General features: G+C 42.0%; 12 protein-coding genes across 15 annotated transcripts; 3 read left to right on the top strand and 9 right to left on the bottom strand.

Moving 5' to 3' along the window:
* The first annotated feature begins 20,979 nt into the window (after nt 1-20,979).
* cuedc2 (CUE domain containing 2) lies at nt 20,980-25,769 on the top strand. 2 transcript variants are annotated; one of them, XM_080482010.1, is made up of 9 exons: nt 20,980-21,122; nt 21,737-21,822; nt 21,916-22,059; nt 22,420-22,481; nt 22,605-22,738; nt 22,843-23,010; nt 23,093-23,157; nt 23,243-23,303; nt 23,401-25,769. In XM_080482010.1, the coding sequence occupies exons 1-9, from the start codon at nt 21,027-21,029 to the stop codon at nt 23,545-23,547; spliced, it is 963 nt and encodes a 320-aa protein (XP_080338136.1). In that variant the 5' UTR covers nt 20,980-21,026; the 3' UTR covers nt 23,548-25,769. The 2 variants fall into 2 exon arrangements, with proteins under 2 accessions (XP_080338136.1, XP_080338137.1); XM_080482011.1 differs by having other exon boundaries at nt 21,031-21,122; nt 21,732-21,822.
* Nucleotides 25,770-25,843: 74 nt separating this feature from the next.
* Nucleotides 25,844-35,856, bottom strand: hif1an (hypoxia inducible factor 1 subunit alpha inhibitor). Its single transcript, XM_080481657.1, has 8 exons — nt 35,356-35,856; nt 32,241-32,491; nt 31,620-31,768; nt 31,356-31,501; nt 28,888-28,994; nt 28,247-28,310; nt 28,049-28,159; nt 25,844-27,768 (listed from the first exon to the last, which is right to left on the bottom strand). Exons 1-8 carry the CDS (start codon nt 35,533-35,535, stop codon nt 27,697-27,699), a joined length of 1,080 nt encoding a protein of 359 aa, XP_080337783.1. The 5' UTR covers nt 35,536-35,856; the 3' UTR covers nt 25,844-27,696.
* A 7,602-nt stretch (nt 35,857-43,458) lies between these two features.
* On the bottom strand, nt 43,459-47,586 carry wnt8b (wingless-type MMTV integration site family, member 8b). The gene is made up of 4 exons (XM_080482301.1): nt 47,109-47,586; nt 46,477-46,602; nt 46,237-46,379; nt 43,459-44,717 (listed from the first exon to the last, which is right to left on the bottom strand). The coding sequence occupies exons 2-4, from the start codon at nt 46,553-46,555 to the stop codon at nt 44,148-44,150; spliced, it is 792 nt and encodes a 263-aa protein (XP_080338427.1). The 5' UTR covers nt 46,556-46,602; nt 47,109-47,586; the 3' UTR covers nt 43,459-44,147.
* A 4,991-nt stretch (nt 47,587-52,577) lies between these two features.
* Nucleotides 52,578-63,269, bottom strand: scdb (stearoyl-CoA desaturase b). Of its 2 annotated transcripts, XM_080481490.1 has the most exons (6): nt 63,118-63,269; nt 60,326-60,615; nt 58,296-58,426; nt 57,733-57,938; nt 56,528-56,760; nt 52,578-54,299 (listed from the first exon to the last, which is right to left on the bottom strand). In XM_080481490.1, the coding sequence occupies exons 2-6, from the start codon at nt 60,558-60,560 to the stop codon at nt 54,100-54,102; spliced, it is 1,005 nt and encodes a 334-aa protein (XP_080337616.1). In that variant the 5' UTR covers nt 60,561-60,615; nt 63,118-63,269; the 3' UTR covers nt 52,578-54,099. The 2 variants fall into 2 exon arrangements, with proteins under 2 accessions (XP_080337616.1, XP_080337615.1); XM_080481489.1 differs by lacking the exon at nt 63,118-63,269 and having other exon boundaries at nt 60,326-60,968.
* A 2,644-nt stretch (nt 63,270-65,913) lies between these two features.
* On the bottom strand, nt 65,914-68,602 carry trmt2b (tRNA methyltransferase 2 homolog B). The gene is made up of 2 exons (XM_080481336.1): nt 67,641-68,602; nt 65,914-67,017 (listed from the first exon to the last, which is right to left on the bottom strand). Exons 1-2 carry the CDS (start codon nt 68,496-68,498, stop codon nt 66,418-66,420), a joined length of 1,458 nt encoding a protein of 485 aa, XP_080337462.1. The 5' UTR covers nt 68,499-68,602; the 3' UTR covers nt 65,914-66,417.
* dnajb12a (DnaJ heat shock protein family (Hsp40) member B12a) lies at nt 67,971-75,188 on the top strand. Its single transcript, XM_080481337.1, has 9 exons — nt 67,971-68,806; nt 69,151-69,319; nt 70,612-70,757; nt 70,865-71,035; nt 71,914-71,993; nt 72,079-72,188; nt 72,264-72,436; nt 72,805-72,951; nt 74,058-75,188. Exons 1-8 carry the CDS (start codon nt 68,632-68,634, stop codon nt 72,924-72,926), a joined length of 1,146 nt encoding a protein of 381 aa, XP_080337463.1. The 5' UTR covers nt 67,971-68,631; the 3' UTR covers nt 72,927-72,951; nt 74,058-75,188.
* LOC308120412 (dynein regulatory complex protein 11) lies at nt 74,353-81,082 on the bottom strand (the record flags this gene model as incomplete). Its single annotated transcript, XM_080481017.1, has 19 exons — nt 74,353-75,297; nt 75,548-75,786; nt 75,879-76,056; nt 76,144-76,230; nt 76,506-76,705; nt 76,799-76,906; nt 77,388-77,470; nt 77,595-77,656; nt 77,744-77,830; nt 77,967-78,073; nt 78,211-78,286; nt 78,382-78,492; nt 78,577-78,661; nt 78,781-78,986; nt 79,224-79,295; nt 79,388-79,561; nt 79,695-79,814; nt 80,067-80,413; nt 80,899-81,082. 19 exons carry the CDS (start codon nt 81,080-81,082, stop codon nt 75,187-75,189), a joined length of 2,637 nt encoding a protein of 878 aa, XP_080337143.1. The 3' UTR covers nt 74,353-75,186.
* Nucleotides 81,083-81,547: 465 nt separating this feature from the next.
* On the bottom strand, nt 81,548-82,730 carry LOC308121117 (DNA damage-inducible transcript 4 protein-like). Its single transcript, XM_080482196.1, has 2 exons — nt 82,507-82,730; nt 81,548-82,389 (listed from the first exon to the last, which is right to left on the bottom strand). The coding sequence occupies exons 1-2, from the start codon at nt 82,670-82,672 to the stop codon at nt 81,896-81,898; spliced, it is 660 nt and encodes a 219-aa protein (XP_080338322.1). The 5' UTR covers nt 82,673-82,730; the 3' UTR covers nt 81,548-81,895.
* Nucleotides 82,731-92,289: 9,559 nt separating this feature from the next.
* spock2 (SPARC (osteonectin), cwcv and kazal like domains proteoglycan 2) lies at nt 92,290-123,700 on the top strand. The gene is made up of 10 exons (XM_080482333.1): nt 92,290-92,530; nt 106,233-106,278; nt 115,689-115,803; nt 116,267-116,372; nt 118,457-118,565; nt 118,759-118,893; nt 120,293-120,511; nt 120,996-121,058; nt 121,899-122,030; nt 122,594-123,700. Exons 1-10 carry the CDS (start codon nt 92,342-92,344, stop codon nt 122,737-122,739), a joined length of 1,260 nt encoding a protein of 419 aa, XP_080338459.1. The 5' UTR covers nt 92,290-92,341; the 3' UTR covers nt 122,740-123,700.
* Nucleotides 123,701-125,325: 1,625 nt separating this feature from the next.
* On the bottom strand, nt 125,326-128,840 carry tysnd1 (trypsin like peroxisomal matrix peptidase 1). Its single transcript, XM_080482299.1, has 5 exons — nt 128,759-128,840; nt 127,555-128,673; nt 126,477-126,607; nt 126,177-126,362; nt 125,326-125,991 (listed from the first exon to the last, which is right to left on the bottom strand). The coding sequence occupies exons 2-5, from the start codon at nt 128,628-128,630 to the stop codon at nt 125,789-125,791; spliced, it is 1,596 nt and encodes a 531-aa protein (XP_080338425.1). The 5' UTR covers nt 128,631-128,673; nt 128,759-128,840; the 3' UTR covers nt 125,326-125,788.
* A 1,017-nt stretch (nt 128,841-129,857) lies between these two features.
* sar1ab (secretion associated, Ras related GTPase 1Ab) lies at nt 129,858-134,652 on the bottom strand. Of its 2 annotated transcripts, none has more exons than XM_080482089.1 (7): nt 134,546-134,616; nt 133,179-133,249; nt 132,371-132,490; nt 132,191-132,256; nt 131,999-132,102; nt 131,757-131,888; nt 129,858-131,217 (listed from the first exon to the last, which is right to left on the bottom strand). In XM_080482089.1, the coding sequence occupies exons 2-7, from the start codon at nt 133,234-133,236 to the stop codon at nt 131,101-131,103; spliced, it is 597 nt and encodes a 198-aa protein (XP_080338215.1). In that variant the 5' UTR covers nt 133,237-133,249; nt 134,546-134,616; the 3' UTR covers nt 129,858-131,100. The 2 variants fall into 2 exon arrangements, with proteins under 2 accessions (XP_080338215.1, XP_080338216.1); XM_080482090.1 differs by having other exon boundaries at nt 129,868-131,217; nt 131,999-132,036; nt 134,546-134,652.
* Nucleotides 134,653-135,792: 1,140 nt separating this feature from the next.
* Nucleotides 135,793-139,392, bottom strand: ppa1b (inorganic pyrophosphatase 1b). Its single transcript, XM_080481191.1, has 11 exons — nt 139,244-139,392; nt 138,253-138,317; nt 137,904-137,957; nt 137,672-137,791; nt 137,494-137,580; nt 137,221-137,347; nt 137,003-137,130; nt 136,553-136,638; nt 136,377-136,452; nt 136,249-136,288; nt 135,793-136,169 (listed from the first exon to the last, which is right to left on the bottom strand). Exons 1-11 carry the CDS (start codon nt 139,302-139,304, stop codon nt 136,138-136,140), a joined length of 876 nt encoding a protein of 291 aa, XP_080337317.1. The 5' UTR covers nt 139,305-139,392; the 3' UTR covers nt 135,793-136,137.
* Nucleotides 139,393-140,204: the final 812 nt, after the last annotated feature.

Here is a 140,204-nt window from a genome sequence, read left to right as displayed (position 1 = left end):
CACCCGACTCCGCTAAACGAATCTGACTTAATGACATCACACTGGAGCGGAAAACGACCACACTTGCCAGTGATCCTCGCTTGCATTTTCTAGCCTGAAAACCTTTTTATGCCACAGGTTTTCTTGCCCAAGGCGAAGAAGAGAGCAGTGCAGTCAGCAGGAGGTTAAATCTATACACATCTCCTGAGATCTCATCCCGCTGATCAGTGTAAGAACTCATATAATCCCGCTAATGTCTGGGTGCATATCAATAGAAACTCTCACCGAGACAAAAGTGCCCTAATTAGATAGCGAAAGTGCAAACACACTTCATCTCGGCATCCGTGTGTGTGACGGGGTGAGCGTCAGGAAGAGGGGGGGAAAAACAGGAGATGATGGAAAAGCTAGTTAGATGAAAACAACAGTGGAACACGCACTTCAGTGAATTTGCATGAGTGTATTGTCTATTTGTAATTTTCATAATTAGCAGTATACCTTTCGCATCCACAAACGCCTTCTTCATATCCCCCCTGCCATTTCTCCCAAATGGTATCCTCCCCCTTAAAGATTAATTGAAGCTGGGATAAAACAAAATGGTTCCCAGGGGGTGGCCCACTGTTTGTTATTCATGTGGGTCTGAAAACAGCAACAGTAAATCCTCTAAGTTGTTGTTAAGCTGGGGATATTACCATATGTGTGCCATTTCCATAGACTGACAGCTCCCTCTGGATCAACTGGGGACTATTGATCTTGCAGCACTCCATTTCAAGTTAATTGTGCTTGAAATGAGGTCCACACTCCCAGGCATACCTTTGTTTGAAAGGTGGATATTCATTTTTATTTGGCAGGATGTTGATATCAGAGACACAGGATATATTCCAGATTTCGTTTATGTTTATCCTGCAGAAGCCGTTTCTCTTGCAATGATTGGTCAAACAGTCAAACACTGATAATAGGCTAAGAGTGCCTGTGCTCAGTTTTAGCCATGTATTCCTCGGTTGTGATTGGACAGAATTATTGCTCCTCCTCCCCTGCCAGAGAGAGCAATAGAAAAGAGTAAGACTATAGTTCTGTCATCCCATAGAAAATATGGGGTATTTACATGAAACAAAGCAGTTTTATTAACCAAGTTTGAAGAAAATATGTAGAGAGCACAGATTTTTTTTTTGTTTTTGTTTCAAGAATGAACTATGGTTTAATCAAGTGAAATGTTTTATCTCTGGGTTTCAGACACAACACAATAATAAAACATGTACGTACAGCCGATAGGTTTTCATGTAAGAGAGACTGCACTGTGGATTTCTCAGTTTTATCATTTTCAGAACAACAAATGCAATAGAGGTATTTATTAAGGTTATATTCCTGACTGTGAACGGAGCCGTTTTCATTGCACTTCCTGATACAGATGAACAGATTTCCAACTACTCACGGCGCTTTGTGTAAAGAAGGTACTTTCCCACCAACTGGCTGGAGCACAAACAAATACCTGAGCCAGAATTTCATCTACTCACTCCCCATGATTATTCAAGTAAAAGCCTAAACGGGGAACTTCGAAAGCTACTTATGCACAAGCTCTTAGGATTTCTTTTTTTTTTTTTTTTTTTCCCTTCTCTGTGCCTTGTCTAGTTTTTAAATCCTAATCACAGTGAAATTGTCTACCCTGCACACTTGCTCCAGATTCACAGAAAGGTGAACTTTGCTGCTGGAAAACCCCACAGGGAACACTGAAAGTTTCACAGCTCTGTGGCTACTGTACGTACAGTGTAATCCCCGTCATGATTAAGTGCAAATCGGATTAGCATATGTGACATATGTGTGTTTTTGCAGCTACTTTTGACAGCTCGACAGAAACGGAGTGCGAGAGGTAGACTTCCAAGGAATGAAGCAAAGTACAATCTCATTAAGACAAAAGAGAAAACGGCGGGGTAAGCTCTGTTGCAGCCCAAATACTGCCACTCTCGCTGATTAAACCTCTCAGTCTCAACTGCATCATAATCCTGCCTGGAACTCATGGAGGTGGATTCCTTGAGAGAAGAGAAAAAAAAAAAAAAAACATCTGAAGACGCCAAACGAGTGTCAGTCCCAATCTGCGTACAATCTTTGAATATTCCCACTGCTCGTTCCTGGGAGGGAAAGACCACTTTGCCTGGATGAGGAAAAGAAATTTCTATCTTCCACAGTAATCATCCCTGCTCATCTGCAGCCCCTGACTGTTGCTGTTTGCAATAAGAGACAACAACAACAAATAAAAGGTGTGTGATGGAGGACATTAGAGGGGCCAGTGCATAGAGGCAGGATTTAATTTGCATGGCAGATTAGCCTTGTAGTCCCACTCGTGGGGCCACAGCCTCCAGCGCTAAGTAACTCCTTTTCTCCTTTCTTCCCAATCACATTTATTCCTTTATTAATAGGCTCTCGTCTTTTCAAATCCATTAAATCAATTGGGCAGGCCCCATACATAATCTGATTTCAAATCTAGCATGAAAATGTTTAACCAGTGGCTCCGGCTTCCTGCTGGTTTCTCCTTCTGGAAAGTCCAGCGTGGAGAAAAGCAGATGACAAAAAGACTTATACTAAGGATATACACATCTCTGCCCACTACACGCATGCAAGGAAATAAACCATTACTTAAAATGCCTAATGTCATCAAGAAAATGGAATGTGTCACACAGTTTTTTTTTTGTTGGAGGATATTACAATACATTGCATCAGCATTTTACACAAAGTTAAAAAAAATTAAATAAATAAAAAAAATCCCTGAATGTTGTATACACAATAAATACATGTTACATCTTCCAGGCTACCTATTTCCAAATCCCAGTGGAAGGGAAAAAGACTGAAAGAGAAATAGAGAGATAGGGAGAAAGCACGGCTGGAGGCTTTTTGGTCTCTGCCCTCTGCGCACTGGCCTGACTGGGGCCAAGCTACGCCTCAGTGCCCCAGCGAGCCTCGGCTTTACACAGGCAAAACACACACACACACACACACACACACACACACACACACACACACACACACACACACACACACACACACACACACACACACACACACACACACACACACACACACACACACACACACACACACACACACACACACACACACACACACACACACACACACACACAGCTGGGGTTACCAGTTATTAGACAGCAAGAGGAAAGAGCCAACTACACACTTTAAAAAAAAAAAAAAATCATGCATTCATAAATACATTTACACATCCTAAACTCTTCTGTCTACAACATATAACTGAGTGACATGAGCAGCTTGACAGCTCAAAATGCGGCATAAAAGGCACTGAGATTACAAATACAGAGGCTTTGTGTTGAAGAGGATGGGCTTTCTGTTAGTGAATGTGTTTAGTTTATGAAAGTGTTTCTATAAAGTCTGTTTTGGTAAATAGTGGAATGAAAAATCTCATCTTAAAAAAAAAAAGACCTTTTATTTGAGCAGCTTAATGCAAATTCAACCGTGTTGTCTGTTGACTTTGAACGTTCACCAAAAAGTCTGCGAAATTCATAACATCCGTCATTGAAGATGCTTTATGAATCTTGGGACGTCAACCTTGAATTGCATCTGCGCACCTGCTACAGCCCCCCCCCCCCCCCCCCCCACCCCCCACCCCAATCCACGTCTTATTAACATAGAAGGAAACAGCAGCAGCAACAATGTTTTGCTAACAGTTCATGCATTACTACTCAGGGGAGGGTTAGCACCATGCATCCCTGCATCTCAAACACACACGCGTTCCCCTGTGTGATCCAGTGGGGGGAAAAAAAAAATAAGACAACGCTGCTGATCAGAGCTGCTCAACCTACTTGCTCTGCACTCGGGGCCCCTGACAGAAGCAGTGATGTTTGAGATGCAGGGAGCCCTGAGTTTGTCCATCACTGATTAGTAAAAACTCCACTTCTCTCTGCCCTGCTGCAGCCGATATGCTCGTCCGTGGATCTTGACACAAGGTCTGAACGAGCTCTATTTTATTTTTTATTTTTTTGCAATAGGATGTAAGTGGACACACACACACACACACACACACACACACACACACACACACACACACACACACACACACACACACACACACACACACACACACACACACACACACACACACACACACACACACACACACACACACACACACACACACACACACACACGCACACGCACACGTAAACAAAGACACGCAAACCTACGTGAACGCACAAACAAATGTTCTGCACATGCAGGAGCTGTTGTTTAATTTGTAAAACACTGCTCAGCAAAGCTGAAGCAAAGCAGGCAATTAGAGGCTCTTCTTCCTCAGCACTTGACTGTATCCCTTTAACCTTTACACAATGATTTATGTCAAAAGATTTGTCACCTTCACAGTGGGGCCTTTGCACAGAGCCTTTCAAAACACACAATAGGGAAAAAGGAGGGGGAAAAAAACTTAAAATCCTCCTGCGAGGATTTGGGAACTTATATAACTCCCAATTATCAAAACTTCTTCTTGCAGCCTTTGCAGGCCTCCCCTCTGTTTGTAAGACTCACAAAATATCTACAGTGCCACTGAAGAGTGTATAATGCCTGTGTGCCCACATGACTGGCGAAAACACTCCTGCTCTTTCTGCCCCGCTGAGTCCCGCTGCATAATGGGGGTCTTGAAGGCTCTGGGCTCAGAGCAGGCCTGCCTAACAAAGCCTTGGTGGCTTGCAGCAGACAGGAGAGTGTGTTTGCGAGCTGGTTGCCAAAAACTAATTTTCAGGAGGTTTTCTGTGGGATGCAGTGGCAGCGGCATGACAGTGTGAGGTTTAGATATCCTGGTGTGGGGGGGGAGGGCTGGGGCTGAGTTGTGTAGGTCTTTTGTAGAGGTCCAGAGAGTTGGTTCAAGAAGTGGAAGTTCATAAATTGGTGGTACAGAATACATTTCAAAAACTAAGCAGGGTTTGCTAGTTTTTACTTCTTTGATTCACTGCAGGGTTTTTTTTCTTGACCGCTTGTTGAGCGAATTTTAGAATTAATACCACATCACCCAGACTGAAATACCTTTTAACGACCTGTCAGTGTCCACTGTCCTCGCCTTTCATGAGCATTTCTATCCTCTATATCACCACCACTCACATTCCCTTTTTTTTGCTCCACAGTAATGTACCTGTTTACCTGTTGGGTGGTCTTGAGCTAGGCTAAACTAAAGCCCCAGTCTCTGCAATGTAAGTGTAGAGTAGCTACTAATCCGATTTCAGGAAACAGCCAAGCCCCCACCTTCCTACCCTCAAACTCCCACCTCCTGCCCCCATCCCCTCCTCCGCCTTTCTCCATCTCAGCTCACCCCGTCTCCTTAGACAAGGAGGAAAATAAGACAACAATAGACAAGTAACACCAAGCAGTTTGTAGAGAGAAAAATTCAAATTAGGAATTTTGGTTATTTGAGAACAATTCAGCCAGTACTTTAATACTAAAAGTCCGCAACGCCGGGCCTCCTATATGTATCTGCCCCTTTAATAAGGTGTGACTCAGAGGACATATTACCTGCTCACTGGCTGGTCTCTCCTCCGAGTCCACTCTGCCCTCTCTGGGACGTTACCGAGGCCAAACATAAAGCCGTGTTTCATGGTGCGGAGGCTTATCTGGACTCTGAAAGTATGTGAGACATGCCAGGAAACAAAGGAGCGTCTCTGCACACACTAGCAGGATGAGCGTATCCCTTTCACAGGCCACACATCTCTGTGGCTTTACTTATTTGACAGGTTCATGGTAGGTTTTAAGTCGAGGCGGTGGAAAGAGGCTAACCAGCTTTCCATGTGGACCATTACGACTGGATGAGAGGCAGATGTCAGGCTCAATTATCAGTCTCGGCTCTATTGGTAGTGCTAATCTATGCAGTGCAACCCAGTTTATTTGAGCCTTTAGTAAAGTTGCACAAAAATACCTCTTCTCTAAAACATAATTTGCAAAATATATATTTGACTTATCGAAATGGTTAAACAGATGGAGACTGTTCAAATGTGTTCAGTTACATTCAAAGGTAATATGCTGACAGTTATTCAGAAAGAGTAGAAACTGAGCTGTTTTTCCTAAAGTCACAAACTGTATAAACATCACGACCACTCAGGCTTGGTGTCACAATTTAAGTATTCTCACATTTGTAAAAGTAAAAAAAAAAAAAAGTACCACATGCCGATTGTAAATTATTAATGTACTAAGCAGCAGTAACAATATCAAAGTGCATGTTATTTCCTGTCCTGCATGTAAAACAATATATAATCAGCAACGAAAAATAAGTGTAAATGCAGTAAAAGAAGAAAAGTCTTGAAAAATGTCCACTGCTGCTGAGGGTTCATTTATTACAAATCAATTAGGAAAATGCCTCGTTCTCTCCATACATGACCCATATACCCAGCATGACGATGAGGAAAGATGTGGGCCAGTGTGATGGTATATACACCGAGGGAGAAAACACACCGCGCTCACCCTGAGGAAAGCATGGCCTCAACTGGCCAAACATGAGCAGTACAACCTGCAGTCGCTGCCAGCGTTCCCAGAGTTTGTACAGAGAACGAGCGTATAATACAAAGACATGCAAACAGCACTGTCAGTATTGTTTTCTAAGTACAAGTTATTTGTACAATTATCCATATATGTTTGTGTTTGAGGCCCAAAAAAAAAAAAAAAGATCATGGAAGATCTTGTTTGAGAAAACCCTCTGCCCTGTGGACAAGGCATGAATACATTTGCAGTAGTATATCTGAAGCAAGCACAGTCACACACTTACACAAACAGTGGTGTTAGAGTAGCATTGTGTGTGACATGAGGGGATCGGTGTCAACGTGTCACAGATGATCCCTGGTGTACTGTCTGACAGCAGACACCCTCAGGGCCCTCCGTTACTGCTGAGAATACAACCGTCCATACGGCATCTGTCGTGAAACACAAGCGGGCGCGAGAGAGAGGGTGTGTGTTTGAATGTGTGTTTGGTTTTTTTTAGACGGGGTCTTGATGCGTCCGCCCGTGAGCGCACGCCTGTGAGCCCCTCTGCATTTTCATGCTGCAGTGGTAAAATTCACTCAAACATACAGGAGCTGCTATTATCTCGCCCTGCACCTGCCCCACACACATGTCTTTTCCTGATAATCCCACCCCGCCAGCTACCTGCCACTGTGACTACCTACCGGGATTAGCCCCATTCTCCAGAGTCCCTCCTGTGTTTATTTGGCACGTCTTTAACGACAGGTCACTCTCGCTTCAGCCACTAATGACCTTGGTCCACCACTCCTGCCACAGTAGGATTGGTCCATAAATGGTCAGTAAAGACTGAGTGTCTGAGGGTTAACGGCCCCCACTGTCACAAACAAAGGTAAGTAACAGTGACTTGGTGAGATTGTGGTAGGGCTTCAGCTCCCCCTGATGCAATACTTTGTGCAGGCTCTTTTCAGAGAGAGAGTAAGGCTTCACCGACTGCTTTATAAGGGTGGTAAACCAGCCCTCTAATATCAACATTTTGCTCAGTCTTCAGGTTATGAAGCAGGTCGATCATCGCGGAGTAGAAAGGGAGGAATTTGCTCCATTTATTTTCAATTCTATGAGTCACAACCTTCTCTTCCAACCAACATCATCAGGTCACAACTTTGGTGCTATTAAAATTGAATACAGAACGTGCACTTAAATGGATTAAAAAGCATCTCACGTTGCAATACACAAAAGTAAAATCTGCTTTACATCAAAAACAACTGCATGTCAGGAAAATTCATCACATGAGCCTTACAGGAAATTAGGCATTAGTAGGTAGGTCTATTTAAAGATTATGGTTTTGTGGAGTTTTAGCCTACATCAAATGTATTCACTGAACATTCAACAATGCAGCTTGATGTTGGCCTTCTTCAATCCACATTGTTACAATTTATTGATAATCTTGCAATTTCTTATGGAATTAGTCTTCGTGTTGCATATTTTACGGATGTTTTCATTAACATTGACGTCTTTTTTTTCTCATTGCGATTAAATGATTATAGATTATCTACGTAACTTGTAAGTAGCAGTTATAATTTATTCTATTCCGAGAGAGATTTTAATTTCTGCACGAGAAAAACATTTAGAGGAATGTTTGTAATGTGCATATTCCATGTTAAGAAAGGAACAATTGTTACAATAATCGTACCTCTATGCCCTCTGTGACCATTTCTCAGGTAAATGTTCTTCTTTGGAATAACTTAGTTTGTCATGTGCCATACTATTTTGTCAAACGTTGCCGACAAGCACGAACCAAACAAATTGAACACACTGGTATATATATATATATATATTTGTTCCTATATACTATTCAGCTTGAGATGCAGCCTTAATCTTTCCTAAAAAAATACTCAATTCATTAGATTTTCTTCATTGCCTCGGCTGTACTGTTTGTAACACATTTGTTTGTTACCAAATGAACCTATACCTAATAAAATGACCATGGTAGCCTTGCTGTTGTTGAATCCTCACAGAGCTGGACACGTAGCGCTATATTCTTCAGAAATATTACAATATTAAGACCGTAGTGAAGGCGATGAAACATTTCGCAATAAATATGAACTATGCCATACACAGTAAGGTTTGTCCATACCATTTTAGAGCTTTCAAACTCAATAAACAAAGAGCAGAAAGGCTAAACACTTAGTTGTTCAACCACTGTGACTTTATCGGAGCAACTAAAGAAAAGTGCTGATCTAACACTTCTATAGTTGTTGAGAAGAGAAGCCTCTTGAAAAGGCACCAAGGAGCTGGGTCCACTCCCCGGGTAGACACAGACAGACTGCTGCAGATTAACTGGTTTTCTTAATGTCTCCTCTCTGGCAAACTTTCTTTCAGAGGGTTGAGAGGCAAACAGGTCCCGGTGAAAGACTCACTCCCCATTAGTGGAGGTAAATGGCTCTTCTGTGAGCAACCAGTTAAAGCAGGGTGAGATAAAGGGCCTCTCCACACACGTCTTCAGCCAGATTAGAGAGGTGACTCTTGTCTCGAGGATGTAAAATGTTTATATGCACACAGGGAGCGCTCTACCGTAAGAACCTCAGCAGTGTCACTATTACGTTTATCATCAGGAATTCACGAGGCTCTTGTCGTCAGCAGAGAAGGAACTCATGATGGTGCCTTTAAAACTCGCCTTCGAGTGGTGAGCGGTTGTGTTTTTCCAGACGCCAGACCTTAAATCCTGATTTCATGTTTATTAAAGTAATTGCTTTATTATCAACATCATATTACTGAAACTCATATTCTGTTTCTAATTTAAAGGCGCCACGTCAAGAAAAGAAAAAAGACACTGAAGATTGTCTGTCTTTTTTTTTTTTTTTTTTTTTTTTTTTTTAATCTTTTCCTCGCTGTACAACTTTTTCCTTCTTCAATTTAAAACTGTAAGATACCAAATTATTTGCATTTTTCTCTCAGTCAAACTTCCTTACTTCTTGCGAGGTGGGACGGGGAGGAGGGGGGGACTGTACCTAATCGCAGGCTCATTGCTTCCTTGCCAGCTACCAGTCCCTGATTGCATTTCAGCCGAGAAGTAAATACTACATGCTCAGTTACCAGGTGAAATCAAGCAGGCAGATGTGTCTGCAGCCTCAGTAGATACTCGCTGGACCCTGCTTCTGTCTACCTGTGCCACAGACTTTCTCGCCAAGTCAGCTGCTGCTCATCCATGTTGCTGAGTGGGTATGGGCGAGCGTGTGTGAGAGCGAAAGGGGAATAAAAAAAAAAAAAACTAGGTAAAAGTGTGAATACCTTCAAGCTGAATTTTAGGAGAATAAACATTATATTCTCAGATGAAAACTAACTTTCATGAAGATAAGTAAAGCAAGTAGAAGCACTTCCTTTTTAACTCTTATCAATAAGACTTCAAATGAGGAAAAAACATCTCCAAGTAACACAGGTAGCTTCAGATTTCAGGTCACATTAGGTCTGTTTGTTATGAGGAGTATACAAAAGGAAAGAGAGCAGCACAGGCATGTTTGCCAGAGAAGGGGTGAGAATACAATAGCCCTCCTTCCAAGGGTCTGTAACCATAGACTCTAATAAAGTCACTGCCTGCAAATAAAGAGGCAGTGTGCGGCTCGCGTTACAACAACAAGGACGGCATTATACACCTGGGCTTTGTTTTGAAGTACACCAGCAAATGTTAAAGAGCAACACACACAGCACAATGCACATTATCTAATATTGATGCCCTCTGTAATATGCTTTTTATTCTCAATTGTAGAACAGCTGATAATGACTTTATATTATTGATGCGACTGTCAGACATTGAATAGTTTGACGTGATATCGTATAAGGTCCCCTCCGTCAGGGACGCTGCCTGAGCCGGTGAAAAACAAAAGTTGAATTCTGAACATTTATGCACACATAGCACCAGATTTGAACCAAGAAACACAATTGTATTTGATGAATCTATTTGACTTGTTGTTTTTCTTAATTTCCTAAACAATTAGTCAAATAAGTACCTGCCCTACAATTGCAAGTTTGTAATTTTCTTAACTGATTGATTCATCTGTATTGTAACAAATTGGGAAATTGAGAACCACAACCATTAAAAGCCAATAAAACTCAAAGCAGGCCATTATTAACACTTGTGTGTGTATAGTTAAAAAGACCAAATTAATACTGCATTGAATGTAAACTTAGCAGTCCAAAGCTGATTGACAATGTAAAGTGACTAGTTTGAGGTATAACTAAAATCCAAGGCAAAGACATTTTTATAATGATAGCCTTCCTTCATAAATGTTATTGTTTACTGAGGCAACAGTTTCATCCAGTCAAAGTTTGAGGGAGTTTCCGTGTAATTTCCAGGCCTCCCTGTTGCTAAAGGTTGCGACCCTGCTTTTTATTTTTCCCGGGGCTGTTGGGTTAATGAAGTAACAACAAACTGGGCCTGCGGCTAATTTGGAGTGGCACTTCCTGGCCCCTCCTGTCTCTGCGAAGACGTATTTCATTTTCTCTTATCTCTGCGTCGGTCATGTGGCTTTCCGCATGGACGCCCTTGTCTCCCCCAGTTGCTCGAATAATGGAAACTTCGTTAATGTCATTAATCTGCAGACCAGGCCATGAACCAAACACGTTTAACCTTTCTGGGCTTGCCTCCACCACGCAGCTGGAGCAACCCTAGTAGTGTGTGTGTGTGTGTGTGTGTGTGTGTGTGTGTGTGTGTGTGTGTGTGTGTGTGTGTGTGTGTGTGTGTGTGTGTGTGTGTGTGTGTGTGTGTGTGTGTGTGTGTGTGTGTGTGTGGACAGTTAAAGCTCATTGTGAGGTGTAAGAATACAAGCCTCTTGCCCACCACAGCTTCAGCCTTTAAAGTCATCAACATGGCAGCATTATTTAACACCGCAGATGTTCAGTTTATGTTTTCTAAGAGAACATTTGGATGTCTAACTTTTAAGCCGCTCATCTTTTCTAATCAGCCTCAGTTGAGTGAATGGGCATTTTTAGATGACAGCACTCTCACCTCCATCGCGCACATTCAGACAAAGCTAATGTCAAAAAGCTTTCTTAATGACTAATCAGGTGGCTGTGATTCAAACCTCATTCAAAACCCCTAATTCACACATTCCTCCGGCTCCATGAATGGACACCCAAGACCACATGTCATATACTTTCATTCACAAGAAAACAGGCGGGGGGGGGGGGGGGGGGGGGGGGGTGATGCTGGAAAAAAAAAAAAAAAAAAGGAGTCTCTCTGGTAGGATGGGTAACCCAGGGGACATTTTCTTTTGTGTGGCGCTCAGCTTATGAGGCCAAATGCCAGCAGGCTTACCTCCACACTGTCTGTCTGTGTGTGTCCCCCTTTCCTTTGCACACAGTAATTAGGAGGATCTTAATGGAGAGGGGGTTTATTAGTGTCTGAGGAAGGCTTTAAACGTCACTTTAATTAAGGGGGATTCGACAGACAGCTTGTGTGGCGATGTCACCCATTTTATAAAATCCTTGTTTGGGCACAACAGGAAAACAGAAGTGGGTCTTTAAAAGGAAGGGGCAAAAAGGCTTTGCGGACGGAGGCCGTCTAGACCGGTGGTCAGAGAGAGAATAGATAGCCCGACCCTGCCCGAGCATTAAGATGACGATCATTATCGGACAAGGAATTCAACACGTGTGCATGCGGGGAGCAAAACACCATCCTATAATAAATAGGGCAAAGAAATCCACCTGGCTCTTTTAGACTGTTTCGTTCAAAAGATAGCCTCACTGCTAAAATTTTGGAGGGGGGATTAATTTATTCTCAGCATATCCTATGGCCATTCATGCAGGATATAAAATCCTAGATTATTTCCTGCTTGGTTAAACCGCATCCGGCCAGTCCCTCTCACAAAGCCATTCTAATGTTGCCATTAGTTATGCTCCTCTGGTGGCCAAAAGATTGATCCCAGAGACTTGGAAAACCAATAAATGTGTACATGAATGGCAGGGGAAGATAACGTGCTTCCCACAGATAGCAGGGGGGGCCGATCACGACTGAAACATGATTGGAAAAAGATGATTGGTGATATAGTATGTGAAAATAGTGTAATGACAATGACATTAAATTCAACATTAAATACTGAGACAAGCTTTTCCATTTCGTTTCTTAGATATGTTCAGTGCAATATTTACACTTATCTGAAGTTCAACTTGCGTAATAAACTTAAAAAAAAATAGTGCATTTATTATATTTGACTTTTACTTTTCAGGAAAGAGAAATTGTGGCAGAAAAAGAAATCCTGACCAGACTTTGATGTTAAGAAAATAAAAAAATAAAAAAATAAAAACTTTGAGGGAAGTTTCACGGACAAACAAAAAAGGGGAACTCGCATCCTCACAACTCGTAGCCAACATGTACTCACTCATAAAACGCAGTGTTGTCGGAGACGTCATGAGGCTGTAAAAGTGGCGTCGTCCACAAGAACTGTAGAAGAGCCCGTGGAGGGGATCTGATAATGGGCCTGAGGGGAAACGACAAGGTGCTCAGGGAGCAGGGATTGTCTGCAAGACAGATAAGAAGACAGAAGAACAGGTTATCAGCTAGTTTATGAGGTGTCACCCTCCTCAAACACTCACCTGTTCTGCCGGGAAATCAGACAGACACAAACAGGCGTCCCATTAATTCACACAGGGATCTCACTGTTATGAATAATTTAAAATGAAGACGCTTTCACACATTTAAAACCGAGTCTCAAAAGGTTTAGCTGGTTGAATGCAGAATTATATTTGCATGCTCAGTGTGATTTGATTTAATTTTGTTCGTAAAGTAATGGTATGTATGATGAAATAACATGTTTAATCAATAACTACACTAAAACACATGACTGAGTTTATAGGATAAGACAGTAAAATTGTGCTGTGTTTTGATTTTAGTGTATAAACTTTTGGAGACAGAAAAAACGTTTATATGGGACACTGTGAAGAAATACTTCTTTTTTAATTATAAAACAATGTTGAAAACAGTTTTTACTTATACAGTATAGATGTCTTGTCCAGGTTGTTTTAGTCGGCTGTCAAAATAGATCTACATAAATTCCTTAATTGGCTCTAATGATTGAACAACTCAGTAATTTAGCAGTTGAGAGAGGTCTTTAAAACACATGCACATACGAAGACATTCAAGCATGGAAGCGTCAGTTGATTAAACTTTCTGCACGCACTCCTCCTAAATTTATTCAAAGCAGTGAATTATTTCAGAATACATTTGTGTTGCCTTTTGCTGTTCGACGGCGGGGGGAGAAGAAAAGGGGAAGAAAGCACTTTGACTGAGATGAATGGCAGCTGACCTGCAAGAGGACTCGGGGGGGGGGGGGGGGGGGGGGCGGCGTGCCTCGTGGCGGCTGCTGGACAGGTGCTTTCAAAACACTTCCACATGGTGTAGGTGGAGAACGGCGGCGTCGCTGCACCCTGGGCTGTTCTGAAAAAGAAAAAAAAAATAGTAATATCACAAAGCTTTTGTTGACAATAAATTTCAGGGATCGAGACAGAAAACTCAACTCCCATTAGCTGTACTGTGCTTATTTACAGCATCCAGTGCAAGATAAAATGTGTTCGGTGACATCACCTGCTTTATTCTCTCATGTAAACCTGTGATTTTGATGCAAATTGAATAAAAACGTTTCACAATATAATGGTTTGAAACAATATTGAACAATGACAATTTCTCTCCCGTAGTGACTTTTTCCATATATCATGACAATTATCACAGCCTGAATAATTGGAGCCTTTTTTTTTTTTCTAATCATCCTCACGCAGCTTGTCGATAACACAAATGCATGACAAAGGCATGCTTACTGAAATGGTTAATTGCTAAATATTTCTAAAAACTTCACTTCATCATATCACTCAGAAAGCAATATAGTGTACTTTCAAGATTAAATAATATGGTTAAATGACACGCCTCGGTGTTGAAACAAGACAGAAATGTTCCTTTCCATAAACAAAACAGACACAACCTCCTGGAGACAGCTCAACTGCATGGGCACATTCTGCCGATTTCGGGTTTTTTTTTAATCATTATTCTTTCACCCACATAAATGATCAAAACAAATGACAATCTCTGTGCAAAGAAGAGACGGAGACCACAAAAGGGAGTCTGACAGCCATTTCCACAACAGATGTTTTTACAGAGGGGTGTCTTCTCTCTGCTGAGCAGTCTCACACATGAGAGACCCCCAAAAGCTTCAGAGAAACGTCCAGAAAAACCAACATGTAAATTTGTAACTGCCAAGTGTCTGACTAGCAGGCCCTCGCCAGTTTTACTGCTTAAGAGCAAAAGAGGAATGGCGGTACATTAATGTTTAAATATACTTATCAGCGGGGATTATTTAAAAAAGGCGGAAGGGTGGAATGAGAGCTTCAATATCAGGAGAAAAAAAAAAGACAACAAACAACATTGTTGTGTGTTATCATGAAAAGATAAGTCCCTATTGATCCAGCTTATGGGCAAAGGCTGCACTATTGACAGGAAGACAGAATATGTTGGAGGGGCAATATTTCATACATTTGGACTGTTCACTCCATCACTGTGAGAGGGTGTTTTTCTGGGCTGTATATAATAACACGTGTGCTCTTTATTTCCCTCAGATCAATGGTAATGCGAGGGGGGCCACAAAAGATGGATGCCACGGGGAGGTTAACCTATCGACTGCACAACAGAGACACACAGACCAAGACAAGGGAGACCGATTCATTTATTGCGACGACGCTGAGCTGGTTGTGTTTTGCATCGCTCTGCTCGTTGCACCCATCTGTTGTAGGTACACAGAACTTCCCTTTAGTTTGGGTTTAACAACAGCAACACTGAGGATGTGTCAGTTTTTCTCCGTTAATTAAATTCTTCATGAATATATAGAGAAATTGTCGACAGATACAGTCTGACTCTGGTCCAGCTTGTGTGTGATTGTGGAAGTTTAAAAGGATGGAAAAAGTGCCAGCGGGCTGCCCGGTGACCATTTCCGGAGGCAGACGGGGAGGCAGCATGCCCACATATGGGGCCAGGATCTGGATCGGGTCCTCCAACGACAACCCACACAATCTTAAGATTGTCCTCCACCGACTCGTTTTCAAGTCAATTCTTTTGATGAAGGGAAATGCGTAGCGGTACTTTTTATTCAAAAACATATGCCAACTTTAATTTCACAAGTGTTTCGAATAGTATACTTCTGTAGAAATCTGCACACTATCACACTGAATCACCTGACCGTCAAAAAAACCAAGCAGAGAACGGTGAGATGATGATTAATAAGTCCCGAATTTGATCAAAGATGGGTTACGATTATGAAGGAGGGCTTGCATTGTAAAAGTTTCCTTTAATTAAACTGCACTGTGCTTGAATTCACTCTGTAAATGCACCTTTTGTCATGCTTTGGAACAATTTCTTTTTTAACAAACTCTCCATTCACAAGAATGTGCCGATCCCATCTCTGCCGCACAGGTGATTCGACAGAGAATATCAAATAATTCTGAGCCGTTCTATTGTGGATGCAATGCCACACATTCACTGAGAAAATACAATAAAATCTAAATATGAAGTCACTCTGGCTGAACTGCAAATTGAACGTTAATAGAAGAATACTGTTCCAACAGACAGCTCGGAGCATTATTGTCTAAAGTTGGGTAAAGGGTAATTAATTTGGCAGTAAATCATTCAGTGTTTTGGGGAGTCTGATGAGAACTGTAAAAAAAAAAAAAAATTTCCCCTCCCTCTCAGACGTCGCCTCAGCCAACCCCCAGCTCCCATTGTCTATGTGAAAATGGAAATCTGTGCCACCAGTACAATATCCACATTATGTGCCCTGCCTCGACATTGTTGCATGACATGCTTGATTGTGCCCTGGCATATAGGAGCAGAACTGTATAAACATACCATTAGCACATATTAAGGGTCGTCTTTCACTTACATTAATGAGCAAAATGTGAACAGTTAAATTAAATCCTGCATGTTTAAATAAAATAACCAACATTCTTATAACAGCTTTTGTTCTTCTAAATCCATCGTTCATATATATTACTTGCACTACATACATTCGATAAAACTATTTTCATTATGTTCTCTGTTTGCCACATTCTCAAAATCAATCATAAGAATTGCATTTTGATACCTAACTTTTTTATTCACTGTCTTCTCTTGTACAGTTCCTCTGAATTCTGGCAATATAAAACATAAGTGTACGTTAATTTAAGTAATTACATGCATGTTTTACATTTTTCATACAGCTGAATGCTTCCTGAGGATTTGTGCAACAACAGCAGGAAACTCACTATTTTAAAGATATTTTAAAATCAAACTGGTGTGTCTTTAAAGGACGTGAAAATCCCTATGGATTCATAGGTAATCATTTCTAGATATTGTTAAAATGACCCATTTTGAAACATATTGTTGCAACACTGCTTAAAAGTGCTCCAGTGCAATGAAAACACACCTCGTATTTACAGCAAATCCACTGACTACACCAAAAACAACACGTCGTCGCCGATTAAACATTAGAAAAGCAACATGGGAAAATAAATTGTATAGAAATAAAAGGTTACAATCTCAACACAACATTAGTTGCACTTATTTTCTGACAGTGACAAAACTAAAATCTACTAAAATGTCATTCTAACGCATATTTCTGGGATTACAGGGTGGCACAGGATCCTGCGTATGTGTACAAATGATCAGAGACGCAACCAGACATGCCAGCATGTTGTCAATTTGATACATGTATTTAAAATTGCTTTTTGTCTTACTCAAAGGTCCAAAGAGCATATCGTCCCTTCTGAAAATGAACAGGGGGCCTGCTGTCTCTGATGACTCAATGCTGCCACCCAGTGTTCAGACATCATTAGCTTCTTTTATCCAAGAGAGAAAAAAAGAAAAGGCTGAATGAAGCGAAGCTGGAAGTTTAGTGGGTCTGCTGTCACATTAGAGGTTACATTAGGCAGGGACGTTCACCTTGGACAAGATGGAAAACGTGATCATGTACAGAACAGTGGGAGGGTGGGAGGTTTTATGTGCAGCTCAAATGTGACATGGCTGTGTCGTACGTCAGTGCAGCCTTTTGTTTATTTAAGTATTGCACGAGGAAAGGTCGCCTGAGGCAAGCATGTACAACTTTAATACACCCATGAAAACAACAGCACAATACACTGGAGCTCCTCATTGCTGCGCAAGTGAAATGGTCGGGGGTGTTATATGGCTTGCAGGCTGCTGTAGGTGTCAGCCGTGAACACACAGGAGATAAACAAGATGCTGTCCTTCACTGTAGCGTTTACACGCTCGTCCCTGATACCTCAGCCCCACCTGTCTAGCCATGAGCTCAGAGTTGAAACGGAGTTCAGCCAAGTTGAGGATTGTTCTTGCTTGTTTTATCAGCGGCGTGTACCATATTTCCCCCATGAAATACTACAGGCGGCAAGAGATACTGCCAAGGCAGCAGGAAAACAATTGAATGGGCATTAATGATTTACACGTACATATCTGCTATAATACCAACACAGGCGGAGGTAACTGAGAGCGGGATCTGGTGACATCACTGATGTTGCCTCAGATAACACCTCCATCATCAACTATGTATGGATCTGGCAAAAGATATAAGATCATGTCTAAGTGAGAGTAGACTATTTTACCAGTTTGGACTACACAGTCACAGATTCTGATACTTGAACCAAAGAAAAGTCTCACATTTATCCACTTGTCTGATTCATGGTGAGTAAAATGACTCGCAGTCATGAACCTGTACTGGACCCAACGTAAGAGTCCACCGAATTTGTCTGAAGGAGGAACTAGAACAGGCCAATCTGAGACATTTTGACTGACTGAACAAAAAAAAACTCAAATTACATTTACACACTCGGAGTAATGATGGCTGATTGTTTACTGTCATCGTCTTAAGTCAAGGCGACATTTCAGCACGACTGCAAAATAAGGTTGCAACCTAATACTTTCACTGTCAGTTATTTTGTTATGTTCTCTATTATACTAATTACAGCTTTTGACAGGAGAACATCAACTTCTACTTCCAGATGTTTACAGCAAAATGTCTGGCTTTGGCTTCGGAAATAGTCCACAACAACAAACGTTCAGTCTGTGTTGAATCTCCCAGAATACACGAAACATTTATGATATAAAACCGAACAAAAAGAAGTGTATCGCTTTCATTTTTACAAAGACACAGGCAGCAAGATAAAATATACAACAGAAAAAAAGTAGATTACCTTTTTCTCATATTTTTCAATTTTATTTTTACAAATCCTTGTTATCCATTGTAAACACTGTGTAAAAGACCCAGAGGCAGCAACTAAATAGCGCCGCCTCATGATCAAGATAAAGATCTTTAATTTATCAGTCGTGTTCTGTATGTCAACACACATGAATATAAGGATTAAGTCATCACCAATCTCCCAAGAAAGCCCAATAAGGATCTACTCATTGCAGTCAGGTGTGCTGCAGCTGGAGGAGGCCTGAAACAGGCAGGACAGGGGTCCCCAAGGACCCTGATTGGACACCCCTGTCACAAGGCATTACAAATACACAAAGAAGTTTTGCATTTTAATGATGCTGGAGTATTTCTTAAGACTACTCCTGGTTAATTGGTTTGTCTGATTTACTATTGCCATGGTTTATAGATGCAGATGTAAACAAAATATATTTTAAAAAGTGACTTGTCATATTCTTTTGAGGGATTTCAATACAGGTTTCATCTGTTTATGTGTTGCAAACATGTCAAAAGTTTCTATGGTCTTAAAAAGCCTGATTATAGGAAACACATTTTCATGGGTTAAAGTAGATGTTCGAGTGAGATTACCTAGTGCACCATACGTTCTGGCTTAATGTTTAATTCATATTCAACTCCATGTTTTGTTTTCTCCTTGCAAACTTTAACACTTGTCTCCCTTGTTTTTGCTCACTAATCATTTCTATTTAACTATTTGTATCTCAAAGATCAATGAAAACTGTCTATACGTCTATTTCCTCCCTGAACATTTCGTGTTAACACAATCGCATTATTATTTAACTTGATGGATTTGAAAATTCATTTCATTGCAAATAACCATTGATGTTTCAGTCTTTCTTACCACCTGAACTGCGCGCTCTGCCATGAGGACTTCCGACGAGCAGGGCGTAACAATTATCGATGACACGTGCTGAGTCACGTGAGCTGGATAGAACTAAGGATTTGCAACGAAACTTTTGAATTATATATTTATTATAAATCATTTATATATTATATTGAAATCTATGTGATTTCTATATCATAATGAAGTATATAATAATAATAATTTGAATAGTAATTTTATCGTATATTACATAATTCTATATTGTAATATATAATATATATTTTATAATTGAATATATATTATTCACTTCCTCTCATTTTGATTTAGAAATGCCCCCAGTCAGACCTTCTAGACCTTTTGTATATAGCCATAATAATAATAATCTCTTTTATAAGTGTGTTCTGGCAGCAGGACATAAAACAAGTTTACAGTGTCAAAATAATACTAAAATGTTCTTAAAACATATAAAAAGCAGAGAACAGAAGTACATGAAAAACAATAAGATGTGACTTCATCAATGACATGACCTTGATTAGTCTCCCTCTTCCTGGAATGTGAAAACAGCATGAATTTGGATTTCTCAGCATTTAACATTAACCTCAGGTCTGTTTAGGTTGCACTGAGCAGCTGTGTTGATAGATAGATAGATAGATAGATAGATAGATAGATAGATAGATAGATAGATAGATAGATAGATAGATAGATAGATAGATAGATAGATAGATAGATAGATAGATAGATAGATAGATAGATAGATAGATAGATAGATAGATAGATAGATAGATAGATAGATAGATAGATAGATAGATAGATTGGCAATGCAGACCTCCCAGCAATCTAAACATACAGCAGTTTAAGTACAAAATAGTCCAGGGTGGCCTGCACCAGCACTAACTGTAAGCTTTATTAAATGGGAAAGTTAAAAGCTGAGGCTGTGTCAGCCTCCCTAACTGAAACTGTGAGCTGTTTCCACATGAGAGGAGCTGAAAGCTCTGCCTCCCATTTGACTTTTAAAAAATCTGGGAACCTCCAGTAAGCCAGCAATCTGAGAGTAAATTGTCCTTCTGAGGTAATATGACACTAATAGAGCTTGGTTATTCAGCGCTTTATAAGTTAAAAGAAGAATTTAAAATTCTGTTCTACATTTCACAGGAAGCATATATTAAACAAATGTGATCTCCCCTGGTTGTTCCTGTCAATACTCCCACTGCAAAATTTTTAATAAATTGTAGACTTCTTGTGCTTCTTAGCCATTTATTTGGACATTTATTTGTTTTGGGCCAAATATAATAGCTTCTGTTGTATATAAGTTCAAAAGCAGAATATTGCAGCTCATCCAGGATTTTTTGTCTGTAACACAAAAACACTAAAATACTTAAAATGACATCAGGAACACACACACATATATATATATATATATATATATATATATATATATATATATATATATATATATATATATATATATATATATATATATATAGCTGTACAGAGCTTTGTTTACAATGGGGGGGAAATGACGTGTGGTGTTTTGAATGTTGCGGGTTCAGCCTCCTGCGTGTGGAACCATCCTCTCCACTCACATCTGGGGACATTCCTCCGACATTCATGTCTCCATAAACCTCGTCACAGTAGGTCTGATTCCCGTCAAAACCCGCTAAACGATGGATCCGGGCTCTGCTTGTCGGGCGCTAACAGTTAGCATCGTTAGCTCTGTTGTTATTATGGTAGCCACCAGCTCGCGCCAATGCGCCCGCACCTCCGCGTTATTTCTCCGCACAAGATGAAGGACAGGGGTTAACCTTGTTGGGTGAATGCAGAGAGATAATCCTGGGAAAGTGTGACAGTGTGTGTGTGCTGCTCGGTTTGCAGACGCTGCGGTGTTGCTTGTTGTTGTTTAGCATCCAATGCTAATAATGAACCATTAGCCGCTCGTTACATTGCTGCAGATGAGCGTCGTGTTTCCCCTGAAACTGCACCGAACACTGGATTATTACAATATTGAGCTTCGTTTAATGTTTGTCTTTGTTTTTTTTTTATTATTATTCACACAGCTATCTCAACTTGCGATCTTTAGAATAAGTCGATCTCGTCCTATTTGAAAAGCTTTTGTAAGGACTGGTTTTGTAACGAGCTCACGTAAGACTGGCCTGGAAGTATGTGCCATACTTGGTTCATGGTTCGGTTATTTAAAGGTCCTCGCAGCCTCGCCTTCCTCTCACCGTGTATTTGTCTCTCAGCACAGCCGGGGAAAGCAATGGACCTCCACAAAATCATCCACGATGCGCTGCACGAGTTTATCCAGTCTTACATCCCTGATGCAGATCTCAGGTAAAGTGTTTATCACTTATGTCTTGTATTTACATGGGATGTCTTGCTTGAGCGATTTTATATTTCTTTTTTTTTTTCTAACCTTCGATGCAGCACACTGGATGATGTTCTCCTGTCTTACATAACTGGAGTCCTGGAGGATCTTGGCTCACAGCAGAGTGTTGAGGAGAACTTTGATGTGGAGGTCTTTGCAGAGATGCTGGAGGCTTACATACCAGGCTTTGCTGAAATAGACAGGTAAAGAAGACTGGTTCTCTCTTTCCTTAGTATATCCTGTCATTTGATGGTAGCGGTGGCCAAAAGGTGGAAAAAAAGACGAGGGGGGAAAAAAAGCATGTCATTTAAAAGTCAAACTTCCATGCTGTGTCATTATTCACACAAATCCTACGCAAGAAACACCAATATCGCCGCACAGCTTTTTCATGTCTTCTCTGATCGTCACTAACATATGGATCATTTAGAAGAAACGGGATCCTACCTATTACAGTCACTCGCCTAAAAAGGGGTTAACCCTCGCTTCCTCAAGTTGCATTAAGAACAAAAACATGCAACTTGTACCAAATCAATCACAAATGTGTGTTGTTTTGTTTTTTACAGTGTGAAAGTCTGTGAAATGATGTTCAACTTGGCTTCAAAGCTTGCCACTGCTCGGACCTCAGGTATTGTTTTAATTATTGGATTTCAAGAATATTGTGTTGTTATGTATTTCTCATAGAAATAATCAGCGAAAACACTTGTACCACAGCGTGTTGAAGCCGATTTCTTTGTTTTATTTTTTTTAGTTGATGATGAAAATGATGTGCCAAAGGAAAGAACTGCAGAAATGACATTGAAAGAGGCCAAAATGCCCAACGAACCCCAACCAGGAATAGAAACGCAGTGCCTTAAAACTCAGACAGAGGGCGCCACTGCCAAGGTTATCGTCTCAACAGCTCACATTAATGAACTCCAGTTGATGCATCTTCTTGGGTAATGTCCTTTTCATTAGGAAATGAGAACTTTTAACCGTCTTGTGTTCAGCTGCCAGTGTCTGAGTGGGAGGCTCAGGAGCAACACCTGCTGGAGATGTTTCCCAAGTGCAGTCTGTCCGAGGCCCGCAGCGCGTTGTCTATCGCCAAAGGAGACATGGAGGAAGCTGTGCGCCTCATCATAGAGGGAGATGTCCAGCTCAGCCCCTCCCCTCTCAATGTGAGTCTCCACTGCACACCGAGACCGCCTCTCATTGTCTTCCAACAGCTCTGATGACTCGTTTTGTTTCACGCTGTCTCAGGTAAACCACGGGAAGAATATTTCCTCACAGGCCGACCAGAAGCTCAAAGAGAGCATCCTCGAGAAGTAAGACCATTTGTGTCATGTTCAGAAGAACTGACCTCACTCATTTGCTTTTGGTTTGGTTAAAACTGGGTTTTTGTTTTCCTAGATACATGCTCGTGGACAGAGAGGAAGATAACAAGACACATCGGCCTGTCCCTCCCAAAGATGTAAGTCTGCCATTAATCACAAATATATATATATATATATACTCAGATTTCACACTAAATGCATTCACACCTGAAAGTGTGATTGCTGTTGTTGCAGGCGCCAAAGAAGCTAGTTCGTTACCACGGCAACCAGGTGGTCACCACAAAAGGAGAGCGCTATCAGCTCGTGAAGACAAACGAGGCGGAGGACATGAAGAAGACGTATGTCAACCTGAAGCCTGCACGGAAGTACAGATTTCATTGATGATGAGCACAACACTGTAAGAGCAGCTAATGACAATATTGTTTACAATATTACTTTCTTTTTTTAATTTATCAACGTCATTGTTCGATATCTCTCAAGTATAGGAAGAGATTGATCATTGTGGTCATAACCTTCTTTTTTTTTTTTTTTTTGGAAGAATATTATTACCATCATATGCCTTGGTTGAAACCTTATGTTACCAGTGGTTTGATTTGCAGAGCTGTCGAACTGAGTGATATTCTCGTCATGTTGTTGTAACGTGTGGTTTTTGTTTAACAGCCTAACCTGCAACGTGCGACAGAAGTGTGTACACCCCTGTGTGTGTGTGTAGTAAGTGTGGGATTATTCAACAGCTGAGAGGAGTCGAGCGTGTCTGATCCATAGCCGGAGAAGTCACTGTCCCCTGTGGCTTCACACAATCACGAGCATCACAGTGAACAGAGCTGTGAACGTAGGCATGATGACTGCCGTAAACGAAAGAAAGAAACGTCTCGGTGCTCCCATAGACAAATTGTTTTTAAGCATTTTAAAGTAATGTGTACTGTAACTCACTTAAACGCAACGTAAGGATACTATATAGTGAGTCAAACGATATATTTTTTACAGAAAACATGATGGTGTCACTGCTGCTCTGTGACCTCGCTGTAAAACCGTCTCCATTTACCACCGTGCCTGATGAAATCCACTGTTGCCAAATGCTTTCGGGAGCCGATGGCGTCGAATAATTTCCACAGCTTCTTATGCAACTTTGGCCATAGACGTTTGTGCAGGCACGTGAAAAAGCAATCTCTTATATTCTGAATGTGTGAACGTTAACGGGAAAATACAACCAAGTGCAGGGGGAACATTTTCCAAAGTGAACGAAATGGAAAAACTGCTGAGTCATCAAAAGTTTTAATTTAACATTGCAGCATGACCCTGAGCAGAAAGAAGAGAAAAAAATTTATAAAAAAAAAAATGGTCCCATACTTGTATTCTCCATGTTGAGGACAGATTCTGTCATAAAAATAATAGATAAGACTGGACTTACAAACCTTTAAAAAAAAAAAAAAGAACATCTTTTTTCTTTATTAATCCACATGGTTGTAGTTTGCTCTTTAGGAAGAGGGAATACTCTTAAAGCAATTCCTGCAATCAATGTTATACAGTTGTTTTTTTGTTTGTATTTTTTAGATACACACACAATGTCACACGGGGGCGTACGCACATCTGCTAATCTGCTGTTGGCTTCCTCAGCAGGTCTGACAACACTCACCTTCTCAAACTTTTCCTTGCTGTGGTATATTTATAAAGTCCCAATCATGACACATCAATGTGGATGGTTCTATGATAATATTTGTAAATAGTTTCTTTGTGGTGCTGTGGACTTCTTAGCCCAACACGAGGCTGAACCGCTTTATATTTTTTAATGTACATGTCATTTGAGTGATGCCAATTTCATTTATTATTATTTTTCTTCCTTTGGATCCGATGCAGTAATATGATGCTGTGATGATGTCTGTTCAGTTGTAGTGGAGTTATATAGACCACGACTCCGCAGTATTCAATTCCTATCACTGTATCAAAGGTTGATGAGGAGAGGTTGCGTATTTGTCGGTGACCCCACAAGCGTTTGGGTAAAATGATTTTACTGCACTGCGGACTAGACGAAAGCTGCTGTTGCTATAGAAGTGAACTCCTGCAGCTCCCACTTTATTTTTGATATAGATGTTTAGATTTGCAGAGTCTCCAATCATATATTCATGAGGACAAAAGGTTGTGCGCTCGCTTTCGGCCTCGGTTTACATATTTACCCACGTGGTTCTGGATCACGGCTTTTTATTATCCCGTCGTGTGGATTTTAAATTTTCCTTTTTTTAAATTTTACTTCGCTTTGCAGCTGTTGGTTGGTTTCTGACTGGATCCTCTTTTCTTGTTAATCATGCATTAGGATAAATGTGTTATTTCCTTCTTTTCCTGAGATATATTTATGTATCTCCTTGCAACATTTGGGAGCAGCTACAGTACAAGCGATTATTTTTGAACTGGTGGTATGATGTAGTTTTTGAGTTGACCAGATGTGTTGTTACTGATACCCGTGACCGTCGGCAGCAGTGTTCTCTTTAATTACTGTACGATGGTGTGTAGAGCATGGAGTGGATTTCTCAAAGCCGTTAAGTCTCAACTGAAAAACGCCGACGCACAATTTATAGTAAATAAAGACTAATTTTTGTAGACGACCATCTCCGTTGTCTTGTTTTCATTCCGTTTACACGGTTGGGATTATTTCAGCGCTGGATCACAACACAGCCGGGTTGAAATTTTGCAAACTTTTTTTTTTTTAATCAGAGGAAGAAGGCGACAACATGATGAAACAAAAACAAACAAACATGACTCTGTGTCTATAAACCGCACCTTTAAAGCTGCTTAATGCCAGAGCGAAAACATGTTTACCGTAACGTGGAAAAACAAATTGGAAAAATCAAGTTCTTGCAACATTTAATGCCATGCCAGTTTGGGGCAACGCACCTGCAGTGAACACAGTCAACACAGCAACAACAGACGAGATAGAACATCCATCTGATCGCAGTTAAATTATAAATTACAAAAGAATTAGCACTTATTTGATCATTGTGCTGCTTATGAGAAGCACATGAGAAACATGAAGGCAGAATTGATCCAGATTGGGGGGGGGGGGAGAATATCCAACATGATTCTCTGAATATTAAGACAATCATCCACTCGTTTGTACGCTGGTTTGGCACATAACAGCACAATATATGGATTTATTGCCTCTTTGTTTTTTTGCTAAACATACATCACGTGTCTGGAGAGCACTTTGGGCTGGCACTGTCGTCCCTTCGAGGTCAGAAATCACGAATCCAGGTTTTCAAAAGGAACCAGGCTTCTTGCACCCGCTGCAGAACTGTTTTTAACTCAGACCTGCTCCAGTTATTACTACTAGCCTTAAGAGAAGTGGTACATGGCTCATGCTTTTAACATGCAGCGTTAAACCCAGCCACTAGATGGCTGCAGATTACCCCCTGTTGGCTTTTTGTAACGGTGCCAGACGCGGGCACCAGGAGGCCTCGGTCCTGCTTCCTTTTCCACATTCCAGCTCCGAAATACCTGAAACTGATGTGTGTCATATCTGCCTTTCTGCTGAGCAGAAAGGCAGATAACAAGCGACGGGTTACAACCAGGTGAGTTGGAGCACAGACGCTGCGGCCTTCGATTCGTGAAACCTTTCAAACACAGCTATTTTTATTTTATTTTTTTTTCCAATACACGGCTCATTTCATCGTTTGACTCTGCAAACACTTTGAATCAATCATGGTGGAAAATTTCCCCAGCAACAGTTCATAACTATTTAACTTCTGATCCCTAATATTTGCAACTACAAGTTGCAGTGTCATTTATCTGCAGCAAACCTCTTTAATCACTATGACGCAGACCAACAGCAGCACGTCTAGTGAAGTCATTGAAATACAAATGAGCATTTATAAAACAAAAAGCAATCACTCCTTTAAAAAAAAAAAACTTAGCTGTGATCCTTCAGCTGAATATTAACTTTTTTTTTTCACACACATTTGTTAAATCTTATCAGTTTTTAGGGTATTTTACTTGTGAGCCGTTGAGATTTGTGCCTATACTGAAGCATTGTGGTGATGAGGATGGAGAGATAATTCAAAAAACAACCAATCAAGCCACCACTTTAAGTATTGTGTATAGAAGTAATCTCCAGGATGAAACTGACTTGAACTGAATATATCTTCTTTTTGTTTGTCTTATTCATTAGTGGTCAAAGTAATCAGGTTTTTTTAAACGGTACCGATCCTGAAAGTTAACAGTTGGACTGCTGAGCGGACACTGTCGGGCGTAAACACATCCACCCCGAGGCCAAACCAGGCTTCGTCTTCAGGGAAGAGAGGAGAAACTTCTTCAAGTAGGTCTTATTCCCATGAGATAGTCCAGTGTTTCTTCTTTTATCGCCGTGACGCGGGTGGCACTCGGAGATGATTGAAGCAGACTGGTTTGTTGCCATGCAGCAAAGTGTAGCTCCGAAGATAAAATGTGCATTGCACACACACACACACACGCACACGCGCACACACACAGCAGTGTCACTTCCACATGCATACCGTAGTCAAAGCAGTTTAGTTTTCATTGTTAGAGGTTGGAGCTGGAACTGTCATTCTGCTCATATCGCCCCTTGATCATGGTTTTCAGTAAAGGTCCAACCTGCAACGAAAAAAAACCAAACATGAAGATTAACTTCTCGTGTTTTCATATTGTTTTGTCCCGCAATGCCGAAATGTTGCCTCCGTACTAAAACCAGGTAGGCCATAAATATTCACAGTAATTGGGTTTCTGGAAGGGTCAGCGTGCTCTGGAGATTTCACGCGACAGGTGACCTAAATGTGGGTCTGATGTGATGTTCTAGAAACGGGCAGTGTGACTACTGCAATCTGTGAAGCGGCAGCAGGCAGAGCGGCGCGTATTAAGAACCAAGTGCTTTTACTTCGTGTGGATCTCCAAGTGCTTCTCCCAGCATTTTTTCAATATTCCTCATGATGGCCACCTTTTGATGAGCTCGCAGCGGGTACTCTATCCGCTTCGGGGTCGGAGCACCCTACGGAGGAAAAAAAAAAGACAAATTGTGGAACTGGGAAGAACAAGTGTGGAGAATTCAGGGTGATAGCTATTTAGATATACGTACTTTGTACCAGAAGTTTACAGTAATTGTTACTCCACCATTTAACAAGGATTCAATGTGATGCCACCTAAAGAAAGAGTGGAAAAAAAAAAACACAAAAAATAAGCTAAACTAGAACAATTTTCTGAACGAAAGCTTAAACGAGGATTGATATTTTACCTCCAAATCGGGAGTTTAGTGTATTTTTAATTAAAGCCTGCCATTAGAAGGAATGTCTGGAGTTTTGATTTATTCAAATCAGTACAAACCTCTGGCTACTGTTACCACCGGTATTCAATCTTACCAGTTAAAGAGTCATTATGTGATACCATTTGGAGTCATGATCCAGTTTTAATAGAAACAATTACAACCAATTACAACTGCCTGCAAGTCATTCTGACTGCACCACTGTCGACTAATTATGCAGAGATCAATAAATCACAGTAAACAAAGTGACTAGCGGATGATGCCTCTGCAGCTGTTAAATCAAACAATTTCATAGTGAAAGGAACTGCAGAGCGTGAAAACAAAAAAAAATTTAAAAAAAATACACACAGCAGCGGATGGCGATTCCCAGAAGTCAATGTTCCACAGATAAGCCATTATGCCAGGTAAATACTGTTTACATGGTTTCTATAGATGAGCCACGTGGAAGAGACTCTTACCAATACATGGGGATGTACAGCACATCTCCAGGGCCCACGACGGCCTCATAGCCAACAGCGTTTTTGAAATTGGGGAACGTCTCATAGTCGGGGTTATCAAAATCAACCTGTAACAGAAAATTACACGACGCAATAGGATACATGACCTGGTTGTTACTACAGACATTTGTTTAGAACAAAGATCAACCGTTAAATTATTAATTGATGGATATACAGTGGGGCAAAAAAGTATTTAGTCAGCCACCGATTGTGCAAGTTCTCCCACTTAAAATGATGACAGAGGTCTGTAATTTTCATCATAGGTACACTTCAACTGTGAGAGACAGAATGTGAAAAAAAAATCCAAGAATTCACATTGTAGGAATTTTAAGGAATTTATTCGTAAATTATGGTGGAAAATAAGTATTTGGTCAATAACAAAAATTCAACTCAATACTTTGTAATATAACCTTTGTTGGCAATAACAGAGGTCAAACGATTCCTATAGGTCTTTACCAGGTTTGCACACACAGTAGCTGGTATTTTGGCCCATTCCTCCAGGCAGATCTTCTCGAGAGCAGTGATGTTTTGGGGCTGTCGCCGAGCAACACGGACTTTCAACTCCCTCCACAGATTTTCTATGGGGTTGAGGTCTGGAGACTGGCTAGGCCACTCCAGGACTTTCAAATGCTTCTTACGGAGCCACTCCTTCGTTGCCCGGGCGGTGTGTTTGGGATCATTGTCATGCTGGAAGACCCAGCCACGTTTCATCTTCAATGTTCTCACTGATAGAAGGAGGTTTTGGCTCAAAATCTCACGATACATGGCCCCATTCATTCTTTCCTTCACACGGATCAGTCGTCCTGTCCCCTTAGCAGAAAAACAGCCCCAAAGCATGATGTTTCCACCCCCATGCTTCACAGTAGGTATGGTGTTCTTGGGATGCAACTCAGTATTCTTCTTCCTCCAAACACGACGAGTTGTGTTTATACCAAAAAGTTCTATTTTGGTTTCATCTGACCACATGACATTCTCCCAATCCTCTGCTGTAGCATCCATGTGCTCTCTAGCAAACTTCAGACGGGCCTGGACATGCACTGGCTTAAGCAGGGGGACACGTCTGGCACTGCAGGATTTGGTTCCCTGTCGGCGTAGTGTGTTACTGATGGTAACCTTTGTTACTTTGGTCCCAGCTCTCTGCAGGTCATTCACCAGGTCCCCCCGTGTGGTTCTGGGATTTTTGCTCACCGTTCTCATGATCATTTTGACCCCACGGGATGAGGTCTTGCGTGGAGCCCCAGATCGAGGGAGATTATCAGTGGTCTTGTATGTCTTCCATTTTCTGATAATTGCTCCCACAGTTGATTTTTTCACACCAAGCTGCTTGCCTATTGTAGATTCACTCTTCCCAGTCTGGTGCAGGTCTACAATCCTTTTCCTTGTGTCTTTCGACAGCTCTTTGGTCTTGGCCATAGTGGAGTTTGGAGTCTGACTGTTTGAGGTTGTGGACAGGCGTCTTTTATACAGATAACGAGTTCAAACAGGAGCCATTAATACAGGTAACAAGTGGAGGACAGAAGAGCTTCTTAAAGAAGAAGTTACAGGTCTGTGAGAGCCAGAGATCTTTCTTGTTTGAAGTGACCAAATACTTATTTTCCACCATAATTTACAAATAAATTCTTTAAAATTCCTACAATGTGAATTCCTGGATTTTTTTTTTCACATTCTGTCTCTCACAGTTGAAGTGTACCTATGATGAAAATTACAGACCTCTGTCATCATTTTAAGTGGGAGAACTTGCACAATCGGTGGCTGACTAAATACTTTTTTGCCCCACTGTACATGGTTGTATACATTGTAATTACATTTCCATTGTTTGTATATTTTGATTATATTAATATCATTAATAAACTATATGTACAAATGCCATTAATTTCTTACAAAGTGATATGTAACATTATTAAAAACCAATTGGGACAAAAAAAACATTTCAACATGGTTCAAGGAACTAACAAACTGCAAGAATTGTCAAACTCGAGACAATCTACACCAGTGAATCTCAACCATTGGGCCTTGGGGTCACGAGCCAACTACTGGGCGCTGAAAAACTTTCAGTTCTGCTCCCGTGAGCCGCAATGCCACTTCCTAACACTTGGGGCGGCGATGTGTCATTCAGTTGTTTAACACGCTCCAATAAGCAGCAGAAGAAGCAGCCCCACATGAACTTAAGTGATGCAGAAGTTTTTAAAAGGAATAAAAAGAAGGTGGAAGTGTGTCCACAAGGTCGACCCTGAAGCTGCTCTGTCACAATCTGGCCAAAGAGAAACGTCCCTGTATCATCTCACTACTACTAAAGTGGCCAACATTGTTTCTACATACAGTATTTCAAAAGTGTGAGCAGCACTGCATATCCCTCGGTGATATTGTCTCCTTTCACTTGCACAAGCAAAGCCTGCACACTATCACAACGAGGTGGATCCAGACCTTACCTGGCTCTGCCTGTCACAGGGGTGGTGGACAGGATACGGATAGAGACACTCAAACTGGCCCGGAGGGAAGAGGATACATCTCTTCTGGCCTTTGATTTGTGCAAAGAAGTTCTGCTGCTCGTCGTAATGTGCCGGTGTCACATTGCCTACGGCGAGAGAGTGCGAGTCCAACAAGTGCAGAGGCGAATGCAGTCACAGTTACACTGCCGAGGCAAGATAAAACACATCCCAAAGCAGAAACTGTAACTCCTGACGGGAACATACCCTCCATGCCGATGAGCAGCAGGTTGGATGTCAGCTGCCCCCAGTTTCTCTTGGCTTGCTGCTTGTTGATCCAGTTCCAGTTGAAGCCCAGAAAGTCGACAACAATCTTCTTTCCTACGGTGTCGTTCAGGGTCTGCTGCAGGTATACTCTTAGAACACAAAATAAAAAGAGAGCAAATGCAGCTAATTTTTCAAAAGAGCGGTCCGTGTGGGACACCGGTTCGATGAAAACACACTCCCACTTAGTCTCCCTGAAACCCGTGACGAACAAGATGACTGAGATGGATCGTGATGAAGAGTTAAAAGCCTGAGCGAAAAAACAGAGCCGTGCTTTCGGTAAGTGATCTATGTGTGCGCCGGCGGTCCAGGTCAGTCCAGGTCAGAGGAATTACGTTATCCGCTCTAAATGCTTAGTCATTCGCTCCACTTTCACATGCTGCATTTGGTTTTATGGGCGAAAACACCCTCCACTGCCAACCACACCTGTCGCACAACCACGGCAGGCTGCGGGCCACTCAACCGCTTGATCAGCAGGGTCAATGTAAATGTAGAGCCATGCAATCATATACATGCATAGATGTACAAGGCGCCAGCGAAAACACCGTTTTATTCATATCCTACCTCTCCTCTCCTCCCATTTCTTCCGTTTTATGCATTTTATCAACAAATTCAGAGAACTTCATTTCCATCCGCCGAGACTTGGGGACAAAGTTCTCAAAGTTGGCCATTTTCTTCTCGTCGTAGTAGAGAAATTTGTGGTTTTCTGCCGTGTAAACCGAGAAATCTCCATTTCCAATGTTCTCCTGGAGGTATGCAATGTCCCATTTTAGAGCTGGGTAAACAAGGTTTGTGTCAGTTAAGACCACCGGCTCCTGGGGAGAAAAGAACAAGATCATTTCACTCCATTGTCGCCACAAAACAATTAAAGGGACATTAGTTTATTGCAAATAAGTTTGACTGCACAGCTGAACCATATTGGGTTGAACCATCCCCAACTTATCAGACTTTTGCATGTTTCGACTTTTACGTTCTTATTTAACTATTGTCAAAGGATGTTGGGATCAATGAGGGGAAAACTCATCTCATGTAAGTTAGATGCTTTTAATAAAGTATCTGGTAAGTCTTCACAGAAAGTAAACATGACTGTTACATTAACAGCTTTGCACATGATTTAGTCTTTTTGTTTATTTTAATTCAGTGTATTCACAAGGTCTCTTGCAACATGGAATTTGCCAGATTTTATGCAGGATGCTTTTCGGTCTACAGTATGTCTGATTTTCCTCATGCATGCTCCTCAACAATCACAGAAGGAAGAAAAAAAATCATGCTGGGAAAAAGGTTTCTGCAGATGCCCGTACACAACAGTCTCTTTTCATCCCGTGTGAATATTTATGACATCCTAAAGTAGGACTATATGGAGTAGAACTTGCAGGATTCAGGAGTACTTCTCTCTATGTAGTCATGCGACAATTCAGTCGAGCAAACTTTCCACAAAAACATGCTCGATAAAGTGTTCGAGAAGCCTGCAGAAATGCCCACAGCCCCGCTGCACCGTAAGGCGGGCGGCCCCGCGCTCAGAGGGGCTACGTGACTAAAAGAACGTACATGGCAGTGCGCGCTCCCGCTCCGCGCGCGCGCGACACGCGCGCTGCAGGTTTCACTTTCGCGGGAGGAGCCGGATGATGCTCGTGCGTCAGGCGCAGCTTAAAGTTCGCGGTTTTTAGTGATTAAAAGTCGGTTTTTAAATCCAATTCTCGTTCGTATTGATGCAGCTGCCAGCAGAGAAACCGCGGGCCGCTCGTCGGGCTGGATTTCACATCATATGTCCTGAATGGGTTTGGCGATTGCGAATGCTTTATTTATTTATTTTTAATTGGATAGCTATTTCAATGGATCAATAAGATGTGCAGGGATAACGGGACCAGCTTATTCAGTAGCAGAAGTCAGCGCGACTCATTTAGGATCATGGATGTGAATTATAAATGACCAGTTTGCTGCAGCTCCTCCAGCTTTTTGATTTAAGTCACAATACACAGAAAAAAAAAACGAAATTACAGGGGGTGTTTATGTTGAGCAGTCATGGTAACAACAGCCAGCTTGTCTTCTAAACATTAACTTTGAACCCGTTTTGAGTCACAAACAGACAAAAAAGCAATGGACATGTGTTAAATATTACCGTCACCGTTTTTAATCGGTAACCTTTGAGGGACAACGGGTCATTCCTCGTGACTTTTAAGACAGAATGGGACAAGTTTGAAGAAGAAAACTGCAGAGTGGTGATATTTGTGGGTATGAAGGAAAATGTGGAAATACATTTGTCCCTTATGTGAGTACCACTGCAATAAAAGGGGGTGATTTCATCAGACTGATGCCACTATTCTTGAAAAACGTCTCACGTCGGTGTGAGAAAAAACGAAAGAAGTAGACAGAAGGAAGAAGGGGAAGTATTGAAGATGACGTTTCTATTCCTGTGTACACTCATTGCTTTAAAGTGAAAGCAATCACTGCTATTAATGTGAAACTGACCTATATTTGAGTGAGACATGATCACATGCAGGAAATGAAACGCAAAATACACTTCTGACCCCAACAAGCTGTTTGTTAATATTTGAGCTAAGCAAGTTGTTAAAGAGAATTTAAGCTCTGGTGAGAGAAGGGACAAGCCTCCAGGTAACAGTACATAGGGTGCAGGTTCTTCAGAAGGCAAATGTCAACAGTCATTCATTAAATCGAGAAGCCATATACATGATAAGTCACTGTTTAATCAGTAGTTTCGATAAAAAAAAAAGCTCCTTATTGTTTATGATTGGCAGGTATGCAAGCCTCCTAAAAGACTGCAGACATGGGCGGAGGTTCACCACCCGGACAGATTTTTCTCCACCAGCGTCTTTTGTCTGCAAGGATGGAACAACTCGAGCACATTATAGACATCTGAGCAAAGCATTTCGGGTTGTTGTAGTTGGACAGAAACCTGCAAGCTGTTTAAAGCAGCAGCCTGCATCATGTTACTGCAAAGCCGCTGCAAGCTATAAAACACTGCTGTGAACTTTACTTCTCCTCAATTTACAATGTTGGAGTATTTCAACTATCCATCAGTGTTGTCAGTATAGGTGCTTTCCAACGAATGTCAGTGTGGACAACATGAAGACCCCAAAAGGCTTGGCGGTGTTTTTAATGCATTGGCAAAACAAATGACAGCTGACGGCAATCAAACATCTGTGGCGAATCTCCTCGTGTTGACGTGGTCGCATGCAAACTACACCTGCTGCTCTCCTTAAAGTGTGTTTATTGCTCAACTGATGTTTAGTCAATTTTATGCAAGACTTTTATAGCCCTCTTCGGACTTGCGTCTGAGTGCTTCTCATATCTCCTGATGCTTTATTGTCCCAGTCCTACAGTGAAGCCTCCTGTCTGGCTTCCTGCAGTCTTCCTCAAAACACCGACGTTTGGACTCGGCGATCATATAAACATGGCATAGAATTGTATTGACAACATGTGTCTTCTAAAATTAGACTCCATCCGTGTATGAATTCGCCCGCGATTCCATTTCGCCCATTGATTAAAATGACAGGAGCGTGTCAGTGCCAGTGCATTGCTGGATACTGATGCGACAATAGGCAGGGATGAGCTAAAAGTGTTGCTCCGGGGAGCTTTGTGCTGCAGCTGTCTTTGCGGATCTTGACATGGCTCCGACGGTTAAAACCGGGTCAGCGGTGCGACTCCCCGGGGCCGTTACCTCGTTGTTGATCAGCATCTCCGCGCGGGGGTCCGTGTGAGACAGCCTGGGGATCGGCTTCGTTGGGAAGGGATATTTGCGGAGTTGCGCTTCATCCCAGCCGCGGCTCTGCACGTCGGAGAAAGCCGCCCCGCCGTCGCTCGTCGTCGGGTCCCCCTCCACCACGGTCGCCGCTGCCATGGTCTCCGAGGAGCGCCCGGTGCACCACCGCCTGCGTCGTCCCGCACTGTGAAGCGAGCAGAGACCGGCTCTTCTTCCGTCCACACGGTCAGCAGCAGCGGGGCTTTAAAGCGAGCCTGCTCATTCATGGAGAGGGAAGGGGGGGGGGGGGGGTGGGGGTACGGAGGCTGCAGCCGCTCGGCACGGCGCTGTTCCGTCTATGTGTTTACACCGCCCGGGTCCGGGGGGCTAGTGTCAGCGTGCTGACAGCCTCCAAACAAACGACTCCCACCACAACACGGCAGCAGGAAACATTTCACCTCAATGTGGCCGATTGACTAAACAGCGACACCAAGCGGCGCGGAGGACACTTACACCCTTTAAAATGAGGATTCGAGCACAGGGGGGCGCTGTTGGATATGATCGATTTATTTAATTGAAAGTCCGAAGCGCTGAAGTACAAAAGTGCGTATACAAACAGAATAGTTATTCTAACAGCATTCGCTGATCTTATAATGTAGACATGAGTTGACCAGGAATATACGCAAGAAGTAAACTTCTCAATAAATATAACGAATGAAGATGAAGCAAGAGACGTCCTGCTCTGTCTTCAGCAGCACATTTAAGAAATTACATAAAACTACGGCGTGTAGCATCCAACAATATAATAATGGTCAATAACATAATAACTACCAATAATATAATAGGTTTTGCATCTGAATATAAGAAAGCCAATAACGCAATCACGTGCCCATAATCTATTAAATTAGTGAAAGAAAATTGTGCTATTATATTGAGATAGACTGTTGCAGAGTATGTGTCCAGAATGAATGAATTGGGATGGTTATCCTATTCACTATACCGGTTGTTTTATAACAAATAAAATGCACAAAACCTCCATGAAAAAGTATTTATTTCTAAGAAATCCAGCTATTTTTATTATATATTATTACATTAACAGCTGTCATTATAACATTGTGAAACGATTTTTTTTAAATGCCTCTTCAATCATGTAATAACTTGTTACACTAGTGACAAAATGTAATTACAATAATGGCTCAATTATCTTGTTTCAAGCAAGAGACGACTTTGTTTTAAGGCGTTTTCTCAATTGATTGCATAACGTTTTTTTCATAAAAACTTTTATGGCTAATTTAAAAAACCGAACATGTTATCATTATAATACAATGCGCCTCTGTTTATAGGCAATTTGGAGTCAGAGATATATAAAAATTTACATTTGCATGTTATAATTCTCAATTACCTTAAGTGAATAATCTAAAGTTTGAATGCCGTTCACGTTACATTGACAACACCTCCACAAGGAGGCGCAAGAGATCACAAAAGGTTCTGAATGCAAGGGGTGTTTTCAGAATGAAAAGTTGAACTGGAATAGGGTGGAGTGGCCACCGGGACAGAGTCTCTTCATTATTGAATTAATGCGGTTTTACCTGAGTTTTATTACTGTACACCCAACAAAATGCAGCTTGAAAGCCTTAGGCGAAATGAAAGTGTAATAGAAAACAGTATGTGAGTCTGCTCCATGTTTTTGAGTACAGGGAGTGGATAATCTAGCAAACAGAAAAGATTTGCATCTCCCTGAATGCAAAAGAACCCATTCACGTGTGTGCTCCTGCGAGGATTCCTGCCTCACTGTAGTTATTTGAAATTGTGTCTTCCAATTGTTTAACCCCAGAAAATGTTTCTCCAGACTGATAATATGCAGTGTGTGGCTAACTACAGATAGCTTTGTTCAGGGGTTGATCAGCCATGAACAAATAAAGTGTTGAAAATGGAAATGGGAATTCAACAATGGTCTTTATTAAACCTGATACTCTGAGAGAAGAGGAAGCATGAAACACCTTGGCAACACTCTGCGAACTCACTGAAAATGACAAGTATCTGTTTTGGTGAGATAGACAGTGGTGCACTCTGTAATAAAAAAAAAAAAAAGAAAGAAAGAAAGAAAAAACTTGCATCCTTGGAAATGGGGTTTTCTTAACGTAAATGAACTGCGTAAATTAAAACATGGACTGTAACTATTAAGTATACCACAACAATGAGCGTTTAAAAACATTATGAACACGTGAAGTGGATCTATTCTTGGGCCGACTCTTGTGTGAACGTAGGATTCACTTCATTTGCAAGAAAAGCCAAAACCTTATCTACAGAGTCAACAATGTCTGCCGCATTGTTGAAGAGGCGGTTGTATCAGGAAGAATATGGAGCAGTTGTAAAAACCTGTTTGTGCTGTAAAAACACCTGCAACACTGTTTATGTTAACACAAAAACACCCAGTCACCGCCTCAAGAACATACAAGATTATTGACTCAAAGTCGGAACAATTCAAGGCATTCATTGTCCCTCAGTGAGGCAATGCGTTAATGTGACCTTCTGAAGAAAGTAGAACTCCGTCACCGCCACTGCCAGCCCCCAATCGGTTAGATATGTGATCTTTCTATCATTAAAGACTCACCGGAAGAAAGTGAAATCCAGATGCTGTATTAACCCACCATGGGGTCAATGTTTCTCAAGAGTAAAACAGGTCATCAGCCTACTGCTGCCCAATAGGCACCAGGCAGTGTTGTTTATTGGGCATATCGCTCAATGATTTGTGCCGAGTCAATGATCCACCTCTTGTTTTGCACCAAGTGTTATTAACTACACAACTCTCCACTTCCTACAAGTCTTGAGGAACTCCAGCGTACTTCTATATGACCGAGGACAGTGACGTTCTCACAGGAAGCCAGTTTCTGTCCAGGAAGAAAATGTATATTTGTTAGAATTTTCTAATAAAAAATGTTGTATTTCTAACCTGTGGACGCCCCAAAAAAAGAAAAACCCAATTATCTTTTCATCTTTTTTTTTTAAAGTGTTGCAACATGTGACTTATTCTCTATCTTGGTCATTCTAACCAAGATTGCCGACACGGACAGTAAACCAGTTAGCTTATTCTTCTTCCTTATCATTTAAAATGCAAAATCACCTAGTAAAATATGAGAAGCTGTGATAAATTCATAAACTGCAATACCATCAAATCTCAATCAATACGATTGCTACCAATGATAATGACGATTCAGAGGTAATGAATGACGGATAAAAGAATAAAACCGGTAATGCTGCATCCTTAAGTACTTCCATTAAAAATGTAGAAGCAGAATATAAACAGATCATAAATACTTTATGACATTTCACTGTAAGACATTAAGGTGCAAATTTATAGTGATGAACAGAGTTTGTTTACGATAACAACCTTTCCTGTGAGGATATGTTATATTATCTGAATGGTGCCGTTCCAGTCTTTATCTATCTGGACACCGGCATTCATTTGGAAGGGCCTCACTGTGGATTTAGAGTGGTTGAACATTACCGGCTGAATTTGTTTGTTTGTTTGTGTACTACTCCCACTGCATGAAGCAGAGGCTGTTGGTTTAAAATCTTATTTATCGAGACAAATCATGCCCAGCCTAATTAGGCATGTTTTTTTGCTGTTATTACATAACATAATTATAAAAACTGCTGCACAGTATACAATGTTAGAGTTCCAGTGAATCTTACAAAGAGTGAAGTGATCACAAAAAAAAAAAAAAAAAAAAAAAAGCAAAGTGCTTAAAATTTAAATAATAAATTAAGAAAGTTTAAAATTAGGGACAGAATCACGCAGAGGTTGGCGGCTCTCTTCTCGCGGCGTCACAGGATCGGGTCTCAAATGTTTGCATGTTCTCCCTGTGCGTGGACGGTTTTTCAACGGGTATTCTGCAATCCTCTCAAAGTCCACGCACATGTTCCAGAGCAACCCGTGGCTCGAAATTGAGTGTGGTCTCTGTGTTTGCCCAGCGATGGACTGGTGATCGGTCCAGGCTGTTTCCTGTCTCTGCACTCTGTAACCTGAGACGGGCTCCGGCACCCTGCGACTCTGTGTAAAATGGAGACTTCCTGGACTCTACAGTATAATTCTAATAAATCTATTTTTTTTTTTAATCTAACTATGCTTCTGATCCGTAAAGATGCGGCACAAAACAAAACGCGAATTCTGTGAGCACAAACACCCTGGAAGTGTGTCTGTCGTGTGCGATCCCACCTGCGCTTTGCCTGCTGTGGCATGCAAACATGTCACGGAGGGAGTGCGTGTTGTATATAATCAAGGGAGGTTTTTTGGGGTTTTTTTCTTTCTCATGAGTCACTTTCGTGCCCCAGGCAATGGCTCTCTGCTGAACAAACACGTTTGAAATACAGAACCAATATTTAACTATGATATACTTTTGGCTTCTGCGCTACTTGCATCGATCACTGGAGGATTTGTATGACACAGCAGAATGCTGTGGACACTGCACCTTGCTCAGTCGCCTGCTCAGCGAATGCTCTGTTTTCCCAAATACGACCCCGGTTCAGAAGCAGATGGGGGGGGGGAAATGTTCTTTATTAATCACTTTGACCATTGTCGGGCTTAAGATTTGCGTTGCAGGAGCTGGTTCGGGCTTCCTGCTGGGTTCCCATGCTCTGCGTTTCCTGTGCACATCAGTGAGCTGAGCTGAGCTGAGATGAGCTGAGCTGATCCTTCTTTCTTCCACTTCTCTGCAGACACCCACAGCCAGGTGACTGAACACCCCGGTGAGTCACAATAAAGCTTGTATCTCAATCCCTCTGATACAAACAAACACGGGCCGATGCTCCCTCTTCCACAACAAATAAAGACAAGCTGATAAGACCCTCTTAGGGAGCTACTGTTACAATGATTTCCCGATAAGTGGAGGGTACCTTACAAATAGTGCAAGCGCAAGGCAGTGGCAAAAAGCAAGGATGAATGTAAAGACGCCAAAAAAAAAAATGAAGAGCAGCTACATATTTCCGTGTTTCACTGCTTCATGTAAAACCGGAGCACATGGTGCCTGCACCACTCATCTGTGATGGCTTTCTCTCACATTCTCGGTGACCCTCGCCCCTCTAGGTGTTGTGGGTCCAAAACCCTTAAGCCATAAATCCTATTAGTCAGGGATTCTCTGAAGCATTAAAAGTCATTTTCCCAGCTTTAATTGTTTGCATTATCACCAGCTACCTGATGATAGTGTACCTGGGAAAGCCGAGGCCTCTGCAGAGCCAGGGGGCTCTCTGAACACGGCAAAACTTTAAAATCAACATCAAACCAACATTTTTAATCGGGAAACAGTTGTATTGTAATGCCCAATAGGAAAAAAAAAAAAATATATATATATAGGTATATTTGTGCATTTTAAAGATATTTGACTTTAATTTTTTTCACATTTTCACAAAAGTTGATTTACCTTGGATTTATTTTTAATTTGTATGTGGAACTATTATTTTTATTTTATTTTCCTTTTTTTTTTTACGATAACACAAAACAAAATCTTTTGTTATCTCAAGATGAGGCTTTCAAGCATGACATAAAAAAAAACAACACTCAAAGCAGGCCAAACAGGAAGATGATTTTAACTGAAATGTGCTGATGTGAATATTTAGTATTTCAGGAGAAACAGTGACCCTAACAGCACTCTTAAAAACGGTTTCATGTCCATGTCATTATTTAATACATTTAATCAAGCAAGTCACTGTAGTTTGGAACTTTCCTCATTTCATTCCATCCTTTGAAAGACAATCACAGAATATTTCAGTAAATGTTTTTACTACACAGTGACAAAGTTATATCTTCTGTATTAGTTTTAAAATTTGGGAAAATGATGACACTTAACATATAAATTAACATCTCGTGTTTTGTTCCAGCTAAGCACATCTCACTACTTCTAAGATCAGGAAAACAAGGAGCCATTTTTACCAGATATATGATCACATTCATTGTGCAAATGAAACAGGTGTGCTCTGCAGTACGTCAGTTTTTATGTTGCAAAAAACGCAGTGCAAAGTTACAATACAGTAATCGGTGACTGATACTCCTCAGTTTTTCTTGGATGAAATTTGTTCCTTATAAATTTGCAATCCAGGAAATCAGAAAGAAGAAATCGGTTTCCACATTAAAACGGACATTAATTTATTAAAATGGGGAAAAAAAATTGGGTTTATTTTTTTGGTTTGTAATAAAACTTTTGCTTGAGTTAAGAAAAAAATGAATTCACCCAAATATGAGCACTATATGAAATGTGTGTGTACTTTTGCCACCTTTGCATATTTGCTTCCAGATCAGAAGTTAATTCCATAAGCTGTTGAACGAAAGCATGCGGCTGAAGCCGCGGCAGAGTTGCTGCCACCTTGGACTCATGTGCTCCTGCAGATTGAAAATGGCAGGGCCGGCCTGGGAGACGGAAGTTCAGACCCCTCGGTCGGAGGTCGTGTCACTCTCTGTGGCGAGGGGAATCCAATGTTTCAATCATGACCGACACTATGTGCTGTTTCACACGCCTGTTATAATGGAACGGGAAGAGGCATTGTGCAGAACAAAGACACAATATATATGGAAGCAGAAGACGACAGAGACAAGAGCACAATATAAAACACAGAGATTAAGCGTTGCAGTATACTGTGGGCATGGATTTGCTGTCTTTTTTCGTCGGATATTTCTGTGCTCGTGTCAGCTGAACCCGCAGTCCTGCAGTGGCTGACACATGCTGCCTCCGAGAGCAATGCCCTCTTTTATCTCTGCTGCTTTTGCACAGCTGATGCTCACTGATGAAATAGACTCACAGGTTCATAAGACAAAATTTCTCAGCTCGGCCAGCAAGGAGGGATTATTCTTTACATGTGGGTGTTAGAGATCAGCAAACGCCAGATATCACTATAATGCACAACCCAGGTTTACAGCAGGCTTGACTGATTGAGTCCAAAATAATGGTCGTAACTATATTTCTGCATTACCTTTGAACGGACATCTCCTGTAGGCTCGAACACAATATATTGCTGAACTTCCACGGAGCCACGGGGCAAAAGCTTGGTATGGCTGGATCTTTTTGTTGGTGAGAGCGTTTTGTTTGGTGCCAGGCAGAGCAATCCAGCCTGCCCACGGGTCATCAGAGGAGAGAGGAGTTTTGATTATGATCATTATTAGGTAAATAAGATGTCAACAAGGTGTTTCCTTGACACTTCACCGAGCAAAAGGAGGAAGGTGCAGAAATGAACGCCCCCTTCTCAATGGGCCCTCTAATCTCCCCTTTCATGTGGCTTCTTGTCTGAAGGGCTTGGGCTTCGGCTGCCATGTGCTGGTCTGCCTGGGCCTGGCACTTCTTACTTGCAGGTGGGGTGAGTATCCTGGCAAGCATGTGTTTATAAAACCCACTTGTTTGGGCACAATACTTGAACTAACTTCTTTTGAGTGAACAGTGTGAATCTGTGCAAAGCCTTTTCCCAAAGTCCTTTAGAAGGCGACGGCCCATTGAGAGTAGAGAAGGAGGGATTACCTTGCTCGACAGTGGTGCATTTCCGAGAGAGCTGATTAGCTCTGCATTCATTGTTAAATCGAGCAAAGGAAGGCCCTAGAGGAGTGAAAGGATCCAAATAGGTGGGCCCAGAAATAAAACAGCCACAGGAAGCCTTGCACAGGCAACCCAAAGTTTTCCCAACATTTCTTTCCCCCCACTCCCGAGGAAGGGCGGTGTGAAAAAGGAGATTAGCATACAAAATTAGAGGCGGGCTGATTTTTAAGGGCAACTTGCCTCATGCCCTCCACCCCCAAGGCCCTACTCTGTCTGGACAAAGTTAATTAAACTAGTATTAAACAGTGAAGAAATTTCCAAGCGCTCAGGAGTTAGGGAGGCTCTTTGAGGATTACCAATGATGAGGGAGAGAACGGGAGGTATTTGTTGAGGCGAAATTGAGAAAGGCACGATAGAGGAGCACGCTGAAAAGTCTTCTGTGCTCGTTGGTCTGCTGAGTATGCTAACCCCAGTGGGAGCAATGTGAAGAGTGAGGCTGTGTTTACTCCAAACAACAAGGTATTACTGTCACAAAGAGGTTGTCAAAGAAGGATAGGCATTGATACACAAGCCAAGGATTTATTGTTATACTTTAATAGAAAACAAACCGCGTGGGCAACTATCAATATAGCAAAACTAGGGAAACGCCGTGCAATAAATTAACAATGTACAGTACAAAGTGCTTCATTTTATGTACAATTAAATACATCAAGAGGGCAGCAAAGATCAAGGTGGACCAAACAATGGGAGAGCGTGATGTGCCTGAAACTGTCAGAATGGGTTGTAATATAAATCAGAACCTATTGATTTTGGACAGTTAATGATGCCATCAGTCAGATCATTCATCCAACTGTGAAGGTTTAACCCCAAAATGTTTGTGTATGCATGAAAATAAATAAATTATGTCGGTACATATTGAATTAAAAAAAAAAAAAAACTTCAAATGCCCAGAAGCTTCTTAGAAAAAAAAAATTTAAAGTTGTAAAAAGTATAAAAAATATACCTTAAATACTTTTATACCAAAAATACTACAAAGTTGTAAAAAAAAAGAGAAAAAAAGAAAGTTTTGTCTCCTCCAATCTGTGGCTTTGCACACGCCTCACTGTCATTTACTTAGAGTATAAAAGGAACAAAATGACTTGGCATCACACGTTTTGAGAAGGTCTGTAGAAAATACACACTAGCTGAACGCGCACAGAGGCGCTGGGTGCGGACGGGAGCTGCAGCAGTGGAAACGTGACGTGATGAAGAAGCTCAGTGCTTCTTCCTCAGTCTGAGGTTTTTCCGCCGGCTGCTGGCGCTCTCATTCCTTCCCCTCTGTCCTCCTTTCTTGACACAAAAGTACTTGGTCACTGTCTTTCTGCACTGCTCACACTTCACCGCGCAGCACCAATGGAATTTACAATTACAGCTGGACACCATCTCGGCCTTGCGCTCCTCCACAGCCAGTCCACACTCTCCGCAGAGCCTCTTGCAGCTCCGTTTCTCCCATTTGCTCAGGTTCTTGCCCTTCTTGAGGCACTCGCGCCCCTCTGTGCCCGGGAGGCCCAGGGTGCGATTCTCCAGGCAGTAATCGGGGGAGTCCTCGAGATGGACCAGCTCCTTGCGAGAGATGGAGCTGAAGGTCTCTGCGATGGCTCCCCGGCTCGCCGCGCTGTTGCCCGCCCCTCGCAACAGATCTACTTTCAGAGCCCGGTGGTACTTCTCCTTCAAGTAGTTCCCCACCTCCCTGAACTCTGGCAGCTGCAGCCAGCAGGTCTGAGTCGTGCAGCTTCCCGACACCCCGTGGCATTTGCACGTCCTCTGCATGGTCCCCTTCACAGCCTGCGGACACAGAATGGGGGACATTGATGGTTTAGATGTGCTGAAGATGATCACGCACTGAAGACAGTGGAGTGGAACTGCTGCCGGGCCTTGGTGTCGCCGCCAATAAATGCTCACGCAATCGTCCAGGCGTTCTCGTGTTGTTTCACTGAATGCGAGCCTGTGTGCATACATTTTAACAACTGTTTATATAGAAGTCATTCAAATAGCAGGCTCCTTTGAAATCGAAATGCCATTAGATGACAGTATCTATGTATCTTCTTAGCATCTAGGAACGATGTACTGTGAGAAGGTGGGCCTCCACTGGAGGTTACTTGAAAGCATTTTACCATTTTGAGGGAAATTCTTCTTTTTTTTCTTTTTTTTCATGCAGAAAAAGAAGGACTGTTTAGGAGTAAAGCGGATTCTATTTTTGCAACAATTGTAAGAGGACAAAAAAGTGAGATAGCATGGCAAGTATGCGTAAAATAACCATTGAGTTTTGATTGACGCGTCGTCAAATTAAGGTATTGTATTGTCAATGTTTTCCAGTTAGTTTAAAAAAAAGGGGATGAATAGGATGAAAAGGAGAAACGATAGCTTCAAGGTTCCATTGCAGAGCTTTTTTGTTGCCCTCAGTGTTTTTTCCTGACTTTACCCGACACAAAACAGCTGTCGTTTGAAAGAGGGACTTTCCTTGTCGCGAGGAGGGGATGAACCTTCTGTTGAGGTGAGGCTGAATCAAAGTTTTCACAATGAGACTTATTGTCCCACCCAGTCTAACTAGGAGTATTTATTTAACATGTTCATTATCAACATGTTTTCTAGTGTGAGAAGACCCAATGGAGAGTCCCATTGAGCGGAAAAATAAAAAAGGAGTTTTCTCTCTCTTTCTATCCCCATTTTTTTCTGTTACAATGATGCTCCAGGTGCCATGGGGATCCCAAGGTCCAACCGGGGGGAGCAAAGGCACCATAAACAAAGAGCACTTCAGCTGCATGCCTGTGGTCCCCTCAGACACCCTCAGGGCCAAACAAAGACCAACATAAACGTGGGATCCTTATTGCAAGAATAAAACTAAACACTTATTTTAAAAAGCAGAATAATACAGAATGCTGTGCAATGTCTGGCTCCCCGGGATCTTTAATTAAGCTTGCACCAGTGATCCTGAGATTCTTGAGTTGAGGTATTGTCATAAGGAGCATTCAACACTGGTAAATAGGCCCTTCTGGTACACCGAACACACTGTTATTATTAGAGGCGAGTGGCACCTCACTTATAGCGACGTGAAAGAGATGCTTGGGTGGCACACTCAATGTAATTTGGAGCAGGAAAAAAAAAAAAAATGATTCAAAAGGTGCAATCAGTTGGAGGGCCATGAGAGGTTTGCAAAGTTTTACGTAAGTTGCCACCCAGTTCAAACACGGTCAGGTTCAAATAGAGATGGTGCCATCGCATATGGATACTGCGTGTCCTACTCGAAACTCATCTGCCATTTCCGAGGTGGGTGGCTTGGACAGATCGACAACACCGACTGTACCTTGCGTCCCGCTTCGTTATTATGGAGATTCATGGCCGCCCGTGCATCCTGCCCGGTCTCCAAGGCATCGACAAACTGCTTAGAGATGGCCTCTCCAAAGCCGACATTGTCACTGCAGCCACCCCAAAGCCAACCATGACCGCCTGAATGAAAAACAAAGTAAATCATGAACCGACTGCAGCCCTAACGCCTTCAAAAGAAAAATAAAATAAATAAATGAACGGTAATCTTTTCACTGACCTCGCTGTCCGTTCCTGCTGTCATCACAGCCACAGTTGTCAAAGTCTCCAAGACTGCAGTTCCTGGTTAAGGTGTACATCACGCCCGCGGAGCTGATGGCATGGACAAAGGCCGTCTCCCGATTTGCTGAAAGCAGAAACGCATATTAATAACAGTGTTGTTTGATCATATGAAATCACTTACTGGGAGTTTTGAATGTTGAACATAGTTTCACAACTTCCTCACAGAACCCGGAACTGTCAGTTCTGGGTTTCACATTTCTAATCCAAGTAGTTTGTTTGAAACTGTTGTGTAAACAATTAACAATTGCCCTTCTAATCTGCATCAGAAGGCATTTCTAAACACATTCTTTCTTTCTCCTTGCTTCTCTCAAGATATGGCGCTGATTCTATTCTACGTTTTGAAAAGGGATCTCCCCTTTTGTGTTTGACTTCCAGCGTCAGCGCTAAGTGAGGGAATACACCTCCTTCATGATACAGATAGCAAAATTAAAGAAAAACGGAGTGCAAAGACATCTTTGAAATATCTTTTGAGTTTTTATTCTGATATAGAATTGGGATGCGATCGAAAAAAAAACTTGGCTGCGTAGAGTTGTTAGAGCAGGCGTTAAGGCTGAAGGACTGGGGGCTTACCGCTGCGCAGGCTGCTGTGTGTGGACAGCTGCAGAGCTCTCTCGGGGCAGTTCCAGCGGTCCCATGCAAACTGGTATTTGCACTCTTCTATGCCACTCTGAGCTCCTGCTGCCACGCTGCTGGAGTAGATCAGATACGCCTACAGCAGCAACGATATGATGTTATATGACAACAATCACAATGGGATCGGTAGTAGAATAACTAGTAGTTGAACTAGCAGTAGAATAAGTCTACTGTGCATTATGCAATTTGGAATCTGTTGCATGCACTCAAGCTATTGCAACCTGAATTATACTACAAGCCAGTAAGTATGAAAAGCATGCTGGCACAGAATAAATGAAAGGTAAGATCGTCGGTTCTTCACTACGGCTGTACTTTAGAATTGCGAGCAGCCCCAAAACGGGTTCAACGAGTCTGATTAATGCAGGCAAATCCTAAATACATTTAACCAAGTATGAGAATACTTCAGACTATATCTGAGCTCGTTGATGATTGGCAAAGTCTCATCTTGCAAAATTGCCGTTGAAAACAAGCCTCAGCCTGCTTTTTGTCTTCCTCGGGTTGTGGGAAGTCTTTCGCTTGAGGTCTTTTTAAAGCAATGTTCACAGAGACATGAAATTACGCTGGAGGTTTGAAAATGTGGGAAAAAATGTTTTGGAGATACAGAGAGTACTCTGGTCAATTTCAGTGTGAGCTAACTCAAAATGACCGCCCACTTTATTTCAGCTTTAAACTGAGCACAAGAAGTTGTTGAGCTTCCTTAAAGCAGGGTGCTCCATCCTTGGCTTTCACCTGCCCCTCTATCGCTTGTTCAGACTGTGTGAATGATAATATAACTAATATGTCTCAAGTGGCCTTCAGGGAAATGGAGTACCACCTCTTTCACAGGGGCCTGGCTCGCTAATGATGACCACCCACTACAGCTAGGGCTGCCCTTGCCTCTTAACACATTCAACCCGGGAATACACAGAGCCTCTGAATAAGGTCAAGTGTACAGAGGGGGGAGAAAAATCACAAAAGCCAAAGAATATCACTGTCATTGTGGCGTGCAAACAGGTACTGGAGCTTGTACATACACTCGGGGTAAGATAACACAAAGAGCATGCTTTCTATCACTCTCTTTCTTTGGGGAGAAAAGATCAAAAGAAAATTGGCTTACCTTGGGTCCAGTCATCAGGAAATTATTCACTGACCTGGAAAAGGAGACAGCTTATTCGCTCAAGGAAGCTCAGTGTCCTTTGCAAATTCCTCCGCTAACATCTCTCATTAGTGCACCCTGTAACATGTTAAACTGTGACACCGGCAGTCGTACAATCGCCAGTGGAAGATACTGCTTGGTTTATTGAAAGATTTGAATTGATGCACTCCACCTTAATGTCTTCATCATTAAAAAAATAGATTAGTGCCCCCAACATAATGCTGTTGGATATACACTTACATGCCTTTGTTGACTTTCAAATAAGTCATCATGACTACTATCGTAAAAGTGAATAAGCCTTGGATAAATGTTTTAAATAACAGTTAAAATATGCAGGCCTTTCCTTTCATGTGAAAACCACTGGTGCAGTTCGGCACTACTAAAGAGTATGAACACAGCAGGCAAAACAAATATTATAACGTCCACAGGGCCGCAGTAACTCTCGGCTTGTTTTTAAGCCAGGTTTCGAACTAGGGTTCCCCACACTCAAGGTCAAGACTTAACCCATGCACTTTAAATCAAATTTAAATCAAATCAAATCTCTAATTAGAAAGGAATAAGTAGACAGCTTGGACTTTTTAGGTTGTTTGCAAAAAAAATCAAGTCTTTGGTGTTAGTAATGCCCCTGTAGTGACGCATCTAGTTACTAAGGATCTGACAACAAATGAGAGAAGATAGGAATGTTCCACGGGGAGGGAAAAAAAAGAAAGTTTCTTATTTTCTATTAAAAGTGTCTTACCAGCAGCAGTAGGATCTCATGTGAGTCAGCAGAATGAAGACGTAATAGAGAGCCTCCCAGTGCATGAACATCCTGACAGGTGAGCGTCTCTGCACGCTGCGTAACGGCGGACGAGCAGAACTGAGGGACTTCACCAAGAAGGGCTTCCAGCATTCAAGGAGGGGGCTCTGAAATGGAGCTGCTCTGGTCCCAACAAGAGATTATCTGCTTAATTAAAGATTTTCCCCCGTCTTGCTCTCCTGGCCAATCAGAAGTATTGCACCGAGGAGAGAGTGAAATGATCAAAAGGGCACCCTGGGCCTTCAGGGCCGGACAAGGCTGGGTTCCCTGCCTCCATTCAGCGGCAAGGGAAGATCTGTTTAATCCCACAGGGAAAATGTAACACTGATCCCTCACTGAGGAGGAACGTTTATCTAATAGATTTCTAACAGATGATTGTCGGGGATCAGGGGGACGATGGCTTAATTGTTGATGTGATGGGACGATAAAATGATTCAGTGTGTCGTTGGGGAGATGAATCATGATTTAGGTGTGATTTAATCAGTACCTTGAAACTTGAAGACTGATACTCATCAGCTGTTAATCCCTCACGCAATGGGGTGAACCACTCTTACTGAATACGTCAAATCGAAACATACAATCTACATTTTAAATTTTGATAATTTTGTTTATGAAATGGGGATTCCAAGATCAAATGGAAAAAAATAGATGTTTCTTTTTTCTTTTTTTTAAAAGGAAATAAAACCAGGTTCCAACCCGTAATCTACAAATTAATTTTCATTATCTCCTTTTATTGAAACATGTCAAAAGGATGGTTGTAATTTATTTAACTATTTGAGGAATTTAGCAGCAAACATGTCTGCCAGTGATGATCTCCAGAAAATAAAGGGAGGATTGGGCCATTGATCAGATTGCTATAGGACATTTGCATGACTAATCCAGACTGGATGAAGGGTTATTCCTCAGTAACCTTGTCTGACCTCTGGGTCCCTTTCCTTTGCCACAGGCAGGCCTTTTGCAATCTTCTTGTGTGCAAATTAGGATTAGAGGGAAAGAGTGATTTGCACGGGGGACTTCTGAGGGATGTTTTTGGATTAAGGTTTAAAGAGAAATGACAAGTGAGAGGGGACAAAATCAGGGACCGTCCTGTTGTTTCAGTTTTTCTGGAGTTACACAAAGCGATTCCCAAAACAGCAGTTGAATCTAAAATCCGCTGAAGCGAGGCAAGTCAATCAATCACATGCAACAAATGTAGGGAATATATTGAGATATATTTGGTTCTTGACAGTTGTTTGCGATCCAAATTAAAGAAAATATATGTAGTGAATAGTTGAAGCTTGAGCTTTGTAACTAAATGGCATAAAGACATTGTTAAAAACGTGTCTAACAAATTTTATTTTTATACTTTCTTTATTTTCTTTTATTATAGTTTCATGTAAAGTTTTACCAGGAGTAAAGTACGCTGGGATAATATTCCCTAAAATAGCTCCTCGATATACTGTATATCAGATTCTGCCAAAGCATCTTTAACCTCTACACAAGTGCAAGACACTCTTACCCAAAGACGCTGCAGGTCGGATCCTATTTATGGTGTGTCCTGAAAAGCACTTTATAAAACCAATGCATTATTATTTTATTATCATTATGCTGCTGACCACCACGTGGGATATAATGTGCTTGTATTGATTTATACTTCCAGCAATTTTATTGTAAATTACTTATTCCTGACCCAAGGGAACCGAACATTCTTGGATTTGCATTGTTTAATCACTGAATGGCAATAAATAAATGTTAGTCCAGGTCTGCCTGTCTGCCCATCTATCTATGAAAGTGGTATTATTGACGCAGCAGCAGACACTTAATCTTTTTAAACATGTTGACATTTACTTATATGTTTTATGTGTACACTTGCATGTTTCGTCTGAAACTTTTAAAATGCACTACTGCCTGTCTTGGCCAGGACTGTTGACTTTCCTGGTTAAATAAAGGTTAAAGAAAGAAAAAATAAAGTTGCATAAGATTGCAGGCAGCTGACCAGTGACCAGTGTCCGTGCTGTCACACTGAGGTGTTGCATGCCCCAGAAGGGATGGCCTGACAGTCAGCAGCCAATGGACACAGGGCTGATGTCACTGTCAGGGCGACAGAGAAGTGGTACCACTGACAGAACATGAGGACCGGGCTAGAGCTGGCCGCTGCATGCAGAGGCAAAGGTTTCCTGCAAAAAAAACCACAAAAACAAAAGAAAAACAAATCTACATGCAACAATCAAATCACATTTCCTGTGTCCATACAGGATAAAGAGGATAATGCCCTCTGTGTTTAGTGATCCCGTGCTCTTCCAACAGAGGGGGCAAGTGCAAAGATGACTCAGAGGGTTGAATTTGCTTAATTGCAAACTAAGGTTTCTATATCCAGCAATGAATGGCATTTATCTTTTCACCTTCCTACCGTTGAGCAACATTTGTAAAGGCAGGTCGCAGATAGTCAACATGATCGAAACTTGTGCTGCAGGAGTCTTGTATTTATCTTCAAACCACATCTGCACATAATGTAAAAAAACTAAAATGTGTCGTCGGTGTCACAAGCGCAGTTGTCTAACAGTGTGAGATGTGAGTGAGACAAAGCAAGCCAGGCATGCACAGCAGAGGAAGATCCCCATCGGCATGTAGGCCGGAGACAAAGCATCGGGTACAAGATGTCAAACACTTGTCGGGCGCCTGTTTTCTGATGGCTTGTAAAACGTGTGTGGATTCCTACATTTTGAAAGCTTCGCAACGTCAGCGGGAAGATGAAGATAAACACATTCTGAGATGCAGGACTCTGACATCACACCGTAAATGCTTGCACGTGAAGATTTTAACAATCCACAATGAATAACTAGGAGGTTTTTTTTGTTTTTTTTTAAAGAAAATAAGTGTGCTGTGAAGTTCTCTTCTACACAAACTTAAAGGATGAAACAAGTTTTAGTGCAATACTAGGAGTGTAAAAAGGAAAGTTAAGGTATTATTTGGCTATGGATCCAAACAGCTGCTCGTAATGTCCTATCATTTGGGTGTGATTTGTGAAAAAAAGTAGAAGCGTGATGTTTTTAGTAATTAAAATCGGGGTAACAATGAAATAGAAGAAGAAAACATGATTCGCTTCATAGAAACACAAAGCTTTAAAACTTTATTAAAGCATCCATTAACCCACATTTCATCGTTCTACTCAGTTCCAGCTCTTGCGGGTGTGCGGAGCCGAGTCAGGCCAACTTACGCTCAGCAACTCGCCGCATTTGCATGTTTTTGAAACTGAAAGAGGGTCACCTAGAGAAGAACAATGTACACGTGCAGACTCGACACAGAGGCTGGACTTGAACACGCAACATACGAGCTATGAGTCAAGAGCACCAACCACTAAACCACCATGCACATGTTTTGCCCCTGTGCCACACAGCAACAATTCAACGCCAACATATCACGGCTATAGATCAGTGACTTAAAGTTCCAGTAAGTCATTTCTCTACAAATAACAAAACAAAAACAAACCTGTTGTGATCATAGTTTTTATTCAGTATATGAAGGAGTATTACAGAATTTCAACAAAAAAAAAAAAAAAAAAAAAAAAAACAGGCAAACATACTTTGTCACATGTAGAAAATTTGGTTCATTTACGGTACGTACAATACATACAAAAACATTCTTTGAAAAAAATGTGCCTTTCTTCTTTTTTCTTTTCTTTTTTTTTAACACTGTAGAAAAATTTTGCTCTGTAAAAGAGGAATCGTGACAAATATTACAACCGTGTCATTAAAGATGTCCAAACAAGCATGGATCTTGTTTTAGAGCCAAGTATTGGTTTGGTTACACAAAAGTTAGACCACGGTAACCCATTTTGACTTAGAAATGAGGGATTTCGGTTTCTCAAGTGTCCCTTGACAAACAACCAATTCCACAGAACTCAAGCCCTAACTTGAACTTTTAAATTTTCGGAAGCAGGTGTGAAACCCTCATAAGGCATTTGGGCAAAAAACTCCTGACATATGTTTTCAATAACAGCACACCGCACAAAAAGGTAAATGCGCCTCCTTCACGTAGCTCGGAGGCCTTATCTGAAGGGAGGCAAAGATCTTGTATTACTTGCATTCAAAGGATTACAAAATAAATACAAGCTCTTTTTAGATCAAGAGTGAAAAGTCTGGATTCGTGTTGAGAGTCCAGAGGCACCTACATGAAGAGGGTTAATGAAGAAATTGGAGGGTAGCTTCACATGTCATCCAGAGGCGTAATTTGCCGAGACCGCTTCAGTCTCATTACGAGTCCCTTGAGCAGGTAAGACGGTGGGTTCAAAGTGTTACGAGTACAACGAATTTGAACTGTGTGACCAATCGGGAGAATTTAATAGAGGACTGTCTAAATATATGCCTGAACACAGCAGTCCACGGAGAGTTAAGACTAACAGCTTATCAAAAAAAAAAGAAAAGGGGGGAACTTAAGTTTGAAATGAATTACTTAAAGCTTAAGATAAAGCTCCACCTCTTCAGAAATCAACAAAATTAAAGCACAACTGAGCGCCTTCAGTTTTTTCCTGCAGAGAAACCTCACTATAAGGGCTCCAATAAACCTCAAAACATGCCAAAAAAAACTATTAATAAATAGCAAATTAATAAATACAAGATACAGTAAATGATTCTGAAATTACTGCTTTTGCACACTTGCTCACACAGACCTGCTTTTATTTTATTTTTATTTTTTTTTTGTCTCGACGCACCTGAAGAAGGCTTTCATTCTCCTCACACGCATTGAAAAGGCTGTGCTTGCACATGTAGTTAATTTGCTACCTGCCACTAATAGTCGATAAAGACACTTCAGAATTTAGGAGACCCATACATTTTACACAAAGGCCTAGAACACTTTAAAGCCAATATTAGTTCCAAGAAGACGGTTTTAACTTATTATCAGAAAACCTTGCAATCGCCACCCTGCCAGTGAAATGCTGCCATGCCTGCCCCCCACCCCCCCCTTCTGTCTTCACTCGACATGTCGAATCAGCTGCCCTGATGCGGCCGCGTGACTCAGCCACTTTTATAACTGCCGTCACCAGTTCGCTTAACTCGAGCCCCGATCGTATCCTTTGATACCCTTTTGGGGTCTGTGGCCAAACCCATAAAGCACATGAGATCAATGAAGGCAGTGGTGAGATTGAGCTTGCATCCAAACTCGCTGGTGGCGTAGTCGAAGGGAAACGTGTGATGGTAGTTGTGGAAGCCTTCCCCTAAAAAAAAACAAAAAAGAAAGAGGCAGTTTAAAAAAAAAAATGAAAAAAAAAACATAACGTGCATGAGAATTTAACCCTTTAGCAAGCCCGTTTTTCAGGATTCTGCTCGAACATGAAACACCCACATTTAGAAGAGTATATCCCTGAAACCACATGTTGCCCCTTATAAGCAGCTCCCTGAAGCTTTCACTAAATGATACAACTATACATTTTTATCTTATTTCCATTTCATTTACACACCAGTCATTTTCATTATGCCTTCTCTTGGATAAAAAGTCTTTTTTTTTTTTTTTATAAAGCACAATAACTAAAATGGGAAAACATGCTGAAATGACTGGAATTTCTAAAAAGGAGGAATAGAAGCTTAAAATAAAAAAAATGAAAAAAAAGCAAAACTGCATAGAGAAGAGATAAAATTGTCAAAATTGCTAAAATGTCCTTCCTGTGGCCGTAAGACTCTAACTCCTCCCTGTAAATAGTGTTTGCGGTGTTCTGAGTCATTTCATCCTTCCTGTGTTTCTATCAGTCATGGTTAAGTCTTGTACATAGACATTCAAAAAGATTTAATAAATTTTTATCCAGTCTTGTTTGATATTCAACTTTCCTTCTATTCATTCTGTGTGGAACCACGCTGAAAGTAATTTCTTCTGGGATTAATAAGGAATTTCTATTCTAAAATGTCAAAATCATGTGACAAATGCTGGAAAAGAAGGATGAAGCCGCTGAAATCGGCTACAAAAACAGCTGAAAGTGTCAAGGAATGTTTACCATCGCTAATAAATCGCAATAGAAAATTCAGAAACGCAACATAAGATCAAGTTTTTTTTGATGCAGTTCAAGACTACCATGTATATATGAAACTTCAGAAGCCGCGTTCGCCTCGTTTTGGAGGTTAAATTTGTTTCGTGGCTCCAGATAAATTTGATTTGGTGGAAAATCCCCCAAAAAGGGCTCTTTTGGTCATAAAGGTCGTCCGGGGCAGAACTTTCCATTTGCAGTCACCTGAGAAAGATTCCAACGATAATGAAACCCGGTAACTCCGTACAGCTGTTGGTAAGCGGGTGATCAGTAATTTAATTTGGTCCAAAGTTCAAGGAGACCTTTTTATGTTTTCAAAACCCTTCAGGGTGGCTGTCATGTGGGGTCATTTACAAGCTGCAAAATCTCGACTTGCCCATTTGAAACGCACTGAATCTCACACAGTAATGCGTAAAAAAGATTCAATAAAAATCTTGGTATGACAAGAATCTGATGCAGCTAAAACTCGAGAAGTGCGTCGCAAAATGAAAAGAAACCGACACAACCGAGTGAAAATGCTTATTGTTACTTTTATCTGTTCCCCTCAGTGTAGCTGGGACACCATGGCTGAGCCGTTTGCACTGCGAGGGTCAGTCCGACGACCGGTCACTCATTACATCAGTTACTTGATGGTGAAATGGTGGCGGACGCGTCTCGTTAATCAGATGAGGCCCCCTTTTTTGGTAACCGTGCAGTAAAACAGCATAACACCTTGCGTTTGTTGAAAGCAATGTAAATGGAGGCGAAAAGATCAAATGTAGGACATTTCTGAAAGTCAGTTGTTTTGTTCCAGCCGATCGCGGTGGACGTGAGCCACATCGTCTCCTTCAATCATTGTCAGGCAATAAAGAATAAACCACTGGATTTTGTGCTGAAGTTCACTGAGAGCTTCAGGAGAGAATTACACACGATGTCGCCGCTCCACTCTCAGTGTTGTTGAGTGACAAAACTGGAAAAGCAGAAAATCCAAGAATATTTCGAGACTTATTAGGAGAAATAATGTTAGGATAATACTGTTACTCGAGTTTAATGATGTATCTATGGACCTTCTATTATTAGAACTCAGTTGATACAGAGCAAAGCAAAAATAAAAAAAAAATTAAAACTCCATGTTTTGTGCATGATTTGGAAAGGAGCATTTCTTGACACGACGTGAAAAGACCTCGTGAAACACGTTACAAAGTCAGAGAGACGAACACTGACGCATTTCAGCGCTCAGACTGGATCAGTCGGGACAAAATGACCCACAGTCACTGGATCTTCACAGTGCACCAAGGCAATACAAAGACCCCATTGTGGCTGACGTAACAAGACAAAGAGTTACAAAATACATAAAGACAGAAATTACACAACAGATTCTTACCGTCACGCTACACTGTGAAGCATAAGGCAACAACCAGAACCGACCGTGAACGGCGAATCCTTACCTGCGGCGCTGAAAGCCACCAGCGGGTTCTCCCTGGGGTTTATCGACTCGTCGTAAGGCCTGTTGCCCCATATGTGTGCGGCACTGTTGACCAGCCAGGTGGCGTTAAGCACCACCGTGTATCTCAGTAGTCCGGGTACGAAGTATCCCACCGACAAGGATTCACCCCAGAAGTACCAGGGCACCAGCATCGGCACAAGGAAGCAGAAGATCACCACGGACAGCTTGTAATGCCTGGAACACCAGAGGGAACAGCGTCTCACACAGAGTCACACTGAAAACGACAGTAATTCAGTCAAGAGTTGAATTTAAAGGTACATGAAGACATATTAATAAACGTTAGAGGTTATCTCGTTACTTTAATGTGTAAAGCAATTCAACATCAGTTTTTCATCTCCTCTGGTCGCAGGTACTATTTCTGACTATCACAAACAGAGTGGGAGTTACCGTTACCAGAAGGACACCAAACCCAAGATAGGAGTGGGAAAGTTAGTAGAACAGAACACGATATGGGCTGCTTGGCCTTTATTGTGAAATGAATGTTGTCTTCCTGTAAGTGCCATATTTTGAGTCTGTTTGCGACACTGTGTGCTAATTACGAGTGTTTCATGGGTTTCAGTGCAGATGAGTGTGATGTGTGATTTCTACGCTCGGCTGCATTCAGTAGGACATGGGGAAACTTCATGGCTGAGAGTCTCTTTGACAGATGAGAACATGACTTGATTGTTACCACTGTGTAGACCTGAGTCATTTGCAGTATGTTTAAAACAGGACTTCCTTCCCCATCCAGCAGACTGGATGTCAGGTTAGCCCTGACAGAAGTTCCCAGGGTGTTTACACAGCACCTACCCACGCTTGACATTTGAATAGAGGGCGACAAAACATTTTCTTTATTTTTCTTTTTTTCTGCAACATGGCTCCCTTAAAGTTATGATTTCAGAACCATTACACTATTCCACCTTCACAGAAGCAATATTTCTAACACAACAACATGCAGCTGCTTCCATGAAACATGATTACTGTGCAGCAGCGATGAAACACTGGAACTCGCAAGTCCAGTACTGCTCAGTCAATAGCCCATAGTGACAGCAGCTGATTACATACTGTCTCCTGTTATGGTTGTTTAGTCTGCGCTGTTGGTGTCTTTCACCCACACCCCACACCCTCCACCCTCCCCACCCCCCTGTCACTGTATGGCTTTCTCACCGTCTCTGGAACATGACCACTGCGTCTGCCTTCAGGTCTGACAGCTCCAGCTTGCGCCCCTTCTCAATGACGTCGGGGTGTTTGCGAACCAGCAGCCACCCGATGTGGGCGAAGAAGAAGCCCCGCGTGGCGTTGTGGGGGTCCGCGTCCGTCTCGGAGAACTTGTGGTGCACGCGGTGGTCCCTCGCCCACTCAAATATGTCATTCTGCAGACATAAAAACAAACACAGACAGGGGAGATTAGATCAGGCACTTATAGATATGCAGAGACGCTGCAGATCATCAGATTAAGGTCAGATACCATGTGGCAGGGAAACAGCAAACGTATAGATAGATTACACATTTTCACTAACATCACCGTTACTTAGAAATACGTGCCATTGCAAGTTTAATCCTGATTAAAATGTTGTCAGAAGTGAATGTATTTATCACTAGGCATTGGGATGGCTCTCACAGCTATAATACATTGTATTGGGTAACATTAACCAACTTCCTCATAGAAGAAAATAGAACTTGCATATGCACACACTGTTGGCACGTGTTTGTGTTGTTGTCTCCTTCACCTGAAACGCCATCGAGTTGGCAAGGGCGAGGAAGACTCGCAGCGGGTGGGAAGCCTTATAGGATCTGTGGCTCCATAGTCTGTGTGCCCCGGCGGTCACACCGAGAGCACTGATGAGGTAGCACACTGCAGCTGGGAGAAAGAGAGGTGGAGAGGATTGGTATCTTACAGGAAACTGTCAACACTCTATTGGACAACTACCCCCCCACCCCCACACCCCCCACCCCCGGGGAGCAGAGTCACTGGGACGCCATGTTCTTTTCATAAGACTCTTTTATGTTGGGTTTGGAAAGTCATCTATACAGGGAGACGGGACAGTGGGAGCGCTGCAGGTCGGCCCTCACACTTTTGTTGTTCTAAAACTGCTGAATGCATTTCTATGTGGAGCCCAGACAAAACTGCCCGGGGTCTGAGCACCGGGGGCTTCTGATTGGCAAAGAGCATTCTGTTGTGGTTGTCACGCTGCTCACAATGGGATGCCTATCGGAGTGGTGATTGTGCTTTGTCTTCCCAAGTGAAATAATATGCAGCCCGGCATGGCGAGGAGAGGGGAAAATTATGCAACGCCAGAGGGGAAAACAAAGTTCAAATTGTTCAGAAGTTTGAGTCATGCCTCTGTAGTCTACATATACAGGGGCAATAACTCTAATTATTCAGCGCACCGTTTGACTGCTGCCACTTAAATTCAAATCCTGCAACACATTACAACATGTTCCAATAGTTTACAATCAGCCAAAGGTTAGTGCTCTTAAAGAAAAAAAAAAAAAAAAAAAAGCCGCCATGCAGGTGTGCAGGCTTGTCAGCACTTGCAAGCACAGTTTCTCTACGTATAACTGAATCGTTCTCTTGAAAAAAAAAACTGCTGAGTAAAAACTAATTTCGGAACACTCATACGGTGAAATGCAGCATTAACATGATGTAATACGAGCTGGGTCTGCATGGGAAGTGTTTGGCTTCAACAACCAGTCTGATAACTGCATGCAGCTGGTCTAGAGACATTTATCGTGACAAGCCCTGTTATGCAAAGTCACCCTTTACAAAGCTATGGAACAGGGTTGGCTGAAACGGCGCACAATCACAGGAAATTACAGACAATGTGAGGTATGTTCAAACGAGCAAACTTGGAAAGTGTTAAGAGTCTCCATTGAAGGTTTTCGAATCAATCATGGAGTGTTTGGAGGCCAGCGGTACTGCTTCTCCGGTTACAAACAGAAGTTCACAATAATAACATCATATCACTGTGCCGGGAGTAACTTGAAATAACTCAAAGAACCGGCGAAGTCGGCTCCATCAGAAAAATGAAAGCTTCAAGCTCAGATGAGCTCGGAGACCGTCTTAAGTTCTGCACCAATAGACTTCAGGCTCAGCCCATCCCCTCAAGCTTCCAAGGGATTAGAGCTGGGATAAAGTTTTGAAGCAGTTAAAATATGGACTCGAACCACAACGAGAGGCTGCAATGTGGCCTAAAATGGTCTTTTTTTGTGTGCGTGTTTGTAAAGCCTCAAAAGTGACAGCAGTGGGGAGATGGTTTCAACACAGTGATGACCTGGAAGTGATAAACAAGATTATTATTATCAGGACTGACAAAGACAGGCCCCTGCGTGTAGGAGAAGTGCTCACTTCTGCCATTCGGATGAATTAGGTACTAACCAGCCATGGTACTGAAAACTAATTTTAACAGGACTTATATTTAGCGAGAACTCGAGTTGTAACGGGTTCTGATTGCACATCTGTGTTCGTGACTCACGCCAAAATTAAAGAACAGTAAATAGTGTGAGTGTGTGTGTGTGTGTGTGTGGGGGGGGGGGGGGGGGGGGATTACAGGGATACAAGTGACTCATTTCCCCAACATTATTCCCACAGGCATGACCCCTCTGGCAGTGTGTCCTGTAGTAAGCAGCGATCACACCACATCAGCACATTCTGTTCTCTGACTGTGGCCTGCAGGAAGAGAAAAACCAGGAGGAAAAAAAAAAAAAAAAAAAAAAAAAAAAAGCGTCGCATTTGCTCCCAGTTATACTGAATACTCACTCCATGCAAGAGTCAGGCGCGATGCGGAGGGAAGGAGGATGAATCCGTACAGCGCCCCGCCGTGTAGGAGGGACATCAGGAGGATATTTCTCCACACGAATATCCTCGGCGGCTTCTTCCCTTCTTTCTCTCTGTAGGTGTCGTCAAAAACATCCTCCACAGTCGACGTCTCTGTCATGGCATCTCCGTTCTGCTGCTTGACGGCGTGATGGTTCCTCGTTTCTGTTTGGGTCATTTTCTTTCCTCCTTTTGATTCTTTTTCTTCTCTCTCTCTCGCCTTGTGAGGATCTCTGTAACAGATCGGTGAGAAACGGAGAGGTGTTGCTCAGAGAACTGCGCACAGCAGGATGCAGACCGAGAGAGGAAGGTACGGCGGCTGGCTGTGCTCATGCACTCTCTCTCTCTCTCTCTCTCTCTCTCTCTCTCTCTCTCTCTCTCTCTATCCCTCTCTTGCGCGCAAAGATCCGAATAAAGCCTGCAGATGTGCCACTCGTCTCTGCACTGTCAGGGTTTTTTTTTTTCTTCTTCTTCTTCTTCTTCTTCTTCTTCTTCTTCTTCTTCTTCTTCTTTTCTCTGTCCGTCCGCTTCACTTCTGCTGGCTCATTTTAAATATAACTGGCGCTGTACAAGCGTGTCATTTCCTTACCGCCCCCTTATTATCCCAGTGATGTAAGAACGATTTGGCGCCCATGTGCGCAGCGTGCGCGCGACCTTCAGCGGAGGGGGAAGTCGTCTTCCTCTCTCCAGCGAGATCATGAGAGCAACTCATTTCATGTTCATATCGACCACTTTATTCCTCTTTTTTTTTTTTTTTTTCCCCCCATCACTGTTACAAATAAAAACCGTTATTGTGCGTTTTACATTTTTTTCTGTACTGTGGCATTTACCTGTTTCAGTCTAGTTTCCTTTTTAAAAGTGCCATTGTAACTTTTAAAAACACAGGAGATCTTCCAATGCACAATATTGAGCAACACTGATTGAATCAGGGTTCAAAGTTGCCCACCTTGAGCCCATCTCAACTGCACACACTCATATTCACACCTATAGGCAATTTATGGTTACCGATTAACCTCATATGCACGTTTTTGAATTGCAAACAAGGCCCGCATTAGTATTCGAACCCCATGACCTTCTCACTGTGTGAGACAAGAGCACGAACCACTGCTGCACCACGAGGCCACACCTTGATCCTGCTGGGGGAAATTAGGTTCCCGCTGAAGAAAACTTCTAAAGAACAAATACAGATCAGCCCTATGTTGTGTTAGACTCTGAAAATAGCATTTCCTTTTACCCAAATAATTTAAGTCAAAGGCATGAACTTATTATCAGGATTGATCATTGTGCAAACATTTGAATTGTGTTCAAACATGTTCTTGCATAAACATGACTTTGGGGAGCAGGAATTGTTCAACACTGGCCGTGCTTCACTGTTTGTGAAAGTGGATGTGGACACAGGCCTTTCTGTGCCAAGTCTATGTTCTGTCTGTGTCTGCGTGACTTGTCTGATTTCATTTTCCAAAAATGTTTTCGAAGCTAATTCTTGGCCCTAAATTAGGTGGTGCTATCACATAAGTTATGTGACTGTCTGGGACTGTCTGTCTTTGTTTGCCCTGCGATGCACCGGCGACCTGTTCAAAGTGCAGCCTGCCTTCATTAACATCAGCTGGGATCAGCTCCAGTCCCCCCTGTGACCCCGAGTAGGGTAAAAGGTGGCGAAAATGATGAACGGGTGAAGTGCAGTTGTCTTGCATGTTACATTTATGGTGCCCTCATTACATATTTTACATTGTGTTCTACGGAAACTGAACCCAGCTACCCCACATTCAGTTTCAAGACATATAGGCCAATGTGGCATTGAAGCAGTTGGTTTAAAATGTGAACTTTTCACATCTTTTATTAGTCAGAACTTTAAAGTTTGTTCAATGACGGTATAATTCATGTGACGAACACAGTTTAATAAACACTATAGGTGTGTGTGCGTCTCTACCACAAGTACGGTTATTATTACTTTCATACCTTTCCTCAAATACAGGAACTAAAACCTCACAAGCGTCTGTACTTTCACTTCTACAATTTACAAGTGCACACAATAGTGTCCTTTAAGTACAATTTTTTAAACCGTGTAATTCTCTTACAATCATAGGGGCTATTGAATATGTGCCAAATAAGTTTAGACTTTTACAAGAAATCCTGCTATATATAAGTAAATGGATTAACCACGATGTCTTGTTTTACTTTATTGCCTGAACAATATGCTTTGAAGGTAGATAAAGTGCAGGTAAAGTGATTTGGACATTGTTGACGCACAGTTTGAGCTGGGTTACTTATCATCACAGATTATCATCATTTATATGACTGTTTTCCCCGAGCATTTCTCAATATTATAATTGACTGATAAGCAGGCTACTTGATGGTTAGCACACAACCCTTTGCCTATATAAAGTACTGTTGAGTTTTGCTGCGTCAGCATCTTTGCATGTAACATTTTTTAAAAGAAAAAACAGAAGAAAAAAAAACCTATTTCAAATCCCAAATTCGACCGTCATCCAATTGAGCTTCATAATATCATTTAAACGGAATCTTATTTTCACACGCTTCACTGGTTTAATTTGTTTCAACGGGATTGAGTCTTGAATGTTGCAGTTCTAATAGATTGAATACATCATATTATGAGTCTGTGAATTTAGCATGAAAAATCTGATGCAACAGTGACTCCTGAATATATTTATCGCATAATATACATTTTTTTTAAACAGATTTTATTGATTCAAATCACTGAAATGGCTTCTTACCCTGGTTGGACTTTAAAGTTGAGCCCTCTGCACTGAGATGAAGAGGGAGAGGAGATGCTACTGATGCTTTTATCAAGTTACTCGAGTACTCTTATTGGTTACCTTGGGGTTGTTTTAAAACAACCACTGAGGAGATAGATGCCACTGGCTCTGGGTGGCCTATTGGCTGGGAGCTCAAATAAGGTTTACCTTGCTTTTTTTTTTCCATGCTCTTATCCACAACTGTTACCTAATCTTCTTTTCAAACAGCACCTTTATCTTAATGTCACTTCTTAATTAAATATTGCAAGAGTTTGCAAACAAGGGTCAGCTCATCTGACATCATGATGTCACCCACAAACGACGGGTTTATCACAGGTCAATCTAAAAATGAGCATGCATCATGAGTGTGACATTTACTTCCTATTGCGTGACAGTATTTGCCCACAACTGGAAGTTCAGTGGATTTTTATTTTTTTTTTAATCTGTTTTATCAGCTTTCAGATAACGTATTTGACATGGAAGTTTACTGTGGTTAAAGGATTTTCTTGGAGGTAATTTACAGAGCAGTTTGTTGCATGAAACACACAAAAAGTCTTATTAAAACTGAAAAAAGTTATGCAAGTCAAGAGAAAAGATGTGATTGTCATATGTAACAGACAGCGTTTCACTCTGCAGTTGGGGCTCATATTTGTTGAAGAAGTGCAAAGTGAGCATTTTATTGACGTATAGTACTCTGACAATGATGTCTTTCTTATAACCCAGAATATTGATATTTTTCCATTTGAGCGTCATCGCTGAAGGGATGGAGGAAAGTTTTCCTCGACATGGTGTGTAAGCTCTCATGAAGGAAGGCAACCTGTCTGGAACAAATCACTGTACACTCATAACATCATGAACTTTAGTTAACCGAAATGCACGATATGACTCATCATGGCACGACGACAGACGTTCATGGCCAATACGTTCGAGGATGGGTTGGTTTTATGTTGTAATGGCGCCTCCTACTGGACAAACAATGTCAGGTGAATGGCAAGTGTGGGCCTCAGCAGCAGAGAGGAAATGAGGCAAAATCAGGGAAAACAAAAGAGAAGGCCAGTCTGGGGTGAGATTTCTTGTCCAGGTCACTTCAAAGGAAATGATTCCTGAGCAACCTATTGAATGTTCACAATAACCGTTGTACCAATGTTTTTCAGCGCCAGTTTGATAGGTACCAGACGTGCATGACGCAAACTGCAGCTGATGTTATTAAAAAACACTGTTTTGATTTCTAACTAACATTCATCCATCCATGCATCTTCTATACAGCATTTATCAACTCAATGCCGTGGAGGGCTGGAACCGATTCCATTGGACGGATAATGAGATTAAGACACTCACATTCACATTCATGGGGCAATTATGGAGTATGAATGGGCCTTAAGACACAATGTGTGTTTTACAAAGAAATACATTAAAACAAAGAGACTAAAAAGGGCATGAAAAGGAGAATAAAGTAAAAGCAAAGTTAATAAAATAAGCCAAATCTATTGTTCATAAGAAAACCTGTGCAAATCATGTTTTATGTCCTGATTTGAAAGAAGAATGTGTCAGCAGGACTCAGGAGTTCAGGAAGTTAGTTCCAAGGGTGAGGAGCGCAGCAGCTAAAAGTAGGTGAAGGTTCTTTGCTTCTGACTCTGAGAATACTTACTAAAAGTCCCTTCCTGAGGACCTCATGGTCTGGATTCATATTCTACATGTAAATCTGAGACTTATTTCGGCCCAAGACTATTCAAAGCTTTATGGACAAGGAGGAGGATTTTAAAGTCAGTCCTTTGATGCACGGGCAGCAAGTGTGGAGATTGAAGCTCAGGTGTAATGTGCTCAACACTCTGTGTTGGTCAGGACACTGCAAACACAACGTTACAATTATCCAGCCTACTGTAAATATATGCACGAACAAGTTTCTCTGGCTCTTATTCGACCTGAAATCCTTTAGTTCTTGCAATAGTTTTCAGATGGTAATGACGTGTTTTTGTTATCGCCTTAATGGTTGTCGAGTATCAGGTCTGTGTCAATAATTCTATCCTATCACAAGGTTGGACGTTTGCCCATCACTGGCAGATTAGATTAGTGAGGATGTTTTTCTCAAAGTTGGACAGTCACGCACAGTACAACAGTCATTAGATCTATCGAGAAAAGACGATATAATAATTATGCAAGCAATATGCTATTTTGCTGAACAAGGTGGAAAGGTAGAGCTTAGAAACTATAACTATGGCCAATCAATACAGAGGAATGGACCCAGGACAGAGCCCTGGTGGACCCCCGGAATAAAGAGAAGATGGCTGGGACGTGAAAGATTTTAACTGAATGAACTGAGAGCGACCAGGCAGGTATGGTGTCGACCATCCCAAAGGTATGTGCAATAGTTCAATGGATGCCACTCAGGGGAGGATGGAGTGGGAGATGGTTCAGTTCAAGGAGGAAGGTGGATAAACGTTCAGCGTTGGACGCAGTCAGGAGGTCGTTGGTGACGAGGGCTTTCTGCGGCGTTCTTGAGGACAGACACCAAACTGAAACTGCTCATAGTGCTTGTATTGAAGCTGTGAGAGGCAGGTTTCTCGCAGCATATTGAGGGATGATGGAACATGATCAGAGGTGAGGAAGGAAGGGATGATGGTTGTCATCAGAGGTGAGAGGCAGGTGACGCATGATTTAACTCAAGCTATTGGTATTTGGTCAAACTGATAAGTAGATGATTTGGATATCTGGAGATCTGATTAGATCAGGAACACCAATATCAAAGCACCAAGTCATAAAGTCATAAGGGTTCATCGTAAAATGTGATAATATATCAGTACATTTAATCTTATATTGCAATCTTTCACAACATACCATAAAAAAAAGGGAATTTCACAGAGTAGCATCATAAATCTTTACCATAAGTCTGCTGATGTTGCACAACATCATGTGATGATATATTACCATATTAAAATGTGATAGCAGTCCCCTAGTTATGCCCAAGGTGGTCATCAGAAAAGAACAGCCAGCCTTTTCACTGTTATATCACATTATATCAGTTTATCATTTGAATCCCTTTGTGTTTCAGGCTGTTGGCTATTTGCTAATGTTTTGTGACAAAAGTGATAAATTGCCAGGTTGATAACTACGTTGCAGCTCAATACAGACTCAAGAACGAAAAGCTTACAGAGTCGGTTGTAATTTAATAGTACGGAGTCACATACTTTTCTGATCTCATCCAGAACATAGCTCATCATCATTCAACTCCAACTCTGGCTTTCAAAATCAACCAGACATCTCCAAACATAAGAGATTGCACTACCTCTCAAACAGTAACAGCAGTTCACAGTGTGGAGTATGTGGAAACATGTCCACCGGCACCGCCAGAGTTGGAGTAAAGGCCTCCCCTGTCAGTTTTTTCTTTGCGTCTGGAGCACAGCAGAGCTCCCTGAAGTTCCTCATCGCTTCTCCGTCTGGTTTACATGAAACGTAGACCAGCCGGCGAATGGTGGGTTGATTCCGTAAAGCCCGGATCACTCTGTAGTGGAGGCCAGCTCGAGCAGGGTTCACCACAGCAGTGAGGCCTCCGCCTGCGGAGCTCAAAGAAGACATGAGGCCAGGAAGCACCACCTCTGCCTTCCCAGACAAAAACTGGCAGTTCAGTACGTTGTTCAGAGCTGCGTTGTGCGTGGCGTCTTCCACCGCCTGCTTAATGAGCTCTATGCCAATAATTCTGTCCACTTTGGGGGATGCGGTGATGCCGATGGCGCCTGTGCCACAGCACACATCCAGAAGTGTCCCACCGTCCTCAGCGTTTGGGACACACAGGTCTCTCACTGTGCCGTACAACACCTGAGCAGCCGACTGGTTCACCTGGAAAAAGGCATCAGCAGAGACGCGAAACTTGAAGCCCAGCACCTGTGAGTCACAAAATACCTCGGTGTCATCAATCTGAATAACAGAGTGTAATCACATGAGAAATTGCCTTCATAAATAGCTTCTGTCGGTTCACAGGATTAAGTCCTGTTGCAGTACAAGTTATGAAATGGTGACATGGCGAAACAATACTGATTTGAACAGTGGTGTCCAAAGTATTCATCCCCTGGGGGGTATAAGAGGATTATTTTATTATCATTATTATTTTATAATATATGATTGTGATTATGATTATTATTTATTATTATTATTATTATTTATTATTACTAATTCATGGGGGGCAGCAAAAGGAAAAATTTGCAGATCATCAAGATTTCTTTTCCCTACATTATTATTTTTAAAGATCATAATAAAAAGAAATATGTGAAAGGTTAAATACTTAAAAATGTCCCTGAATCACTCATTATGAGAACTTAATTCATGCTAAGTGTAATTTGTAATGTTGAAAAATATACACTAGAAGATACACTAACACAAGGAGGGTGGTGCTTTAATTTGCCTATGGATTATTTTTTTTTTTTTTTTTACAAAAGAAACTTATAATGTATAAAAGGAAAAACCTTCTTGGCAGAGTCCAAGCATGTCCTATCAGGGACTCATACTACCTCCTCATAAATGTGTGGTTGTCCATACAGGAGCTGGTAGGGGGACTCTTCATGCGTGCAGCGGGTCATGGTGCTCTCCTGGAAGAACAGAGAGTCCAGCTGACAGATCGATCCGGGACCTTGTGTGAAGAACTCCACGAGGTCCGCCTTGTGGGCAGCCACTTCTTCTGGCGTGAGCGTCTGTGGGTGAAAGTAGACTATGGCCATAGTGTGGCCTTGCGCATTGGTCCTCACCGTCACCTCCCTCCAGTGACCCCCTGCGTGGAAGAGCAGGCAGGGCTCCAGTGGGGAGGAGCGGATGAACTCCTGGTAGCATCTGGCCACCAGTTTGTGCTTCTCTGGCATGTTGAGCAAATGATCTCCACTGACACAGACAATGTTTCTCTCCTTAGCCAAGCCCACATAAAACCCAACTGTCTTTGGATTCCCATCCACTCCTCTGTTTACAGAAAAAGAGGACTTGTTGCGATAGCCCTCTGTGACTGGTGATGGCAGGATAGGCAGCACAGGGAAGAGAGGTCTACTTCTGTCACATAACGGGGAATGAGGGGAATAGGGGTCACATGAGAGCTGGGACAAGATCTTCTCCTGTTGCTTCTGCTTGAGCTCCAGCTGTTCCTCATAGCTCAGCCTCCACAGAGGGGTGACCACATCAGCCAGCCTCTCCTCCCACGACTGACCATCAGACGAGCAGGGGCTCTTGTGAAATTTTCGCCACCTTTTCCTTGGTGGCTTCCGCCGGTCGGCTTCAGACGTGTCCGTGGAAATAAACCGCAGCCGGCAGGTTTTCCTGAAAGAGTTCAGGATGTGACTTGTGACAGAAGTGACTGACCTGCTGCAAGCTGCTGCCAGAGACATGACGGCGGTTGTTGAAATGTGTGGCGATGACAGAGACGCATGTAAACTCCCGGCAAACTCCAAAGATCTTGAAGGAGAAACACACACGCTTGCGATGACGTCACATCTATGAGACGGAGCCCGTCAAAACGTCATGTCCGCGCGTCGCGGGGCAGGTAAACATTTCCGCTTCGAGATGGACTCAAACAAGGACGAAGCGGAGCGGTGCATCAAAATAGCTGTAAATGCGCTGAGCAGCAACCAGGCCGACAAAGCCAGGAAGTTTCTGGAGAAGGCGCAGCGTTTGTTTCCCACAGATCAAGCCAGAAGTACGTCGAGTAATCGGCCTCTTTCCTCTTTTTTTTCCTCGCGCAGTGGGCCATGGCCGTGAAACCTAATCAGCTAACGCTAGCATTAAGGTCTTAACGTTACACCAGCTGCTTCCTTCAACAGGCTGGTATTTGTAGTTTTCCATCTCCACCTGCATTTCACCTATTTACTCAGTCGGTTATTCGCTTAATTCGTGCTGGGCTGGCCCAGAGTTTATATTTTCGCCGCGCTCCTTGTCGTTGTTAGCATCCAGCGTGCTAACTATTAGCCGCATCTCGTCGCGAGCTAACGAAGCAGGTGGAAACCCTGGACACCAAGTCTCCCGTCTGTTTCTCTTTTCCAGGCTTGTTGGAGTCCCTAGCACAGAACGGAAAGCCTCCAGATGAGAACGGCAGTCATATAAACGGAGACGGGCCCAGAATGAGGCATCGACAGGAGACGGATGCGTCCGCACATGGAGCCTCGGAGTCGGCCAAGTCGTACACCACGGAGCAGCTGGAGGCCGTCAGAAAGTCAGTCGAACTGGGAGCATTTTGCATATGTTATTGATTCTTCTTCTTCTATCAAGAATATAGGATGAAAATTCGATTGTCTGTAAAATGTGATACACAGAGCTGTAAATTTATCTGTCTAAATTGATGTTATTAGTGACATGTATTGATCTTGACTCACTTGAGTTGGGTGAAACTAAGCAGGATAAACAGAGTAATGTGAGGAAACCATCCCAAATTTGCTGGGTGAGGCTTTCCGAAGCTTCGTTTTACATAATAATACTATTAGACCTTTTAGAAATTGTTATTAACAGCATATATCCACCTATCAAACTCATAAGTGTCCAGCTAACATACGGGTGGAGACAGGGTACACCATGGACAGGTTTCCACTCCATCACAGAACAGGTTAAATACCTGCCAAATACCACTGTGGGTCCCTGAGCAAGACCCTCGGCCCCCATCAGTTCCCCCCCAACCTCTGTGCTGTGTGGCTTTCCATTAGAGGGTGGGATTGTTCACAGAAGAAACTAAAAGTTGAAATGCATCCTACCAGTAAATGGCAACTGGCAGCTAAGATGCCTTATCAAACTGTTTTAGGAACTAAAACATGATCACACTTTGTGAGCTATGCTAATGGTGGGTACATACTGCAAACAACGATGTTAAAAGTTAACATGTGGTGTTTAGTTGAGCTTGTCATTCAGAAGTATTGGCAGATAATCCATGATTCCCTGCCCTCTTTGATCGAACTAACTGCTGGAAAGTGATCACTGCAGAGACTAAACATCAGTTCTCCATCAAGGTCGTATATCATGAAATAAATGCCTTTTTTAAATCGATAATTTGAGTGAATTCAAATAAGGCTCTTATTTTCCTACATCAGTTCTTACCGTGACCTTGTATATCTCACAAGATAAAGGAAAATCTAAAAGATGATTAAAAATTATCTGAGATATTTGGATTCATATATCTCTTATACTTAAAAATGCATGTTACAGAATTTAAGCTACTCATAATTGTACATTAATTCATAAATGACTGTTTCCAAAACGCCCAACTTGTACAAACTGTATTTGTTTGTCTTTAGAGTTCAAGCAGTGTTGTTATAAATCCATTAAATGTACTCTTAATTCTGCTACCATCTATTAATTCTGTTTGCAACATCACTTCCTGTCACCAGGTCTCAGGAAGGAGTTGTATGTTTTGCAACTAATGTTTGGATTTTTCTTATTGTCTGTTGTTGTGGGTGTTTTTTTTTTTGTTGTTGTTTGTTTTGTTTTTTTTCATTCTTTTTTTTTTTTTAAATTCAGGATAAAGAGCTGTAAGGATTACTACCAAATTCTGGGAGTTGAAAAAACTGCTTCTGAAGAGGATCTCAAAAAGGCTTACAGAAAGCTGGCTTTAAAATTTCATCCTGATAAAAACCATGCTCCTGGAGCCACAGAAGCATTTAAAGGTATATTGAAATTCACCAATGAGTGTTCTGGACTGCATGTAATCAACTTTCATCGCAACTATTTGGTGGGTTTTCTTTGTGTTTTTATTTTTATTTTTATTTTTTAGCTATTGGTAATGCCTACGCTCTTCTGAGCAATGCTGAGAAACGGAGACAGTACGACCAGTATGGAGAGGAGAGAACACACCCGACCCGACACAGGCAGCACCGTGATTTTGAAGCAGACATTTCACCTGAGGACCTCTTCAATATGTTCTTCGGTGGTGGGTTCCCATCAAGTAAGTAAAGGCCGGGAAATAATCAGGTGGCCTATTCAGGTGTGTTTCCCTGCAAAGCATGCTTCCAAGGGCTGTAATTTGCTCTCTGTAATGACCTGCTGCCTGGCCAGTGATTTGGAACACTTACTGAATTCTTTGACTTCATATGTTACTGACTTTCTTGTTAACTGACCACAACAAGTCAGAGTCACACCTCTTTGTAAAAAGAAGAGCTCCCGCTGGGCTCCCTCCTGAGTCTTATGCCCTTCACACTCTTCAGAGCGAACACCTCCAACTCCAGACTTGGATTTGCCAGTGATGCAAAAAATAGTTGTACTATTTCAGATATTGAGGAGTCGGATGATAAGCGTGAGGTGGAACATCTTTTAGATGACAACCTTAACACACAGTAATTCATTAAAAAGTTCCGCTCGTCCTTCACACATATGGAGAGGTCAAACTTTTAAGTGACTGAGAGTCGACAGCTGTCAAAGACGTCCAAATCCCTGCACCCGTTTGTGAAGGCTGAATAAGGACGCTTGTGCTCTGGAAGATAAAGCAGTCATATCTGCCACAGGACCAGCAGTGGGATCTCTATTAGAGCTCCATTATCAACCTCGTGGGATGAGTGTGTTGAAGTCACCAACAGGGAAACTATTTATAGCAGTCTACTGAAAAGAAGGTTGGCAGCATTTTTAATGACACTAGTCTGAGCGCAGAGATGATTCACAACAACAATGGTGATCTCCTGTTGAGCCACTTGAACTGGAATTTGACATTTTGGCTATTTTCTTAAAATCTCATTTGTGTGCTGACAATGTGGCTTCATAGCTTAATACCACTGTGGATTTGTGAATAGCGGTAAAAACGTATTTCTACGTTGCTTTCTTTCCTTCTAGACAATGTACATGTTTACAGAAATGGAAGAATGCACTTTGGGCACCATAATAGACAAGAAAGAAGAGAGCAGCAAAGAGATGTAAGCTGTGATTTTATTACATAATTATCCTTGATTTCAGTACTTTGTTATGAACACTTATGTATTTTTCCTTCTCGATGTTCAGGGAGGCCTCGCTCTGTTTGTTCAGCTGATGCCCATCTTAATCCTCATCATCGTCTCTGCTCTCAGCCAGATGATGGTCACACAGCCTCCGTACAGCCTTAGCTACCGCCCGTAAGTGGCTCGCCTCCCACGTTTGAGTGATAATACCCGTGTTGCACGTCGCTATAAGGTGTTGTGTCTCTCTAGGTCAGCTGGGCATATTCACAAAAGGCATACAACACACTTGAAGGTGCCTTTCTTTGTGGGGGACCGGTTTAATGAAGAATATTCTGGGAATTCCCTGAAGAGTGTCGAGAGAAGTGTGGAAGAAGACTACATCTCGAACCTCCGAAACAACTGTTGGAAAGAGAAGCAGCAGAGTGAGTTCATAGCGCGACTGCTCCCGACTTGTTGTTTAGTTTTTCTTTAAGGATCACTTTGGGTCGTAGTTCGGTGTCACGGGATCACTACCTTTTTTGTTCATTCAAAGACATCCAGTTTACTGTTTCTACAGGGAAGGCAAAACAGCTAAATTATATTTTAACCTTTGAACAGTATAAATGATTTAAAGCAGCACAATGGTTAAGACACTTTTTAGTGTCTTGCAAATGATGCTCAACCTTGAAAGGAGTAATTTAATAATTGGAATGCATCTATTTCCTGCGGCAGAATTCTGTGATTTCACTTTCACAGGTCGAATCATTTGAAGTGTGAAGTGCTGATGTGCTCTTGTTCTTTGTGCTTTCAGAGGAAGGGTTACTCTATCGTGCTCGTTACTTTGGCGATTCCGAGTTATACCAAAGGGCACAGAGGATGGGGACTCCCAGCTGTTCCAGACTATCTGAGATTCAGGTTATATTGGATGGATAGAAAGCACTTGGACACGTGGATATGGGTATGTGAGCACAAACCTCACAACGTGATCATTACCGCTGCAAAGACTTTACAAGCTATGGATCAAACACACTCTCCATCATTTGACTCCAGCTGGCCAGTCTCCAGTTTCTATCCCTTTAAATGAAATGCAGCAAGCAGTTGGTTTTATTTTTATCCATTAACTTATGATGGTGCTGACACCAGATAGTTAAGTGTGCCGTGTTGTCTCCGATGTCTGTTTTCCTCTGAGCACTTTGCTGCACCAGGAGTTCTTTATAGAGCGGACTCTGCTAACAGTGCTGTGTGAACGCTTTCCCAATGAAAAGTCGTCAGAGACTAATCACTGTAATGGATTATCATTGACAACTGAAGGCAAAGTTGTTGTTTTTTTTAATACACTGGAAATGAGACAAACTTAATGAATACCTTGACTAATCAAACAGTTTATATTTATACAGTCAACAGTATAAAGATAAATCAGTTCTTTTCCAAACACTTATAGGTTAATTCACTAAAATTCCAAATCGTGATCAGTAAGGATAATAGCATGGGCAAAAAAATAAATGAAAACTTGTGCTTTGTGCATGTCACTGTTTTTATCGTTCATGAAAAGAAAGATGGCGTTTGATAACATGGAGCTAGGAGGATGTTAACGGCAAAAAATGTCAAAATTGGCCTTTGAGCTGTCAGAGTCACTGCTGGAACAAAACAAACTGACAAGGTGGCATAGCAATACATGAACAGCAACCATCTCTTCTAAAGGTTGAGCTGATTTGACCGGCACAATATTGAATGACACGATTGCTTTTAGATGTTGGAAATCCCCTTAATGAATTTGCCCGTGTGGGCTTCCAGTACGTGTTGGGTTGAACTGGCCTTGTCCCAAGCAGAACTCCCTCTCATACCACTGACGCTTTTAGTTGCACTCACATCGTTGTCATAATTCTTATTGTCTCTCCTCTACTACACTTGCAAGAATTTCTGTCCAAATGTACATAAAATGAAATATTCTGACCCTCCTTCGTCGTGACCGCCTCTCAAAAACTGAAAGACGAGAAACACATTCGCTCACATTACCACAAGTGGTGGCTGCACAACTCATGCCGATGCCTTTGTTTCCCGTAGGTTCGTCACTACTTGAAACTAATAAGAAGAAATCGGCCTGAGCCCACTCGAATTTGAGCGAAAACCTGCAGTAATCCAAGAGAATCAAACATGCCTTACATCCAGTGGGCAGCAGACCTCATCAGGGAAATTCTCTGCACCTCCATGTAGATTGACTTCCTGTAGAACTGTGAGAATGCTTTTGAGACGACTGCCGACATCGTAGTGTCTTTACATCAGTGAGAGTCCCACCGGGGATGTCATGGTGGAAAATAGAAACATTAGTCTGTTGGAATGGTGAAACGAGCTGCTGAGATTAGCGTTCTCTGTTTCAGTCTTTTTTTCCCTTTTTTTTTTTCCTGTTTTCCTGAAAACATTTTGAGAAACTTCATGGCCTTCTCTTCTCATAGACATATGTCTGAGCCACTCGCAAGAAAAGTGTGTAATTTTTATAGTTCTTAACCATGTAAATATTCATTTTACTTTAACAGTGCGGGGTGTATTGGACAGTGAGCAGTAATGTTATGTGGATTTGCTTGTAGCCTGTTGGAATATGATCATGAAATTTGTTGCACAAATAAAAGTAAAACCTATTTATTAAATTATCATGCTTAAATTGTATAAAGGATTCTTTAAATTAAATCTATCCTTTGATTGTCTGATGCTTATTTTCTCTTGTACGACCGATGAATTTAGGTGGAACCCAAGAATACTAACTAAATGACTAAAACCAAGATACTATTTGTGAGATAGGTTTATTTACTGTAGCTGCAGAGAAATTTGGCTTACTTCTTAAGACCGTGCTCTACACTTCCTTACAGCTGACTCAGTTTGTTGCACGTTCACAATGGGCTGATACAAAACTTTAAAATGGAAAAAAAAAACATTTGGGGACATTAACCTTAAAAAAAAAAATGCTTGTATTGTTCACACTTCCTCCAGCTCAATACAAAGTCCTATATTGTCTCTTTTGACTCGGTTATAAAGTCTTTCTTTTGTGGCAGATCATTTACAAAGTAGAACATAAAACTTTCATTAATAAAACGCTGAAGGAAGATTGGTTGGGGGGAGGGAAAAATAGTCGAAACCTTTTTTTTTCAAATTGACTTCACAACCTTTAATAAAAGTCAGCTGAAAACCGATGCAAACATTATTTCTTTCCTTTCTTCTTTGCATTTTTGCCTTTAGCCGGTGCTTCGTCTTCCTTTCCAGTGGCAGCTTTTATCCGTTTCTTTCCCAGGGGGGTCTTTCCATACCAGTTCTGGTTTTAGAAAAAAAATAAAAATTAAACGATATAATCAAACACAAGCCAAGAAAAAAAGCTCCATATAGAAAATCTTGTTGACCTCTGATAGTTTAAGTGATTTTCAGTACCTACGTGAGTACTATAGTTACTTTGGTGGATGTGGTCAGGTTCAACGTTTCTGCCCACAACCACCAATAATTCAGTTTTATTTATTTTTTTATATAAAAGAACAAAGTTGAAAGCTGAATGTAAATGTTGGATGTACTTTTAGGGCTTCCTCTTCCTCCTGGAACACGGGGTCAAATTTGGCTAGCGGGACCACAAATTCAGCGGCGGTGATTGGTCTCTTCTCCTGCTGTAGGACGCGGCGCTTCGTGATGACGCTCTGGATCACCCGCACCATGTGACCTGGAGTGTAGCCGTCAGAAACCTTGGCCAGAGAGCTGAGGTCCAAGGCCTCCGTCACCTCACCGCCATGGTTTTTGATAAGTTGCTTCCACAAGACTGGAGGCAAAAACAAGAGTCAACTCACAAACCCCCAAAGAACGGAATGACAATCAAATCTGTCATTTGGTCAGTGTGTTTTCAGTTTTTACTGCATCTTGAGCCGTAGTCGGGTCTTGGGATGAGGATGATTTTGCTGTACATTTTACACAACGGCTTAATATCGGCACTGAGTGGGTCTTTAGTAGTTCCGATTATCAGGACACGATCCTCCCCTTTGATCAGCTTGAGGCACTTGGGCAAATCTTTCTTCAACCGCTTCGGGTCCAGCTGTTTACAGATTGGAAATTCAAAGTGAGTTAAGAATAAAAAGAAGAAAAAAAACCCTCCCTGGGCCCTCATTTTGTTCAGGAGTACCTCTTTTTCTTCTTTAGGAACTTTCTTGTAGAACATTTTCTCTGTGTCTTCGATCCATATGACCGACGGTTGAAGCAGTCTCGCCACCTGTGTGAAGATTTTTCTGAGTATCACAATTTGTACTTTTCTTTTTCCCCCCTCCCTGTAAGCCAATCTGAAACGTTTATTCCCAAGAGGAGCATTCACTACAAAGTTATCCCAACATCAGGGCCAGATGCAGCACACATGTGAAACTTAACCATTCATAGATGCATTCTAACCAGCCACTGTGGAAGTAATTAATAAGTTGAAAACTCCATTCAACACACATGGGGGAAAAAGGATGTGACCTCTAGAACTACAAAAAAGCAGCAAGTTCTCACCTTAAACACCATGTGGAGCATCATGGCGAGGCCACTCTTGCCCGGGTACTTCCCCGCCGTGTTCAGAGGAGACAGATCGAACAGGTTGGCTCCCGTCTCCTGGCACACTGCGTGGACCAACATCTTCTTCCCCACGCCGGCGGGCCCCGCCAGCAGGATGGCCTTTATCAGAGGAGCCTTCTCATGCACAGCCTGAGAGCCTGAAAACAACACGCACTCTCAGTTACAAGTCACGGGCCTTTTCAGAACTTGATGGTTCAGTGATCTGGACGTGAATTCGATAATTCTCATACCTAAAGGCAAAACCGCGAAAAGGGTTAAGACTTGTCGTACATCTGACAACGATGGCATGGGTTCGATGTCATTTTGCCTGAGAGTCGTTCCAAGATAGTTATAGTCGCCTACAAAGAAGGAATTACAAGAAGAACTCATGTCTTTTACGTTGTCATTTAACAAGGAATCATAACGTTGAGGCGGGTGAAATACAGAAACCCCCGTCACCACAATCAAGTTCGGCTTGGCGACACAAATCTCTGAACAGTCTGACATTTTAAGCCATTTTTGTAATCGATATTTAGGCAGAATATTTGCCGGCACAAGTCGTTTTAATTCAAAGATATGAATTTAATGAAGTGACGATTGAGTGCACAGTTTAAACTTGATTGTAGAGATCACAGAGCCAGATTCTGATCGGTCAAACCCGAGAAGAGGCCAATTACACCAGAGTTCAGTAATTCAAGGACCCTATGTGTCAATGAAGGTTTCAGGGTTGTGTGTGTGTGTGTGCACAAACATACTTTGTAATCAGTTCAAAACGATGCAATAAAACATAAAAGCTGAGCAAAAGATAGATCGTTGGTCCGTATATACACACTGTCTTACCCAAGTAATCCTGCATCCTGACATTGTTTGCCTGTTTCAACAAGCCCTGTTCCACCAGTTCTTTACACAGAGACTCAAGGGTCCTAGATATAAACAAAATAGGTTCTCATCACATCCCGCATTTGCATTTCCCAAAAACCTTCATGCAACCCGATTCTGTGCCTAAAGATGAGATGCTTTGCTTAAACAGGGTGTGTGTGACCTCACCTGTCAGCTGTCAGATCCTTTTCTTTTTTCTTCTTCTTACCACTCTTTGATCCTTTTTTCTTCTGCAAGAAAAGAAAATAAGATGCAACTGGGTGACGGCTCAAGGGAATTATTGTAAATTGTGCCTGTCGTCTTTTTTCTTTAAATACCTTAGCATTTGCTTTTGTTTTACTGCCCTTGTCATTATCTATAGAGAGCTTCCATTCAGCGAGCTCCTGTCTCATCTCTTCATCCACCTGGAACGAGCACAGCGGAGGAGTGAGTGCACGAGTGGACTGTGATCTGATTTCAACACTGGAACTGCTAAAGTACGCCGCGTCCCATGAATAAGTCGGGCCTGTAAAATGTTTTCGGCTCGACAAGCAGCCACACCTTAACCCGAATCTCTGCTTCCAGGGCTTTCCTCATCTCCTCCTTGAGGAGCTCCACGTCGTGTCTTTGGTTGAAGTTTGCAGACTCGTTACGGGATTGCCAAAAATCTGAAGATGGGAAATAATCAAATTGTCAAACGATCACAGTTTAATAATCTTGGCCCAAAAAACAAACAAACACGTTTTCATGAAGAGCGTCATAAACAGTGAAGTACAACCATCTTTGATGTTGCATTCCGACATACCTCTGAAGGTTTTTTGTTCCACGTCCAAATCGGACAGAAAAGCAGAAGGGAGCATCTTCAGCCCTGCCTCCTCTCCCTTTGTCCCCAGAGAAAATTAGAATTGAGGAAAGCAGCAGAGAAAAATAGAATTCCGGCAGTAACTTCCTGTTCAACACAGCCTGGTCCCTTTACCTCCTTTTCATCGTTGCTCTTGTTCTTCTTCCCTTTGGCCTTCTTGTCTTCTTTTTCTTTGGGTTTACTGTTGGCATTTTCCGCTTCTTTTGCAATAATTTCTTCCATTAACTACAAGCATACGTCAAAAAGGACTTCCTGTAGATGAACTTAATGCACAACGAGATATACTTTGTAGTGGCGGTGGAGTTTCACCTGCTGAGGGTCCTTTTCGGCAAAAATGAGGGCAGAGCCCCCATCCTCTTCATCTGGGTAGTCTGGAAACACTCCAGTTCTGTTACTATTGGGAATAAAAAGCAGAAGACATAAGCAGTGACGCTACAATCCGTGATTAGATTCATTTTGTGGGATTGTACTTGATGATCATAGCAAAAAAAAAATCATGAATACGAACTCTACCGGCATTCAAAGAACCACTGGCGAATTTGTTCCTTCTTGGTTTCGCTCATGTCGCGACCCTCCATCTCCCGTAGTTCTTTAGTGACGGTCACTGCAGATCTCTGGAACAGATCCTCGTGCGCGTCCCGCTTAAGGCGCGTTGCAACAACAGTGGCATCAGCCGTGACTTCTGCAGGGCATGGCGTCAGATACTTTGGATCCATAGTCTGGGAACATAGTGACCCAGACATGAAGTGAAACGCTGCTTTCTGTAAAACAAAACATTTTCCAAAAGAATGCCTACTTTTTTTTTTTTTCTAGTATGTAATGGTAAGAACATTTATAGTAAACTGTACTTTTTTTGTCATTTCTCCTATTATGTATAAAAGAATGTAAACTAAATAGGCCTCAAGCAAGAATATCATTATTTCACGTTGTGAAGTAAATGTATCATTATTCCTCACCATTCCCAGAAAAATCATTTCCTCCTCGCGAGCAATCTTCGTCCTCTTCCTCTGTACGTACCCCCGCCACACCTGGACGTCACATTTCACAAGAAATACGCGAGCATAAGGAATGGCTCAAAGCAAAGTAGGACGCGTACGACAATATAATGGTGGCCAACAACCTTCTGAATGCAGGTCGCAGCCACTTCAGGGCTCAGCTTCTTCGCCCGGGACATCTTATTCCAGTGTATGCTTCTTTCGTTCAGCTTTGCTCTCAGGCGACCTTGTCGTGCCCTCTCCGCCACCTGAATGATCTTTATCGCCTCCTCTGGGTTCATGGCCTTGCTCAGTAGAAGCTGTAGGCACCAGAAGACAGTAAACAAAACTCTTCGATTAATCTGAGAAACAATAGGAAATGTATCTGTATTCAACACAAAATGAAGAAAAGCAGTTGGAAAGTGACACGTTCCCAGAGTGTGGGTCTCCCACCTCAGAGCTTTCAGTAATTTCCACCATTTTAAGAATATCCGCAAGCATTGTCTTTCGTTCTTGGACTTCTTCGCTGCGTTCATTAAGGAAGAAGTGAGGAATAGGAATCTCTAGGTCAGCCTGATCGGATGACAACACACACACACACACACACACACACACACACACACACACACACACACACACACACACACACACACACACACACACACACACACACACACACACACACACACACACACACACACACACACACACACACACACACAATTCAAATAGGAGTAAGAGTCTTGTGTTGATACTTCAGAGTGACTTAATCCTGATTTCAGGACTCCTAATTTAGGAAAGCGTGCAGTCAAAAATAAAACTTACCGGCATCAGCTTGAGGTCGTAAACAATATCATCCATGTAGTGGTACTCGGAATACTCCTTTTCAACCATTTCATTCTTCAACTCTAGCACCCTCCCCATCACAGCGTCCAGAACCAGCCGAACGGCTCTTCTCTTCTGAGGGTGGACCATCAAGTCATAGGCCGTCTCCAGCTGTCTGAGGATTTGGAGGTAGCGCACATAAAGCATGGCCACGCGCTGGAAGAATACCACCCTGTCCCTTTCTGGAAGTAGGGGCTCAGTGGGGATCTCCTCCGTCAGCAAGTGGCTGAGCTCGGCCATGGCATCTGTCCACATCTGGTTGTAAGTCCTGCAAGAGTGTGAACAATCTGGTCATTAATTTAAGGCTTTTCATGTGTGATAGTCTGAGATTGCGATGGCAAACAATGTCCAAACCGTGCAAATATGTACAATATAGTATTTAAGTCGGGGAAGTATTGTGAAAATCCTCTCTGACGAACTAAAGTATCACACCTTCGTCACTTCAGTAGAAGTACAAACAGATTTTTTTGCATTGTTGTCTCCAATGCAAACTGAATGTAAAGCAAGTTAAAGAAGTCTGAGTATGTAAAGGTTGTGATGTAGTAGTTTACAGTGTTTTGATTTAAATGATAAAGATGAAAAGTGTAGGTTTTCAGACAAAAAATACAAAAACCTTCAAAATATTTGGAAGTATTCATGCGTTGTTGGTAAGAAAACAAGTGTTTGACGGTGGTTTTTGTGAGTCTCAAGTCTCAAAACGAAGGTTTTTGCACAAGGCAGTGTCGTTACTTACAGTCGCTGTTATAAAGTACGAAGCTTATAGAAAGGTTACCTTTGCGACATGTTTTAGCCTCCAGAGAGAACACAAGGTTGTTGTTTTTTTCGAAATTCTGGCTTGCTGTAGAGCTTTTGACGCGAGGTCTGTTTAAGGTGCCCTGCGCCATAGCAACCGAAACCAGGAAGTAGCGTATGGAAAATACTGCGAGGTTGGATCCGACGTCGTAGCGCGACGCCATCTTGGATAGGGCACCCGGCATTTATTTCTACTGAGGAAGACGTGGTCCGCCTGTATCATCACTCCCCGAATTTCCACACATTAACAATACGAGCGTTACTGCTGAAATGCTTTGTATTTTTCTGCTTCACAAAGACTGGCATAATGTATGGCATATTAATAAATGTTTACATTAAGAAACAGATTATTTGTTCATTTGGAATTATTTCCTTCGCTCTCTCTCTCTCTCATATTTTTGTTTTTGTGTGTTGGGAGGATATTTACGTCAATGTAATACAAATACAGGGACAATAAATGTTTTTCAAATGTTTAAAATACACTCAATTGTACCTCTACGTTTGCTTTCTTTAACTTAAATAAAAAAGATCCATTCAGTCGGTATTTGGCATCAAAATTCACAATGCATTATTGGGAAAAAGAAAAGTTATGACAAAATAGTATGTGAATGAAGAAAACACAACAAATTCCAAAAAAATAATTTATTATCGTCTGTTTTTCAAGTAGTTAAAAATACAAAACATAAGTTTCAGATGGCAATATTTGACTATCAAATCATAAGCCATTCCCTTACAGGTGCGAGTTCACTTTCACAGAAGAAATTTACCCATGATGTTAAAAAAAAGTAGCTGCCATGAAAGACCTGAATATGCAGGTAACACACAGACAAAGGCATTCACTTGTTGTTTTTGGACCATCTTAATGGTGCATTCTAACATGAATATTAGACTCTTAACCAAACTGCATGTAAAGCAGCAGCCCTTATTTTTTTTTAACAGTCTGTGTGGATTCAGTTTGTCAGGGACAGGCAGACCGATCAGCAGCACTCCTCGATGAGCAGCTCCCCAGAACAGTACAGTTTTCTCTTGATCGCTCTGAAGCGTGTACTCAGCCTCCGAGATGGTGCAGACGTCTGTTGGGGTTTGTTGGTTTTGAACATCTTCTGAACCTTCGGCCACAGTCCACTGGACTCCAGTCTCAGCACCAGGGTCATGTGGAAAGTCGGGACCAGGGAAGGATCCACTGCTATTTCATCCACCATGCACAGGGAACTCTGGTCCCCCTTGTCCACATGCAGGTCTATTAGTGCCCCTCTGAGCCCACAGGGCTCACTGAGGGCCAAGTGCAGGAGCTCCTGACTGATATTGTGGAGAAGACAGTCTGGTAGGATGAGTTTGGAGCAACCCAGGAGAGGCGATGCATTGCTGAGGCTTTGTGCGATGGTGGATCCAACCTCAGTTGCCAAGTTCTCCTCCAGTGGATAAAAGAAGCTGTTGTCCAACTCTGAGACGGAGAGATCTGCCACAGACCCTGAAACAAAAGGACAAGCTGCATGTTACCACCTTGACTCAGTTTAACATTTATTTAAATCAAAGTAGCAAGATATGATTCATGCATTAGTTTATATAAAAGGCAGTAGTCACTCACCAGTTTCACTCCTGCAGTACTGATCCACTGTGACCCTCTGGCTGGTTCCCTTAATCTCTGTCAGCCTCTGCAGTAAACTGCTCCAGGACAGCCTCTGGGAGCCCCTGTCCTCCGCTGGGGACGGAGGAAAGCTGCCATCCAGAGAATGGTTGCATGGTAAGGACATTTACGATTCCTTAAAAAGAGTGGATGTCTCCACTGCTGCCTGACAAACTGAAAAACACACTGAGAAACAATGGAACAAAGCGTTAAATAGGCCTGGCGCAAGGCCCCGCCCACTGGATTTCTGGACCAATCAGGCTGCAGCTCACGTCCCCTGCGTTCTGCTCTGCCTGGTAACAGTTTCACAGGCTTCGATGGTGGCAAAAGGGCAACATCTCGGGACAAACGTCACGACACAAACTTCTGCACACAACTCCGTGCTCGGTTTACATTGTCAACGACTTGACAATGAAGTATAGAACTTTAAACTGCCACACAGGTTGCCTTCGCTCGTACCGCACGAGACAATGGGAGGGCCAACCCACGCAAGTTTGGGGAGAGAAATACTTGAAGACAGCCTGTAGCGACTGACTCTGCTGAGACTGACACGTATTGCACGCAGACCTGGTACTTTTCCGTCAAGCGCAGGAAAACGTGCACGTCGTGATTTTTCGGAAGTTTTTTTCCCCCCTTAACTTGTGCAATAATCCACCACTGTTCACTAACTGCGTTCATCCTATAATCAATAATAATACCTGAGTCCCTTTACTTTATTTTATTTATTTATTTATTTGTAATAGACGTTCAGGTTTGAATTAACTCCACATCAGTTTCCTTCTTGATAAATATGATAACATGTTGACGTATTTTTTTTGTAGTGTTAAGTTATTTAGACTAATTAAAAAAAAAAAATGTGTTAACTGTTTCACACAAAGTCAAAAAGTGCTTATTTTGTGCGCGAGAACAGTGAGACATGTGAAACCATAAGCTCATGTTGTTTGGTGCATTGTTAGGCCACTTAATTTAACAATCTGGTGTGCACTAAATAAATAAGAGATGTAGATAATCCCAAACACTACTCAGTTAACATCCTGGTTCAACATGACTGCAGACTAAAACCTCACAAACTCAAGAAATAATTATAAACAACCTCTCTGACAGTTTCAGTAAAACTTAAGAACTAATTTCCAATTTGATTACAGCAACACGTCTCACCATGTTGTGTTGTCATTAACTGTGAAGGGAGAGGGATTTCTGGAGTACCGGAGCGGAGTTTCGTCTTGTTCATGAATGATGCAGGATTTTGTCTTTACAGTCCTTCTTTGTCGGACGAGTACCTTCAAAAATGTGCCAATTGTTTTCTCATGGTGAAAAATCTGGACAGCGGGCAGGTCAGTTCATCAACGGGGCCTCTCAAATGCAAATGTGTTTGTGTCGGATGCAGGACAGTATTGTCTCAGGGAAATTTGTAAGGCCTTCCCTGAGAGAGAGACATTGTGTGGATGAGGGCATATGTTGTCCCAAACCATGCCATTTAGTATTGATTGAGCTTTTCTATATGTGTAAGCAGCCCATGCACAGACGTTAATGAACTCCATTATAATAAGAGATGGTGGCTTTTTTTCTTTTCCTCCCATAACGAGGCAGATGGTCTCTTTTCTCTATAGTTTGCAGGACATAGTGACCATTGTTCTCTCTCCCAAAAAAAGATTCATCTGACCACAGGACGGTTTTACTTTTTGCCTTTTAGTCAATTCTAAATGAGCTTTGGTGTAGAATAGAAGCCCACATTATGGAATTATCTTCATTCAGGGCTTTTCCTTCGTATCGTGTCACTTTGCATGTATTGATGCATAGTTTGTGGATGTGCACTGTCCCTTTCCAAACACCTTAATATCTTCTCACAGACAATAGGATGATTGCTTGTTTTGAGTAAGGATATACTGTATCACCAGGAGGTGTGAGCTCCTGAAATAATGGAGTGATGACTGAGTTTTTAAAAGCGACACCTACAATCACTACCTAAATTACAGAAGTGAATATATAGTGTGCACACCCATGATTTGAATAAAAAATAAAGATGACTGGATTGAAATTCATAGTAGACATGCCAATCTAATTTCACCACATGTAAATCTGCAAATATATAATATTCTTACTGTCTAACATAGGCTTAAATGATGGGGGGACTTAATTGGGAGGGACGGGGGTTGTCTGACCCCTCTTCATGGGGAAAACAAATGAGAGGCCCCAACAATGTTTGACACAGATTTTATGACTTTGTCCTCAGATTAAATAAGATCTAAAATGGTAGCCTATCTTTCCTTCCATCAGTCTTCTTTAGTATCATTTATAAAAGAATACTATACCATACTCCAATACCTAATTTAGGGTGTAGAAGCCCCCAGTTGACTATGTTAGTAGGCAGCAGCAGGTCGCCAGTCCATCACAGGGGAGAGAGAGAGAGAGAGAGAGAGAGAGAGAGAGAGAGAGAGAGAGAGATTCACACCAATTAGCCTCAAAGGCATGTTTTCGGACACAGGGACGACACGCAAACGCCCCACAGAAGCCTGGACTTGTTAATTTCGCTGTGAGGTGAGACTACTAACCACTCCATCACTTTGCAGCCCCTTCCTATCCTATGTAGGGATGTAAGTAGGCAGAAAGAAAGAAAAAAGAAAGAAAGAAAGAAAGAGAAAAATCCCGAGTGGTGTGTCTTATAGTAAAGTACTGTCCAGCTATGTGAACCAGTCTTTTCTCGTGGGTGTTATACACTATATGTCCAACTGATGGCGCCACTGTACCATTTTTTGAATTTCACGCTATGAAAACTCTGTGAGCAATCAGGCGCTTGTGCACGTTTGCATGTGAAATGTTTATGCCTGATTGCGCCTATTGTTTTGCGTCAGTGTACCTATAAATAAACCACGTTTGACTTGTCATCTTCTAAGTGCAAATGAATCACAAGTGATTTCTAGTTCTGCTTCCTAAATATGCCTCTGCCCCCCCCCCCCCCCCCCCCCCCCCCCCGCATTTGTCTTCTTTTGCCCAGTTTTCCCTCTGCATTGTTTGAGGGGAAACATTATTTGTACTGTGTCATGGAAAAGAAAAGGGACGTGGGGGAAAAAAAAAAGAAAAGAAATAAAGCGTGACAGGTGCTGTGTTTTACAATTCAAACAGGCCTGGGGGAGTTGTTAGGCCAGCCAGCCTCAGGCTATGTAATTCATGTATAATAAATCTGCTACCAAATGGATTGTTGAGAAGGGTTGTTTTTTTTTCCTCCCTCCAACAATTTGCTTTAATCAGTGAAGCCTTGGAGTGAATCAGAACAAAAGACCTACAGTTTCTCTACCAATGACTTATATACAGTATGCATCATTAAATGGTGCGAAAAGAACGAGCCAATTACTTTGCACTTAAGTTGAGGATGCGATAAATTTACAGCTGAATTAGCTCAGATTCAGTCGTCTTCTCCACACTCTTTTGAATAATGCTGTTAATTAATTCTCCAAACAGCTACAACGGGCTTTGTTTACGAGGCCGTATCCATGACAACAACACATTGTCGTGAGTAAGAATAGCTCATGGTTTTATCATTGTTTTTCACAGCTCGTGTTGTTAAAAAGTGGGCCGGTGTCAGTCACACTGAGGAGACGTTCATGAGATGAGAAGAAGAAAAGAAAAACGGAATCGTCTCACCCTGAGATGAATATCTCAGCTCTGTGTGTCTCGTTGCTCTTGTCATCTGAGCCCTGTGTTTATCTGGAAGGCATTCTGCATTGAATGTCTGCTCTCTGTCCAGCCCTCTGAGACCTGGGGACACCTGAATCTGGAGCCGGGACGCTCTTCCCTTTGGACTTTGATTTATTACTGGAAGAAGCAGAAACAGACCTGCTTTCTCAGGAGAGGCGAGGCGTGATGTTTTGACAAGTCTTTGCTGATAGGCTCTGTTCTTTGGCAAAGCATTAGCACGTTACACGGCCTTGCTAAATACACATTCTTTAAACATTGCTTCATTCAAGAGGTCATCGCTTTACTTCTGCGTGACCGGGCATTTAAGCGGCAAGCACATTCAAAACGCTAAACATTCACAAAACAGAACAAATTTTGTTCCCATAATACAAACTTACCCGTGGTGGGGCGAGTTTGGGGAGTTAAGGGACGTGCATATTTATTTCAGGTAGAACTCCATGTTTTGTATTGAATGTTTCAACTATCATTTTTATTTACAAAATACTTGTAGAGTTCACTTTAAACACTGATAACATGGAAGTTTAGTGGGATCGTGAACACAACATCAACACTTCTCATGTCTTCTGATGTCAGATATGATTAAATCTCACTACACCAACCAGCCACAACATTATGACCATGTTATGTGAGGTCTGCTGTATTGCGGCATTGATTTCACGACCTTTCTAACAGGACCAGCATTCATTTCTGTGAAAGAAATTGAGCTCCAGCAGCTCGCCTGTCGGATAGGTTGACACACGTCGGCTGTCACTCACCACGTGCATCACTGAGCCTTGTCTCATGCCCGGGTTGCTGGTTCACTGCTTTTCTCTCCATTCGTTAAAGACTGAACCGTCAGACCAGGAACAAGAACAACCCACAAGGGCAAACAGTTTTAATATCCTGACCCAGTCCCCTACAGACGTCATAGCCTCAAACTCACTCAGATCTTTGCAGTTTTCCTGCTTCGAACACTTCAACGTTCAGGACAAAAACTTAACTCATTGACTAACGTCTCCCACCTGCTGAAAGGTGACATGTTGAGGGGATAATGTATGCAGCCGTATTTATGGCTGATCAGTGTTTGTGTGAATTCTTCAGGTGGTAAGACGGTGATGTTTACAGCGGTGCTGAGGCGATTCTCATATTCAGTGAGGACCCACGTAGGATGATAGAAATTTCAGAAACACCACTGAATGTAGTTCATTCCTGCTCAAGACCCGAACAACAAAACGCTCCAACAAAAACAAATCTCTCTGATTGATTTTAAAGAACTAAACATGGCAGCTGTTAATGCAGGATCTATGACACACATTCTACTGGATTACATTCAATTATTGCTGTTGTTCTATTTCCCTTTGTTTTTTTCAAATAGTTGTTCGTAACACAATATGAGTAATGAGGCCACATGTTGAAAGTATTGCAATTCTCTCTCCAACATGACACAACACACCCAAAAGACCTGGATTATTTGGAGCTTTCAATTTGTATTACTGTGTCTGTGAATGAGTATCATTACTGATATTGACTGAATGTCATTTGGCACAGAAAGTGTATTGCTGAATGAAATGTGCCCGTGTCAGTGCAACTTCAATGCATACATGATGAATTGTGACCACATGACAGCGGCTAGAGAAAAGGAGCTCAATTATTATTTATAAGTTCTGTTATTGTGAAATGTTCCAAGTGAAGCTATTTCTCATTTTAGAACCGCCCTGCATTATTTAGCAATGCTGCCAATGCTGTGCTTTTGTGTTTGGTTTTGAATTAAACAAGACTTGCAGTGTTGTTGTCATTGCTTTTTGAATCGCTAAGTATTTTGAATGTAATCTATTTTTAATGAATAGAGGCTACCTCCTAATTTTAAATTAAACATGTACATCACAGCCTAAAGAAAGGGTTCCTCTCCACCTTGTTTGAAAGAATATGTCTCTAGATGAAAAGTTCAAAACACAAATTGTGAATAACAGAGTTTATGTTTGACCTTTAAACTCTGTTGGTGATTTTCTTTTTTATGTTGTCTTTAGTGCTTGTAGGAGGAAGCTTTAAACTTGTTTTATGATTTACGTGGAAGTACTTTTAGTTTCAAGGGCACACAGCCAGTGACTCTTAGCAGGAGAAGAAGTAGAGGGAAAGAAAATGTAAAGAAATGTAAAGAAATGCACCCTGGCTGATCAACCCTGGCTGGGTCCTCTGGGTGAGGATGTCTAATGTTGTGAGACCTTAAATACCTGATAACCAAGGTCACATCACCCATGATGCATAGCGGTGAGTGCAGGTGTTTCTTTTCAAGTGAAATGGCCAGATCCTTTCTTCAAATACAACAAAACTCCTCAGGATCAGCATTTGTTGTGATATCCATGTATGAATTTAAAGTAAATATACACTTTAGATTGTTTAGACTTTGTCATGTTCTGCAAGTATCTACATTTTACACAGTGTCCCAACATTTTTGGCCATTGGGGTATACACACATGATATAAATGGGTTACAAATGCAGGCTGCTAATGGTGAAGTATAAAGCTTGTCCTATATAATTTTGCAAGCGCAAATGAAGCTGAGTGTTAAGTATGTAAAGAGTTAGACTCCGTGAAAGGCCCGAGGTTACGGCGCATTAACTCACAGTATCTTACTGCATCTGCTCTGGATGCCAGGAGCCACCATGTTTTGTTAATGAGCATCATTTGATCTTCCCATGTCTTCGTCCTGCAGCCATTCCAGCATTCACCATTCCGTTCCTCCCTTTGAGTCACAAAGCATCAGACCCGGGGACAGCGACACTCGACTCGGCTGACGGAGTGTATTCACAGAGCTTTTATAAGGGGATTACCTGAAACTCCCTCTGGCTCTGTGACTCTCGGATTGCTCAGTCATTTATTTATTTATTTTTTCTTTAACGCTCTCTAATGAATGAGACAATCATTGTTGGCCTGCCATGTTGTTCCCTCCCCTCTCTGGGTGTCTGTCACATCACATATGTCGGGGGTTCCATGACCAGGCCCGCGCTCCACTGTCATTGCACTTCTTCTTTAACTTCTGCACGCCAAGTAGGTTTATCACACTGCCATTTCTCTCTCGTTGACTCTCTGAGCATGCTTAAAGTCAAGGAGAGTGAAGCAGGCGCGCTGCAGCAGCTGCAGAGCGCCTTTCTAAATTGGGTCAGTATATGACTACACGTTGGTTTAGAGTACAAAGCGAGTAGAGCCTCTTTCTAACCAACGGCAAATGAGAAGTTTTTCCACACTTGAATATTTTATTTCCAACCTGAGCACTTTGCACTCAAAAAAGGGAGCACACGTGTGTCCCTCTCTGTGATCTTCATTACATGTAAATTAAATGTTCAGTTGCTTAGAGACAGGTGTTCAATTTGAACAACTTCCCGTCTCTGTCTTTGCCGGTAAACTTGATTGTGTCCATGTGAGAGATTAGGTGACGCCTCATCTTGTGCCCGTCTTTATTAAGAGAGGCCTTAAACACACTCCTTTCCGGATGGGAAAAAAGATGGCATCAGTTAATCCAGGATTTCAATTACAAGCTGTCATTCAGCGTGTCTCTGGGGCTGAGGCTGCACAGATAGAGCAGCCGGTGCAGACACTGTAACTGTCGTATAGGGAAAGTAATACCCTTCCTAGAAATGCAGTAGGAAGCTCTGCTGATTTCCTCAAACCATCTGCACACAGGAAATTGTTGCATATTCACAATTCCTCTGCTGGTTTTCTCTCTTAACGTAATGTTCTATTTATATGTGAGGAACAGCAAGAAGATTTCCAGGTTAAATTGACCGTGTGAATGCTTAACTTTATGAAAATAGTTTTTTAATACATCTATTTGGTGCAATCAATACATGTGCCTTGCTCTAGCTTTATTTTCACACACTCACCTATTGTAGTCATTCTCACTGCCAGGTCGTATTGACCTAAACAGTATGTGTGTCATATATAAATGTGCAGAAGTGTTTTAACGTGATGATATTTATAATCAAAAAGTGATTCCTGCTCCAAAAATTCTTACAAATATTTTGGCTAAATCTTAAAAGGGTGAATTTGAATTCAAAATCTTAACATACGAGGTCAGATGACGTTTTTTGTTGTTTTTTATGCTGTAGTGGCTGTGGGAACAAAATACCACGTTTTCAAGGTCATTCTCTATTCCTGCAGGGGCGCTCATACTGTAATCAAAGCAAAATCTGTAAAGACCAATGAAACTAATATCAATCGATAAACTCAAGTTACAACCTCCCAAGAGCCTCACCACTAAATACAGCTGCACTGCAGTGGGCATTGACTCATTTGTTAGTCATTAAATATAATGTTTTATTAGACTTGTCTTTCAGACAAGTTAATTGATTCAGTTTGGACAGCAGATGCATGCACAGGTATAATTGATAACATTAATTATGGCTGCATTCCATTTAGGTGTTCCATTATCTGAAGCCTGACATCATGTGGGCTTGACTCACCTTAATTTACCGAGCCGCTGAACGAAAACAAAGTTTAAGCTTATATTACACCTCAACTTGAGCTAGATGTTTGACTTTACTTATACTGCACATTTTACGGCTTCCTCAAAAAAACAAAGTTTTCTCTAGTAATCGTCACTAAGTTCTTTGTTTTTTTGTTAACTCCATTCTGCATTGGGAGAACAGCATATATTCATGACATTTTAACATGAAATATAAATAGCCAGGCAAACAGATTCATCTCCATGGCAACTGCTGTTCAAATCGATAGAACATAATTTGATGTGACTGTTTGCCCTGAATAAAGCTATCAAGCAGATCATTTCATCTGGCAAAACATTGTGAAGAAGTGAATAAATTAAATGTATTCATAGAGCTACACACCACAAGTCAAAGTTGAGTCTTAATTAAAAAAGAATAAAAATGTTTGGCTCACGCACAGACAGAAATATGAACTATCAAAGCAATGAGAAGAAAACCATTATGAGTAAGAGAGCAGATTGTACATCGAGACTCCAACTGTATCTCTGTTTGCAAAGTTGTTTTCATCCACATGGCAGCCAAGTTAATTTGCCGCACCAAATCAATTTTTGGGATGGATAAAACTACCCCTTTGTTAATCTTCATTTTTCTAATCTGTGTTCTTAAACTTTCTCACAACCCATTGTATGGACCACGTGATCCGCACGGCACTCATTAATACCCAGGACTCATTTTTGTGTGGGTTGATAGTATTCGTCCAGAACACAGTGTCCCAGACGGTGCGTCGTGCCGTAGCGATCCATTAATCTCGACACATTGTGAGACGAATACGGCCAGAGGGTTCTAATTTGCTTCAGAACTCGAGATCCCGAGATGGTTATTGATTGACAGGTCAGAAGTTATTAAAGAAATGGCCCCTTGATGTCAGAAATGTAGAGTTCCTGTTGATCACAACAAAACCTCTGCATTCACAAAAAAGAACATGCAAACTCTACACTCAGATTCAAACTAATGGTCTTGCTGAGAGGCGACAGTACTAAGTACTACGGCACATATCCTTTTATAAAGTGGTGGCCTAAAGGTGAGGAAAGTGGTTTTGTGATCTGGGGTTTGCAGGTTCAAATCCCACAGCTGTCAAGTCAGGGTCCATGAGCAGAGCCCTTTGCCCAGTTGCCAGATATAGAATGGGTTGAAGAAGTGAAATTAAACTTTAACCTGAGAATATTAAAAGGATACAAGCTTTTCCCTTAAGGAAAGTGTGGGGGGCAACGCCTTATTTAGCAGGACATGTTGAGTTTCATCCCATTTGGATGTCAGAATGTCCCATTTACCAGCTAATCTGGAAACAGGAAGGGAGGAGGAGAGGAAGATGAGTGAAGGTATAGTGTGTGGGGGTCACGTGACCTCTCAGTTTGTGTGTCGTAAACATGAGCAGGGTTCAGGGATGTGAAATAAATCATTGGCGCATCATAGCACTGAGTCTCTTCAACAGATCTCTCTCTCTCTCTCTCTCTCTCATCCTATAGGCTAATCAGGTGGAGGTTTCAATCCAGCCTCAGCATCCTCCTCCTCCTCCTCCTCCTCCTCCTCCTCCTCCTCCTCTTCCACCTCCTCCTCCTCCTAGAAGAGGAAAGCCGTCGGACCGGTGCGTTGTGCGCGAGGTGTTTTTCGTCCGCTGCCATGGTAGGAATTACGGATATCGTGTGCCTTCTCGTCCCGCTGGCCGTGCTGGCGGGGTCCGCCCTCCAGACCGAGGTGAAAAGCGCCAAAGAAGCGGAAAAAACGGGGAATTTCATGGAAGACGAGCAGTGGCTGTCCACCATTTCACAGTACAGCCGCAAGATCAAGCACTGGAATCGCTTCAGAGATGTAAGTGTTGATGGAGAGGCGCGTGCTACTGCGGCGCGCGCGGAGACCATCACAATAACAGACATTCTGTAAACACACACTTTATTTACACAACAATTTGTTGTGTTGAGCTCACGTACTTTCTTCTCAGCTTGATAATGCGCCCAAACTTGGTGCTGACGTTGAGTCATCTCCTTTATGCATGAATAAAAGCCAAATACACACATTTGCTCATATAGGGATTGTATTTACACTGTGACTTTAAAAAAAAAAAAAAACCAAAAAAAACCCGAGATTGCTTGTAAACATGTTGTTTTTTTAAAGCATTAAGTTAGTTAGAGGCTGTTCATTTGACTTTTTTCTACTCTGAAAATTCAAAGGTGCTAAATTGGAATCTATATGCCAGGAGACGTCCTCAACAACCAAAGCGTTTAGATTGCAATTCCTTCCACCTTTACTGTATGGGGCCTTGGCAATTTAGAAGCAATTAATGTTTATGTCCCAGTTGCACAACAGTATAGACCTATTCCATCACGTTGCCCTTAATACAGGTTGCCTCAGATATGCTTCCAGACATGTCTGGGGAGACTTCACAAACAAGAGTATTAAGCAATTAGGCGGAGGGGCAGTGATTGATTGATGTGTGTATTCACCTACTGAACAGACTGAACTGGGTTGCATGGATTGATTAAAGCCTGCAGGGTATTCTCTGTGATTTATTGCCATAGATCTGTGAATGCACGGACATAGTTTTTGCCTCCAGCTCTGTGAAACGATTACTGATGATCCCAACAGGATTTTGACTGTAGTGCAGTTTGGATTATGCTCCATATGCCTCCTGTTAATTGGGTTTTAATTGATCCTGGGTGGCTGATGCACCATGGGATGTAGGTATCATGATTGGATCTGAAATGTGAGCAGTTGGCTTCAGCTCGAGTATCTGTTTGAGAACAAAGACAGAGCAAGAGGAAGATAATGAAAAACAACCGGCAGTGAGATGTTGTGGTCTCGTTTTTGATCCGCAGTCTTACGCAGCCCTGAAACAGGGGTCATGGACAAACCCTGTGGAAAAAAAAAAAAAAGGAAAAGGGAATGTGTGTGAAAACTGGCAGCCGCCCCTCCTGGGAACGGATTAGTTTGACTGTGATTACCTAAAGAGTATGTCTTCTGGAACTGTACTTAGGGAAGTAATGAAATTGTGTGCATGGAAAGATTAAGTCCGAATTACTGTGGGATTATAACTCACTGGATGCTGCTCTGTATTTACACATCTTTGATCCAAAATGTGAGTTACAGCAGCAATGTTACTCTGAATTCAACACATCCTGATTGAAGATGAAAAAAAAAAGAAAACACAAACATGATTGGAAGATGTAACACATCTGGAGATATGATAACTGCTTATCGGTTTGCCAGCTCTTAAAAAGATGTCACTCGCTCTGTGTTCCTCTTTTCCCTCAATTTATCATCAAAGCTGCTGTGCAACACACATGGGCCCTGCAGTTACTCACCGTATCTCCTTCATGATTATTATTCCCAGTGGGTCACTGTCTTAATGTGTCATTGTGCACACGTGTGCCTAAAGACATACGATTGTGTCCCGTGCACGTCGTGTAATATCCCTAAAAGGTTCGTTGCATGTGGCGTGCATGTTTGCGAGCACATTTTTAAAGAGCCGTGGTGTCTCTGGTGATGATGATGATGACAGAAGAAACATCAGAGAAGCGAACCACTGAACCTCCCCGAGGAATCGCCAATAGAAACCACTTTGATTTCAGCTCGCTGCCGTAGCAACAGCGGTGTCTGTGTTATGGTGTTGAGATGGAGCATGTCTCACAGGGAATTTGATGACTCTATTCCCTCACCAGTCCCGCTCGAGGGTGGAGGACTAAATGAAAATATTCTGCATCAAGGTTCCTCCAAATCATTAAAACTGAACTTCCCACAGCTGAAATACCTTTTTTTTGCAACCAACTAGTGTTTCTTTCATTATTTTTAATGAGAGCCACTTTACATTGACTGTAATGAACATTAAATCCTCAGTGCTGCATGCTTTTCTTTGAATTAAAGAGAGAGGGGGGAAAAAAAAAACAACGGAACTGAATAATGAACTGTTCAGGCTCTACCGTTTTCTTATTTCTTATTTATTTTTTGTTGGTTGATGCATAAATGGCTGCCAATGAGTGAACGACACAGTTATAGGTATTCGGTTTACACAAATTGATGTGGACTCACAAAGTCCTCTGAGAGCTGCATGCTGAATATTAATCCAACACTGGAAAGCAATAATCAAAGCTGCACACCAGGAAAGTCGCTCTTTTGTACTGAAGCAAACACACACATGCACATAAAACCCTCTCGCACACATAAACACCCACAATACATAGGCAGTGGAAAGTACAGCGTAAATATTTCATATTTATTCTTTCAGTGGATGTAAAAGCGGCATCGGGGTAAGAGGCTCTTTCACTTCCGATAAAACACGCCAGCTCCCACACTTCCATTCAATCTATCTCACAGGAAGACAAGGCGATTAGATTTAACAGTTACAGTCAACAAATAATAGAATGGGATACCTTCAATCCTTTAATCTGACAGGTGCACTCAACATTTAATTCCACTAATGCACCAAATCCTGTGGAAAAAAAGAAAAAAAAGAAAAAAGATGCATCAGTGAACAAGGAGCACGATCGTGGTGACTGAATGCAGATTTACCACTTCAGCCCAAAGAGATTTGTCCTGAGTTCAGTGTCTTTATGGGAAGTTTGCCACCTTCAGTCCAAACGTTGATAAATGCAAATGGCAGGATGTTTAACTTCTGTCTTCACTTGGCTCTGTTTTTTTTATCTTTCATGAAAGATAAGGCGGTTTGAAAAAGCTGTGTTTAATAACACCCCGAAAATATTAAGTACAGCACAGAATAAGATAATTCTTAGTGAATGGCCAGAAGATGGAGGATGGCTGAACGGATCTTGACAATTTTTTTTATTTTCTACTTTCCATTGAATGCACCGTTCCAAAAAAGAAATACGTTACAGAAAAAAACTTGCAACCATCAGACATTATCAATTGTGGACTTGGTGACAGGAGGAATTAATCAAACGTCAGCTGAGATCATGAGGCCAGTTGAGACACCGTCTTTTCATTTCAGCGTGAAATGAAATGGTAGCAAACCCAAGCTGTGTTGACACAGAGCAGATCCAATATTGGGCAGATCAACACTAAATTAATTTTTTTCTTAAGTTCCCTCGTAAAAATGATACTGTCCGTAAAATCACGGAGCCATGAAATTAGTTTCGTGTCGTTCGCTTGGAGGTTTAAGATAAATACATCTCCTGTACTCCCACGACAACTGTAACTTTAGATGATCATCGGGTCAGGGCAACGCAAGTCAATGCAGAGGGATCCTCTCTGTGGTTTGCATACATCACACATGACAGGTGGTTCAAAAAGACGGTTCAAAATGTTCGCTGTCTATGAGCTCAGGCATTTTTTTTCCTGGAATATTTGTCTCCCTCCCATCCGACCCAGCGCTATCTGTGCCTGGTAAATGCTTATCTTAAAAATGCACGCTTCTACCGTCAGGCTGTACCATCCCCGCTTGCACCTGGGATCCGTTCACTTCATTTTTAATGAACAGAAAACACTGTACAGCGGCACAAATACACCAGATCCCTTGTCGATGTCAGAGGATTAGATATGCAGAATGGTGGAGGCACTCGCAGTAGGTTCTGACAGTTCTTAATGTGATGTGATGCTGTGTGTTGGATTTCTTTTTTTTCCCCCCCTCATGCTGGAGATTTTCACAGAACAATTTGACTATTTGACTTCCCTGTTCTATAATCAGCTACCCGATTTGATCTTGTCATGAGCCTCGACTGGCTGCTGTCCAGCAGAATTTTAACTCTCTGTTATTGTTGGTGCAGACCTCTACGAGACTTATTTGTGTCATTTTCCTGTGGCACACAAAAAATAATTATGGATAATGGTGTCTGTAAAACGGGAGCCAAATAATCCATTAAAGACTATCCAGATGAAGAGTAAATTATCATCACCAGCTGAGTCGGGCGTCCCTATCGCGCAAGCCTGTTTGACTACCCTGTGCTTTGTGATGTTAAAATAGTCTGCCAGGGATGCATTCATACTATGAAGGATGATAACAGCTTATCAGAAATCCATTAGTCTATCTAGTCATGCTTTGTTCTGGCATGAGTCGTGCCTTATCATTCCAGGGTTTCTCTGCGGCTTCAAAAATCCAGCGCTCTCTGGACAGACATGCAGATGGAGCGCATCTCCATCACATGCAATTATTCTAGGGAAGGTAGGTTGTTTTTATTTTTATTTTTAGGGTGTGGACAAACCACTGGTGCACGCTGGGGTGCCTTGGCTATCTACCAGAAACCCAGGTGGGCTGTGATTGTGTGGAAGAAAAGAAAGAATCAGCTTTTCATCATGCCAGACTGCAGCTGCTTTCATGGCAGCACAATAGCCGCAGCTGAAGGGCACAACTGTTATGGACTTACAATGTTCAGATACGTAGCAGAGAAAGATGAAGAATTTCAAAGTTTTTTTAAAATTGTTTATTAAAGATAGATTTGTCTTTACAAAGGCTGTGCACTGTTGTAGAGGTTATCAATCTCACCTCATTGCAAGAATGTCCCTGGTTCCGGTGGGCGTTTGTAGGTTCTTCCTTTTGTGCATTTCCCCGTTTCCTTCCACAGTCCAAACGTAATCTAATGTCTAATCTGCCTTCACCCATAGTCAGTTAGGATTAACTTGCACCCCCTCAAAAGCTTGAGTTCGACAAAGCAGTGTTGAAGACTGATGGATTCATTTCCATTAAAATCCCTTTACACAGATGCGAAGAGGAGCTGAGTTTAAACACTCATTCGAGCAACACGATTTCTTCCAGAAATTCAAGCTTTTTATGTTCATGATTTTTCTGACATTTGAAATTTCATCAACATCTGTGATGATCTGTGGTAGAGTGAGGAGCCCAACCATTCAGGAGCGCCTTAAAAGTGGAACATTTACCTCTCGTCATCGAGGAGGTGGTTCAACCATCACTTTAGGATGCCCGCTGGTCGCCTCCTATCAGAGGCAGAAGACCCTGGGGTTGGAGTAGGACCCGATAGAGAGGTAGAGTATATCTCTTATACGGACATTTGGCCTGAGTTCTCCCGAGAAAAGGCAGGCAGAAGCTGCAGGAGTCAACGAATCTTTGCTGTCTATAATACCACTGCATCCCCATGTAGACAAAGTGGAAAAGAAAATGAACAGTCTGAACACCACACAGGTTGCTTGCAACACAAAACACCTGACATCCTGATATCTGCCTCTAATAAACTCCTGTGTGGTGAACTTCCAATGTCCTGTGCTCAGAACATGTGTATATTTCGTAAATATCTGAGTAATTATTTAGAGTAATATTGCCAAATGTGGCTATAATGACGCGTCAGTGTGAAGTGACTTGATGTGAATTCAGATGCAGAACAGGACCTTTTGACAGGTTCAATAAATCTTTGCTTTTTTTTCCTTTTCAAACTAACATTAAGTGCCAGTAGCTGTCTCCACCGTAAAGACTTTTGAGCCTGAGCCAGACTGACTCACAGCCAGCGTGAAATCAGGTCCTGCAGGTACAGAAGCTGATACAAAAGAATTAGATTAGCTCCGATGAGGAAAGAATTTCTTTCGGAGTGGCTCATAATAATGAAGCAAGGCCTGATGTTTTTGCACCTGAGAGAAAAAAAAAAATCCCGCTGAGGATGGATTTGCAGTATTCAATCTCAAATATTCTAATATATTGTGTGTGTACAGAGAAATCCACAATGTTTGAAGTCGAGATGCTTGTTTTGCAAAAGAAGTTAAAGATTTCCATATGATTCAAATCAAACCCAGGCCATAACTTGAAGTACACGATCAGTCTCTTTATAAGTGCTTTAAATGTATAACTTCTGTTGAGGCAGAGTGCTGGGCTGTGTAGAAACAACTCTCCCATTCAAAGGTTTAATGTAATTTTCCATTTCACACTATACAAATCTAAAACTAAAAGGGAAAAAGCACAAAAGAACAATTTAAACTGTGTTTGTTGTCTTTGTGAAACATAAAACTGCACCCCTTTGTCAAAATAATTACCTTATTATATTGCAGTAAAATGCCTCAGTGTTCCTTCCAAAGCCAGAGACAATTCATGTATTATTTTGCTGGGTTATGAAACACATAATAGAAAGTCCCGTTTTAACAGCAGGGTAACATTATTGTAACCTAAAAGCCGAACAAAAAACCTACAACTGTCACCTTAGCGAGAGGCAAGGACCTCAATGAGCCACCGGGAGACCAATCAGTCATTATTGCCATAAGCATTAAAACGAGGTGTATTTAACAAATAAGGTTTCAAACTATTAATGAACGTACAGATGGATTGACTAAAAAAATAATTAAAAATTAAAGCTTATTGAGATGTGTTTTCAAAACTTTTCAAATGGCATTATTCCTATTCTATGGGAAATTTATAGACGCTGATGAATAGATCGATGAATAAAAATGCAGCATAGTCACATATAGTTCACATATGATTCGGAAAAAGTGCCCAGAGTTCTGTTAACACATCTCCTGGTCAGTTTGGGCAAAGATCCTGCTCAGCGGACGCTGATTAATCAGATGACGAGCCAAACGGGGCCCACGTACTACATGACACATTAGATTGAATTGATGCTACGAAACAAATAATGTCCCCATAGAGCTCAGCTGGTTGATTTGTTTAGTTTCTTTGTTGAGACGTGGAAATGTGACCCTTTGCTTGTGGCCTAGCCGGGGTAACCAGGAGTGGCTTATCCAAAATGTCATTATTTCCTGGGGCATGTAAACCGGGGTGAAAATGTCAGGCGTATATTCATGCCGAAGCAATTAAGTATTTTTAAAATGGACGACAGCCAAGCTAATTTTAGAGGTCAGACCTGCGGTCCTGCCAGGTTGTGAGTCCTGCTTGATTACACCGCTTTATACTCCTCCGGCTCAAAATCATTGGCTGATTCCTATCCATGTTGCAGCCCTTACCTGGGTAACTTCATTGATTTTCCATTGTTGTACAAGTCTGTTTTTCAGCCGAGCTCGGTGTTTTCAGTGAAGTGTGAAGGCTCTTGCTGTTTGTAGCGGATTCTCCTGTGAGTTGCAGACTGTTTTCTTATTCCCCACAGGGCGCTGAAAGGCACAAGGGTTGATTTTATTTATAGATAGTGAGCACAGGGCTGGCATGAGTGCATCGTGATTTTGTGAACCGAGTGTGATTTCCAGAGCTGCATTTGTGTGTGTGTGTGTGTGTGTGTGTGTGTGTGTGTGTGTGTGTGTGTGTGTGTGTGTGTGTGTGTGTGTGTGTGTGTGTGTGTGTGTGTGTGTGTGTGTGTGTGTGTGTGTGTGTGTGTGTGCTGCAAAACAACAAGGACAAAGCAAGGAACTTCAGGACCTCAGATATTTTGGATTCAACTAAATCTGTCCTTATTCCCGTTCTGTATCGCACAATATGGACCTTCTGGAAAAGAAAAGGTGTTTCTCTGTTTACAAACATTTAATCCATCCTTTGCCGCCGCACAATTTCTGGTACCATTCATCTCCAGATGAGTCTGAAGAGTGACATTAGTTTCACTTGAACAAAGAACTGACTCGTCCTGATGTACACTCTTTGTACAGCTCAAGTGTTACATTATTGAATAGAGCTGCAGTATGAAGCAGAGGTCGCTTCATACTGCTGCCTATATCGAGGTAGAAAGTAGTAGATGCTTGTTTTGTAAAACTTTTGACACGATTGAGTGGGATCTTAGTGATGTATGATCACAATCAACTAACAGTTAGAATCTGAATATAAAAAAAAAAGTATATACTTACGGTTGTTTAAGAAAAAAACCAAAATGCCCATCAGCTCTAGTTGGCCGTGCAAAAATCAGTACAAATAAAAACAACGTGATAAATAAATGCACAATGCAAATCAGAACCGAAGGGTTTGGGTGTTACTGCACATGAAGTGCCCTCCTCAACGTCAACACTTAACGCCGTGTGTGTACAATTAATGTCCGCGTGAGTTTTGAAATGGTCCCATTGTTCAAACCAGCTTGACCACTAAAACTCAAATCGTTAATAATATGCTTAGTTTTGACAAAACAGTGGAAACATGTCATTAATATGTTATGAATCATAAAGAAGGGCCCAAAAAAAGGTCCACTTCAGGTTTAACTATGACGTTTGATGAGAGGTGTTTAACTGTGCATGCAAAGCTGTAGGAGGCCAGGAGCTGTTAACATGGGTTTGGATGATACAGCCGTTCCATGTGAGTGTCCTCTTAGAAACCTCTCAAAACGTTGCTCTTCTTCTTCTGCTGTTTTTTTTCATACTCACTCGCAACGCATGCATGCCATTAATTCATCACGTTGCCCTGAAGAGCTATTTTTGTGTAAATTATAGTTGGGAAAATTGAGGGTGAATTAAGTGAGATTATCTGATTTATAATCAGAATCAGAATAATTGCTCATTCGTTTAGTAATACATTGTAGTTTGTTGTTTATGCAGTCATTTCTGCCTCTCCTTTAGGCATTTCTTCTTTCTAATGTTTTCTAAGATTGTTTGACTTGGGACTTTATTTATGCTTGAGAAAAATCATTCTTGTTCTCGTATTCCCTTTTTCCTGGTTGAGCGTCTCACTTCTGGAGAAAGCAGCACTGATGGTGGTACCCTGGGTAGTTAAAAAGTACCATTTCATGTGCTTATTTCTCGTGTTCATAACAACAAAGAAAAGACGGAAGTTCTTTTTTTTTTTTTTTTCTAAATTCTGTGTGAAGGGAGGAAAAAATAATCTTGTTTAGTCCTCAGGAGGTCAGATTTTTTTTATTACTTCACTTGGGAAAATTAGAGGAAAGCAAAATTGAAAAAATGAATTGGATAGTTTTTAAAAACGTGCCTTTTTCTTCTAAGTCATGTCAAGGCATGTCAAACTTTCTTTTCTGTGTGAAATCCCCGCGCGAGCTGCTGCACCACTTTTCTAACCATTGAAAATCTACTAACCTTTGCTTCACCATTCACTCACCCATTTTATTCTAAGCCGCGTTGCACTATCCTCACTCCATCCTGGATGCAGATCAGCCTCTCAGCCTCTCAGCCTCTCAGCCTCTGCTCTCGCCCTGCAGTTGTGAAGCATCGGCTCTAAGCCTTGTGTTCATGTAGAAAAAAACAAATTTAATTCAGTGAAAATAAAAAACAATCTTGTTTTTGGTCTCAATAGATCAAATTATTTATTACTAGGATACGCACACTGAAAAATCTAAATAATGTGAGTTTTAAACTCAGTTTTCTCTCCACTGCGTCATGTCAAGGCACCTGGGATTTGTTTGTGTGAAATCCGTGTTTGAGCTGCAATTCCCCATTGTGTCTTCGCCCTCATCCTTTCCACTGGGAGAGGGCTCACCCTTGTTTCACCTTTTACTTAACCCTTCTTCTAAGCTTTTCTTATACTAACCTCGCTCCGTCCTGTAACCGGAGCGGCGTCTCGGCGTGACGCGCGCTGCTTCTGCTCTGCGACCCTGAAGCGTCGGCTCTGAGCCCCGAGATGCGGCTCAGCGGGCTCGCCTCTCGCGCCCTGCAACCCAGCGAGCGCGGAGATAAGACGAGAAACGTATAGAGGGAGGATGTTGTTGAGGGGGTTTTGTTTCATCTAGAAAGCAGAGCCGAGAGGCTGCGAGCAGCACGCAGGTCTTTATACGAGTCTCAAGGTGGGAGGACGTGATACGAAGCTGTATGTGCCATCACACGTTATATTGCCCTGACGGTGCTGAAGAAAAACCTCAGGGCAATATAATCTTTTTAAGATTTCAGCTCCAGTTTATGTGATTTTGAGCTATATTTTGTAGTTCAGCGCCAAGCGGAGCCTATTACAGGAGGGCGCCTCCATTAAATTGTGATTGATATAAAATAAAACATCAGTGCATGAACACGTCGTGGAAAGATCAAACATTTCAAGAAGAGGAAGAGACGTGAGCTGCACTTTTTTTTTTTTTTTTTTTTCTTCCCACTGTTGAATCTACAGCAAGTCTGATATGTTGCTATTTCCAGCTGAACCCTGGATGTTTTCTGCTGCTCGGAGATCAGCTAATTAATATTTCCATCTCTGAGGAACGCTCTCATTATACATGGTCAGCCTCTTTGCGCCCTCAGTAACTCTCATGTTCAAGTGTTTCCTGAAGGACCTTTTTTCTTGCTGTTGACTCGAAAGAGTTTGGAAAAAAAAGAGCCCTCAGCAGTGGAAGTGGTGGGCATGCAGCACAGCCCTTGGTGAAGTAGAGTCCTTTAACTGCTGTTCCAGTTACAGGAAAGCAAGTTTCTTGAAAGAAAAAAAACAAGTAGTCGCCACCGTTGAGCGACGTGTCTGATGCCTTTCATGTTCTTTGTATCTTTTATGCCGTTTTATCCAACTTTGGTTTTGGGGGTTTGCTTGAAGAGTATCACAGCTCGACTCGGGGCAACGGTGGTCTAACCTGACTACATATGAGCAACAAGAACATGCAAATTCACATAGAAAGCCCTCCAGACTGGGGATGTTTGCGTCATGAGGCGAGAGTGCGGACACCCATTCTCCTCCATCAACATTTTTGGGTGTTAGGATGTTTAGTGTAGGAGTGTAAACAATGGCTGAATGAGTCAATCAAACATTATGCTTCATTTGTTTTTACAGACGTCAATATATTTAACCTTATGTCATAACCTTAACTAAATCACTATAATGAAAACTTAATTTTTTTCAAGATATTCATGTAATTGACTGAAATTATGACGTTTTCCCGAGCTCAAATCGAGCTCTTTTTTTAATGTCAATGACATTCTGATTTAAATGCTCCAAGGCATGAATCACCTCTAAATGTTTTTGTTAACTCTGATGCTTTGCTCATTTTGACATAATTCACATGGCACTTTTTTTAAGGGAGCAACAAATTTATTTCTAACAGGAGAAATAATCAAATAAAAATGTTGCCTCAGTCTAAATTAAATAATTACACTACTGGGAGTAATCAAATTTTTTAGCATGCAGTAGCTCTCAGATATTTCTCCTCTCTCGTAATGAAGTTGTTGGCCACAGTCATACATTAAAAGAAAAGCAGAAATCCCTCTACAGTGTAGACTGTAATCATTTTTGTTATTGTGGGAATTGTATGATCCCTGGTGCTTCTTTGATACAGACTGCGGCGTGTTACTGTAGCTCTGGGAGGTTCTGTGTGACTTTGATAAATCCAGTGGAGGCCAATATTAGCGGTAATTGCGAGAGAAGGTCAAGTATAAACCTTCATTCGGCTCATACCGATCTCCGGAGGAGGGTGTTATTACTTCCTCGGTGATGAGGCAGTGATGCAGTCACCACGAACAGACCCCGCAGGATAACCGCAGTGAACACAGAGCGCATGTGACAGCTGACATTTACCCAGAAACACCTGTCAGTCACACACATGCTCCGACAGACACCCGCACGCTCGTCTCGCCGTCTTCCCCGTTTGTTCTCGGTTTCAATCAACAAAACAAGCTCAGTTTCTGACTGTCACCGTTTCCTTTAAGTGATCTCCGACACTCTGCACTCCCTCCCCGAGTTGAACCCCAGTTTTTCGGAGGACAGGCTCATTGAGGTGTGACCCAGCACCCCCTCCCCCCCGCTCAGATACGAGGGATTGTGATCTGTCAATCAGCATTGTGCGGCTGTGCAGCAGGGTGAACGCTTCTGCCATGTTTGATGTGGAGGGTAAGCTTCCCCGCTCTGTTCAACAAGAGGAGATCTTTCTGATGTTATCAGCGAGATCACAGAGCTCCTGGATGCAGCCGAGTGTTTTACACTCGCAGTCTGCTTCCTCTAATCACTCCTGTGCAAAAATAAAGAAGACTTCTCATCACAATTTGAGTCTGCGGTTCACTTTTGATTGATGTAACTTGTCTGCTGAGTGCCAGGCTTGTCACATAGCTTCCCTTTTCATGCTCACTTCCATTGTGCACCCAGGAGAATTTACTTTCCTCAAACACGTTTTCTGCAGCCCCTCTTTTATGAAATCATTGATTTCCAGTCCTGTCAGCACAGCGGGACAGTTTCCTCATCGGTCCTGGCAGAAACACAAATATAGGCAGGCTGCTAAATAATGCAGGAGCTGAAGCATCAATAAAGACGACATGAGGGGCATCAGATTAATGGCCACGGTCGTAAACTCTTTGAGGTGTCACCTCGATAATGCACCGACTGCATCAGGTCCAACAAGGTTAAACTATACCACTGACGATCACTCATGGAGCTCATCGGGAGCGTTGACTCCAGATCCAGAGCCGCGATCGACCAAAAGCGATCCCTGCGTCGACGAGGAGGGGAGATGAGCGAGCAGACGGAGAGCAGAGTGATAGACAGCAGTCCAGTTTGGAAGATTTCAACTCACCGGAGAAGCCCCTGCCAGATATAAAAATATTTACCTCTGCGAAATGAAGCTGTGAGGGTCAAAAACAGAAGGTCCCAGCTTTCGTGAGGGATGCTTATTTCACGTGTTGTGTTGGAATTTATCACCTTCTGGGGAGCTGTTTGGCATACACTGCCACTACAGTAAATGTTTACGGTGATGAGTAAGTCATCGTGAAAGGAGGGGTGGTGGCCGATTGTAAATATCTCCAAATGACTCATATTTACTATAGCAGACATCCGTATACTTTTAAAGGTTTCCATCTGCACTATCTTACATAGGATTCTCCTAAACCAGAGGAAATGTGTCTATAAAAAGTGTGTCCTTCAATTCTACCATATTTCCTCAAAAAAACTAATTTTCGGATTCAGACTTATTGATGAGCTATTTTCTGACAAAGTTGACACAGTTTTGTTTGTTTCAAAGGAAATATTCCCTATCTTTGATTTGACTCGAGGCGATTTGACTTGAACAGGAAATGTTGATGTTTTGTGTTTTCCTCGAACCACGTTTATGCTAATACTGTTAGGCCCCATTCAGTCACATCTGATTAAACCTTAAAATGTAATGAATACAGAGCAAAATCTCTGTTTTTATAGCCTTAATCATTGGCAGCTGTTTTATGTTACACAAAACGACTCCAGCCCTTCGAAATTAACATAAAATCTCCTTTTGATTTACTATGTCATTGAATATGCTTAATACACTGTGTCTAAGATTACACTCTTTGCTCACTAACATTGGCTCTGTTCTCTCTTTTTGCTGTCATTTCACCAGGAGGTGGAGGTCAGTTCAATGCCTTTTTCACACGTGACTCATTTCCATGTCTTTTTGTGTATCGTTATCTTTTTCTTTCCCATCTTCTCCTCCTTTTCTTTTTCTTTTTTTTTTTTTTTTTACCCCAACATTTCCTTCAACCCGCTCATTTTAATCACAGCGATTAATGCTCTAATTATACGGAGGGAAAGGCAGAGCGCTTAAACGGCAGCTCAACCCTGCTACCATATGTCTCACATGGAGGCAGAGGGTGCAAATTTGTCGATTTCAGTTTTGTATACAATGCACATCACCGTCTGTCTCCTAATTACGACAGTGCACACATTAGAATCCGTGTGTGGTGATAATGTAAACTGCATCGTGTTTCCTCTATGTCAATGCTTGCATGTTCATATGTTGTACTGTCAACAACACTGTGTCAACTGCATGTCCTCTTTCTGCTCCGGAGCTGCTAATAAACTGCTGTTGTCTTCATGTTTCTGCAGGACGACTATGTGCGCTCATGGGATGAAAATCAGGGTTCGAGTGACAGTAAGTCAATCATCTTATTTCTCGTTGGTTTTCTGCTAGTTAAGTCTGATGGATATGAAACAGAAAAGTTCCATTACCTCAGGTTTGTGGTTCACAGATGTGTGGTGTGGTGAAGGGTGTTGATGGGAGTTTTCTATGTCATAACAAAAAAGGAATGAGTGAAGTTATATTTATTTCAATTAATGCCACGTGTCACAGTGGAATATTATATAAATGTAATACAGAAAAATTATTATAGATGAAATTCTGGCAAAAATCCTCAACAGGTGTAATTCATGTACAGTAATGGTTAAGAGGCTCTATATGAAGACCTATGTTGACTTTTCACAGTGAGTGAGTCTCTTGCAGGCCTATTGAAGTTTATTAATTCTTTATTTAGATCCATCCTAATAGTTATAAACCAAATCATTATTGGTAAAATAAAGAAAATCTAGTATTGAGCATATTACTATTACTATTTGACTTAACAGACAAACCTGAAAGTTGCATCCTGCTTATCACACCGAAGCATAAGGCTATAAATCAAATAATGAATTAACCTTTGAAAAAACAGTAATTAACAGTTTGATTTTAGTTAAGATTACAAATATTCGTAGTCATGGAATGTGTCGTACTTCAAGTAGTTTCTATGATGCCGTTATTGCCACACAATGGGGGAAAAAACATATAGTAAGATTTTGCATTTGAAGATTGAAGTCACAAGAGCTTACGAATAGACTGTGAGGGTTCACTTAGAGGAGCACTGAAAATACAGGTCTCTCACAAAAAACACAAGACAAAACTTGAACCATGACAAAGGCCACATTTACACATACCAAACTGACATTTCCCCCTTTATGTTTACAAAAAAAATATCTTCATTTCATTGAGCCTGCATCTGATTCAGAGCTACAATGAGCATGCCAAACCTGTAGGAGGCAGTGTAACGAGAAGCATGACGCCATGCTAGCCAATCAGAATCCTGGTAAAAACACAATGTCATGAATTGTGACGTAAATCTCTGCCTACCCCCCTTTAGTTGCAAACAAAGCTTTTCTAAATCTCCACTGTGGCCTGAGTTTTCAGAAATCATCCTTTGCGGTGACTCATAGCTGCGTGTATGTGTAAACGCCCAAACGCAGAGACATATCATTTTGTAAATGCGTGGGTACGTGTAAACATGGCCTGAGTCTCTCACAAAAAAACACAAGGCAAAACCTGAACCCTGACAAAGATTGCAGATATTTCTGCTGTCGTTTTGACATTTGGACTTGATTTTCCAAAATATAGATATTATGTTATTTACATTTCTCATTATTGTGAAACCTGACATTTTAGTTTTCATCCTTGATGAACACAGTCAAACTTTTCTTTTTGTTATCATTTCAGCTTCATAATAATTTCTGTGGTTAAAAGAGAGACAAAATAAGAAAAAACTAAGCTCGGCTTGAAACTTTTGTTGACCTTTTCTTCATGTTGGTGGGACTGTTTCCTTGAGATACAGCTGTGCTGAGAGTAAAGAAAGTCTCTCTCCTTGATGCTATTTGAAAGTGAAAGATTGAATAATTCCATGAAAGCGTCACACAAATCCGGCGCTGTGCATTTTGTTTGACTGCGATTTTATGCGCAGGTGCTTATTCGTTCTGCTTATATCAGCACTCACACAGTCTCCCGCTCGGCTTTGTCGGCTGACATTTTCCAGCTTGTCTTTGTGAGACCCGGTTATATCTGTGATTCTTGATTGATTCGCGCTTCACTGACACATGATTCCAGTAGGGGTGTCAGCTCACGAGGTTGGATTGTGTTTCTTATGTGCCTGTAAAACAGCAACATAAAGAAACGCTCCGGCCTCGTAACTTTAATACTACCTGTTAACCATGATGCAACACTTCTAAATGAGCATTCTGCATCTAAGGGGATCACCTTTAAGGAGAATATTCACACCTTTCAGGGAGAACATCTGCTTAAGGCATTATACAGTAGATTATATTACACTAATAGGATATCTATTCGTAGAAATGTGAACTATTTCTTCATATCTTGTAAAAAAAAAAACAGACTGACAGGTATCATTCGAGTACAAGTTACATAAATGTATGCACCAATCACACTGATCAGCCATAGCATTATAACCATAGGATGCCAGTAAGACGTACTATCAGGGTTAATTATTATTTATCTCTTTATCATACCAGATGTTAATAGGTGTGATTTATTATGCAACAAGTGAAGATTTCATCTTCAAAGATGCTGTGTTGGGCAAGCACTGAGATTTGAATCAGTCACATTCTGGTGACTGGGTCACAGCGTAATCCAAACAGCTGCTCTGGTGGGGCATTCACAGTCTGCAGTGGTCAGTATTTATCAAAAAGTGGATGTAAAAGCATCGGAATCTGAAAAATGGGATAGGTTCATAATGCACGCAGCCCTCTGGAGGTCTGTGGAGGTCATACGAAGGTCCAGCTGATGTCCAGTATGATGACAGAAATAAAAATGTAAAGATATAAAGATATCTTTTAATGGAAATAATATAGAAGATACAGTATATCAATAAAGGGATGCAAATGCATAAACAGACAAATAAATACAAAGTTAAACAATGGACAGATTTGGAACTTCTTCAGCTATAATCTTCAGCTATAATTTGTGTTTATCGACTTGTACATGTGAAACAGAATTTTCTGCATTTGCAAAAAAAGAAAAAAAAGAAAAGTAGAACGAGCGAACTACCGTAAGTGTCTGTGAGGCGTGCTGATGCAGTGAAAACAAAGCCAGTGAGATTTATTGATACTGAATGTCATTAGCTTGTTCTGGAGCTCAGAGACTGAGTCTGTGACCTGTTCCTGAACTCCGATGTTTCTCAGACCGGCACCAGTTCATCATATGAGACAGCACTGTGTGTGTGTGTGTGTGTGTGTGTGTGTGTGTGTGTGTGTGTGTGTGTGTGTGTGTGTGTGTGTGTGTGTGTGTGTGTGTGTGTGTGTGTGTGTGTGTGTTCTGGGCTGGGGCCACTGGTTGTCCAGACGGGCGGTGTTACCTCAGTGAAAAGGTTGAGAGATGTTCGCGCTGTGTTTCATCTGCTCAAGTGGATCTGATGTGTCTCCCCCAGGAGATGCTAAACATCGCCTCGACTTCAAACCATCAGTGCTTTATTCTTCCTCCTTCTTTTTTTTTTTTCCTCTTCCTATACTCGACGAGGAGCCGTGTGCAGAGAGTCGGAGGTCTCCTGCTCGGCTCCTGCTTCAACTCCAGCTTTAATTGAGCCCCTGCCAGATGAAGTCATGACACAAAAGTCGTGCCCTCAACCACTGCCGTTTGATTTGCAGCTTAAATGAAGTCAACTGAATGGCAGAGTCCATTAGAGCAATTTCCAAGGACTTAATGAAGGGCTAATTATGGTTTCCAATGAAACTCCAGAGAGAGACGTAAAAGAGAAGATGGGGCGGGGGGGGGGGGGGGGGGGGGGTGCATTATGACTTTATTTAGCACAAAGCGACTGACATTAAGATTGCTCCTGCCAACTCAAACGCTTGCTGGTGATGAGTAAATTGTGGACTGCGGTGGCTGAAAGTAAGTTGGCAGGTCTATGAGAGTATGATAGTATGCTCATTTTTTATTTATTTATTCTTTAAATGAAAAATGAAAGGATGCCTCTGTGCTCCGTTGGCTTTTGAAGAGGAAGCTGCTTGTATTACAAGAGGTGATTTACCTGCAAAATCCCCTGCATACACACATGAAATGCTCAGACTGCAAAAGAAATAACCAAGAGTTTACACTGGGAAAGGCCAGGGGGGGTTCAGTGCTTAACAACTAAGCACAGAAGTCCAGTTTTTCCAACTGTGATGGAAAATGTTTTGTTGACTGACTGTTATAGCAATAACATACAATCAGTCTAGTCAAAAACACAGAAATGGGTGCTACCCCAGCCACACCTGGCCTGTCCAGTCTGTCCACAGTTCAATAAGAAAAGAAAACTACATAGGAAACACAACAATAGTAATTGCAAATTGCCAAAATTCTGTCAGAAATCAAAAAGATCTGGACTGAACACAAACTAAATACTATTAACCTTATACCATTTTACGTATTTTTGAAGTATTTATATGTGTTCAAAATAAAGGGAGAACAATTAGGTAAATGAAAAATTTGGTAATTGTCATCAATCTAAGCACGGACCAGTCCAAATGTATGCCATTACCTTTATAAATGATTGGAATTTAAGCTGATTATAAAGCAGATTTATTAGTGTCGTGGAGTTTTTAATGTCACATGAAGGGGAAAGAAGGTGAACGCATTCACACTGTTTTCACACTTAATCCAGCTTTATTAAAAACATGCAATTAGCATAAGCTTTAGCTCTAACAGAGATCTTAAAGCCAAGGAAAAAGTCCTGTCGAGAGACTGTATGCCATCAGTGTCGTGACCTTTTGTCTTTCACCTCAAAGAAATATGTGATTAAGATTGACTCAATCTTCCCAATGTTGGACTAATGCACCCTGAAAGACAGTGATTTCTCCTGAATCATACAGCAGAGAGGAATGAGTCAGAAGAGATATCTCAAAATGACACAAAGTGGAAGGAGCAGCCACGGCGTAGCAGCAGGAGGAAAGCTTCCCGTCACAGCTCTTGTGGTCTGCATCGCAGTAATGTGTAGACAAAGATCTAGATAGGAGCATGTTAGGCTGCACTGCACAATTTGGTGTCTGAAAAGTAAATCTAACTTTGGTCGGTTTTACACGGCGAACTAAACGTCGCCATCGAACCCACTCCCAGGTTTCGCTGAATCATCCTATATTGATGTCTCTTTCTGTCAGTGGGGATTAAATAATTCACAGACTTGTCAGGTTTCCCACTATAGATCAGTATAAATCAACCGCACAAGTACCATCTGTGTTTTTACGAAACTTCAGCAAAGTTTTAATACTTGCCTTAGGTTGTCAGATGAATCATATTTCCGCGCTTTCATTTCATACTGCATAAAGCCCTTCGTCTATCTATTTCCCTTTCTCTCATTTTGACACGGACGCGCTATCTCCCTCCATTGATCTCTCTTCCTTTATGACTGGCCCAGTGAAGCGCCGGAGTGAAAACAGAAGATGTCCCTCTGAGACATTTCTAAATCAGTGTGACGCCTCTACTCCCCGAGTCTTGATTCCGCGGGCCTCATTTCTCAGTCATGCAGACGAGTCTGCGGCGGCGGCATGCCGAGTAAGACAGAGCCTCAGAGCTGTCAACACCCCTCACACACTGACAGTCGATGCAGACAACAGGCTGAAGGTAGAAATTTGCATTCAGGCACCGCAGTGGCTGACTCCACTTCGCATGCCGCTGCGCCGAGCGAGGGAGAGGTCAGGGTAATTTGCAGTTGATTTCTGCAGTCGATTCATCAGTCCGGCGACTGACTGAATCACTTTGCTCCTAAGACAGAAAATACTGCAGGCGAGTGGTTGTAATTTGGACCTGTTAAAACAAACAAGGGTATCTGCACTCAAGCACTAAGGTGATTGTGGGAAGCACTCACCTCAGGCCTGATCCATTTATGCAGAAAGTGTAGACTGGAGTCTCCATGTTGAGCTTGGAGATGCAATCTTAGCTTCAGAGGGCAGGCGAACCGTGAATGGACACTTTCTGTCAAATCAGCGGTTTCAGATCAATGGCAGACAGGAAGGGGCTGCTGAGTCCACACTACACAAGGCCTATGTTTTAAAGCCTCTCGAGACCGTCGGTAGTTATAGCTGTTTGGGCAGCTTGTGCACCCACAGGAACATGTGGTGGATTGTCACCAAACACCTTGTTGAAGTCTTTAATGGGATGTCTGCCCAGCAGCTCAAAACAATGTCAAGGCAATCATGCCGCTCTTTTATTTTTTTGGAGGGCTGGGAAAATCCTGCCTGCTGTCTCCACAGAGAAGATGTTTTCACTTCACAATATACAGCAAATCACCCCCCCTGCCCCCCCAGCGGGGGATCAGAACAGCTCCTTGTACACACTGTAGACATCGTGTTTTTGCACCACTACAATTCTGCACCTCCTGAAGAACAGCCATTACAGTCCTCCAGGGCTCCTGCTGCCCTTCTCCTCATCACACTTCACAAACATGTCCAACGACACTCCCTTACTGTTCTCCCTCTTCGGGCCGCCCGGGGTTGCTTCTATCAAGTACCAACGTATTTAAATCTAATCTCTTTAAAGACCTGTCTCACATCATCTTCTTGCAAACGGGCCTCCTCTGTATGGCATTTCATTTGATGTGAATTCTTAGTTGCTGTAACTTTCCTCGTAATAGTTCTTCTTCATACATTTCCTCCTTTTTTTTTTTTTTTTTAACTATTTTAACCATCAGGGATTTGCTCTTTTTTGAAAATAACATTATAGCAATCTGCATGTGTTAAACAAAATCTTGCAGGATTTTCACCTGGATGCCACCGAAAGTACCTGAATCCAGGAGTTTGAACGAGACAAATAGGACTTGTGACTCTAAATTAATGCTTTATATACGATCTCCTCCACCTGGTTGAGAGGCTCACATTTACCAAATATGAACTATTGGACTTTTCAGTTTTTAGACACCAAATGTCAATAATTTGTGTCGTCTTTTTAAAAATCCTTCCTTAACTACTTTTTTTCACAGATTCTCATATAAATATGCTTGTCCAAATTTGTCGGAATATCAAGCAGTTAGTTTTGCTGGAAATTTAAGAAAATATTGTTTTATTTTCAATATCTCAAAGAAAATTTAATCATGTTTCACTTAAAGTTCTATATTTTGTTTCTGAAGACGGAAATTACCTGATTGGACGTTATTCAATCAATGCATATGTAAACAGACGTACAAACTGGACAGGAATTTCATCAGCGTCGTACTCAGCAGAACTGATTTAGTCATCTGTGTCTTGACAAGACATTTAAACATTAAGCGCATTAGCAGTTCTGAACAACAAAGGCACGCCCCGCTGCACTGCAACGTCGAAGACAACGCAGCAGCACTGATGACATTAAAGACTGACTGTGTAAATAGCAGATAAGAGGGCTGATGATGAGGATGCGACCTGTGCTCTGCTTCCGTTATCCTCAATCTGCAGGGATAAACCTCATGCAAATCTGTATTGGATTAGACTGAAGCGCAGGGAGCCTAATTAGGAGAGGTTTACTGCTGCAGGCATTAGTTTAATACCGTAGGAGAGACTTTTGAAAAGTACAAATGGAAGTAGTTGGGTGCAGTGGGGATTCAGTGGAAAAAAAGAAAAGAAAAAGTGTGCATGCAAGGAGGAAAATAAAAATTGGCAGGCGGACCAGGGATGAGACTGCACATTGTGGACGGCTAATATGAGAGGAAGACAAAGGAATGTGGAAAAAAAAAAAAAATTATTGAAAGAGAGGTGGGCCGCTAAACGTGATTGCACAACGGGGGGTTTTATACAGGGAGGGAGAGAGTTCTCAGAAACACCAGATTGAGCTGCAAATCACAGTCAACCCAGAAATGATTCCCAGACCACAGAGAGCCTGTTGCTATGGAAACGTCATCATCGCAGGCACTGCTTTAATCCGTGGAAGCCTGTTAAGTTAACATGAGGCTCAGGCAGCCACCTTATGCTTCTGTACTCACAACACAGCACTGTGCCAGCATTGTAGCTGCTCACTGCAGACAAGATTTATTTACAAATGTTTTGCCATTAGAAGGCGGGATTATCTTCTCTATATTTGTACACCGCGTCTTTTCTTTTCTGTGGGGTAACTCTCGTGTGAGAGAATTGTAAAATATGTAATTCGTGTTATTACTTTAATCAGCTTGTCCCTCGTGTGAGAGGGTGGGACAAGCTCGTCCACCCTGATTCCCCGAATCGTTCACTTATCAGATGTTTGGCAAAGTGATGATGAGATGAATACCTTCAGAAATACATCCAAACAAGATAAAATACTTAAACCTTTAATCCCATGTTTATTCATTCCGATCAGTCAGTCAGAGAAAACATCCTGACCTGCTGCTGCACCGAGTGATTCTCAAAGACTTGCAGCAAGTACAGACCAGTGCCCTGCTTTAAAGACATCTACATTGCAAAGCCTACAAAAGAAAGAGAGCATGAAAGTCTCTGTCGAGGTCAGACATCATATGTTCTCACTGCTGTCTTCAATCCAAACAGATATATTACAAACAACTTTCACCAACAAGCAGGATTAATGATAAAAATAATAATTGAACGTGAGCAAGAGCCTGGAATGTGAGTTTATACTGTGTACTGAGATACTCTACAGCCTGCGCAATCAATGCCATCCACAGACAATGGCTCCATTGTTGACAGTCTAAATGTATATGATGTCTGCATCTGGCATTACTGTCCAGCGTCGCTGTGCGTCCCCAGCAGAGGAACAGTCAGTCAAGCAGTTACACAAGCAGCTCAGCCGTGACAGGAGGGTGTATTGTTTTGGATTTGCTTCTCAAATCAGATATCTGTCAGTTTGCCTCGATAATCCTGTGATGCAGGCAGCATTAACGTATTCAGCCAGCAGAGAGGACAAGAGAGGAGCTCCCAAGCCCGCCCGCTCAATTATAATAGCCCCATAAAACAGGACACAGCGAGAGCGGGAGGTGAATTGATGCATGATTTACATGTGCTTCTATCATGTGGATGAAAACTGCAATTGCGGTGTGTGAATAGGCAGTTACTCTCGCTCAGCGCACTGATGGATAGAGTAGATGGATAAAGGCTGGGGGGGAGTTAAAAGAGAATACAGGTGACATCCAGGTCGGGCTCCAGCAGGCCTGCGAGGAACAGACAGCTGTGACATATGAGCGTGTGTGAGGTGCTGACACTCGGTCCGGCGTTAGCTGCTCGCAGCGAGCGTGATGGATGGAGCGGAGTGAGCTAACCATCCTCGCTTTAGATTGCAGCGCAAGATGCATTCGTCCACTTTGTCACCTGAAGTGTTCTTTGAAATTTAAATAGGTAAATCAAAGACGATCTTCCAGTGACGTGGTGCGTGGAAGAAGCACTTTCCAGCATAAAATTCCCCGTTTGCCTGAAAATATTAACTGTGTTTTGAGAGTAGTGGGACATTATTGAGATGATGAGGCATAGAACACAAGAGCAGCTGAGCTCCAAAACAAGCAAATGTTGCCTCGTCGTGTTCAGTGTTCTTGTCATTGTGTCATTTTCATCATTAGTAATAGAATTCCTGCTTTTCCCTCGGCGAACCACAGAATGACTCACAATGCATATTTGCAGCAATGCAAGGCCGCCAGTTCTGCGCGGCTCTGATAATTTAGACCATCTCTCAGGTTTGTGCTGAGCAAGTACAGGCGAGAGATTTGGGATTTGGGGCCGGTTACAAAACGTAGACCTGATGGGAACAGAAAGACAGCGAGATTGGTCGGAAAGTGTAGCAGCAGGGATACTACAGTACACAACTAATTTTCTGCCTTTTTCTCCCAGATGTAGACACGACCAAGGACCCTTGTCAAAAGGTGAAGTGCAGCCGACACAAGGTGTGTATCGCCCAGGGCTATCAGAGAGCCGTGTGCGTCAACCGCAAGAAACTTGAACACAGGTGAGTGTTTGTAGCTCCTGGGCAAGAACCGACTGATTCCCCAAACACAAAAGAAAGTCTAAATCCTTCCCCACACACACACACACACACACACACACACACACACACACACACACACACACACACACACACACACACACACACACACACACACACACACACACACACACATACACTAACAGGAGGTTAACACAAGTGAGTTTACACACTGTGGTGAGAGATGGACTGGAGTGTGTTTCTCTGGCCAGCCACCGAGGTAATGATAAAGCTTGTTTGTGCACCAGTGTGGTCTGACCGCCTGCTGTTTAATGATAAGCTAATGCATTCAGACAACATTGTGGAGGGCGGTTTGTTTCGTGTGCAGGTCGGTGCTACTCTGTCTGTGCGCTGAATTGGCACAGCGTTCGCTGTCTCCGGTCGACTTGGGTGAGACTGAAGTGTCGTGTTGTCCTCTGTCATTCAGACTGAAGCAGCCTGCTCTCAGGTCTCCCGATGGAAACTGTCAGCCCTGTCCCATCTCCTCCACCGGGCCTGTGTGTGGATCAGACGGACACAACTACGCCTCGAAGGTACAGCCAATCGTGTGCAAGGTGTTACAATCACTTTTAGACTTGTAATTCCCGCATAAGTATTCAAAACAAATGTTAATTAAATCTCTGGTGATTGATGGGAGGGTCTGTGACTCTAAGTCATCTCTGAAGGCGAGTGCTGTCCAAAAGCCCCGGGAATTGATTGATCCACTCTGACGTGGGTGACCTCTTTCAGTCCAACCGGCCAAAATGTGTGTTCTCTTGTCCTCAACTGACTGTGCCCTCCTTCAGATGTAGGACGACTGCAGAGTCGGAGCTGGATGATTTGGCTTCCCCATGTTGTGTCGCGTGCTCTGATGTTTTAACCTCTCATCTTAAAAGCTTCTCCAGTAGCCGACTGGCGGGGAGTCCAAGGCTATAAAAGTACAGTTTTGGTCACATTGTGAGTCGCTGACCCACTTGATGCACCAAATAAGCCAGTGGTTCTCAACTTACCTTACCCAACATTGTAATTCACTTTGGACGGACTATATATGGGTTATTTTTTCCTTATCGACATGCTTCTGCTGGAACTGTTATACCGCTGCAATAAGGAATACCAACATCCTGCATTTCCTTGCTGTCTATCCTGTATATATTTGTGCTTTAATGAAGTTCAGTGCAGATTTGATCTGGTTTGCACACAAAGTGTTTTCCTGACACACAAGGACAAAGAGAAAACAAAAGCATTTCAAGCATTTGCCTGAACGAGGTTGGCTCACATCAGTTCCACAAACATTATCAAGGATAAAGAGGGGAAAGTAATGTCAGAGGATCTGGAAAAAAAAACAACTAAGAAACCTTGCATGCTTGTATTGAAGCCCAGTAACGATGTGAGGGTGAAGCATGTCCACTCCAAGGACAAAACAGCCAAGTGTCAGCAGAACAATGTGGCGCTTGAGGTTCAATCCAGTGAGAAATGCTCAGACTGCTGCGCCGAGGAACCAAAACAACCACTTTACAAAACACGGCACAGTGGCTCACATGTGATTTGAGTTACTCTCACTGTGTAGAAACTCAAAGAAAAATAGGTTTAGGGTCAAAGAGACTCCTTTTTTTTTCTAAATATATGAATCATTTTTTTTTTTCAAAGATATACTGCCTTAATGCAGTTTTACAATGTTGAAGATACTGAACGTTTATTCATATAAACCTCATGCAGTATTAATGTAAAATAAAAGCAGGTTTCTTATTTGGGGATTAACCAGTACAATTAATAAGAAAAGAAAAACAAGTCAAAACAATTGGTGGATGAAGGTGTAGGGTGAGATTTCTTGCCAGGAGAAATACAGCTTTTCCTATAGTGAAGATCTGAAATCTTTCAGCAGCACATGTTGTGTAATATTTGCTTTTCTCTATCCACTTAACTCAAGTAGCAGTTGTGGGGGCTTTAGTCTATCAGAGCCAGTGCTGAGCAAAGGGCACAGTAAGCTTTTAAGTCATCAATTAACCTAACAACCATGTTCTTGGATTGGATCTGGAATCACACACACTCGCTTTAATGCCCACAGAAAATTCAGAGTCACCAACCACCAAAATGCATGTTTTAGGACAGTGGGAGGAAACGGTCATACGTGTAAGAACCCCACTCTGTGCAGAAAGGTCCCCAAGCTCAGACTCCAACCAGTGATCATCTTGCTGTGATACAGGAGGTCTAATCACTACTGCCATCAATATACATGTGTTAACATAATGTATAATGCATTATGAATTAGGAAGTGACACAAACCTTGCACATTCGGAGCAGAACAGTGGGAAGAGGCTCCCAGGGGAGAAACCGCGACCACGATCCATGATGTAGGGCCTCGGAAGGACCCGTCGTGGCTTGTGGTGACAGAATTCCATCTGTTTATTGATTAATGCTTTATCTCTGGGATCACTATCGGTGACCTTGTGTGCGAGTAGAGGTCAGGAAACACACATAGGAGCAGGACTCGGATTTGAATTAAGGCCTACAGTCGGTCACCTCATGAATATTTGATTTGCATCGCAGCAATAACTCATTTTACTTCACCTTTGTGTCCCCTTGTCACTGGCGTGTGCCTGTGTGCGTGCGTGTTAATGGCTGTATGTGTGTGTTGCAGTGCAAGTTGGAGCAGCAGGCGTGTCTTACAGGGAAGGATCTCACCCTGAAATGTCCAGGTCTGTGTCCTTGTCCAACTGCTGCCACTACATCCAAGGAGAGTAAATATGGTAAGAACAAGCAAACACTAACGTAAGTAACATAAAGGATAAAAAACTACTAAGAACACGTGCATTTAATGTGAATTTACTGGAGGCTTCTCATCTCTTTTTCATTATTCTCACACTGTCCCTCACAATCGTCATAAAGCGGTGCAACAAATATCTCATCCTTTCTGCCCGCCTCTCCCTCTGGCCTACACAGAGAGCTGCACCGGACAGGATCTGGCTGATCTCGGCGAGCGTCTGAGGGACTGGTTCCAGCTGCTGCAAACCAACGCCAAGCAGAACAACAACAGCAAGCCCGGGGCCAGACCGGCCTCGGCCAGCGCCACATCAGGTTTGAGCTGCTCCACAATGAAGTCCAACTGCATTAGGAGCATGTTTCAGTGTTTCAGTTACAGGGAGGATACTATAAAATTGTCAAAGCAAGTCATTAAATCTGGTTTAATACCCCAGTGAAGACAAAGGTAGTTCCAGATGGTACTGCGTCGACACTTTTTACTGCAGCTCTTTGGGGTTTCACTCACAACTCTGGATATCTGAATAATAAACGCCCATCGCTGTCCCATGAATGCCGAAGCTGCTCTTCTTCACTGCTTTCAAGATGTTGGTAGCCTTGATCAACAGTAAGTAAGAACATCAGGACAATTAAATTCCCCAAATCTAACTTTACAACTCTGCTAGTTCCACTGTTTTCTGTAGCTCTATTTGGACTAAACATGCAACACATTTCACAAAATGAACCCATTAAGACATCATTTTAAAGATAAACTACTATGACTTATACAATAGAACTTTTGAAGTAATCTAATGCATTATGTTTGTTAAAATGTCTGATTTGTGATTTATGTTATTTCAAATGGTATTCACTTTCTTAGAAAATACAAGAATTTAATGGCCTGGAAATATTAGATGATAAACAATAAATGCTAAAAAGAAAAGATTGAGAAATAACTCCAAATTAAGGTTATTTTCATTGTTTGTTTCATTGTAAAACTGTTTTTAAAATATGTCTTTAACAAATATTGTAAAAGTAAATATGTTGAAATTGTTATTTTCATTTCATGTATATTTTTTATATTTTGATGTAAAAAAACAACAACACAGGTTACACCAAACAAAAGCAACCATTTTTACCAAAACATTGATTCACAATGATGCTCAACAAGGTCAATTGAACCTTGTGTTTAATTCAAGCTCAGGGTAGAATATCAAAAACCAGCAAAGTTCTGTCTGCAGTGTTGACATTCACTGAGTATACAGTTGAAATCTCTTAGCAATGTCAGTTAAATGTCAAAGTATTCAATATTGTGTCACCTCAGAGTATTATAATGCATCGTGATTCACTGAAATGGACGGTGGAAAGGGCAGCGTACACACCCTGCGTTGAAGGGATGCACGGGGATGCTTTGATAAGAAATCATGATAAAAGGGCAAAAACATGGAAAGCTTCTACCTAGTATAAGTTGTGTTTGTTTATTGCCTATGGACAGCAAACAATCAATTACATCATTATCATGCATGTGACAAACCTCAGAGGGTTTTGCATTGAACCAAAAATGACTACTTGGCATGAGACAAAGTTTGTGCTGCATGCAAGGCGACATTTATGAATTACTGACCATTTCAATGGGAGGCAAAACATATTTCAGAGCTCACTTGCATTGTTTTCTTTTTTTTTTTTTTTTTTCCATGTGTGTGTCCTGATAAGAGACTGTTTGTCTTTGTGTTGGCAGTACTGGACAGGAGCCTGGTGGCCAGCTGTAAGGACTCTATAGGCTGGATGTTTTCCAAGTTGGACACCAATAACGACCTGTACCTGGATCAGGCCGAACTGGCCGCCATCAACCTGGACAAGTATGAGGTCTGCATTCGGCCCTTCTTCAACTCCTGCGACTCGTACAGGGACGGCAAGGTCTCCACGGCCGAATGGTGCCTCTGCTTCTGGAGAGAGAGTGAGTGTCATGGCAGTGGTGTGAGGATTTCGGGCGGCGTGTCCACAAGGCGTGGGCACAGCCTCGTGTTTGTGTGCTGACATTTTCCCTCTTGGCGTACACAGTCCAACTTCAAGGCGCTCGGCTGCCCTCGGGTGCAGCCTGCCTCTGCGCTGAGCGCCGGTCCAACACTATTTGTCTTCCTACTATTCCTGCTGTCCCCCCTTCCTGTGGGGGGAAAATAGTCTCCGCAAGGCACTGAAAACATTGCCGCTGCTTGTTGACAGCCTGGTTCTCCCACAGCTTTCGGAGATCTGAGCATGTCAGTTAACCAACCGAGCAAGAAAATACTTCAGATCTGCAGAAAGGGTTTGGAAAACACGGACAACATTCACAGGAAATTTCAGTACTGGTCATTTATTTGTCGATTTCTGTTGTGTTTCTAATTGTGCCCTCATTTCTATTCTTATTTTAGCTTTTAAAAATAATTGTCTCTTCTTTTAAGAGCCTCCTTGTCTGGCTGAACTCGAGAGGATTCAAGTCCTAGATGGCGGCAAAAGAAAGTTTGGTAGGTATCTGACTTCCCATAAGAGGATTTCAACCCAATTGGATCTGTCTCTCTTGATCGAGGGTTTCATCGAGCAGATGACAAGCAGGAGGTGGGGATTAGTCCCCGATCAGTCTTGTGGATTATGACTTGATACTGACAGATGGAGGAAAGAGGAACGCAGCGACTGGTCTGCCTTTACATGTATGTGTAAGTGTGTGTGTGCCTGGGTGTGTGTGTGTGTGTGCACACTGCAGATTTTGGCTGGCTGACTGGGCTCTGAGTCAGGACTCTCCAAGGACACAGAGCGGCGAGCGGGGGGCAGTCTGCCAGCCCAACACTCAGATGTTTCCCCTGAAAGAACAGACAGACCGTTCAGCCCCCCCCCCCCCCCCATCTCATTTGCATTACTGCTACGACATTATAAAAAATACCAACTGAGATATTTAATGACAAACCCATTCATCTCCGAAGAGGTTGCCCGTACAGTTTCATGTGAACACAGGCTGTACTTCAAAACTGTGTTCGGATTTAAAAATCAATAACATTTTCCAATCATGTTTTCTCTGTTTAACATGAATATTAGCCAGCCAACCCTGCAACCCCCCCCCAATATGCTGCGGTATGCTGACTTGGTACTTATACCTCAATATCTTGCCCCATGAACATATTTTGTATTCATGGAATATGGAATTGGCTGCCACATATGCTGCATGCATTACCCTCTCACTTGGGCTCAGCGCCATATATGATGAGACAGGATGTGTTTGTCCCGGGTTCGTAAGGGAACGCGGCGACTTCTATTCATTTATTAATTAATTTATTTGTTTATTTGATTATTTCTTTTTTTATTTGTGCCAGGTCGATTCATTCCCAGCTGCGACGAAGACGGCTACTTCAGGAAGCAGCAGTGTGACAGGGGAGAGTGTTGGTGTGTCGACCAAAATGGAGGTGAAGTGGCTGCATCCAGGATTCGTGGCAAGCCAGACTGCGGTGAGTCCTGCCGGTGTAAGCCGTCGACCACATCGGAGAATTCAGATTCGAAAGCCTCAAAAAGGAAAAAAAATGTTTTTTTAATCATGTGGGCCAAATTGGCTTCTTCCTCACATGCGTTTTGCACAAGGTTCCCTTCATGTTAGCGGACTGAGGCCGAGAGCAACGTAACTCACTGCAGGGACCGGCGTCACATTCATGTGTCCAGAGTCATTTGCATGCTAAAGCGCCGCTTGTCGCTGTGAGAAAAGTCTTTCAAGATAAATGAGAGCTGGTTGGACTGAACCTGCACCTGATAAGAATGGGTCCCCTGGCAAGGTTTAGAAACAGCTATTAAAATCCAGACAAAGTCAAACATATGCCCCTTTTTTCTTTCTCACCATTGCGGGCAATGTTTTAAATTGATTTTAGGGTTTTTTCTCCCTGGCGTGGAAGGAAGTCCGTCAACGCCATGAGGAAGGCACGGAGAACAGAATGTATTGCAATGTTCAAGATGTAGCCACAATTGATAGTTCCTTACCTTCATTTTTTATTTTTTTTTCTCTCTTCCTGTCTTTCTGCAGATTATGAAATGACTTATTCGGGTGATTTTGGTAGTGGTGTTGGATGGGAAGATGAGGAGGAGAAAGAAGCTGAGGAGACTGCAGAAGAGGCTGAAGAGGAGGAGGGAGAGGTGGGAGAGGTGGATGATGGGGGATATATCTGGTAAAGTGCCAACGTGCAGTCCAGCATCTCGATGGTCCCGCACACACACACACACACACACACACACACACACACACACACACACACACACACACACACACACACACACACACACACACACACACACACACACACGCACACGCACACGCACACGCCTATAAAGAGATGGACATGATGACGCGCTCACGCTCAAACAACACTGGTTTATGGCGAAGCAAGGGGGAGGGTTGCACAGGCTGGGAGGGTGAAAATAGATGAAAATAGATGCTGTGGGAGTGTTTAATGTTCCTAAAATGGGAAACGGGAGGGGGGGGAAATATCACCGTTAAGAAATTATGGGTCTGGAGTCCTGAATTTTGTCCTTCATACTTGTGAATCTTTGTTCTCTTCCATCACACGTCCTTCAAACTATCTTTGAGCAGTTTTTAGCTGATGCATTACGGAGACTTTAAGAAGCCGCAGGTGCTCGTCACGTGCTTGCATTTAAAAAAAGATTTAAAAAAAAGAAAATGAAGCGAGACTTGGTGCGATTCAGTAGTCCAAATTGGCCTCTTTCATCTCTTATGTTTGCAGATTAACAACATTTTGAAAAACCAGTTTGGGGTTATTTTTTGGAAGGAAACTTGACAAATAAAAGCAAGGAAGCCACGTTGGAATACTGAAAGACCCTTTCACTTTACTGTTTCCATGTCAAAACGCTTCAGCTCATGTGTGACAGTAGTGCTCTGTCTCATTCATGACTCGAGAGGCCTCTCTCGCGTCACTCTTTAGCTTGTATATAATGTGTGTATCAGAAGACAGAATGTCACCTATTAGTCCTGTAATCAACGCCTTGGAGGACGAGTGGAATGAAGCTGCTTAGTGGACAAGTGTACATCGTATCATAATGTGGATCGGTTTATGTGTTTAATAAAAAAAATCAACAAAATAAACTCATCTATGTGGCTCAGCTGGCCACCATACATCCGGGGTCATGTTTTCTTCGTTGTCAGATTTTCGAATTGTCTTGATTATAAACAACATTGCTGCATCGATGCAGAAACTCAAGGAGAGCCTGAGGGTGAGAAATACATTAAACCTCCATAGGCCTTCAATTAGGCTAGTTGGGATCTGAAAATGTTGCTCCTTTGCATATTTGTAAAGGATATTACGTAGGTGTTTTTCTCTTTTGTGTCTTTTATCAATTTAGTGAAAACAAACCGCGTAGCATCGTGCCACATACATATTTTAAAAGGTTTTATAACCCTGTTATTAACAACAGGATATGCAAGATTATAGTACAGGAGAGAGTGTCTGAAACATACTTACTAGAAACTTTGTATTCTATTATTGTTTTTGATTCAACTGCCTCATTAGAAAAAACTAAAAAATCATGGCCTTTGAAAGAAACTTAACATGGGACATCAATGTTAACCTTTTCTGTACTATTGAAATGACAACTCCAAACATTCTTCCTACCAGAGGCCATATATGAGCCGCTCGAAATCTGCTCCATCACCAGTGTTATCACCGTCAGCCTTATTTCAGGGAGTAGTCCGGGTCAAATAACATATTCTACATTGTTGTACATGAAGGCCTCTGAGGGCAATGCATCAACAGAGAGTAGACTGACATTTTGTTTCGGGAAGCAAACAAAAAACTATTTAAAAAAATAAAAATGATGGTAGATAACGTAAAAAAATATATATTCCAGAATAAAAGTGTTTGTATTTGTACTTTGTTGCCTCCAACCTGTGTTTGCCAGTGATTCTTCCCACCACGGTGATAAAATGCATTATTGAAAAAGATCATTTTGATTTCAGAACAAAGCCACTTATGTCAATCGGGTTCAAAACAATTTTCTGAACAACTGACCTGCAAAACCAGAGCAAACATAAAAAAAAAATTGGGGGGGAAATTGTAGCTCTTTTAAAAAGCACCATTTCCAACACATAAATCTCCCTCTGTGAGTGAGCTATACCCAGAGGAGAGCAGATTGTATTGTTAACTCACTTCTCCTCTTGCCTTACCTCATTCTGAAGTGAAGTGTACCTTATAGCTATGGGAAACCGGCAGAAATGAGATACAGACCCAGCTCTGCATATCAGCACTTCTAACAGCACAATGCCTATAGAAATCTCTCTCCTCGGGCTCTTCGGGACACTGCCCAAGTCGCTGGCCGTGAACCGTATAGGCTGGCGACGGCGAAACAGAAAACGTTCGGCGCGCCACTGTGTGAGCACGTCCTCGGGAGCTCAGGCCGGGAGAGCTTGTCCTCGCATTGTAAAAATTGACAGTAACCAATCCTCTGAAATGTCATTTCTCAGTTTCACATTTCTGTGATAATGGAAATCAGTACCAGTGTTGTCCCAGTGGGTGAAACCTCAAATGTGTTAGCAGTGAGTGGGAATGCCTGCCAACAGATGTTTGAATACCTGATACCGACAGCAGTCCTCTGCCTACCCAAAGGGACCAATCATTTTCAGCCGCCTGTCAGCTCATTACGCCGAATATTCCTGCTGTTTGGGATAAACAAGCAGTATACAGTAAATCAGGGAAAGAGTGGAAATCCTAGTCTATATTTTGAGAAAAGGTGTCTTTTTCGTCGAGCATGTGATTGTGAAATTAGTTTTTCTTTAATACTGGAAGACATTACATTCTGTAGATCGGATGGACAATATTATTTTATGCCGCCCTATTCATGTTTGTTATTGTACTTTTCACAATGTGAAGAACATAGCACACATCCAGGAGGGAATTAGTGCTAGAACAAAGTGTTGTAATTGGATCATAGTACAATGAATCAATAGGAGCAGGTATTATTTAAATGATGTTAACATGAAATGTTCTTCACATACGGACAGCTTATCACAGATTAGTTGCTTTTACTCATTCGGTGTTGTGACTTTGCTTTCATGAGACAATCAATACAAATATTAGAAAATATCATTTCACGTTTTAACAAAATCACACATACTGTCATTTGGATGGTCCAAAGTGAATTAGGCCACAAAATGCATCGATTAAACATCAGATTTCTTTCCGTTACAGCTCAAAGTGCAATCGCCCCTCAATTACAGTTTGCTCTGGGCACCTTGGAGTCTCCACACACGTTTGACTTGTTTTTCTGTGCTGTCCAGCACCCTGAACACATCAACATCTCCTGTCTGATGGAAATCCTGCAGCAGATTCTGGAAAACAGTCACTGGGATGCAGAAGTTGAGGTGTGGGTAGGTCACCTCAGTCGCCAAGTCCCTGGTGTTGCTGGAGACGATACCTGCAGAGCAGCAAAGAAAAATCTTTATTCCTCGTTGAAAATTGCCGCAAAGAGAGAAAACCGTGAGCCGGTGTGTTTACATGTCTTTCCTCAACGCATGCTGTTACAACGAAGGGTTTCTCGATCACCGTGTGCCCCCCACTGTTCAAAGTAGCACATCATTTTCTAGCTGAGGGCTTCCTCACCGAGCAGCTCTCCCGAGTGTCTCTCAACCAAAGCGCCCCCGCTGGCCCCTGCATGTACTGCACAGGTAGTCTGGAGCATGACGGGTTGTGAATTCAAGATGATGGCTTTGGAGAGGACGCCGCTGGTCAGGGATGGGCCGCACCTCCGACCCAAACCACCATATCCCACCACCACTACAGACTGACCTGGAGGAAAAGAAGTCCAGCTGAGTAACAACTTAATAGCGGTTTCATTATAGAATAACTGAAAATGTTGGATGAGAAGCAGCATCTTTCTTTGAATTAACACTCTTCCCGAACCTGGAGTAAAACTCTTGGCCATTCGAGGGGCCACCGCTTCTAAGAATGGAACTCTCAGCTCTACCAAAGCCAAATCATACGGTGAAGAGTCTTTAGTGGAAAACACCACATCACCCGCAATGTGGCGGACCCTGTAAACAAAAACAACGAAAACAAACACTGAAATTAAGGGTTGAGCATTTCAACACTCTGCAAACACAAACAATACAACACACACACGTATGGAGCATCACAAATACGCTGCATTGCTGTATATGTGTGTCCAGGTTTCAGAGACAGGTTTTCCAAACTTTGGTCCTTGAGACCAGCAGCTCGACATGTTTTACCCGTCTCTCTGACTCACTATCAGGCTTCTGCATCGCTGGAAGGAGATTTCTAGAAGACTAATATGGAGCATAATATGTGACACACATTTAATTAGGAGCTCCAAGTGGAACATTTATGAGGCGTTTCTATTGGTTGAGTCATATTTTTATCTATTTATTAAAGGTGTTTAACAAGCCAGAGAGCTACGGGCTGGATCTGGTTCCACTGGAGGTGTATTCCTGCCAAAGTTAAAGAGTTAATAAGTTTTCCCAGCATCGTCTATGCATGCTCATAAAATTTACAATTGGAACTAAATTCAAGTTAAAATTGTCTGATGTCCTTGATGGGTGTGCTGCTGGAGTTTGAATTTGCTTTTATCTTGCATTACTCTAAAACATTGGCTGTTGATACATCAAAGAGACAGCTCCCTTTACATATGCATCAGGGCATTTAGAATCATAAAAACAAAAACATTATATGAGACAAAACTATTTGAAACACAAAGGAGAAGAAGTTAAAAAAAAGAGCTCCATTAAATGTAACAGAAGGCCACACGACTAAAACGTTTGTTCATCTTCCCAGAGAGATGTAGTTAAATCAGTATTTCTCAACGCTTCTAGCTTCATTTCTCTTATCACGTTCAATAAATATGGATAATTTGAGCCTTCTAATCTAATCTTTTCCACAGCAAAAAAAAAAAAAACCCAATGTGTTGGGTTTTCCTCAGGGCTCACACTGTAAGGGGTGTAAAGATCAAAAAGTCTGCAGTCACCTGCCGTTGTGATGAAACTTCAGGGTGACTGTGGACTTTCCATTGACAACATGCCGGCAGGTCACAACCAGCTGAGCAGCGACTACAACACCTGAGCCCCAGAACAGTCCACTGTCCACGAAGCACACTGTGGGGTATCGAACAGCCTCTGACTCATGTGCGGCGGTGGACATGCAGAGGCTTGCCTCACCCGGATGCTGCCAAGTGTCCCTTAGTGGATCTTCACCACTCAAACTGTTTCTGACAGTTCTGAAGATGGCCTGGACGGAGCACACCAGAGTGAGGCCGATCCACTCACTGGCCTTCCAGCCAAATGGAGACACGATGACCCCGACGAGGCGCACCCTCTCCGATGCGCCATCCACTGCGAACAGCCCCCCACCTTCTGTGCCTGGCATGCAGCGAGCATCTGTCAGGATGACAGCATTGTCCTCGCCAGCGAGGTTGCTGACGACGCCCCTGCTGAGGGTGCTGATGAAGAGGTCCAAGCAGAGAGAACCGAACGGTGACCCGCAAGCAACAACCGGGCAGCCTTTCTGCAGGGACGAACTGCTCTGCCGGGGGATGCTCCCTGGCTCCTGTAGCCCGGGGATCTCCCCACCTGTCCTGAGTACAGCGAACCAGCTGAGGAGGTGAGCATCTCTGACCAGCTCCTCATCCTCATTCTCGTCGCCATGGAAACGCCACTGGTCCACCCCCCGGAAGAGAGTCTGGAAATCGTGTTTAAAGTCCACACAGTTCACCAGCATCAGCAGCTCGGCTGCAGCTTCAGCTACAGCTGGTGTTTTGCTCCTGGTGCGGGTGGATGAGCTCCGGTCGGTGTCCGAACCTCGCTGAGCAGCAAAACTGACGCGGATCTGAAGTTTGCTGCTGAAGTTCTGCGGCGACAGGAAGGGTTTATTCGAAGACAGCGAGTGTTTGTCGGCGAGGAACCGTGAAAACGGGAGGCCGGTAGAAATGATGGTTCCAGTTGGAGGGTGGACGATAACGCCGCTGCAACTCGCAGATTTCTTCGCTGAAAAAGCCTCCGACACTTTGACAACACAGCAACAGTTCTCCACCTCCTTCAGCTCCATGGTGTTAGCCACAATGCTATCACGCCACTATAACAGCGGATCGCTGAAAGAAAATCGCCAGAAACATTTACAGCTTATCAGGAAGAAGACACGCTTCCCTCATGGATACATATTTTAGAGTAACTCACAGTGTTCGACATGGTTTCTTATCATTAATGTTCTCCTACAGTTCTGGTCCTGACTTCCTGGCAGCTTCAACGTGATTGGTCGAAATGTAAACGCGACTAACTCAGAACCAATAGGAACGAAGGAGGCGGGACTACTGTTGACACTGTGGTACAGCGTGTCCGAAAGAGAGGAGTCTTATCATGGACTTTATACTGTCGAGAAAAACAAGATACAGAGCCCCAAGCAAGCAGGAAAAGGAATAAAACCACCAAAATATAGAATATTTAATCATTATCTTATAAGCTAATAATAATATTAGCTACAGAATGACCACTTAGAAATTCAGAACTACAAAGTGGTACAAAACCAATGAAATATACACTAATGGAACAGAAAAATACGTAAGAAGTGTGAAAGAAACCACATGGAAACACAAAGTGATCACCGAGAGACAAAACTAACCATGAGAGGTGAAATGCAGGGACTCAAATCAACTACAAAGACATAAGAGCATCCTTGGAGAGATGTAAAAACACAAAGAGAACTACTAAATAAACTACATATCAGACACATCCAGAACAATGATGCACAAAACAAGTTCAAAGTGAATACAATGACACAGAACAACAACAACAAGAAGACATAAAACTACCAGGAATGCGATAACCTATGATTTGCAAACAACAAAATATCTTGATATTTGTAGGAATAGTTTATATTCGGCACAGCTTTAGTTACAAAAGCTCGATTAACACTTCCACACTATAGAAAAATTGTCCCTGATTTGATTCGGGGTTTGGGGGCCCTCCTGTGTGGCGTTTGCATGTTGTTTCTCTGGGTTATCTGTTTCAGTTCCCACCGTTTAAAACTGTCATTTGAGGTTAACTGGTGACTGTAGACTTGTGTGTAGTTGTTGTCTTTCTGGTTCCCCTGGTGATCGGTCCGGAGCGCACTCTTCCTTCCACCTTCAACAGCTGGAATCAGCTCCAGCAGCGACACTTATGTGATGAATATGAAAGGATGGATGGACGCTGGATCTGGATATATTGTACCGTAAATGTGCAACAGAGTATGTGCAGGACATAGAACATTTAAAAGAGAGACAGCCACATCAGTGCAATCTGCACTCACAATTTGTCAAATCTTCTTTATTCATCAAGCAATAATATAATCAAAAATACTTAAACAAATACAATTCAAAGTCTTGTCAAGAGAAATACATCACCCTAACACACACTTAACTTCCAATAAGAATATGACCTACCTTTTGTACAGTAACAGACACATTACTTCGTAATGAGCCGTTTCATTGTAACATAAGGCAAGCCCATTTTATTGCAAAAATACAAATAGATTTGTATACACAAAATGCCACATGATGTTGCATGATAAATCCATGAATATGTTTGGCACGTTCTTTTTTCAAGCACCAGCCGAGTACTCTCATAATATCACTGCACGTTTTCAGCAGCAACTAATCACAAAGCACTCAAGCCATTTCACGGCAATTAACTATTCTAAACACAGCTATTGCAGTCTCCTCTCTGCGGAAGAGTTCGTCACATCCTCAGGCTTTGCTGTTTTATTCTACAATTATTTAACACGGTATATTGAATAAAGCTCCTCAAGCCACAAATTAGTAAATTCACTGCTGGTCACTTTCATATAAATGAGTAAAACTGTAAACTGTTTGTAGTTTTAACAAAGAAAAGAAACATGTAGTGAGGAGACCCAGGTATTAGGTTACAGTATCAAAAATTTATAAATATGGCAACAAATTTCTGCCTCACATTCTAAAAAAAAACCCATCTTTTCAGATTGTGCTTTAGGATTTTTAGCGCTTCAAAAGAAAGGTGACAGAATTTAAGATACTACTTGGATCAGTGCCAATAGAAATCTTCCGTCCTTACATGAGAAGGAGTTCCTCCAAGCGCCCAATGTTAACTAAATTGACCTTCACTGTAAGTCAACACCGGCAGCCAAAAATAAACCTGGGTCAGAAACTAGTTCACAGTGAGGCTGTTCAATACGCCAGAGCAGATTCCCTGCAGGCTTTAGGGTAAAAAACCAAAGCATGAAGATGATTCTCCACACACTCAATCCTTTATGATACAGACTGATGATTCATATTTCATCTTTGACCAACTGTGTTGTAGTTGTATTATCGATAAGATGCGCAGATTACATTACCGGGTACGTGCATTACCACAAAAACACTACTTGAGACAGAACTTTTACTGGCAGTCAAAGTCTTACATCACGAATATTCAGTTAAATCTACTGCAGGTAGTTTTGTGTGGAACTTGTCTTTGTGCGCAGACCGCATCGGCAGATCTGATTAAGGCTATTAGAGGAGCGCGACTCAGTCGATGTACTGGGAGAGCCAGCGGAAACCGTCTCCATATCCCTGTCTCTTCAGCACGCTGCACATGAAAACCTCCATCGGCCTCAAATTAAGCTCCTTCAGTGACACTGTGCCCTGAAAAGAAGCAAAACCACATGTTGAAAGCACAACTTTTACTTTTCAATGCACACGAACATATCCTCACACAAACATGCTAGATTTTTTTCATCTGTGACTTTCTGCACATCCAAAGACAGCCTGGAACAATATATATATAGTATTTGTCAGTCTGCTATTAATCAGATTGTCATGAATAGAACTAATTAATTTTGCTTTTTACTTTTTTTTTTTTTTCAAACAGTTCCAAGCAACTGGACTGAGACTGATGAAATGAAATTAAAGACTACGTGTGCAATTTCAGTATAGTTGCCAAGCTCAGTAGTGATGATTGTACAAATTACACCAGGCATTTGCGTGTCCTACTTTAGGGGTTTAGGCACAATGAAACGCGGATAGAGGACGCAATAAGGTCAATGTCTTCTATTCATTCGGCTGGCCTTGCAGCACTTATTACCGCAGCCATAAAATGAGAATAAAACTGCAATTATCATTTGTAATTTAGAATTACACTGATCAAATTACACTTGACATCGCAACGCACACGAGCTGATTACCTTTCCGGTTGTATGTCCATGAAGACCAAACATTCCCCTGAGCGCATCTTCACTGATGGCCTCTGGGCGGTCTATCTTATTTCCCAGGATGAGAACGGGGATGTTCGCGATGCTTTCATCCGTTAAAAGAGCCTGCAGAGGAGACGAGGCGCAAGATGATCAAAAGGATTACTCCTATCAGAGACCGATAGAAATACTTGCAGGGATAAAATAATAAATAAATAAATATATACAAAACTCACATCCAGCTCGATTTTAGCCTCAGCGAGTCGCTCATAATCTGCACAATCAACCAAATAGACGATGGCATTTATAGCTGGAAAGTAATTTTTCCAGATCCTCCGTGCTGTTGGAGCCAAAACATTTCAGGATTTATATGAAACCTCCAGGGATGCACCACGACAATGATACACAAATACAGTCCAACGTCTTACCCTGCGTGTGACCTCCGAGGTCAAACGTTGTGAAGGTCATCCCTGCTATAGTCAGCTCCTCCGATGCTGCAGCACAGTTCAAACACTCACTTTAGTAAAGTGACAATGCAAGAATCCCCCCCGCCCCCCAAAAAAAAAAAAACCTGCTGACAGGGCACTATGTCATGTTGCTGAATGTACTTGGGTATAACGTCGGCACATGCTGGCCCAGCCTGTCATCCCGGAGCATGTGCAGGAGAGTTGTTTTTCCAGCATTGTCTAGTCCAAGGAAAATCAATTTGCCCGACTTCTTGTACAATCCTGAAGACAGCGAGAGAGAGAGAGAGAGAGAGAGAGAGAGAGAGAGAGAGAGAGAGAGAGAGTGAGAGAGAGAGAGAGAGAGAGAGAGAGAGAGAGAGAGAGAGAGAGAGAGAGAGAGAGTCAAACAAACTGATGAGGAGGAGCTGGTTCCTTTGATAATCATCACAGACACAATGGGTTTTCACAAGAAAGAAAGAATTCCAGCAGATGTTTCTATTCCTCACACATTTCTAAAGAGTGTGAAGAGAGGGTTTATGCAAAGTAACAAAGCACAAATATTTCTGCTAATATGAGTCAAAGGAAAACTTTGTTTGAGAAATGAATGAGTATGAAGCTGTTACTGTACTTAAGTACTTATATATGAACTATTGGTCCCTGTTTGCTTCCCTCTTCAAGATAAAACCCCAGACATCTGCACATTGGTGAATTTTTGCCCTTAAATGTACATTTGAAAAGACCTGAAGTTAAAATTGATTCTTTATCAGGACCCTGCCAAGGCATAATGAAGAACACAGTATAAATATCAAGCTTTGGACTCTTGTTTGAGACATGTGACAGCAACCATGCTGACAGTTATTCAGACATAGATTCATATTTTAACGAGTTTCAAAGATTCACCGGTTTGTTTCTGTGACACCTACTGTGTGACAATAGTAGTGCCTGATGACACTTTTGTGTTATACTCTACCTAATAGCTGCAAGATGCTGCTGAAGCTCCTGTAGATCCAATCAAATATAAAAGACATGTCTGGTGACGGCCTGAAACACAGGAAATTGAACAAAGACAAAACCAAATCATGAAAATGCAAAGATGAAGCTATCTCAAAATAAATAACACTAAAGTTAATGGGGTGAATGAACAAATTACAGATATTCACATTCAATGATTGATTAGTGCTTTTGAGAAATCGCGCTTCAAATCAACTCGACCCAAAATTGAAGTCAAACTTCATGATGTTCATGGTGAGCTATTCCTTTAAACATATATAATTCCTGTTTGATATCTACATTTGTTTAATTTTAAGCCATGGTGAATGTATTTCCAGTACTCGCTCTCTCTCTCTCTCTCTCTCTCTCTCTCTCTCTCTCTCTCTCTCCTCTCTCTCTCTCTCTCTCTCTCTCTCTCTCTCTCTCTCTCTCTCTCTCTCTCTCTCTCTCTCTCTCTCTCTCTCTCTCTCTCTCTCTCTCTCTCTCTCTTCCTCTGCTAGAATTACTATTAAACACTGTTGCAAAAGGACACAGTTGTTAGTGAATCCAGCACTAAGACTCGTTGTTATTCATTATTCCTGACCCTGGATTACTCTGCTGGTATGTATAAGCTCTGCGTAATTGCACACAAGTTTCACAGGATGAAAGAGAAAGCAACAAGCAGCCTTCGCTTTGGTTTGATTACGACGTTACTTTGCTCTGAGAGAGGCCTCACTCCTTCACACTCATCATCAACTGACTATTTTTAATGGCAGGTTGTGGCAAGGACACTTGATCTGGTTGTCAGTCTCTCTCTCTCTCTCTCTCTCTCTCTCTCTCTCTCTCGCTCTCTCTCTCTCTCTCCCTGGCTTACAAACACCTGTCACTCCCTGTGAACTTCATGTGTTCACTGCTGTGGACATGGTTTTCACTCTGCTGGCCAAGGATTCGGGAAATCCCCCAATACTTCATCAACACGGTGTCCCAAACTCCAAATAAAAAGAATCGCGTGTGACTAGTACGACATTTCACGGACGACCAGCTGTAATTTAATATCCTTGGTGCTGCTCAGTTGAATCCTGACATACTTTGGTATAAATAGCTTTCGCATTTTACGCAACTCTAAAAGCAGAAAACAAACACATTAAAGAATGAAACTCAGAAGTTGTGCTTTAAAACCACGAGTCCCTCCATTGACAAGTATTGCTACATTCGGTTTGTCATCAGAATAAAATAAAAAAGGTAAACACATGCAGTTGAACAACAGAGAGACCAAAAACAAAGCGCGTCCGGACAAGATCACCAGGGACAAATGTGAACATCTGATGGGGGAGGTAACAAAGCTTCACACATCTTTCGCGATGTTACCTTGGTCGGTCGAGTTTGTGAACTCCTTGTCGGTCGCCCTTTCAGTCCGGGCCTGTCCCGTCGACTGACGTGAAGCGCGCAGGCTTGACAGTTATCCGGACGTGCGTGCGTCACCGTGCCGGGGGCTGGGAGGGCCGCACTTCTCCCCCCGGGTGGGGAGGGAGGGGTGCTCACAACTGCTCGAATTGAAATAATTGCAGCGTTGAACTTGCAGGAGTCCGACTGAGAATGAGTCACCTGATTAGTGGACAGATGTGGCAAAAGTCCAGTGAAATCTGGAGCTGGAAGTATATATGGCATGGTGGTTTTCCCATCCACATCAATGTTACAATTAATTATAAACGGTTTAAATATTTTAAAAAGCCTAAACGATATGAAGAGTTTGAATAAGGTTTAAGAGGTATAGGCTGAAGAAGTTGCATATTTGCACATGACGAGTCACGAGCCGTGATGTCATGTACAAATATCAGAATGGATACTCACCTCCTTTTCAGTCTCTTTACAGACATTGGCACAGAATTGCGTGCATGCTTGAAGAAATTGCGCAATTTCTTTCAAGTCTTCTGTGTGTGTTTTGTTTTTTGTTGTTTGGGGGGGGGGGGGGGGGGGTGCAGGGGTTAAAAAGCACACAGTTAAAAAGTGTTATATATTCTTTGTAATGAGTCAGCTCACTAAATGAGATCCACCTTGGATGGTTCATCATGGGCCACATTAAATCCTCTGGGATTCTGAGACAGATGCGTGTCCTGATGTGCTTATCCCTACCATTCTTAAGGATGATGTCAAGTTTTGGGCCACGGTACGTGAAAATATAATTCTTAAAACTTCCTCTTTTCAATAGGTGGCGCTATGGCTATGAATGGACATTAGTATATTGATGTGTTCAGGGCAACATAAGTTGTTTTTTTTCTTTCTGGGAACTCTGGTGTGTCCTTACACTCCATAAACACACATTTTAGATTCAGTGGTTCCTGGAAGCAATATAAAGCGAATAGGAAGGCAGTGAACACTAGGTGGCAGCATCATAACAAGCGTCTCTCCACACAGGCCCTGTTGTACATTAGAGATCTTCCCAAACAAACACTGCTTCAATGAGTGGATCAATTACATGTGCAGAAAGAGATCGGACTTAGACTAATTCACTGTATGTATATATGCTGGGGAAAGGAATTATCACACACACAACAGGGGGTCCCTGATGTCTGATGGAATACTGATCAGGACTTTAATGAATCACACACTGAGATCATTTCACCAGAGAAGCTTTATTAAATCACAGCGGCCTCACACAGATATCTACAAGGCATCGTGCTTGTACGTTGCTCATGATAGCACATCTCCAAGGAGATCTTTGTTAAATAAGTGGAAATTAGTTATTGGTCAAGACATGAGTGTGTTTGGATTGTTCTCCTTCATTACAGTATCTATTCACTACCTCTACAGGAAGTCAGCCGACTCAGACCCAAACGTCCCACCAACCCCCTGGTTCTGAGTGACTCGTCGCCACATTGGTTCCCGACAAAGAACTTCATCGACAATATTTCTGTGAGAGATGAGCCTTTCTTTCCGCTCCAGTCCAAGAAGCTGTTGGGTTACTTCCTCTCATAGTAGAACCATTTATCAACTGCAAATGATAAGATTACAGGCAGGTCAATTTAGCAGAAATTGCCATTACTGAACGACATGGCGCCATAAAACTCTACCTGATAAGGGGATAGGCTCTGCTTTTCCACAAGGAGATGTCTAAAAACAAAGAGAAACATCAGCTTCTGAGGCACTATGTCAACGTGTGAAATTACTTTATAAAAAAAAGTTAAAAAAAAAGACTTACCTGTTCAACAGCCGCTTTTGCATCAGCCGCTGAGCAGCAGTAGTCGCTGTCGCCAGCCGAGACGCAAGTGTTTTTGCTGTTTTATCAAACGACATTTAGATTAACTGTGGTCACATTCATGTTTTAACTTAAATCTAAAAACAACCTGTAACATCAAGAACGATGACAAAACTCACCAGTTCAGTTCACCAGAGCTGGCTTTTTGAGAAAGGAGGGCTTTCCAGAAGTTGTGGGTGCTCTTTATTACTTCAATAGCGAAGTCCTGAAACATATCACATCAATTACTTGATTTTTGGTTCTGTCTATTATCATTAATAATAATAATAATAATGAGAATAATAAATGAACTTGTATATCTCGTTCATGTCCTCAAGTGAAGTTTAAAGGACCAGTAAAACAAAAACTCAAACAGTTTCTGAAGGCAGTGCCTGTATGTTGATGCCAAGGGTTATATACAATACTTGGTACTCTAAACGTGTAACAAGGTGGATAGTCAGACAAGCAGAAAGGAATAAAGTTTAACTTGATTCATTCATAGTTCACTTAAAGCGAGCAGGGAAACAGACGGTGTCTATGATCACTAAATTTGTCACACAGCCAAAAACTGGGGTGTGTAAGGTGGAGACCTTGTCTTTAAACTCGTCGTTGAAAGCAAACCGGTTCTCTGGCTTCCCATCTGGCACTTTGTACCTCCTGAACCAGTCGACTGTGGCCTCCAGGTATCCCGGTTTCAGGCGCTGGACGTCACTGATGTCTAAAAACAGACCAGATTCACGCATGAAATGCTGCTGCAGCTGGGGTAAACACTTGAACAGGAAGAAAGAGGACAAGGTGAGACGCCTACTGTTCAGGTCCTTGGCCTCCGGGTCCTCCACATTGATTGCAATCACCTTCCAGTCAGTCTCACCCTCATCGATCATGGCGAGGATTCCAAGTGCTTTCACTTTGATGACTTCCCCGCGGGAGCACACCTACTGGACATTCTCAGTTCACGTTTCAGTTTCCACAGGAAGCATCAGCATGTCCATCGTCATTTTACACGTGAGTAATATCCACAACCAACTAAAATCAGCTGACTGAGGCAGATTAAAAGTCATGAAGGAAGTAAAAGCATCACCTTAGTGCCGATTTCACAAACATCAATGGGATCGTTGTCACCGCAGCAGCCTGTGTCTCCATCTTTATGTGCCGGGTCTTCCCACGTCTGAAACACAACCGCATTAATCAAATCACACAGATGCACACATGATCAGACATACTGAGACTTCTCAGCTTTTTAAAGCCGACGCTCTGACCTGGGGAATGGCTCCATAGTTCCAGATGTAGCCCTTGTGCGGGAAAACATTGGCAACGTATCGCAACTTGCCTTTCTTCACATCCTGCTTGATCGGGTTCAGGAGGTCTTTTGTTGCAATCTGAAGCAGAAAATTTATTAGTTCCGATTCCTAAAAATGTGGCAGACTATTTGATTTACTTCAATCCAATCACGAGAAGCAGTAACTTTTATTCTATCAACATTACTCTTACTTCCATCTTTGCGTTTGTCCATCTTGGCACTTCAACAACCACGTGAAAGACGTTCTGCGACAGACAGGAAGTACATTCTCAGCATTTCCATTCTCCCATTATAATTCCTTTCTACCTGTTAAGAGTAGCTGCTTCAGAGCGATGTAACAATATTATGCAATCACTGGTTCTATTGACAGAGCACTGAGAAAATAGAGCAAAGGCCTCTCACTGCCCGGTAATCAGACGATGACATTGCAATCATGCAGCGTGTTGATAAAAGAATATTATTATCGATATGATGAGAGAGAGATCCCCGACATGCGGGATTAAACTAAGGTCACGTAAACCAAAGCAGACACTTTCTTACCTGACTCTCGTCGGCATACATTGGTATGTCGTGGAATGGTGAGATGTACTTTGCTTCAGCATTTTCTGTGGAAAAAAAAGTGAAATTCAGTGACTTAGTTAATGCACACTCCACTCACTCAGGAGAAAACTACAGATCGCATCAGACCAGCATGGAAAATACTGAAACTAAACTAGCTTCTTTTCACATTTGGACTATGTTAGTTGATGCTACTTTTCTTTGTAAGATTGGGAATGACGTGCATTCATAATGATAACTGAAGCTTTGTTCACTAACTTATAAAGAATCAACCACCCGAAATAAGTGACACGTTAACATTGATCTACAGTCTGCAATGTGTAATAAAAACCTAAATTGTATCTAAGAAGGAACTTCAACAGTTTCAACTATGTTTTATAATCCAAGAGGACGTTGTGCAAACACCTGTAACATTTTATGGCTTCATGTTGATCAGCTCACCAAGTTTACAGAGATTAAAAACTTGCTCTTGCCAGGAGGAAGCAGGAATGACAAGGCCTGCTTCCCATCGCATCCACAGGCTCGACTGTGACTCGTGTTTCACATTAAATTGTTTCCCTGTTAACTGGTGACCGACTTTTCTTATTGCCGCTAGTGACAGCAAACGACAAGAGACGCTATAGTAGGACGGTCACCTGTTAACTGGGAAACCGGTTAACCCGAAACACCAGCGCGACCCGGCTAAATGGGGACGGAGGAACCCGCAGGACTGGTTTGCGTCTCATAAAGACTCAGACGCTCCCGTGCGTTTCCCTTGTAACTCAAACAACAAAGAGTCAGAAGACGAATGTTTAGAGATAATGTGTATGCAATTTTCGCCGTTCGTGTCAACAGTGACAGGGCGAAACCCACCAGCAAGAATAAATAAAAGGTGACACGTGGGAGGTTGCGGCTGACTCGCGGGGATACTGGAGAGAAAAGAAAAGTTAAAGAAGAGACTATTTTTTATTATTTCGACTCATGTTCTACTTACTGAAGAATATGCGGTAGTCTAAGGTGTTGGGGCTTCCCCTCTCTTCCACTGTGTAGCTCATGTTGGGGTGCGGGTCTGTGTTGCTGTGCTGCTTTGGATGAAGGATGGCGGCGGAAGAATACGTCTTCACCGGGGAGTAGTGGGTCCACAGCGGTATGGCGCATGCGCACACAGCAACTGAGGCCTTCAGGTATCCTCTGGAAAATTGCATTTTACAAATTGGATTCAAAAGTAAACTAATAATGTACACAATTAAGCTCATCCTACAAATGCATGTTCCTTACAGATGTACCACCAATTAGTTCAATAAGATTTAGTGGTTGCAACACACAGCTTTCTTCACTGTTTGTGCATAGTTTTTTATATCAGAATACATTATTACATTTATAATATTTATATTATTTATTGCATAATATGCCGACCAATTTCTATACTGCTTTATTGTACTGCAGATCACTATGTATACTTAGGGGAAAGTTCTGTTTTGTTGGTTTATTTTTCTAAATGTCAGATTTTTTCCCCCCTGTTTTTCCATTTACTCTTAAAATAAGATAATATAATCCTTTATTTGTCCCACAAAGCAAGTGGGCAGTAATTAAAGAGTAGCAAAATAAAACAAGCAATAATACATATTGAAAGAAATAACAATAATGTGGAACCATGACAATATTTTACATTCTTGCATGATAATGTTGGTGGTGATTGAAAATACACTGGGGATTATGTTATTATTGCACAGAATAAATGAATAATAGCCTATCTATTGCACACAGAAAGTAATGGCGCAGTGTGCTCTACATGTTCTAATACGAGTTAGTACAAATCCCTAGTTGTTTACTTTTACATACCTAAAGTTGCTTATAAAATCCCATAATTCATGAATCACAGAGTTTCATTTATAAAATAAAAATTAAACAGCATAAATGCAGAATGAATCATTTACAGTGGTACAGTGTGATTT

Source organism: Lipophrys pholis (assembly GCF_963383615.2).
Source record: "Lipophrys pholis genome assembly, chromosome: 15".
In the NCBI taxonomy this organism is placed as follows: Eukaryota; Metazoa; Chordata; class Actinopteri; order Blenniiformes; family Blenniidae; genus Lipophrys; species Lipophrys pholis.
This window is presented reverse-complemented; position numbering and strand designations above follow the sequence as displayed.

Excerpts from the sequence above, each read along its gene's own strand:
- ppa1b (XM_080481191.1), bottom strand. The coding sequence starts at position 139,304 with ATGAGCTACACAGTGGAAGAGAGGGGAAGCCCCAACACCTTAGACTAC. Across the intron at positions 136,453-136,552 it reads AGCTCTGGTGAACTGAACTG|CAAAAACACTTGCGTCTCGG; the intron begins GTGAGTTTTGTC and ends TTGATAAAACAG. Across the intron at positions 136,289-136,376 it reads CAAAAGCGGCTGTTGAACAG|ACATCTCCTTGTGGAAAAGC; the intron begins GTAAGTCTTTTT and ends CTTTGTTTTTAG.
- sar1ab (XM_080482089.1), bottom strand. The coding sequence starts at position 133,236 with ATGTCTTTTATATTTGATTGGATCTACAGGAGCTTCAGCAGCATCTTG. Across the intron at positions 132,491-133,178 it reads CAGCATCTTGCAGCTATTAG|GATTGTACAAGAAGTCGGGC; the intron begins GTAGAGTATAAC and ends CGCTGTCTTCAG. Across the intron at positions 131,889-131,998 it reads AGGCTAAAATCGAGCTGGAT|GCTCTTTTAACGGATGAAAG; the intron begins GTGAGTTTTGTA and ends TCTCCTCTGCAG.
- hif1an (XM_080481657.1), bottom strand. The coding sequence starts at position 35,535 with ATGGCAGCGGCGACCGTGGTGGAGGGGGACCCGACGACGAGCGACGGC. Across the intron at positions 31,769-32,240 it reads GAAATGGGAGGAGAGGAGAG|AGTATACCTGCAGCAGACCC; the intron begins GTAGGATATGAA and ends TTGTGTTCTAAG. Across the intron at positions 28,311-28,887 it reads CTGTACATCCCCATGTATTG|GTGGCATCACATTGAATCCT; the intron begins GTAAGAGTCTCT and ends CTCTTTCTTTAG.
- trmt2b (XM_080481336.1), bottom strand. The coding sequence starts at position 68,498 with ATGTCTCTGGCAGCAGCTTGCAGCAGGTCAGTCACTTCTGTCACAAGT. Across the intron at positions 67,018-67,640 it reads AACCACACATTTATGAGGAG|GTGCTGGGCTTCAAGTTTCG; the intron begins GTAGTATGAGTC and ends TGTGACTCACAG.
- spock2 (XM_080482333.1), top strand. The coding sequence starts at position 92,342 with ATGGTAGGAATTACGGATATCGTGTGCCTTCTCGTCCCGCTGGCCGTG. Across the intron at positions 106,279-115,688 it reads AAATCAGGGTTCGAGTGACA|ATGTAGACACGACCAAGGAC; the intron begins GTAAGTCAATCA and ends TTTTTCTCCCAG. Across the intron at positions 122,031-122,593 it reads TCGTGGCAAGCCAGACTGCG|ATTATGAAATGACTTATTCG; the intron begins GTGAGTCCTGCC and ends GTCTTTCTGCAG.
- cuedc2 (XM_080482010.1), top strand. The coding sequence starts at position 21,027 with ATGTTGCGGGTTCAGCCTCCTGCGTGTGGAACCATCCTCTCCACTCAC. Across the intron at positions 22,739-22,842 it reads CAGAGGGCGCCACTGCCAAG|CTGCCAGTGTCTGAGTGGGA; the intron begins GTTATCGTCTCA and ends TCTTGTGTTCAG. Across the intron at positions 23,304-23,400 it reads GGCCTGTCCCTCCCAAAGAT|GCGCCAAAGAAGCTAGTTCG; the intron begins GTAAGTCTGCCA and ends CTGTTGTTGCAG.
- wnt8b (XM_080482301.1), bottom strand. The coding sequence starts at position 46,555 with ATGTACACCTTAACCAGGAACTGCAGTCTTGGAGACTTTGACAACTGT. Across the intron at positions 46,380-46,476 it reads CAGCAGGAACGGACAGCGAG|GCGGTCATGGTTGGCTTTGG; the intron begins GTCAGTGAAAAG and ends TTTTTCATTCAG. Across the intron at positions 44,718-46,236 it reads ATAACGAAGCGGGACGCAAG|GCTGTGAAGGGGACCATGCA; the intron begins GTACAGTCGGTG and ends CTGTGTCCGCAG.
- tysnd1 (XM_080482299.1), bottom strand. The coding sequence starts at position 128,630 with ATGGAGCTGAAGGAGGTGGAGAACTGTTGCTGTGTTGTCAAAGTGTCG. Across the intron at positions 126,363-126,476 it reads GGCCAAGAGTTTTACTCCAG|GTCAGTCTGTAGTGGTGGTG; the intron begins GTTCGGGAAGAG and ends CTTTTCCTCCAG. Across the intron at positions 125,992-126,176 it reads ACACTCGGGAGAGCTGCTCG|GTATCGTCTCCAGCAACACC; the intron begins GTGAGGAAGCCC and ends GCTGCTCTGCAG.
- dnajb12a (XM_080481337.1), top strand. The coding sequence starts at position 68,632 with ATGTCCGCGCGTCGCGGGGCAGGTAAACATTTCCGCTTCGAGATGGAC. Across the intron at positions 70,758-70,864 it reads AGCCACAGAAGCATTTAAAG|CTATTGGTAATGCCTACGCT; the intron begins GTATATTGAAAT and ends TTTATTTTTTAG. Across the intron at positions 71,036-71,913 it reads CGGTGGTGGGTTCCCATCAA|ACAATGTACATGTTTACAGA; the intron begins GTAAGTAAAGGC and ends CTTTCCTTCTAG.
- scdb (XM_080481490.1), bottom strand. The coding sequence starts at position 60,560 with ATGACCCAAACAGAAACGAGGAACCATCACGCCGTCAAGCAGCAGAAC. Across the intron at positions 58,427-60,325 it reads GCGCCTGACTCTTGCATGGA|CTGCAGTGTGCTACCTCATC; the intron begins GTGAGTATTCAG and ends TCTTTCTCCCAG. Across the intron at positions 56,761-57,732 it reads GTGGTCATGTTCCAGAGACG|GCATTACAAGCTGTCCGTGG; the intron begins GTGAGAAAGCCA and ends CTGGTGTTCCAG.
- LOC308121117 (XM_080482196.1), bottom strand. The coding sequence starts at position 82,672 with ATGTCCTTACCATGCAACCATTCTCTGGATGGCAGCTTTCCTCCGTCC. Across the intron at positions 82,390-82,506 it reads GTACTGCAGGAGTGAAACTG|GGTCTGTGGCAGATCTCTCC; the intron begins GTGAGTGACTAC and ends CTTTTGTTTCAG.